This window comes from Engystomops pustulosus, chromosome 3 (assembly GCF_040894005.1).
Source record: "Engystomops pustulosus chromosome 3, aEngPut4.maternal, whole genome shotgun sequence".
Lineage (NCBI taxonomy): Eukaryota > Metazoa > Chordata > Amphibia > Anura > Leptodactylidae > Engystomops > Engystomops pustulosus.
Genome location: NC_092413.1, coordinates 19,632,073 through 19,776,251, shown reverse-complemented (window position 1 = coordinate 19,776,251; position 144,179 = coordinate 19,632,073). Strand labels below are relative to the sequence as shown.

The 144,179-nt window shown below is 40.3% G+C and overlaps 1 protein-coding gene across 1 annotated transcript; it reads right to left on the bottom strand.

Annotated features, from left to right (window-relative positions):
- Window positions 1–82,299: 82,299 nt before the first annotated feature.
- PKDCC (protein kinase domain containing, cytoplasmic) lies at window positions 82,300–128,850 on the bottom strand. Its single transcript, XM_072140251.1, has 7 exons — window positions 127,745–128,850; window positions 102,097–102,219; window positions 101,535–101,806; window positions 97,741–97,820; window positions 96,434–96,541; window positions 84,613–84,786; window positions 82,300–82,519 (listed from the first exon to the last, which is right to left on the bottom strand). Exons 1-7 carry the CDS (start codon window positions 128,531–128,533, stop codon window positions 82,434–82,436), a joined length of 1,632 nt encoding a protein of 543 aa, XP_071996352.1. The 5' UTR covers window positions 128,534–128,850; the 3' UTR covers window positions 82,300–82,433.
- Window positions 128,851–144,179: the final 15,329 nt, after the last annotated feature.

The window sequence follows — 144,179 nt, the reverse complement described above, 5'->3', positions numbered from 1 at the left end:
CTAAATAACTGTCCCAGTGCCGCAAATGCCAGAAATTACAAAAATCCGATGAAAGTGCGATCTGCGGGACCCATAGGTAGTCATTTACTAAGGGCCCGATTCGCGTTTTCCCGACGTGTTACCCGAATATTTCCGATTTGCGCAGATTTCCCCTGAATTGCTCCGGGATTGTGGCACATCGGCGCTGGCATGCGCGTGAAGGAAATCGGGGGGCGTGGCCAAATGAAAAACCGACAAATTTGGAAAAACCGCTGCATTTAAAAAAAAAAAATCTGTCGCGGAGCTTGCACTTACCTACACTCAGCCCGGCTCGGTGAACTCCAGTGCGTTCCGATGCTTTTCAGCGCAGCAGCGCCACCTGGTGGACAGCGGAGGAACTACCTTAATAAATCCCGGCCGGACCCGAATCCAGCACAGAGAACGCGCCGCTGGATCGCGAATGGACCGGGTAAATCTGCCCCAAAGTCTTTAATACCTTTATGATACTTTCATATTTTATATTTTATGTTTTTACCTGATATTTTTGCATTATGTCCCCTATACAATTTACCTTTAGCTTCAACAGGTTAAAAGTTTTTTTTTCCCTAACTTTTCGAGTCCATAAGTCATGTTTGCCTGTGTGGTCTGTTGCTTTGTAAGACTAATTATAATGACTTTAAGTTTAAGTGGGAGTAACATCCCTGCGCCCGGTCTTCGTCATTTAAAAACACATTTAGAAAAGTCTCCATATTTGCAAAGGTTAAACCTGTCTCCCAATGTTTGTATAGAATGTAATTTAAACTCTCGGCTCTGCTTACCCAGCATGACCTTGGTCCAGACAATGATTTCTGAAGGGAATTTTAGCTAATCGGGTATTTCCCATAAAAGGTTGCATTGTTTTAGATATCCAGTAGTCATAAATATCTTATATAATCTCAATAAATTACATGAAAGTGGCTGAATCAATCAGGCATTAATTCTAAATCTCTAGGAAAAGCTCAGGTCCTATCAGTGTAAACAGCCTCGGCCTTTTCTTAAACTGTTTGGTAAGTCAACGGAAGGTCATAAATCTGATGTTTTTTTTTAAATTTTTTTGGTTTTTTTAATTCCAGTTTTTCTCTATCACTATTTTTACAATAAGAAAAGCAGGAAATAGGAATAGGCACCAAAATGGCTCCAAATGGTTGAGAACTCCTGGTAAAATTATGCCCGTACTCATGAGGGACACAAATCCAATCCTCAGTCCAAATTTGAGGACAGGCTGTAAATTGTTCAGACTTTATTGTGTAATACAGGCGGTCCCCTACTTAAGGACACCCGACTTAAATACAATCTATAGTTACAGACAGACCCCTCTGACCTCTGGTGAAGTCTATGGATGCTTTATTACAGTCCCAGACTGCAATAATCAGCTGTAAGGTGTCTGTAATGAAGCTTTATGGATAATCCTTGGTCCCAATACAGCAAAAAATGTTTAAGCTCCAATTGTCGCTGGGGCCAAAATTTTTTCTGTCTGGATCTACAATTATAAAATATACAGTTTTGACTTACATACAAATTCAACTTAAGAACAAACCTCCGGACCCTATCTTGTACGTAACCCGGCGACTGCCTGTATATCACTGATGCAGTAAGAAAAATGAATCCACTCCGGCACTGAGTTTACTGTAAAACCAAAATCTGTACTGTCTTTATTTAATACTTAGATTGTAAATCACAGAATGAGACTGTTCAACCTCTGCACGTACATGCGGTCCCGACTTAAGAACACCCGACAGACAGACAACGCCTAGTTACAAAAGGACCTCTTCTTGATGCTGGTAATTTACTGTACTTTAGCCCTAGGCTACAATGATCTTCTGTAAGATGTCGGCAATTAACCTTTATTGTTAATCCTGGTTCTTATGACAACCCAAAATTTTTAAAATCCAATTGTCACAGAGACCAAAAAATTTAGGCTGGGGTTACAATTATAAAATATACAGTTCCGACTTACATACAAATTCAGCTTAAGAACAAACCTACATAACTTATCTTGTATGTAACCCGGGGACTGCCTCTATTGGAAAGGCCGAGCAGCATATTAGTCAACGCGTTTCGAGCATTACGTTCTTACTCATGATTTAGTGTTGGGTAAGCGCTGATGTCTTTGATGCAGTAGTGTTGCGTGTGTGCCTAGGTTTCCAGTGCTCCTCTACTACTAAGAGAAGGAGGGATCAGAATAAATGAATATGAATAACTGATAAGGTGGGGGGAAGTGTCATACAACCGTGGCACAAGTCTCCCAAAACTGAAATAATTCATTGGGGTGCCAGAGAGGGTGAAATTAAAACCAAGATTTGGCAGGCCAATAAGTGGGCAGATGTGCAAACCAAAACAGGGAGATCGTAGCTCAACGCTCATCATTCCAGGCTGTTTACATAATGTAGAAGTCCCTCGTGTCACAGACCAGGATGTTGGACCAGTGTCTCAACAGAACAGGAAAAACTTTGAAGTATAGTCCAGCACAGATGAGATTTTCACAGAAAAAATATTTATTGAGTCTGGTTAAAGACATTGAAAACAGTAATACTGCTTGTATTAATGGGGTTGTCCAGGACCCTATGAAAAAATAGATATGTGGCTGGAAGGGGGGGGGGGGTGCACACACGTTCTATCAAGTGCTGAGATATGTGGACGGGTGGGCTCAGTTGGCCACCTTGGCCGGCTTGAAGGTCTTCACAGTGCAGCTTCCATGCCCTGTAAACAAACAGGGTCATGTCAGGTATGTACAGGTATCCATTTATATGGATGCACTTAAATAAAATGGGATTGGTTTGGTGATATCAACTTCCTGTTTGTGGCAGAATAGTACAGGGGAGGGGGAAAACTTTTCAAGGTGGGTGTTGACAATTGCGTCCATTTTAAAGTTGGACATTTTAAATCCAACTTTATTTTTCCAATGGAAAGAGGGTCATATAGCACATCAAACTGTCCATTGTGTTTGACTGTCAATACAACCCTCTTCTCCCACTCTTGACTCACTGGTAGCAACACTGTAGAAGAAATGTTAGCACGGGCTTCCAGGCTGACCCCCTTAGACTTTGGGGTCATCTGGAGGCAATTGTCTATGCTGTGAAGATACGAGATGTGCAGCATCTGAAACAACGGATACAGGAAGCCTGAGCTATCATTTCTTCTGTACTAACCTTGCTCCAGTTCCCCGTACCTGTGGCATGCCCCCCCCCCCTCAATTTCCGTCCCACTGTTTGCTTACCGGGGACCAAAAGCCTTTGGTTTTAATATGTCATGTGCCAAATCAGAACTCAGCCGTTGCAGAAATCATGTGCCTTTCGATACTTCTGGCCCGGTTAAGGAGCCGGGACCCAGACAGGTAAGTACTTTTTATATCTTTACATTAATGCTGCCCCGAGACCTCACTGGTTTTTGACTGTAACTAGAAAACCCCTTTTAATATCTTCATATTTTTTACCACCTATCAGTAGGATAATTTTTATTGGGGCAGATTTACTTACCCGGTCCATTCACGATCCAGCGGCGCATTCTCTGCGCTGGATTCGGGTCCGGCTGGGATTCATTAAGGTAGTTCCTCCGCCATCCACCAGGTGGCGCTGCTGCACTGAAAAGCATCGGAACGCACTGGAGTTCACCGAGCCGGGCGTAGTGAAGGTAAGTGCAAGCTCCGCGACAGATTTTTTATTTTAAATGCGGCGGTTTTTCCGAATCCGTCGGGTTTTCGTTCGGCCACGCCCCCCCCCGATTTCCATCGCGTGCCGATGCGCCACAATCGGATCGCGTGCGCCAAAATCCCGGGCCAATTCAGGGAAAATCGGCGCAAATCGGAAATATTCGGGTAACACGTCGGGAAAACGCGAATCGGGCCCTTAGTAAATGACCCCATTGTTGTATTGTGTTTTTGCAAACATTGTAAAATCTCCAATCTACTATGTACTTTATATTGTGTGCTTGTGCGTAATATGTATACACCCATGATACTTACACCAATGCTGATAAATTATGATATTTTTTTTAAATATTTTCATCACTTCCTTGAAATCTTATAGTCTTGTCCATACATGGATATCTTGTAACCTGACATTGAAAAATGAGGACATGTCATGGTTCTTCCAAATTACCTTACTCTGTGCGCCTGTACATTTAAAATCAACACCACCGTGAACTTTAGGGTTGGGCGAGTTAAAGGCATAGAGATGGAGGGAAATTCTGAGGAAGTTCTGGAAAGTGTCACTGAAAGTGCGGTTCCCATTTGTTTGTTGTCTCACAGACTGTAATTAAAGTAGAAACAGAAAAAACAACCCAATAATACAAAAGGCTGTGTGCCAGGATGAAAACCTTTATTCAATGGAAAGTAGATTTGTTTTAAAAGATGGATAAATATATATATTTTTACAGGAATTCTAATTTTCTTCAATTTATACTAAAAAAAACCCTATAAAATCATAATAAAAAAGTAGGGAAGCATTTAACATCTAAGAGTCTAAACGCTTGAATATTTTTTTAAGGAAAAATACCAATTTTTAATTTGTTGAAATTGTAAACAATTAAAACATAAAATAGGAGGATAATCAAACTAAAGCATGGAAAAAGTATAAATAAATAATATATAAAGGTGGGGAGAGGGGGTAGGACCGGATCCAGGTTTCAGTAGGCCCCTGGGTGACAGAGCCTCAGTGGGCCCCTTTGCAGTGAGCTCATGTGGCGGCATTAGAAATTCAGAAACTAAAACAGTCTCTTGTTCCCTAAAATATTCCCTAGTTTATCATCCCAAACAGCCCCTAATGGGTATTTTATGTACAGCCCCTCATGGTTATTTTATTTAAAGTCCCCCTAAACCCCAGGAATTCATTAGATACAGCCCCCCTCAACCACATGGATTCCTTATGTATCCTTATCTGGACACCCCAGCAACTCTGGGCCCCGGCAGCTCTGGACCCCAGCACTTGCCCAAATATGCCCAGTGTTGGTGCCGGCCCTGGGAGGGCGTATCATATTCTGGTCCATAAAGCACTAACATATGATTTGAAGAAAACCTCTGATAGATAGATCTACTTATCTATGGGGTAGATTTACTTACCCGGTCCATTCGCGATCCAGCGGCGCGTTCTCTGCAGAGGATTGGGGTTCTGCCGGGATTCACTAAGGCAGTTCCTCCGACGTCCACCAGGTGGCACTGCTGCGCTGAAGTTCCTCGGAATGCACTGAACTTCACCAAGCTGGGCCGAGTGTAGGTAAGCGCGTGTACAGCGACACTTTTTTTTTTAAATGCGGTGGTTCTTCTGAATTTGTCGGGTTTTCGTACGGCCACGCCCCCCATTTCCGTCGTGTGCATACCGGCGCCGATGCACCACAATCCGATCGCGTGCGCCAAAATCCCGGGGCAATACAGGGAAAATCGGCGCAAAACGGAAACATTTGCGTAACCCGCTGAAAAAACGCGATTCGGGCCCTTAGTAAATGACCCCCTATGTATCCAATTTATAATAAAAACTTTCCCAAGCCTATTTTGGAAGAGCCGAAACGTTGCTGGACATGTGGGAATAAAAGTTGCTTTTTCTTATACTAGATCCTTGGAGTGCTGCCTTTTTCGGATTCTATTCTTTTGAATGGACTTTGTCGAAGTTCTAAGCTTTGCACCTTAGTATTATTTTATTGTTCATGTGTTGCTTGTTTTCTCTTATTGTTTACATTTATAATAAGAATATTTCAAATCTTTACTTATTAGTCTTTAAAAACTAAAATTATTTAAATACATAAACATCTTAAATAGAAAAGGAAAAATTTAGATAGAACAAAAATTTAAAAACGAAGAAATCTAAATTTAAAAAGGAAAAAAATATATATATTATTGTTAAAAATGTTACGTATAGACATTATATTATGGATATTTGAAATTTTGAATAGATTGAAGCTGAAGCAATGGAATAGGTGCACATTGATCTCATTAAGAAGATGATTTATTGCAATTTCCTTTTACTTTGCACCCGGTGCTGCAGTATTTTCAGTCTCAGGTCAGAAGGACCTGGATAGTCTCAGTCCTGACTGCACAGACCATTTAGCACTGTCACCCGCTTGGACCAGTTTAGTCAATGTCTCCTTCTGTTTTTAAAGTAACAGTGCCATATATTTTCTAGATATCAAAGCTCCCACATTAGGGCACCTGGGGGATTCTGGAATGATTATTTTAACTTGCATCAAAGCGAAGACTGTGGTAGACGTGTAAGTGTTAAATGCAAAAGTAAAATAGCAAATTTGAGAGATTGTAATAACTACAGAGAACAGAGGGGCCGGAGACAGAGGGGGTTTATACATGGGTTGATTTATTTAAAAAGCTCTGCTCAGGATTTTCTGAGGGCATTTATTTGGTTAAGATGAGTGTAATATTTTTGTTTTATATTTTTTGTGTGTTTTTCGTCATGTCGGGTGATTTGGGTGTGGTGCCTAAGTGATTTTACTTTAGAGTCCTACAGTTATGTGGATCATGGAGTGGGATTTGGCTTTAACGTCCTTTACTTTATTGGTGTATTTGCCTATAACTTGGACTTAGGTACCTCTAAAAACACTTTGCCCTCTCGTATAAAGAGCAGGGTTATAGCCTTAGCAGCTTCTCTGGGGCCCGCAGTGCCAGGGGGCCCCGGCATCCAATCGGATACACTAAAGAATGGAGGATGTGCCCCATTATATACATGTACATGCACATTGTACAGCATAATATGTGTATAACAGTGCACATCTTCCACAGTGCATAGCATCAATCGGAAGCTAAGATAAGAAATGTTGAGGGAAAGGGAGTGGACAGCAGAATGACAAGACTAGGGCTCTCTCATCTCAAATTCCTGACGTCTACTTTCTCCATTTGGTCAGCAGCTACTGGGACAGATCTGTGTAAGTGCATAAATGTATACAGTATATAAGTGCATACATGTGTGTGCACAAGTGTATAAATGTGTATATGTGCGTAAGAGTTTATAAATGTGGGGGTATACAAATATGTGTATGTAGAGTCTTTAAAATTATGCAAATTAGTCTGAGGGGCTCGGGCTTCCATCACTGAAGCGCCTCCAAGTGCCTCAGCTGAAACCTTAGTCACTCCCCCTCACTCATCCAGTCCCGTCTGGTCCCTGACATCACCAAAGGGTGGGACTAAGAGGGACTGGGCTGGACTCGATGATGTAGATCTAGATGTCCTTTAAGTTTAATATTTTCAAACTTATATTGCAAAATGTCAAAGTATCTATTATTCATCCCCTATCCACAAGGCATAAATGGCTAATTACTGGGGTTCTGGTCTGATTACTGGCTGAATGTGGGACTGAAAGACTCCCTGACCTGCCCCATTCAGAATGGAGATACCCCCTGTTCTTCATTCAATTCTCAGAGACATCAAGATGACCCATCTCAGTAGTCCCAATATGTATGGGGCAGAAAAGGGGCATCTTTCAAATTCCCATTCTACCCATTTCTAAAAGCCCCAATGGTAAGACCCGATATCAAATATTTCCAGCGATTCCTCTGTTTTTTCCATAAAGAGAATAATTGTCATAATGGGGCTCATTTACTAAGGGTACACGGACAGCGATTCCCGAATATTTCCATTTTGCGCCGAATTGCCCCGGGATTTTGGCGGATGCGATCAGATTGTGGCGCATCGGCGCCGGCTTGCATGTGACGCAAATCGGGGGCGTGGACGTCAGACAACCCGACGGATTCGGGCAAACCACGGAATTTAAAGACGGAATTGTGTCGCAAGATCAAGCACTCACATGCACCAGGAAGAAGAAGATGAACTTAGTGAATCGCGGCAGCTCCGAATCCTCGTTGGACAACGCACAGTGGGATCGCGACAGGCCCGGGTAGGTAAATCTGCCCCAATGTCTCTAAATATTTGTGCCAGCAAAGAACTAAGGCCAAAATCTACACATGGAGAAAACTTTTCCCCCATATCTACAGAGGTTAATTTATATTTACTATTAAAAACAACCAATAAACCAAATCAATAAAATCCCCAATAACTAAGTGGCTTTATAATGTCTGCATTTAACAGCGTTCTATTAGACTAATGGCATCCGTCTTGCCCTGGCACGGACAACTGGCACTGGAAATGAAGCGTTAACAACTTTTTCCTTGTGTAGCCAGACACCTCCGTTTCCCCTAAGGCTCAGGCTAAGACATAGCCATATGGTAATTTGTTGCCTTTGGATCCTAGGACTTTATAACCACATTTTTTTCTAATTTCTACCTTAAATGTTTGGAAAATCAGCTCATTGTCTTTGTGTTTCCATTAAGCTCCTATCCAGGACAGGAAGGCATTGTATATTCTGCCCAATACTGGCAGGAGATTGTGTTACGTGGGATCGGCACAAAGTCCGTGCAAATAAATATTATTCTAAATAATAATTTATGAATGAGACGTTCTACAACTTACAGATTTTCTCATTTATTTTACCATTTTCAAGATATTAGATCACTATTAGTGACCAAGAAGAGTATTAGTAACATCCAGAGGCAATAGTCCTGCACATAGCGAGTCCTCAGATATGGAATGGAGACACGTGTATCCAGTCTAGACAATGCTCTGTGAGTGAAACAGCCTGGAGGACCCAGGTCTAATATGGAAGCAATCTAACTTGTGAGACCCCAACTGTACTGCTACTGTATTTTCTGTGCCATGGGCCATAGGTAAATGGAAAGTGTGTGAGGGCCGGCAGGGACCTGGGGACAGTGTGAGGGGTCGCAGCGACCTGGGGACCGTGTGAGGGGCTGCAAGGACCTGGGGACAGTTTGAGGAGATGCAGGCACCAGGGGACAGTGTGAGGGGCCGCAGGGACCTGAGGGACAGTGTGTGAGGAGCTGCAGGGACCTGGGAACAGTGTGAGGGGCTGCAGTGACCTGGGGTCAGTGTGAAGGACTGCAGGGACCTGGGGTCAGTGTGAGGGACTGCAGGGACCTGGGGACAGTGTAAGGAGCTGCAGGGACCTGGGGACAATGTGAGGGGTTGCAGGGACCTGGGGAACAGTGTGTGAGGAGCTGCAGGGACCTGGGGACAGTATGAGGGGCTGCAGGGACCTGGGGACAGTGTGAGGAGCTGCAGGGGTAAATGATCTTAGGTGCTTGGTTCCCCCTTTACTCTTCTTCTCTTCTACTCTTTTGCAAGGGTCAGAGAGTCCCAGATGTGCCAATTAAACTTCTGGCATAGTTTATAAATATTCACCATGGTCTTTCCATAAACTACCTTCTCATACCTTATCTTCTACGACTCATGAGAGGACACCATGGATAGATCTAGATGTATGTTAAGTATATACCGATCTACTAGGATTCCACATATTACATCATCATCTAGTGTGCAGAAGGTCACCACGTGGACTCCCAGCATGTCCATTAGTTGATTCTCTCTACAACTTGCTCATCTTTAGTCTCCAGCCAGCTACCGGTTGCACAGATCTTCTCATTCTAGAACTTTAATCATCTCAGAAGCATCTGGATGTACGGATCAAAGTGACCTTACAAGACAGAAGCCATTTACCATGCATTGGCCGGGCCGTGGTTAATGACTTGTTAGAATTCATTTTTCACTTGGGAGGGAATGTTTGTAAATCCTTTGTCTGCCTTCCCTCTACCCTCAGCCATAACAAACAGCAATGAGAAGAAAGCCAGGCGAGAGGCAAGAGTGACAGCTCCTCCTGGCCCTTCAGAATCATCTGTCTGGACTGTTTGGATTTGCCCGTCTTGGTCTTTTTATGGAAAACATTGAATAACTGAGAACTGTTGCAGAACAGAGGCAATAATGTAACGCTGAATAAACACAGGACAGACATCATTCAGCGAATACATGGAATACAACGGGCTACATCTTCTCTTAAAAAAATATTTACATTGAAAATGGATGAGGGACTTTATTTAGGAACTAACAATGAGGACACAAACACCATATGGTTCTTTTAAAGACAAATGGCCCCATCTGATGGTTTATAGGAGGGGCTGGAGGATCTCTCGTCAACATGTACGGAGATGCATAGATTGGAAATGACCAGTTATGTGGTGCTCTGAGTGTTTGGTTCTCAAAGTTCATGCCTTGTTGATCATTACACATGTTCCTGAAGTGCCACATTGCTATTTTTACTAGTGGGGTGCTAGTCCTAGTATGAAATCTATGTAGGTTGGTTCTCCATAACTAAGAAACTACACATAAAATAGTGACAATACTCAATGCCTAGCAGAAACTGTGATGGTGTAAAGGACCTTCACATGGAACGATGTTCTCTGGATTGATGATTCTTGTTTCTTAACAAAGAATTTTTTTTTACAAGATATATATAAAGCAACTTTAGGTGATCCTATCTTGATTTGCAAAGCAGGAAGCATTAAAAACTGCATTTTAAAGCTTAGTGTTTACCGGTGGGAAAATGTTTCTGGCTTTATACCCAAAAATGCTTACCAAGAATTAAAGCTTAACATTAGATGTTGGGTCTTGCTTATTGCAACCATGGCGGATCATACAGACTTCTTTCATGTCTCCGCTTGTGACTGCTTACATGGGGCTAAGCCACACATGCTACTAAGTTTAAAAGTGTTCCCACCTGACCCTAGACCACCATTTGGAAGAGTGCCTGACTATCGTTAAGCAAGCCTTAAACTGCAAAGATCGGGTCCCCAAGACCCAACCCTAACTTCATTAGAAGTGCAAGGCCGGGTGTCTCCGCCATTTTCAGCTGCAATCAGTGCTTACCCAAAGGACTCCTTTTGGGAAGGCTTGTTGGTCCGCGATGACGTACGTGATAACATTCCGGCGCAGGTGGCCACAGGTGATTTAAATGTCCATACTTGGATCCAGACAGCTTTATAAAATTCACACGACTTGAACTTGAATTTCAATGGCTCTACTCATCACTATGCCTGACCATTAAATGAAAATTTACCACCAGAATCAAGGGGGGGGGGGGGTTCTGTTGTGTTACAGCACTTTTCATGGGAAAACCCAATTTAATACTTGGAAATTCCTGCACCCATGGAGAAAAATGCTTAACAAGCACATGGTGATGTGACGTCCTTTTGGCCATGTCTTGCCTATCCCCCAATATTTTCACTCAGTTCCAAGTTCAACCTAAGCCTCAAATATCATCCAATGCGCTGCACATTCCAATCATCTTAAAAGGAGAACACTAATGCATACTTTATTTATGACAACTGCTGCTACATTTTAGAACCTTTATATGAGTTTCCACATATTTTATCAATCTCTAAGAGCTTTAAGTGATGAAAATTGGAAATAAAGTATGCAGAGAACAGAAAACGAGCCCTGCCAAGAGCAGATTATTACAGTGCACCAGATACCTGCTGTGCACTTGGTGCATCTCCAAGTAAGCGATTGAGCAGAGCAAGCTGTTCCCCAGAACGCAGGGTCCGTAGTGCGGTGTAGCAGACAGACTTTAGCACCGGGATCGCCTGTTGGCATCGTCACTCATCTGTCTTGTTATAAATGGATTTATTGAGGAACTTGGCAGCTTGTGCCATATTGGATAATGGAAATGATTGAAAGCTGTGTCTCGCTTTACTTGTGTGACACATAGGGCAATGCCTACCTAATTTAGTGAAAATAAATTTAAAGGGAGTCTACCAGCTCCCTAATCTCCTCACATATAAAACCTAAATTGTAAAGGGTACTTTATAAGCATTCAAAAAATACATTTCATGTTTTCCAGTAATCTGTCATTTAAGATAAAATTACAATTAAAAGGAAACCTACCAGGAGGAATCTACCATGAGAAATAGATCAGATGAAAAATTCCTCCGGCCTCTGCCCTAATCTGTAATTAAATAATCCTGGAACATAGCATAACTTGTTAAAAACTTTATTTTAGTAATAAGTAAATGAACATCAGAGGTTACTGGGGCGGGGTGTAGTCTTAGCTCCTAGTCCCTGGCCAGCCTAGTACACGCCCCAGTAGCCTCTGCAGTTAATTTACATATTACTAAAATAAAGTTTTTAACAAATTAGGTTATGTTCCAGGATTATTAAATTACAGATTAGGGCAGAGGCAGCAGGAGGAATCTACCATCATATCTACTTCTGATAGTAGATTCTTTATGGTAGGTTTCCTTTAAAATTGTATGTAAATTTGGTTAATTGAGCACCAAAGTCAGGGTCATGCTGCTGATGTTCCTGGTAAACCTCTTACTTTGCTTCCTATCATGACATCATGTTAGTTTTTACCCAATAATTGCCATTTCCAATAGATATAAGTTGAAGAAAAAAGAAAACGGGCACAGGAGCCGCTGTACACAGTGCACCAATAACCTAATATGCATAAATCAAAAAAATTACACTTTCTCTGAAATGATTGATTGCAAGCAAACAGGAAAGGAATGTCCCCTATGATAAATCGAGTTGCACTCACTGTTGAGTTTCATCTTGCTAGCAAGTTGCAAAGGAGGTATCAGATTATATTGAAAATCCAGGCAGTGGAAAGAGGGAGAAGTGTATGGACTTTGTGATGTATGACTCCTCTCATGTTCCCTTTTGTGTTGAGTTTCACTGTGAAATCTCTACTGAATTTTATCTTGCTAGCAACTTGCACAGAAGCTCATTGAGGTGTCAGATTAATATGGGGGGAAAGTTATCAGTGCCTCTACACCAGTTTTTTGGCACTGAAATAAGAAGCACTGAAACATGCGAAAATTCTTTTGCACTACAAGAAATCATGATAATTTTTGCGCCTACATCACCTCCACACCATGTGGGCATAAATAGGGAGTGAATGGACGTGGCTGCGGCACAGTGGGCAGGCATGGGGCTTTCCTGCCCCGTACTTTCTAAAAACCTGTGAATATTTGGACCCGGCACAGATTTGCCTGGCAGCGTGGCCAGATACAGCATGAGGCCTATGATGCAGGGCGTGACAGGGGGTGTGGCCTATATCATGCGCCGAGTTCTGGCATATGATAAATTGTCCCCTTTATGCATAGGGAAATGTTATAGTGTATGTACATGTGTACATGTAAAAGTGCTACTGTTCTCCACTTACTTGGCCCCTCTCATGTTCCCCCATGTCCTATCGAGTTTCGCTCTAAAATCTCTACTGAATTCTATCTTTCTAGCAAGATGGAGAACAGCTCACTGAGATGTCAGATTACATAGAAATTGTACACACAGGGGGAATGTGTAAACTTTGTAATATGTGTTATCAGAGTAAAGCGCCTCTTTCTCCACTTACTTGGCTCCTCTCATATTTCCCCATGTTATATCAAGTTTCACTCTGAAACTTTCGCATCTCTCCTGTTCCCTTCTGTCCTGATAAAATGAATTTTACTATGAAACTTCTACTGAATTCTAACTTGCTAGTAAGACGTGTCAGATAACATGAAAATCCAAACAGATAGAAAGGGGGGAGGAATGTGTCACAGCAGAATATCAAGTCTTTAGCCAAGGACTAAAAGTCCTAAATAGAAAATGCAGAGGGAAAAGCTGTGGAGAGGTGAAGATTACAAGTCACGGAATGACCAGAAACAGTGTAAGGCTACATTTACATGATGAGCCTGTGTTGCCCAGCTATAGCATGGGTGAGCACACGTTGGGGCTCATTTACTCACCTGGTCCTGTCGCGATCCCGCAGCCCGTTGTCTGACGTGGATTCGGGTTCTGCTGGGATTCACTAAGGTCATGCGCCCGATATCCAGTAGGTGTCACTGCTGCGCTGAGGTCCACCGGAGTTCACCTGCTTCTTATCGGTGCATGTAAGTGCTTGATCTTGCGACACATTTCGTTTTTTAAATTCGGCAGTTTTTCCGACTCCGTCGGGTTGTCCAAAGGCCACGCCCCCAATTTTTTGTCGCGTGAAAGCTGGCGCAATTGCGCCAAATTCCCATCGCAATTCGGAGCAAATCTGAAAAATTTGGGAAACCGCGGAGCCGCGGCCGCGGAGCCCTTAGTAAATGAGCCCCAATGGTGTACTGGAAATGAGGAGTGATGAGCGTTGTTAACCCCTCCCCTCTCCATCAGAAACACGGGAAAAAATGTTTGTGCCACTGTATTGCCTCCACATCGCAATAGCTGTCTATGGGGACGCATATCCGGTTGCACTTTTGCGCACATCCCCACAATGGCCGTCTGAATCTGGCCTTACTCTTCATGTACACACACTGGACTGATGATTTTTACAGAGTTTATTTCCAATTTTCTCTATTCCTGTAAAAATGGTTTCTACTACCAGGCACAGTACTCCCCTTAAAAGGTCAACATAGCACACAAAGTACAAGAGCTTACGTAAAGACAAAAACCATCTCCTCCTAAGAGAACAACTTTCCCAGAGAGAAGATAGAAGATAAAATCCATCTTGTAAATGTGCAGAAAAATAACCCAGGCCTACAATAAAACCAGTATACAAGGCAGGGAACGTAAACATTGTAATATTCGGCTTTCAAACCTCTACTGTACCTTCTATAGACACGCATCTGTTTATATTACGGGTCTCTTATAGAGAGGAGCCGCTCTAAACTGCTGTCTGTGAAGATATATCCTGTACATCCCAGACTTATCCTTTTTTAGTATGGAAGAAGCCAAAACGCAATTAAAAGATTACAATTCGCGCACTGTCCGCTTCTCACAGCGGTAATGTCTACTCAAGCAAGATAAATGTCCTTCCATTAACTTGAGGATAAGACCCAGTGTCTCTCTCCACGTAAGCTCAGGGCGCTGGTTATACTGCGGACATATATCTTCATGAATGATCTCAGTAATGGTTCTGAACTTAGAGGAAATACTTTAGCACCTCACATTGAGATGATTGCTTCATGGCCCGCTAACCATTTGTTACAATCAAGGCCACAGTCCCGACCCCTGATGGATTCCAAATACACAAAATTACAACATGCAGCTCGGAAAACCAGGTAATTTTCGGTTAGTGTTTATGTAGGATTGGAATTAGATTAGACGTTTAATTACGTAATTTATGTGACAAGTTTGGTTAAAAAAAAATTACCACTTTGAATTAAATTTTGTTGTTTTTGCATCTGTAACATGAATTCCACTTTGTTTTTATGATATGCTTCCTTAAAGGGGTTGTTTCAGGTCATTTGATGTTATATTGATGTCAAACCTTACCTTCAGAACTAGAAGAGATCATAGTATAATGGCGGCTCCTCTACAGGATGGTAGGAGAAATATCTAGTGAGAACTTTTTTCCACTGGTGGTCATTTACGGTGACTCAGGGACTCAGGGATGACAGATATAACCGTGCACACTAAAACTCCAGCCCCCTTCCCCCCAAAGCCCTGCCTGCTTGCCTCTGTGTATCTTAGATGATACGGGGCAACCATGAAGACGGTCCCTCCCTACCTACCCCAATGTGTAGACACAAAACAAGACAAACAAACCGATAAACACAATAAGAGGGCACAACTGACATAGTGGGGCACATTCACTCACCCGTCCGGAGGAGTTCACAGAAAGTGCATTGTCTGACGATAATGAACTCCGTGGTGATTCACTAAAATCGTGCTCCCGATATCCTGCATGTGTCCCTTCTCTGCTCAGGTCAGACAGAGTTCACGTTCTTCTTCTTGGTGCATGTAAGTGCTTGATCTTGTGAGTCAACTAAGTTAAGTTAAAAGCCCCCCCCCCCCCCCCCCCGATTTCTGTTGCATGAAAGCCCACGCAGCTGCGCCAAAATCCGATCTTGAGCGACACAATCCCCTGCTAAATACATGTCACATCCGCGCAAAACCCGAAAACTTCGGAAAATCCAACGAAAGTGCGTTCCACGGACCCTTACTAAAATTAGCCCCAGTATGTAAGGTACAAAATCGCACATACAAAAGGATAGTAACAAAATAAAAAAATAAATATTAGAAACCAGAGGTACAGATGTATAGCAATGAGTGGAAAATAGAGCTAGCAAGAAAATATAGCCAATATAAAGAATAGCACATACAGGGATTTTTTTGAGTAGGATGGCTGCTCCAGTTGACAGGGGCAGAGCTCTGAGAGACTGAGCATTATAACTCTTGCTGGACCAAGCAAAAAGGTGCAGAGAGCTGGGGCTGGACAGCCACTAGAGCACTGTTCAGACTGCCGAAGAATTCTCAGCACCTTCTCAGCCTGACTGTACAAATAGAGGACTCTAACAAAGGCGATGTCTCAATACAGAGACACAGAAGTCCCAATCCCAGATGGACACCTATAACTGATACCAGGTTCCATGTGTGTAATGTAACATTTTAGATTGGGGCCGATCGAGACACCAAATGAGACATTGCTCCATGAGAACGTCCTCAGCTCTAGTACCACTGCTATTTTTTATTTGTTGACATGTCACCCCATAACGGTCATGGGATTTACTAACCGATGAAAACAGGAGGACATCATTTTGTTGTAGAAGGAGTCACCCAATTTGAGGCATAGTTTGGCTAGGTAAGAGGTCAAAGAAGCAAGTAACAAAATATTTTTTTTCTTTGCAGTCTTTGCCAGGACTTACTGGCTATCATCCCACATCGTGTTACTAGGCATCTTGACAGTCAGACATTGATGTAGAGCAAGTTTAAGATAGTACTAGAGGGATAGTTTTCCTTATCCCACCCTGGAAAACCTATTTGCATATAACTCACCCACAATTCCCAGTGGAGCATGTACGGTGTCCAGCAAAGGCAATCTTCATAAGGAGAATGAATTCCTTCTTGACCTCTAATGAAGCGGAGAAATCCAAAACATTAAATGAGCAGCAAATGTTCCAAAGTAACCATGACTGTCCTGCCAATCCAGAACAGATGCTGTACCAGTCTGCAGCCAGTCACTGGCATCAACAGGCACATGCTTTACTTGCTGGCATCTTGAATTTTGGAATAAAAAATTCATTATTTTTTGTTATTGTTGGTTTAGAAAATGTACTGGTAATTTGTAACCGTTGAATCATTGCTGTGTCCTGGTGAGTTTGTGTTGGGCTTGTGCTTATATACAGACCCCAATCAGAAATGTTAGTGTAAACACTAAGACTAGAAAAAGATGAAGTGTTAGTCTGGAATTCTTGCCGGAGTGGACATAGTATGACTGATCACACTGCTGGGTTCTGTAAATTAGAGATCCAGATTTTAGGGAGCATAACCCAGCTTTTCCAAACAGTCTTCCTAGTAACCTGCATAAGTGTAACAACAGGACCACCTAGTGCTACAAATATGTATATTGTGTGTAATATATTTAAATATGAATATTCATGTATTCTAATTGTGTATTTTTATAATATGACCTGCTGTTAATGCAGGCTGTCGTATTGGCTAGCACCTTGGAACTTTCCAGAATCTATAACTATAGGCTCAGCCCCAGGTTCTGGGTCTTTTTGACTTTCTTAATCAGTTGCGTATGATTGCTTCAGACCTGAAGTACCAGTTCCTAAGCCTGCAAAAATGGAAGTTTATCTGCATTTTATGCCATAAAGTTGCTTGCCATTATAGTAAAACATTGCACAGCCTGTTACTGCTGCTGGCCTATTTGTGAGTTCTCCTAATAAGGGAACTTTAAGTTTTTTGAATCATTTCCATTACCAAGTGTGAATCTCTGTCTAAAGCCACTAACATTATAAGCCTCCCCCTGTAAAATCAGCCGGGACCCATTATCACCTATATCAGTAGGGCCCCTGGGGGAACCGTATTACAACATGGCTCCCCTCTTTTTGCATCACCAAGCTGGACTGTGCTACCATAACATCTGCGGCTAGGCCGTAAACCAAGCCAACCAGTCACCTTTCTCAAGTGTGAGTTCCTGGCTAAAGCTGTTCGCTTTATTAGTTTCCCCCTGTACCATTAGGACTCATATTATCTATGTCGGGAGTGCCCCTGGGAGAACTTATTACTATGTGCCCCCCACCCAGTCTTCTTGCTTCACCTTGCTGGCTCTGATGGGTGTGGAAGAGGTTTACACCAGGACTGTGCTACGCTGACATCCACAGTAGGTCACAACGAAGCCTGACGCTCATCTCCTGGTTCACATTTGCCCCCATACACTGTCAGGTCCTCATGGTGATGTTCATAGTATCATAGTTTATACGGTTGAAAAAAGACACTTGTCCATCAAGTTCAACCAAGGAAGGGAAGGGATTGCATGATGAAGGGATTTATGGGAAACAATTCTATATAACATAACCATCAATGTTATTTAGGTGTAAAAAGGCATCTAGAGCTTCTTGAAGCTCTCTGCTGTCCCTGCTGTGACCAGCACCTGAGGCAGGCTATTCCACAGATTGACAGTTCTCATAGTAAAAAAGTCCTGTCGCCTCTGGTGATTAAACCTTGTTTTCTCCAGACGGAGACAGTGCCCCCTTGTCTTCTGTTGCATTAGAAGGAAGTTTATCTCAGTCTTCTATAAGAACCTACAGTATAGCCTCATCTATAGGGCTATACAGCTCTTCATACCAATGCGAATAGGGACTCTTGTACTGTATACAAATAGTTAACTGCAATAAACCTTACGGCCGAGGTCAGTCTTATACATTTCATACGTTAAGGATGGAATCATAGATATCAGTCTATAAGAAGATAAAAACTCAGCCTACAGAGCACAATATCCATTTACTATCCCTGACATGTGGCTCAGGCGCGCACAATTGATGGTATAGTAATCCATGGAAGAATGATATAACAGCAAATAAATTATACACAAGAAAAGCGGGAGAAGATAAGAGCCGACTGGTGAAAATACAGCGGGAAACAAAGTCTTTTCGACTGCAGTCTCCAAAACAAACATGCACATAGGAGGGGTGTGACGGCTACAGATAACCAGAAGTATGGAAGGATTCATTAGAAATATAAAACATATTTTCGGATATATTACGCCACGCAAACCCTTGCATCCTAAAAGGTTTCTCTTAATGCATAAAGGATCAGCCCACATGGCGAGAGTAGACCGAGCTCAAATAATCATAAATTGCCTGGATACCAAATTGCTGTAAGTTTGGATTTGCTGAATGGGTATTGTGGGAATATGAACGTCTGATACGAAAACCCATGATGCTATAAATAAATGAATATCATAAAACTCAATGTCATTAGTCACAAGATGGAGCTTAACTAATTTGATTTTATGATTCACAAAATTTTATGGCCGCTCTAAAGTAGGTGGAGTTATCACCAAGATGGCCGGCACTTGAAACTACAAGTCCCATGATCTCGCAGTACTCAGTAACTCCTACTCCTTCTTATGCTCTGCTCCCAGTGATAACGTAACAGACTGTCCTGCTCTGTTACCATAGTAATGATGTTTAACTGTCATCACCTCAATGAGATGTCGCCTCACCACAACACTGGCCATACTGGATGTACTGCAACCAACCGACTACAGCCAATCATAGTGGTGATCACATGACCTGCCCAGGCAGGTGCTGGACATGTGATGTAGACATGTGACCAGCGGCATCTTCTGTCCTGTGTCTGCTCCACGCAGAGAAAATTCACGGACTGATTAAAGGGCCAGTAGCATTTTAATTCTTCATTACAGTTCACGCTGTCATCAGCATTTTCTGCTAAGGGGAGCACCATTTTAAAATAGAACAAATTACATATTAACTTATATTTAAGGACACATTTGTATATGAATCATGCTTATTGCTGGAATACCCCTTTAAAGGGAAACAACTGATCAGTTTCTTTAGTGGGGAAAAGCTTAGCTTCTAAAAGTGGGTGGAGCTATGCAAATCTTACCTTCTTCTTCGTCAAGTCGAGTTTCTTCTTCGGCAATTTCTCGAATCCAAGTGAGGATCAGCTCTATGTTTTTACTACTTTCTCTACTTTTTACCCTACTTGTTTTGACAAGGAAAGAGCTAAAGAGCAGTTTACAACTAAATGACCTTGTACGATCACCAAACAATTAATATCACTATACTGATTCTGATCCAGTATGGGATTACAATAAATGAGAGGTATTGGTGACCTTCCGGTGACCAAGGGCGGTGGCACACGTGGCATTTTGAACCCATTTTAGGCTGGTTTTAAGCAGTCCGTTAAAAAACGCATCCGCTTTTGACCATTTTTCCCAACTATCTTAATTAATTTAATTGGAAAATGGACAAAAACCTTCAAAAAATGGATGCCTTTTCAATAAACGCATGCGTTTTTTAATGGACTGCTTAAAAACGGGTTCAAAACGCCATGTGTGCCACCACCCCAAGGCTCCTGAGGGGAACAGTAACCACCCAAGCCAACAATGAGTTTGATTTTGACCAGTCGATAATATTAGGATATGGACCTCTAGTCCCAGACTCCCCATACAACCCTTGCAAAAGGTCCTACAAAGGTCCTCGAACTTTAGCATTAAACCTCTCTGTGTCATAATCTATAATTTAAACTTAGTTTTGGCACAATTTCGAAAATTTTTTTAGAAATACAACCCGTGGCCCATCTTAACCCCCCCCCCCCTTGTGTTTACCCATCAACTTTTCGGACCATTGACGCACTGGTATTGACGAGACGCGATCCATAGACATCTCTTGTTTACATGGACAATTACATTAAAGTTCCATCCTGCAACTTTTATTTAAACTCCGGCAGCCGAAATCTTTTTGTGGTCTGGGACAATACATGTTTACTCTAGTAAGATTAATAGAAGGACCTGCGCTGGCAGCCGCGCCAGGGATTGTTATGACACAAGGACTCGGGGATGACATGTTGAAGAGGAAGACAGAGGTTTCATATTTATACAGAATTCCTAATGGAATGTTTGTTGAGAAATCTTCAAGTGGTGAAATGCATTAGCGCTTGTTGTGCCTTCCCACTTATCAAAACACTGGCGGCCCGAGCTTCTGTGTCCATCTCCGAGCCGCGCTCCATAAACTGAAATATTTACATCCAATGTATCCAAACTCCATGTTGCTCTTTTTGAAACAGCTGTGGAGTGAATATAAATTACTTTTATGGGACCTTCACTTATAAAGGGAGGGAAAAATACACAGGAAAAGTCATGACGCGCCAGCTGGATCACATCCCTGGGTCCTGCTCTTTGCACATCTCCAGTCTCGTTCAGACCAGTCTGATTGTCAAGTGCTTCACGTGGTTAAACGAATTCTTAATAACGGTTCCAGGTGAACAATGAGAGAAATTTCCACCCAAAATGGTCCTTATAACTATGTTTTATGGACTGGTAAGCACAAGGGGGGCAACCTATTTATCCTGCAAGGGAACATCCCAAATGTTTGTATACATTGTCCTAGCTGCCGGCAGCATGTTATAGAGCAGGAGGTACTGAGAAGATTGTACATAGTGTGCTATCTGCAGGCAGCATGTTATAGAGCAGGAGGAGCTGAACAGAATGTACATAGTGTCCTATCTGCAGGCAGCATGTTATAGAGCAGGAGGAGCTGAGCAGATTGTACATAGTGTCCTATCTGCAGGCAGCATGTTATAGAGCAGGAGGAGCTGAACAGAATGTACATAGTGTCCTATCTGCAGGCAGGATGTTATAGAGCAGGTGGTGCTGAGAAGATTGTACATACTGTCCTATCTGCAGGCAGCATGTTATAGAGCAGGAGGAGCTGAGTAGATTGTACATACTGTCCTATCTGCAGGCAGCATGTTATAGAGCAGGAGGAGCTGAATAGACTGTACATAGTGTCCTATCTGCAGGCTGCATGTTATAGAGCAGGAGGTGCTGAGAAGATTAGACATACTGTCCAATCTGCAGGCAGTATATTATAGAGCAGTAGGAGCTAAGCAGATTGTACATAGTGTCCTATCTGCAGGCTGCATGTTATAGAGCTGGAGGAGCTGAGCAGATTAGTGTCCTATCTACAAGGAGCATGTTACAGAGCAGGAGGAGCTGAGAAGATTGTACATACTGTCCTATCTGCAGGCAGCATGTTATAGAGCTGGATGAGCTGAGAAGATTGTACATACTGTCCTATCTGCAGGCAGCATGTTATTGAGCAGGTGGTGCTGAGAAGATTGTATATACTGTCCTATCTGCAGGCAGCATGTTATAGAGCAGGAGGAGCTGAGCAGATTGTACATAATGTCCTATCTGCAGGCTGCATGTTATAGAGCAGGAGGTGCTGAGAAGATTGTACATACTGTCCTATCTGCAGGCAGCATGTTATAGAGCAGGAGGAGCTGAGCAGATTGTACATAGTGTCCTATCTGCAGGCAGTATATTATAGAGCAGGAGTAGCTAAGCGGATTGTACATAGTGTCTTATCTGCAGACAGCATGTTATAGAGCAGGAGGAGCTGAGCAGATTGTACATAGTGTCCTATCTGCAGGCAGCATGTTATTGAACAGAAGAAGCTGAACAGATTGCACATAGCATCCTTTCTGCAGGCAGGATGTTATAGAGCAGGAGGAGCTGAGTAGATTGTGTATAATGTGCTGTATGCAGGCAGCATGTTATAGAGCAGAAGGAGCTGAGTAGAGAATGTTATAGACTACATACAAACCTGAAAGTTGGGTCAAGAAGGCGAGAATACCATTGAATGGGCCACAATCTTTTAAATATTGTAAGGCTTTGACCCTCCTGTTAATTTTAGGTAGGGCGGTATAGCTGTGCTGTTGGGCTTCTTCCACACAATTGTCTGTTTTATAGCCGGTAATGAGTATACACTGTATTTATATACAAAATATCTCTGGGTTTGTTCTTTTGTGAACACATATGTATGACTAGTTTGTATACAAACACATGGGCAGACATTGTATATATGGACAGACCACAACATTTATAGCTGTGACCATGTAGTAGACTGCCTACAACGTCCGGGGTCTACACAACGCAAGGAGCCGCGTCTGGGGTCTACACAACGCAAGGAGCCGCGTCTGGGGTCTACACAACGCAAGGAGCCGTGGTTGTCTGTGAACTTGAGGTACTTGAAAACTAGTTCCAAATCTTACTAATTCATAAATTAGGATTATTCTCATTTTAGTTTTGGTCTGAAAGATGAGATTCTTATCTTTAATTTGAATCCAAAACCACAGCTGTACTGCGCTACAGAACTGAAGAATTGGGCGTCTGAAGGGATACAACCTGCAGAAGGTCCAAATTCATAACATAGATATTGATCCCACATGGTAAAAGCCATAAGAGTACAAAAAAAGTTTTTTAATTTCTCAGTCATTTCAACTGAATTAAAAAAAAACTTCTTAGCCCACAAAAAGGAATCCTCGCATTTCTATGTCAATGGAAAGGTAAAAATGTATCATACTTTTTGGACTTTAAGAAACACCCCAAATTAATCATCCAAAAAAGGGAAAAATATATTGTGCACCAATTCAAAATTTCTGTTTGTCATACACAAGCACAGCACACACAGCTCTGCTACAACCATACACTCACTCAGCTCTGCTATATCCATTCATTCACACATACAGCTTTACTACATCAATTACTCACTCAGGTTTGCAACATTTTCACACTCCACACTGCTAAACATACACATGAACACACTCATCACTGCTATACACACAAACACACGCATCACTACTATACCAACACAGAAACACATTAATCCCTGCTATATCCATTCATTCACACATATGGCCTGCTACATCAATTACTCACTCAGGTTTGCTACATTTACTCACTCAGCACTGCTAAACACACACATGAACACAATCACACTGAAATACACACAGGAACACACTCATCACTGCTATACACACATGAACACACTCACCACTTTTATATACACAGGAACACACTCAACACTACTATACACACACAGGAAGACACTCTTCACTGCTATACACACAGGGACACACTCATCACTAGTATACAATCGCATGAACACACTCTTCACTGCTAAACATACACATAAACACACTTACACTGCTATACACAAAAAACACACTCAGCTCTGCTATATCCATTCATTCACACATACAGCTCTGATACATCAATTTATCAATCAGGTTTGCTACATTTACACACTCTGCAATGCTAAACATACACATGATCACACTCACACTGCTATACACACATAAACACAATCATCACTACTATACCTACACAAGAACACACACTAAGCTCTTCTATATCCATTCATTCTCACATACAGCTCTGCTACAGCAATTACTCACTCAGGTTTGCTACATTTACACAATAAGCACTGCTAAACATACACATGAACACACTCACCAATTTTATATACACACAAACACACTCAGCACTATATACACACACACAGGAAGACACTCTGCACTGCTATACACACAGGAACACATTCACAACTGCTATACACACACAGGAAGACACTCTGCATTGCTATACACACACAGGAACTCACTCATTACTAGTATACAATCACATGAACACACTCTGCACTGCTATACACACATGAACACACTCTGCACTGCTATACACACAGGAACACACTCTTCACTACTAAAACTGGCAGAATTTTTTCCTCCCTTGCTGCGCTTCCTCATTTAGGAAGTGTTGGGCCCCTATTTTGTTTTTCTGACATTTAGTTTTTGGGCGCTATATTGTGTGCCTTCTAGTTTTCTGACTCCTTTTGTGGTGCAGTTTTTGGTGCAAAATTAAAGCAGTTAAAAGCTGATCTAGGGAGTTATATTTCACCTTCATTAATGGGGAGACAATTCTAATCCTTTTTACCCCCCTTTCTGACCCCCATTATTTTCTTAAAAAATAAGAGCAAAAAAACAAAATATACCCTGGTTCTCAAAGTTCTGGTGGTATGGAAAAGTGGCATCTCTGGGCCCACTATGGGGAAATAATTGGTTGCAGTGGGCCTAGTGATGCCAGTGTTAGCAAGCCAACAATTACCACAACACGAGAAACCAGGAGCAGGGTGAGGTTGTATCATTTATTTTTTGTTACCTAAACAATCGTCCTTGCAAGACTAATGGAAAACCCCTTTAAAGGGAACCTGTGACCAGGAGTCCCATTTTTAGAACACCCCCCCCCCCCCGTCCCCATAGAGAATTTTACATGCACTGCTAAACATTTTTAGGTTTTATTTTATAGAACAAAAGATAAGTTATTTATTACCTTCGAATGACATGTGCTCTGTGACTAGTCAAATCGCCCCCTGGGCGGGGCTGAAGAGGAGTAGTTTTCCCCCCACCCTTGGGAAACCGCTCCTCCATCTGTGATTTTTAAAAGACTAATCCCGCCCATCACCCGCCCTTATTCCCTCATTTTAAGGCCCCCTGCCTCGCCCCCCAGTAGATGTCACCTATCCGTGTCCATCCCACTGTCCGGAACTCTCGCTGACCACGTCAGGCATTTCTCAGCATCTCTCGCAATGGACATGCGCAGATGAAGCTGTGTCGGCCACAAAGTAGGTGATGTCTGCTGGGGGGGGGGGGGTGAGCCAGGGGGTGTTAAAATGACGTGTGGGGGGTGGGATTAATCTTTTGAAAATCACACAAGAAGGAGCGGTTCCCGAGGGTTGGGGGAATCTACTCCTTTGCAGCCCCGCCCAGGTGGCGAGTTGACTAGTCACAGAGCACATGTCATTCTAAGGTAATGTGTAACTTATGTTTTGCTCTGTGAAACCGATTTTTCATACAAAAAATGTCTACCAGTGTATGTGCAATGCTCTATGGGGATGGGGGGAGCCAAAAAGGGGTCTCCTGGTAAAAGGCTCCTTTTAAGTGCAAAAAGTTCAGATGAAGCAAATTCCAGATAAGGTCTGTAAACCAGTAACGCACCGAGAACGTCCTCCTCACACTCACCGCCATTGCTCCATCCTGCGGTCATGACATTTCTTGATTGGAGTCCAACTGGATGAAGTCTTCGAGTGCATTCTTCAGTGAGTGGAGTCTCAGTATTAGTTTGTGAAGTGTCCTCTTGTGTAAATACAACCCTCCGAGGCCTTTGAAGTAATTATGAAAAGATAGCGGCAGCGCCCGGGTGCCGCACTCCACTCCTGCCGTATCCTACTCAATAAGGATTCCGCTGTGTGTCTACTTCAGAAACAATTTTTTTTCAAAGGATATTTCTGTAAATAGATCTGGTCTAAAGAGCCGTAAATTATTCAAGTGGAGCACAAGAAGGTTCACAAATGCTCCAAGAACAAAGATCGGCTGTTGTAGTTTTCATTAAGGCACAATACTCCTTTTAAGTGAAGATCTTTTGAAACTGAAAGCTCTGATATAAGAGGTGGAGATGCTGGGACTTATTTCACTTACTTTACTCCATTCCATAAAGTAATGTACAATAATCACAAAGATAAAGACATTTTTGCCAAAATGTCCATTTTTAGCTTCTTTAAAACAAAAATAGAGTGCTAATAATGATGTGTGTCCTCAAGGGTATCCATCTTTAAGATAAACATGTCTTCAGGACCTTTTTTGGCCAAAATGTGCCTATTTTTGGTTTATTATAAATAATTACTACTTACTTCTAGATAAGATAATTAGAATTATTGAGGTGGTTCTCCAGGGCTTCAAAGGAAATCTACCATTTTATTTTATGCATTGTGAACCAAACATACCTTGAGAATGTTGTAGCTACACCGATGCAGAAACATATCTTGTTTAATCCCTGATCCGAGTGGTTTTCCTCAAAAACTAATGGTAAAACTCAGGACCTGGGTGCAGACTTTCTTCCGTACATAAAAAAGCTGCCTGAATTGTCCAGACAGGACTAATCAATTCAAGCTGGATGACTCATGCACAGTAGCTAGGGGATGGTGCAGCGATTGATTACTTCTGCCTGTCGTGGACAACACAGGGAATACAGCGTTCTCTGAAGCAGTGCATAATTAGGGTAAGAGGAGAAGGGCCGGGGCAGCCTCAGGGATTAAACTCCCATATTTCCACAGAACAGGTGCAGCTCCATACTTTGTGTGGAGGTCACAAAGTGTATTGCAGTTCTCTCCCAGTTGAAGTGCCACATACCTCAAGTGTCCCAATAGACATGCCTCATAGTGCCCCATAAACATGTCCTATTCCTTTTCCCTTAGAGACATGCCTTATAAAGATAACTCATAGATATTTCCTATACATATACCTCATAGTATCTAATAGGCATGCCCCATACATATGCCGTGTATTACCCAATATACATGCCCCATACATATTCCTCATAGTATCTAATAGACATGCCCCATACATATGCCTCATAGTACCCAATAGACATGCCCCATACATATGTCTTGTATTACCCAATATACATGCCCCATACATGTGCCTCATAGTACCCAATAGACATGCCCCAAACATGTGCCTCATAGTACCCAATAGACATGCCCCATACATATGCCTCATAGTACCCAATAGACATGCCCCATACATGTGCCTCATAGTACCCAATAGACATGCCCCAAACATGTGCCTCATAGTACCCAATAGACATGCCCCATACATATGCCTCATAGTACCCAATAGACATGCCCCATACATATGCCTTGTAGTACCCAATAGACATGCCCCATATATATGCCTCATAGTACCCAATAGACATGCCCCATACATATGCCTTGTAGTACCCAATAGACATGCCCCATATATATGCCTCATAGTATCCAATAGACATGCCCCATACATATGCCTCATATTAGCCAATAGACAGGCCCCATATATATGCCACATAGTACCCAATAGAGACGCCCCATACATATACCTCATATTAGCCAATAGACAGGCCCCATACATATGCCTCATAAGACCACACAGACATCCCTTATAGGGCCTTGACTATCTGGGGTGATCATTGTGCCTTGACTATGGGACTTGACTGAGCCCTGGAGTGGACATTCCAGCATGATTCTTCTCCATAATAATGGGAAAATATGCAAAGTTTTCCAGGATGGGAAGGAAAACCACGCCTCTTGTAGCTACCTTGTAAGGCAGCACCCTTGACATAAAGTATGATCTACAAGAGGCCTTATGACATGATGCGGGATTAAAACCAAACCAGTATATCTATTCCAGAAGGAACAGATTCCCAACTGTTGTCAGTGCTGTTTCCACCTGATTGGCTCTCCTCAGTACAGTGTAGGGAGCTGGTTTGGCTGAGTAAAAGGCTTGTGACTAGGATCGGGAAGTAAGAGTTCTCCTTACGGAGACTGCCAATGTTACTAAAAGAGGCTTGGTTTTCCTTATCCCATCCTGGAAAACTTTGCATATGTTCCCAGAATCCCCCTAGTGGAGCCTCCATTGCTATAAGACTCCACACGCCTACACGACGCTATAATAATTGAGTTTGTAAAGTAGCTTATGATGCTGCACTTGACTTGTGGGATGTTATAGAAGATGGGAAGTGATCCTAAATAATAAAATCCTCCTGACAGGTTCACTTTAAATTCTTCTGTTGTTGACTTGGAAAGGGTAACATCTATTTTCCAATATTTTTAGTTTCCAAGGAGTAATGGCATGATGCAAAGTCTTTAGATCACACCCTCCAAAATCGTTATATTTTAGACAATGCAAGTATTACCCCCAAAAAACGAGACCTCTTTAAGGCATAATAATAATCTTTATATATATAGCGCTATCAAATTCCATAGCGCCAATTGTGAGGCCATGACTTGTGTCCACACATGACCAGCATACAGTGTGATGACAACCATAGAAAGATGACCGTGCAGTATTTTATTATTGATGATTATGCGAGAATTTTACTTTGTTTTAATTGGAGAGAATGAAGGTAGGGAATGAAAGCCATGAGCGCGCACATCTGTTTCAGTTTTAGACCACTGTAGCATTGCACATTTGTACATCACTTTGGGATTAATTAGTGGGGGTTTTATAACTTCCTTATCTATTAGGAAAACATGATCGGACTTCAATTTTGGATGGAAAGATCATTGAGTTGTGTTATTTCATTTTGCTTTATAAAGTAGTGTAATGTATGTTAGGATTTACAGTACAGGAGGAAATTTAGTCACTAATGTTATCCTATAGGGCAATAAGACCATGAGGGGTTGTCCCCCAACCAGAGACGTAACTAGGGGTTCAGCATGGGTGGGGGGACAAAACCTGCCCAGGTAGATCCCCAACCCAGGTGTATGAGTAATCCCCCGTATAGTGGCAGATACTGGTTATCCTCAGTGCGCCTTAATAATTAAAGGACACCTACCATCTTGGATCTACTTATTAAGGTAGATCCGGTGGCAGGTTCAACTAATGAATGAGCTCTGCTGCTGTACTATACCGGGGATACACTGCTCTGCTGCTGTACTATACAGAGGATACACTGCTCTGCTGCTGTACTATACAGGGGGTACACTGCTCTGCTGCTGTACTATACAGGGGATACACTGCTCTGCTGCTGTACTATAAAGAGGATACACTGCTCTGCTGCTGTACTATACAGGGTATACTCTGCTCTGCTGCTGTACTATACAGGGGATACACTGCTCTGCTGCTGTACTATACAGGGGATACACTGCTCTGCTGCTGTACTATACAGAGGATACACTGCTCTGCTGCTGTACTATACCGGGGATACACTGCTCTGCTGCTGTACTATACAGGGGATACACTGCTCTGCTGCTGTACTACACAGGGGATACACTGCTCTGCTGCTGTACTATACAGGGGATACACTGCTCTGCTGCTGTACTATACAGGGGATACACTGCTCTGCTGCTGTACTATACAGAGGATACACTGCTCTGCTGCTGTACTATACAGGGGGTACACTGCTCTGCTGCTGTACTATACAGGGGATACACTGCTCTGCTGCTGTACTATACAGAGGATACACTGCTCTGCTGCTGTACTATACAGGGTATACTTTGCTCTGCTGCTGTACTATACAGGGGATACACTGCTCTGCTGCTGTACTATACAGGGGATACACTGCTCTGCTGCTGTACTATACAGAGGATACACTGCTCTGCTGCTGTACTATACCGGGGATACACTGCTCTGCTGCTGTACTATACAGGGGATACACTGCTCTGCTGCTGTACTACACAGGGGATACACTGTTCCGCTGCTGTACTATACAGGGGATACACTGCTCTGCTGCTGTACTATACAGGGGATACACTGCTCTGCTGCTGTACTATACAGGGGAAACACTGCTCTGCTGCTGTACTATACAGGGGATACACTGCTCTGCTGCTGTACTATACAGGGGATACACTGCTCTGCTGCTGTACTATACAGGGGATACACTGCTCTGCTGCTGTACTATACAGGGAATACACTGCTCTGCTGCTGTACTATACAGGGGATACACTGCTCTGCTGCTGTACTATACAGGGGATACACTGCTCTGCTGCTGTACTATACAGGGATACACTGCTCTGCTGCTGTACTATACAGGGATACACTGCTCTGCTGATGTACTATACATGGGGTACACTGCTCTGCAAAAGAGCTCAGTGTTGCTTCTTAGTCTATGCCACCTTCGGGCTGGAGTGTTTTTGCACCTACATGAAAAAGTCGCTATTGATGAATGATTTTAAGGCGCAGCAAAGCACCCGGATTGGTAGGATAAATGTGGAAAACATGGTTACTTTTGCTGCGTGGCTAGTTTGGTGTTTAGTCGCAAAAACTGTGCAACAATATAAAAAGGCGCAAAAAGAAAACAGAAAAAACAAGTGATACATCTGCCACGAATGTGTCTCCTGTTAAAAAAAATAGATTGATAGATATGACCTTTATTGATAGAATCTGTATATTGATAGACGATAAATAACTCTACATAGATAGATAACTGTACATGTTATGTATCGTGCGTCTATTTGATACTAGGATCTGGTTTATGTACGGATAGATGTAGACGTTGGTCTGAGGATACTGAGCAGAGAGAGACCTTTTGATAAGTATAAAATGAGAGTATCCAGCTCGCGCTTATAAATAATACATCAGAGCAGTCAACATTATCTTAACCATCAAAAACTCTCTCAAACCACAGTTTTTCACCCGTAGCTGTAATTTTAAATCAAGTGACAAAAAGAAAGATGAAATACACGTTTCAAAGAAGTATGAGCCGCATTACACAAACACTTTGAAGTCTGACAGTCGGGGGGAAAGCAGAAGGCGAGCTGCCTTGTGGCTACGGCTTCTAATTTCCGTAAATGTTAAAATATGCACATATTAAACTGGACTCGGCAGAAGAGGCATCGGGGAAGAGAAAATAGGACACTTACAAAATTCACCATGATGAGAACAAGACCAGACTTTCATGTAGCAGATAAAAGACAATGTACATGGTCTGTTTACGAATGCCATTGCGTGCCCAAGGCTTTTATTGATTTCTATCGGACCCTTGGATAGAAGGCTCCTGATATCAGTAAAACCCGATGGGCACCATGATCATGTAGCCTTAGGGTCCTATAAAGTGTCTCTTTCCCAAGTGAAGAGATCGGTAATTTAGATGATACATGAGGGACCTGCTATAGATGTCATGGTTGGTCTTACCTCATTTAAAATTGGGTGAGAAAAACATATGTAGATGTCCCCTCACCGCGTTTTTCCGACGTCTTTTCCCGAATGTTACCGTTTTCCCTGAATTGCCCCGGGTTTTTGGCGCACGCGTTTGGATTGTGGCACATCGGCACCGGCATGCATAAGACGGAAATCAGGGGGTGTGGCTGTTGGAAAACCCGACGGATTCGGAAATTTTTTTTAAAAAAATGTGTCGCTTGACACGCACTTACCTGTACCCAGCCTAGCTTGGTGAACTCCGGCGGACCTCGGCAGACTTCAGCGCAGCAGCGACACATGGTGGACGTCGGGCGCACTACCTTAGTGAATCGCCGGAAGACACGAATCAGTGTTGGAGAACCCACCACTGGATTGCGAATGAACCCGGTAAGTAAATCTGCCCCATTGTTGGCAAACAAAGGAGTGGTGAATTTTTTTCTTGAGTTGGAGAAAGATTGGGAAGATAATAAATCTCGAGTCCATTTATTTTAAGCAGCAAATCCAGTTGACTTCAAAGTTTGCAAAATCTAAAGGTTCCATGCGAGATTCCATTAATGGAGTCTCACAAGAATAAAATGGAAACAGTTATTTTTGTTTTACTGCAAAGCCCTTGAGCTATATGTCTTACTGGACACAGACTGACAGTGTAGTTGTTGTAATAATTCCCTTTGAAGAGTTAATTTTTAGCTATTTAGTTAGAAAAAGTCAAAATGCCAATGTTTCTGCTCCAACATAAAAAAAAGGTTCAAAAGGAATGTGGGTGCGTATTGAGAGAGCATTGTTAGAAAAATGTGATTACCGTACTTTACTCTCATGTAAACACTCTAAACAGATACTTCTATTCTGAAATTATTTAAAAAATTGTAAATACATACCGTTAAAAATTTGTCTATACTGAAAATGTTTTACATTAATCTTGTGGTGGATGGAGGAGTTATAAGGGAATAAAGAAGCTGCCTGTGAACCCAAATCCTGGTCCTGATGAAGTCCAAAGTCTCTATTCCACACATAATGGGGCACATTTACTTACCCGGTCCTGTTGCGATCCAGGATTCGGGTCTTCCGGCGACTCACTAAGGTAGAGCGCACGATGTCCACCAGGTGTTGCTGCTGCGCCGAAGTCCGCCGGAGTTAACTATCCTATCCTGGGTGCAGGTAAGCGCGTGTCAAGGGACACTTTTTTTTTAGATTCCGCAATTTTTCCAAATCCGTTGGTTTTCCAACGCCCACGATCGCGTGCGCCAAAAACCCGGGGCAATTCAGGGAAAAATGGCGCAAATCGGTAATATTCAGGAAACCTGACGAAAAATAGCGATTCGGGCCCCAATGACTTCAATAGCCTGTTCTACAGGTTAACTCCTCCGCCCAATGGCCTTTTTCATTTTTGTGTTTCCATTTTTTTCCCCCTTTTTCAAAAATCAACAACTTTTTTATTTTTCCATGTATGGAGCTATATAAGGGTTTATTTTCTGTGGAACAAATTGTACTTCTAATCGGTGGTATTTAATTTTCCGTGCTATGTACTGGGAAGTAGGAAAAAAATTCCAACATTCTTTTGCAGCATTTTATTTTGGGTTCTGTTTTTACTGCTTTTTCTGTGCTGACCAAATGACAACTCCCCTTTGTTCTTTGGGTTGGTGCGACTACAGGGATATGCAATTTATATAGGTTTTATTATTATTTAATAGGTTTTTAAAAAATTAAAACCTTTTGTACAAAAACTAATTTCTTCATTTTGCCTTATTCAGACTTATAACTTTTCCATACTTTGGGGTATGACGCTGTGGTGTCATTTTATGCAGGACATAATGATTTTTTACATTGACACCATTTGTGGGACTTTATGAGCTTTTGATCACTTTTGGGTTGCCATGGTTTCCAGCATCGGATGCAGGGATTAACACTGGGTGCTTTATGCAAAATCCCACAAACCAAAACAACTGTTCTGTATGGAGAGGACTTTGCCCATACACCCCTTGCCGCACTTCTACGCAAAGGATTTAAAGGAAATCTGCCAAGGAGTTGTCAGTACCTGTCCAGCAAACTGTGCAACCACAATCAGGCTTGGCGCTGGCTGTCAGACTAGGTAAGTGGTGGTGAACTCACCCTGCGATGTCCCTGCGGGCTAAGGCCCTGCCTAAAACAGATAAACCGCCCTGATAAGGGTGGACCCACTATCAGGAACCTATCGGACGGTCCCTGAGTGACCCTACAAGATGACAGGGAAAACCTACTTTGTCTGGCAGCTGCTGGATGGTGGAGCGGACAGGTAACCGGAATACAGAAATAGACCAGTGTTCACACTGGTGCACAGAAGCTGACACAAGATTGAACAGGTAACCGGAATACAGGAATAGACCAGTGTTCACACTGGTGCGCAGAATACTAACAAAGGTCTGTGACATGGAAAGCGGGATAACACTTGGAGGTAACCGATACTGAGGGACAAACAACAGATACAGCACTTCAGGCGGGTTATACACAGGTCAGGATCAAACGGGTTATATGCAGGTCAGGTTCAGATACAGACAGACAAGTGGAGACAAACAAACCAGGTCAAAACCAAGATGGCTGCCAAGGTACAGAATCGGATACAAAACACATAGGGACTCATTTACTAAGGGTCTGAATCGCACACTTTTGTCGGGTTTCCCAACAATTTCCAATTTGCTCCGAATTGCCCTGGGATTTTGGCGCCCACGATCGGATTTTGGCGCATCGGCGCCTGCTTTCACACAACAGAAACCCGTTGGACAACCCGACGGATTCGGAAAAACTACGGAATTTAAAAAATAATTTGTGTCACAAGATCAGCACTTACATGCACCGGGAAGAAGCAGTTGAACTCCGGCGGACCTTAGCACAGCAGCAACACCTGGTGGATATCGGGCGCGCGGACCTTAGTGAATCCCGGCAGACCTGAATCCTCATTGGAGGACGCACTGCTGGATTGCAACTGGCCTATTCCCATCATACCTGGCTGGTTATTTTTAGTCTTGTCTTATCTGTGTATCTAGTGCTCTTGCTATCTTGTTCGGTATTCTGTTCGGTATTCTGTGCCCCAGATAGCAAGATAGCAAGAGCACTAGATACACAGATAAGACAAGACTAAAAATAACCAGTCAGATATGATGGGAATAGGCCGGTATATAAGGCCATTCCCGGACACGCCTCCAGCAGCACACTGGGGAACTGTCAATCAAGCAAGTAACCCTTGCTGGGCAGGCCTGAAATGCAAGGAGCAGGGTGTGGCTCAGTTTACCCAAACACAAACACTAAGGCACAGTTCACACACAAATAAATGCCATCTGCAGATAGAGCGACGGACGTTACAGGAGTATAACCAAAACTTAAAACCAAACTAAACATACTCACCTAACATCCCAGATATCTTGATCCTGGCACTTGTCTTCTATAATCATGACATCTTGGTATCACCTGCTAATTTTCACACCTCTCACCACCTCCCTCTCCAGCATGGGAGAGGCAGGTGACGTTTAGAATTCAATTTTAGAAGTATAAATGATAACATGGTTTTTTTTTTAGCAGACCTCGTTATATTAAACAGACTGGTTGTTAGGTATGTATCACCTACAACTAAAATCAGACATTTCTTTAGCAACCAGTTGCTACAGTCTTTAACCCAAAACAGTGCAAGGCTATATTCACAGGAAAGCTGAGCATATCCTTAGACATATACTGGCAGGTAGGGGCATCCTTTTTGACACCATCTGCCCAATTATGCATAGGATCCTGAAGGAACCACGAGATGGAAAGATGCAGAAAGCTATGTCTTTTCTTCCTGCTCCTTCCTGCTATGCAAACAGTCACTGGAACAGAATGATGTATCCGGTTGTATGTAGATACAGTGGGAAACGTCCTCGCCCACCATTGTAAAGAAACGTCAGGAGTCCTTCCGATATCTACTCCGATATCTATACCTGGTGTCAATCTAGTCTAAGAATGGCCAACCAGAAAACCAGGCTTTGATATAATAATAGACCCCAAGACCCAGTCAGTGGTCATCCCTATGTGGAAGTGAAGTTAGAGCAAATGCCAATAGTATCTATAGTCTATGGTATACATATAAAACAAAAATGAATATTTTTTGTGCTGCTGAAGGGTGCGACCTTAGAATAATTTTCTCTGTTGGGTCTAAGAAACCCTATTCCAACAATCTCCCAGTGTACCCTAAAAAAATCTATAAACTGGGGGCAGAGAGAGGACCAGGTGGCGTAACTTTCTCCCTTACTGGGCATTAGTCATGGTTTTGTAAATACAGATCTAGGCGGAGGGCCTCTTGAAACATTTTACAGTCAGCCTGGGATATTTTATGATCTTCCAGTGCAATAATATTTGGTAGAAGCAAAATTATTCAAGTAAAACGTTTCTTTTAGAGAATTTTACAGTCATAAGAAAATCTTGCACAATCTTAAGGACATGTGTGCTGCAAAACAGCTGTCTATGTCCTGCAGTGCACGATGAGCAAACGTATTGCTCCTGGCAGCTCACTGCTGTATATTAGTCACTGCTGGATAAATTTTCTGGACACGTCTGGCTAGTGGTGACTGGAAGCCAGCACCAGTGATTTATTGCACAACATTACAAATATTTTCTGAAGTGGCGTCCTGCAGGTAAACCTTCTAGTTCTTGTAATATAAAAATATATATATAATATATGAATATTAAGATCATGTCAGGACTGAAACTGAGAAAACAACCAGACTGGAAATGTATGTGGTTCAGTTTACAATGCCCACAAAATGGCAAAAATTGAATTTATTTAAATTTGAAGTTGAGAGAACAAAAAAATTCAAAAACATTAAAATAAATAAAAATCAAATTCTAAATAATTCAGCTTTGAGCTTAAGAAAATTAGAAAATGTGTATTTATGACAGAATTATACAAAATGTCTGACTCTTGACTTATTATCATCTACTTTGTAATAATTGAAATTTTAAACATATTATTTAATTTGAACCATACTGCAACTATGATTCTTCTGTGCTCAAAAACCAAGAGATGTCACTGATTACATGCACATGTCAACCACGTCAGATATGCATTCTCTAATATAGAGCCTATGGCCTCTGTGTGCTGAAGCATATATGCAGAAAAGCTTGCTGCAGTTTAATATTGGAGGCACATGGAGCTACAGTAAAGGCCCCAAGTAGTTGACCAGAAGTTGCAGAAGATAAATTGTATATGCCAGTAGTGGTCCTTTATGACAATACACAATAGAATAAGTACGGTTATCACACCTCAACAAATCATATATTAATGACCTGGCTAAGTTTTTGCACTCAACATATTGGGGATTATTTACTAAGGGTTGGCGGCCACACTTTCGTTGCATTGTCTGTCGTTTTCGGGTTTTGCACAGTTGTGACAGGTATTTAACAGGTGTCTGCACTGGGATTGTGTCACACGCGATCGGATTTTGGCGCAGCTGCGCTGGATGGGCTGGCCATCGGACGATCTGATTGATTCGGACTGAGCGCGGGATTTAAATTCAAATTGTGTCGCAAGACAATGCACTTACATGCACCAGGAAGAAAAAAGTGAATTCCGGCGGACTTGAGCGGGAAAGCGACACATGCACAATATTGAGATCTTAGTGAATTGCGGCACAGTGCATTATCATTGGATAATGCACTTTCGGTGAACTCCTCCGGACGGGTAAGTATATGTGCCCCATTATGATCAGTATTAGGGGATGCCAGGAGCCACTGAAAATCCTCCTAGGCTTCAAAAATATCTCAGGACACCTAAATGAAGAAAGTTAAGGACGTATAGATCTGTAAGTCCCATGTAGAAAATAACACCTATAAGAGAGTATTGTGCCATTAAATATGTCCTCAATTTATCTGTTTTACTTGATAGAAATGTTTTGCACATAACGACCGGCTGTTTTCGTGAGTCAGGTAATTCTTTAAATTCACTTCAGTAAAACGTGTTGTGTTTTATAAGTCTACCTCATAAATTCCACCGGAGTGTGACATGCCAGATACCTCCTCAGATCAGGAAAATATGTGCACAGTACATCTCCCGTGCTCCCGGAGCTATGAGTTTTATTCTCAAGGCTAATATTCTGAGAATGAGTCAGGGCAATGAGATGTAGAAAGTAAGTTCTTACTAGTTTACATTTTATGTTTTCACTTTGAGTAATAAAGTCTTTATGTTAAAGATATTAATCTTTTTGGCAGATGTTGACAGTTGGCGGTCTACTAATTATCATCGGTACAAAAAGTCTTCCAAATTTTGTTTCCACATGAAACATGTCTGTTGGAACTTCTGACCACCTGAAGCTTGGCGAGTTTCTTGATTCTGACCATTTAGTGTCCACCCCCAACCCTACATTAGCTGAATCATTGAGACAAGTAGGTCCAATACCAAATCAGTACCAGCCCCCCACCTATAAACTATTTCATAATAATTTTCTTTGAATGGGGAAGAGACACCCAACTGGCCTTCTCAGATCCTGGTTTAGGTGCAATTGCACCACCTTAAGTCATGCCCTCGATGTCAGCAATGCAGAAGATCATCTGCAGTTACTGCTAAAAGAAAGATGGGTTTAAACTACAGATGAGCAAATCATCCAAGATGCAATTTTTAGTGGTGTTTTTCAAAAAATTCCAATTGTCCAGGAATAAATAAATAAATATAGGCTCTAGGATGATAAGATTAGCTAGCCATCATTTTGCATTGAAGCAGTAAAGATTCAAATTCAATTTGGTGCCTGAACACAGTCATGACTAAGGGTCGGAGGACCTGAGACATGTAGCCCCAGTTCTGAACCTGAGAAATATATAAAAAAGAAGAATTATTTTATTATACTATAAATAGTGCTTGATTTACTTCATTCTACTAGTATACATAACTTCCCGAAGCCAACTGATAGTCCTGCTGCACCTTCCAGGCGGATGGGGGGTCAGCAGCATTGATGTTTTTTTTACACTGAACTCTTATTCGCCTTGTACTCTGACATCACTTTGTGTATTATCTGTGCACTGTTACATCACTGTGTGTATTATCCTGTACTGTGGCATCACTGTGTGTATTACCCATGTACTGTGACATCACTGTGTGTATTATCCCTGTACTGTGACATCACTGTGTGTATTATCTCTGTACTGTGACATCACTGTGTGTATTATCTCTGTACTGTGACATCACTGTGTGTATTATCTCTGTACTGCGACATCACTAAGTGTATTATCCCTGTACGGTGACATCGCTGTGTGTATTATCCCTGTACTGTGACAACACTATGTGTATTATCCCTGCACTGTTACATCACTGTGTGTATTATTCCTGTACTGTGACATCACTGTGTGTATTATCCCTGTACTGTGACATCACTGTGTGTATTATCCCTGTACTGTGACATCACTGTGTGCATTATACCTGTACTGTGACATCACTGTGTGTATTATCCCTGTACTGTGACATCACTGTGTATTATCCATGTACTGTGACATCACTTTGTGTATTATCTCTGTACTGTGACATCACTGTGTATTATCTCTGTACTGTGACATCACTGCGTGTTTTATCTCTGTTCTGTGACATCACTGTGTGTATTATCCCTGTACTGTGACATCACTGTGTATATTATCCCTGTACTGTGACATCACTGTGTGTATTATCCCTGTACTTTGACATCACTATGTGTATTATCTCTGTACAGTGACATCACTGTGTGCATTATCCCTGTACTGTGACATCACTGTGTGTATTATCCCTGTACTGTGACATCACTGTGTATATTATCCCTGTACTGTGACATCACTGTGTGTGTTATCCCTGTACTGTGACATCACTATGGGGGTCATTTATTAAGGGCCGATTCGCGTTTTCCCGACGTGTTACCCGAATATTTCCGATTTGCGCTGATTTCCCCGGAATTGCCCCGGCATTTTGGCGCACACGATCGGATTGTGGCGCATCGGCGCTGGCATGCACGCGTTGGAAATCGGAGGGCATGGCCGAAAGAAAACCCGACGGATTTGGAAAAATCGCCGCATTTTAAAACAAAAAATTGTCGCGAAAATTGCACTTACCTTCACTAGGGATAGGCCGGTGAACTTGAGTGCATTCCGGGGAACTTCAGCGCAGCAGCGCCACCTGGTGGACGTCGGAGGAACTACCTTAGTGAATCGCCGGAAGACCCGAATCCACCACAGAGAAGGCGCCGCTGGATCGCGAATGGGCTGGGTAAGTAAATCTGCCCCTATGTGTACTAGCTCTGTACTGTGACAACCCTGTCTATCATTATCTTTACCTTTAAAATGTGCTGCTAAAAGTGACATGTTGTAGTGTAGCAGAAGCACCAAGTCTAAGTGTTGCTATGGTTACTAGTTACATCCCTGTCGCCCATGTTAAAAACATTACATGGTCAGCCATTTATTTGAGTGGACACTCTGTAATACTCTTTCTTGCCACTAGTGGTCCCTGCTTCACAGATATGTGACTGATTATTGGAATCCTCCTGATCAGCTGATAAAAAATCAGTGGAAAGTGGAAGATTAATCAAAATTCACCATTTTTCGAAGTAAACTATGAGATTTATATATAAAATTGATATAGGTTCTTTCTAAAGTGATGAGCTCATGGATTTTGGAATTAGTGTGAGGTGACAAGCACAGACATAAGCTGTCAGTGAATTATAGACACGCGTTCAGTCTCTTGCCCCCAGGATATCTATGAAATGAAACATCTCTCTTCCAAACAGACTGACACACACTGAGAGAAGGGAAGGAGATGGGAGAGAAGTTCTCCGGAGTCGTTATGGAATCTGGAAGCAATCACTGCGGTAGCACAACTGACATCATTAGGAGCGGCAAACATTAGATTGTCGCAATTTACTTTAATTCTGTTTACTTTGCTATTTGTGTTACAAGCGATTTGTGAAAAAGTACATGATAGGCCGAGGTCACGTGACACATCAAACCCGGGAACAGATATTTTCTCCAAGATTATGTCAGTAAATGATTCCTCGGCTCTCGCGGATAACAGGCGATTTGTCTGAACTCATAAATAATGCAAATTCCTGCTCACTAATAATGTATGTCCATGATAAAGATCCATCCACCATCACCGGAGGAGGGGGGGGGGGAGTCATAAAACAGAACTAACCTTCAATGGATTTCAGAGAAGACGGAGCGTGGACATAATTACATGTATCCATCAAAGCAATTAGACAAATTAACGTAAACTTGAGCCAGTTTTGTGACGATCAGAATTGCTTGAGGAGGATTGAGGAACGTTGGTAAATACCGTTGCTTAAAGGCAAATGCAGCCTCAAAAGTTTTGTCTTTACTCACAAAATGTTGCTGCAATGAAATCAATGCGTTCTGTCAGCAGGTTTGACTATGAAATACTGGCAATAGAGATCTGTGTAGGATAATTTGTGAAATCTGTGAAAATGTTACCTTTAATATGCTGCTCCCATGAGGGCTCTGGACGGGTCTTTCAGCCTGAAGAACTTTCTGATTTATTCACTAAAAGGATTGTACCAAGGAAAGGGGATATCTGATCACCAAGGGTCTAACCAATCGGACCCCGACCAATCTCAAGATAGGTGGTCGCATTCTCACTTATCAAAGGGGATTACAATCTGATTAAAGGGGATACAATCTGATCAACAAGGGTCTTACCAATGGGACCCCCACCAATCACAAGAACGGTGGTCCCGTTCTCACTAATTGATGGAGCAGCAGGTCGAGCAGGCATCCTGATGCTCCATTCACTACTAAGGAAGTGTCAGAAATTGGCACGCACAGCACTCTTGCCAGCAACTTCCAATACTCCAATAGTTAATTAAGGGAACATCGGATGTGTGCTTGACCTGCTTCTCCATTCATCAGAAGATCAAACCACAAGGTGATAACATAAGACCATTAGAGAATCATCAAGACACTAGGGGACAACATCAGACCACTAGAGGATCATCAAGCCATTAGGGGACAACACCAGACGACTATGGGACAACATCAGACCACCAGTGGATCATCAAACCATTAGAAGATTATCATGCCACTAGGGGACAATATCAGACCACTATGGGACAACATGAGACCACTAGAGGATCATCAGGCCACTAGCAGATCATCAGGCCACTAGGAGATCATTAGGCCACTTGAGCACAGAAGACCACTAGGGGACAACATCTGACCACTAGGGAACATCAGTGGATAATCAAGCTAATAGGGTATCATCAGAACACTAGGGGAGAACATTAGACCACTTGGGATAACAATATAATTTGTAAAAAGTAAATGCCGCTCCACAGAACCTCCCCTCTGCTACGTGTAAGAGCAAGTTTCTTTTTGAATACAACAGCAGTTATTCAGAGCATAGGGGAGAAGCTGTGGAACAACTCAGAGCAAAGAGCAAAAAGCCATTGAGTTTGAAATTGGAAAGAGCTGGAAATAGCAACTGTTTGTGACATATGGAAGGAGGACTCCCTATTTTCTTCTTTGAGTGGGTCCCAGGGTCAACATCTGCTAAGAGTTTGTATTTTCTCTCCGTGTTCGCATGGGTTTCCTCCAGTTTCCTCCCACACTCCAAAACATACTGGTAGATTGATTAGATTGTGAGCCCCATTGGGGACAGGGACTGATTTGTCAAGTTCTGTGCAGCGCTGCGTAATCTGTGTGTGCTATATAAATAAAGAATTATTATTATAAGTAGGACTCACAGGCTTTATCTATGAGTGGGTGGAGGAAGCAGGACTCACAGGCTTTATCTATGAGGGGGTGGAGGGAGCAGGACTCACAGGCTTTATCTATGAGGGGGTGGAGGGAGCAGGACCCAAATGTGTGAATGAGAAACAGGACTAACAGGCGTTTCTCTATGAGTGATTACAGGAAGCAGGACTCACAATGTTTCTATGAGTGGGTGGGAGATTTTTTCATATATCCACATTTGAATTTTAAAGATATATTAGTTGCAACACTGAAAAAAGGTTGCGGTGAGCTTAGCTGGCCAGGTGACAAAGTTGCAAATTTTTACTAAAATTAATTGAAATGCACCAAAAGTAAGAGAAAAAAAAAAACTAAGATAAATAACAGACCTTTTCTAGTTCTTACCATAAATCCAATCATCTTTTACACTGGAAAGCTTGCAGTGAACATTCAGTTTCCCCAGATCTAATGACTACACTAATGACTACAAAAAGGGTTTATTTGTAGTCTGTAACCATAGCAACACTAATGTCTGCATAGACACATAACTGTAGAAAAGTTTTAATCAATGATATTTAGCTTTAATCTATTTTCAATGCATTAGAGAAATATTAGAATTGATAGGAAACATTATCATACCCTATTAAACTTTTCAGATTTTTTCACATTTGATTCCTGTTTGAGGAATGTTTCTAGTTGCGGGTCTATATGTGTTGTATTTGTAGCAACTAATGAAGTAATATGGAGCTTCATGTGTTATTTCTGTGATCAAAATGAAGGCTGAATTGGTCGTAGCATGGCCGCAGATCTGCCCCAGGCATGGACTCCGTCATCTGATGAACCTGTCAACACCCCCTTGGACCTTGCCCATTGACCTCATCCCCCTGATGAATTGTTTAGCTCCTATCGGGAATGGACTCATCGGATTGATGCATCTGTTCAGCCTTTTCTTGACCTGTTCATTGACTTCTGTGATCCCTGTTTATTTGATATCTGGAAAAGTAATCTACTGGAAACCTGAACTTCCTTCTCCAGATTTTACCTGTATACAGCTACTAATTATACATTATACGTCTTATATGGCTTGTATTTTACAACTTCCAGGTCTGGATTTACTGCCTGTATCCATTATAATCTATGGTAATGTCACTATCCTCCTATTCCAAGACACTCAATGGGGCAGATTTACTTACCCGGTCCATTCGCGATCCAGCGGCGCGTTCTCTGCGGTGGATTCGGGTCCGGACGGGATTTATTAAGGTAGTTCCTCCGGCGTCCTTCAGGTGGCGCTGCTGCGCTGAAGAGCATCGGAACGCACTGGAATACACCGAGCCGGGCTGAGTGAAGGTAAGTGCAATTTTCGCGACAAATTTTTTTAAAAAATGTGGCAGTTTTTTTCCGAATCCGTCAGGTTTTCGTTCGGCCACGCCCCCCCCATCCGATCGCGTGCGCCAAAATCCCGGGGCAATTCAGGGAAAATCGGCGCAATTCGGAAATATTCGGGTAACATGTCGGGAAAACGCAAATCGGGCCCTTAGTAAATTACCCCCAATGACTTTTAGGCTGTGGGCTATATTGTACATACGAGCCTAAAGTATTTTTTCGATCTTAGACATTTATTACATATTCACAAATGAGAAACACACCAACCATGCCCTCAACTGGAGAACATTCTACTCAGCGCAGAGAAGTCCTTATGGCATCAAGGTTATAAGAAAAGTGAATGACCATTGGATCAGTGTCAGCATCCAGAATCAGGAAACACAATAAGAGGCAACTCAACCCAATGGGAACACCCAAAAAACTTTTTTTATTCAACTTGTTGTGAAACAGGAGACCCCTGTTATCAAGATAAGTTTGAGTCCCAGTTGTGCGATCTGCATTTGTCAGATATTTATCGTCGAGTTTCCCGAAAATTACCGGTTTGTGCCGAATTGCCCCAGGTTTTTTGGCGCACATGATCGGATTGTGGCGCATCGGCGCATGCAACAAAAATCGGGGGTGTGGCTGTCGGAAAACCCGACGGATTCATAAAAACCACGGTATTTTAAAAAAAAAACGCTGGACACGCGCTTACCTGCACCCAGGATAGGATGGTGAACTTCAGCGAACTCCGGCGGACTTCAGCACAGCAGCGACACCTGCAGGACATTGGGCACACTACCTTAGTGAATCGCCCGAAGACCCGAATCCTCGACGGAGAACGCGCCGCTGGATCGCGACAGGACCGGGTAAGTAAATGTGCCCCATTATGTGGCTTTTATTCCATTTCGGAGAAGTATTAGGTTGTATCATTCCAGCAATCCTGGAAAACCCCCTGGGGTAACAAAAACAAATTGTGTGATTATGGGTTGCAGTATCATGGCAGCCTGACAGTCTTTGGACGACCAGAATTTCTCAATGGAAAGGTTCACTGGTTCAGCTTTTGTCAATCAGTGGCCTCATACATGTCCTCGTACCCAAAGATGTCACATCAAGGAAGTAACATCCTATACCACTGAGGCTACTGATTGGCCGGATCAGGTGTTGTTACCTCCAGCTCTTCTCTCTAGGCCCTTGGTACCAAAATCTGTGAGACTACAGTGTCGCCAGAACTGTGAGCCCAGTATTACTAGAAAACCGCTCTAACTCTACGACTATGTGAAGGAAATTATAGGATCTGGTTCCTTGCCTCCGACAAACATTACCCCCTTCATCAGGACTGAATTATGAAATCATTTTCTATTTTAGACCTAGGTGTGGACACAGCTGGATGACCATTAGAGCTACGGATCCAGGCACTCTGTCGCTTATTGTTCAGGGGACCCTGGAGGAAAGCTACAATGATACACCGAATTCTTTCTACTGTATCGGTGTCATCGGGACACTGATATGATTGAAAGCTCTGACAGAGCAGGAAGCTGTAAGTTACTGCTTAAATTGCCATGTTGGCACTTTGCAACAAATAAGTGGGTTCTCGTTGTTGTTTGGGCACTCGGTCTCTAAAAAGTTCGCCATGACTGATTTAGATGATGTAAATTGTATTGCACAGGTGCAGTTTCAAAGTTGAACTTAGAAATCTGTGGGATTTCTACTCCGTCATTCCGTTCCGCTACATATTTGTTTTTTGCATTATTACTCCTGCAATCTCATCCTGACATGTGGACTTTACACTTGTCATCTCCCCATTAAATTCCCTTCCTCTGTGCTCAGCGTGTAACTCCTGAACCTATCCTCCGCATGTGGATCCTGATATCATTCCCGGATCACGGGAGCGCAAACCCATTTCTCTGCTGGAACGCTAGGGAAGAGCTACACGAGATTTCACAGCACCTGTGAGCAGAACATGTGTGCCGGTAATTGACACTGAGAGCGATGTGCTTTTATTATCCAGATCCACCTGCTGTGTCTGGTGGGGTCAGATCATGCGCTCAGATTCTATATATACAGGCCCGGCTTTATGCTGGATTATATCCTGTACAGGCGATATGGCGTATGGATATACAGTGCACGCAGAGGTGAAGCTGAGGCGAGGTATAGCATGACACTCTTCCACCCCATCCAGTAATATTTCATGATATTTTTTTCCCAAGTGGGTTCTCCATGAAGTCACTCCCTCCCATGCTGACCTCAGGTGTGAGGAGACACTGGGGCACATTTACTTACCCGGTCCAGTCGCGATCCCACGGAGCGTTGTTCGATGCTGATTCGGGTCTGCCGGGATTCACTAAGGTCCGTGCACCCGATATCCACCGGATATCCACCCGAGGTCCTACGGAGTTCACCTTCTTCTTCCTGGTGCATGTAAGTGCTGATCTTGTGACACAAATTCTTTTTTAAATTCTGCGTTTTTTCCGAATACGTCAGGTTGTCCAACGGCCACGCCCCCAGTTTTCTGTCGCGTGAAAGCTGGTGCCAATGCACCAAAATCCGCTCACGTGCACCAAAATCCTGGCGCAAAACGGAAATCGCCGGGAAACCCGACGAAAGTGCGCGATCCTGACCCTCAGTAAATGAGCCCCACTAGTTTTTTACAGTCAGGTCCTACTTTGTTGTAGATGACTGGGCCCCTGATCCTGAGCCCATTTTGCTGCAGGTGGTGCTGTCAGAGGCAAGAGCCACAATTCACCTTGAGACTGGTGCACCTGAGTGCACAAATTGCCTAAAGTGAGTAGAATTATATTGGGTGCACTCTCCACACTCTGAAACTTCAGCCAAAAATTCTGGTCACGTTTGATTGTTATCCCCTATTTACAGGATCGGGGATAACAATCTGATCGTTGGTGGCTGACTGCTGGGACTCAAACCGATCAAAAGAACATTTGCACTAATGTTATGTCGCCAGATTTAATAGTATGGATGTGTCGGAAATTGATAAATTCATCACCCCGGAACTCAAAATGCCCGAGACTCCCGTAGTGTGGAACAGAGCTATACCTGCCCCTCCGTCACCCTCCTTCACCCCTCCAGTGATAACTAGACCCTGTTCTTATATTCAGCATTGGACTCCCACCAATTAGCTTGTTATCCCCCATCCTCTTCATAGGGGATAACTATGTAACTTTGTAGACCCTTCTTTAAAACCTTGAGATGTCAATGTCTCTCCACGCAAAACAAAATCATGGAAAACCAGGAGCCGGGGTAAATAATTTTCTACTATGACTAATGGTAATATCAATATAGACAAGAGAACCATAGGTCATTTAGGAATGATTAGAAACTAATATTAGGCAAACAGTTCATTAGGTTGATCATTGTACCCGTTGATAACACAGTTCATCCAGCCGGAGGAGCCGGTATCTCTCCATTTGTGATGTATGAGTAAACACAATGATAGAGGCTCCTGAGCAGCTTCATGGCAGATACAGTATCTGAACAATTGTGTCACCAAAGGCTTTGGAGGGGTTATCCACTGGCTAATGGTTCTTCAAACCTCTGCTTCTCATAACACAATGATGAAAGACCTGTCCCGTAGATAAAGCTGATGATCTGAGACACATACATGCAAGGTCCACTGATAATAGAGGGAAGGATTATTTGTTAATGATAGCGAAAGGAATGACGGACGCCTAGACTTGATTAAAAAGATACACAATGACCTAGCGGAGGAAACAAGGTACATTGGGATCTGGGCGCAAAAGCAATACTTGCACCCCTTTAGGAATACACCCTCATTTGTTGCCAGTCAGTGCCATTTCTACCATCCCATTACTTGTAAAACTTAACGGGAGCCTGTCATCAGATTTTTCCCCACTAAACTACTACCCCCCCCCCCCAGGTAGGGAATGAAATTCCATTTCTAGACTTCCCTCCTTTATGTAAAATCTCACCTGTTTATCTATTAAAAATCTCCACCAAAGTCACATATACAAATATGACTCTTCTCTTCTTTCTTTTTTTCGTTCTCTCATTTTTACTTTCGATGAGTCAAGTTTAGTGTTGCAAATGGAGTATCTCTACAGAAGCCCCTGTATTCTGTTCTATAGCACCTAGAAACATACTTATTGGGGCTCATTTACCGGTCCGCGGAGTTCATATCAGAATGCATATCTGCTGCGATTCACTAAGATCATGCGCCGATATCCTGCATGTGTCACTTCCCCGCTCAGGTCCCTGGAGTTCACCTTCTTCCTCCAGGTGCATGTAAGTGCATTATCTTGCGACACAATTTTAAAGTTAAATCCCGCGCTCAGTCCCAATCAGTCGGAACGTCCGACGGCACCGCCCCCTGATTTTTGTCGCATGAAAGCCAGCGGAACGCCGGCGGGCGCCACAATCAGATCGCATGCGACACAATCCCCAGTTAAATACCTGTCCTAGTGGCGGAAATCCCGAAAAAGTTGAAAAAACCGATGAAAGTGGGTTCCGCGGACCCCATTGTGTCTTATCAAAGAAAAGGATCTCATCTTTGAGATGACATCAGGTTTATGGCTTTGTGAACCAAAGAAACTGGCAGCTAAAGACATAGTTGGGAATGCAATCTGCGGATAAAGATTTAGTTTCCGCCTATTTTTAGTTGCCTGTATTTCTGTAGTTTACAAAACCACAAGCCTGGTGTGAAAAAGAGGAGATTTTTGTTTTTAAAATAACAAAAAAAAAAAACATGTTTCTAGGTGCTGTAGAACAGAAGATAACTGCCTGTATGTCCAGATCTCTGTAGCCTACAGAACCACAAGCCTGATGTGATCTAAAAGATGAGATTATTGTCTTTACTATGACACAAAAAGCATGTTTCTAGGTGCTATGGAACAGAATATAGCTTTTTAAGTGAGACTAACCCTGCAACCACCAAACTTGACTGGTCTCAAGTGAAAATGGGATGAGAAGAGTCATATTTGCCTGACTTTGGGGGGAATTTTTTTAAGTAAACAGTTGAGATTTTACACAAAAGAGGGAATTCTAGAAATTATATTTCATACCCTACCTGAGGGTATGTAGGTAACTATAGTAGTTTAGAGTGGTAAAAACTGTTGACCTTTAGATTAAAAAAAAAATGTATGGTATTTTAAAAGACAAAACAAAAAATGATATAAAATAAAGGAGGCAGTTCTTAGGTGATACCAATCAGGGGGGCTGTTCTTAGGTGATACCAATCAGGGGGTCTGTTCTTAGGTGATACCAATCAGGGGGGGCTGTTCTTAGGTGATACCAATCAGGGGGGGGCGGTTCTTAGGTGATACCATGACACATAGACTGCCCTGGTGCTGGCTTCGAATGATCGATCAAGCAATGACTTTTTAGAGGAGCAGCACCACCCACATGACTCTTTACAATATGCATATAGTACACACGCTGTTTAAAGTTCTTTTATTAGTTAATGCAGCTGAAAAGGAGACATATCAGGATATTTTTAGAAACCTGTTTCCCTACAGTATAACTAAGGGGTGGCGGTATAGGAGGCACAATGTGTAGTGTCAAGTTCCCTATAGTCATAATGATTTTATTAGTACTAATATTAGTATAGCAGCAAAGTCAGGAAAGCTTTATTTATTGTTCCTGCCATCATTATTACGACAACCATCCCATGCCTTGCCTAGATTTATTTTGGGACAGGCCGGGGAGCATGGATTTGCATAGTAAATGGGAGAAAAGAGCATTTAGCCGGGTAGTAAGATGAAACTATTGACAGAACTAGGACATCTGGTAACCCTTTGGACGTATAAATGCTTCCTCCCTCGGAGAGTATCACATTGTCTTGTACTGTACAGATGAATAACAATAAGTGAAGAGAGAGTGTTCGGAGCTTTCTAAGACGGAGGCCGCTTCCCACAAAGTGAAATGATCCAAAATTGAACCAGCTCCGAGCTTATACAAGATACATCCAAAGCAATTAGAAATACAGATGATAGCCAACAAAGCCCTCGGAGAGGCGGAATGTGAAGAAATGATCAGAAGGCTGATTACATAACTCTGATTGTCTCCTGAGTATTGTTTACAAGAGACTTGACCAGCAGTAATGGCACCAGACAGGAGAACTTATCAGAAACAGACTGCTCCCAAGACGTGAGATTGATAAAGTGTACACAACCGTAAGCAATTTCAATCAGGGGAGGCAGCGTGGAGGTATGTTCCTTATCTCCTTTGACATTTGCCATTAGCTCTTTTTGCAAACCTGTCACTGAGAAATGATGTAACTCTATGTAACACTTGATAATGCACTGTATCTGTAGACCCTCAATGTGTCCAATGAACTTTCCTCGACTAGAGAAAGTGACCACATGGACATTCTTTACTTTTTGGAAGGACTCGACGACTATGAACAATTCAAAAAGTAGCCTTCTTCTAGGATCCCTACTGATCAGTATTCTATTTTCTTGCAGCACCACCCATGGTGAAATAAAGTATCACCACCAATGGTGAGATAAAGTATCATGTCATGTTCTTTCACCTTCAGTGAGTTCAGTCTAGTTGAGATAGCACAGGTTCTTCAAGACCAGAAATGCTCTTTGTAATCCTTCTGAACCTTAGACAAGATCCTGGACAGAGGACACCAATTGAGATTTTCAAACTGGTAGACCCCTTTTTCCAAAAATGATGGAAAACTGTTTTGGGTTCGGGTAGCAAAAAAATGAGAACGCCTACGTAACCTGTTCTTTGTTTCCTAGTAAGGGCATCAATGTGGTACTCTTTGTCTTTGGCTATGTGACTGACAAATTCCAAGGAGTCACAGTCTGAGACCATGAGATGGTTAAGAAAGTGGTTTCCAATGGTTCGAGGAGGTCACTTATTAGCCAAAGAGGGTCCTTGACCCCCTTAAATGTCTAACTAGGAGATGGTGTTGTGGACCATTAGAAATGAAGCAACTTGGGGACTAGGAGCCAAAGAAAGGTAAGTACAATTTGATTGTTTTTTTACCACCCCTGTTTTAGTCCCCACAAGGGGAAACCTCGATTCCAAAACCTTCAGAGCCAGAAGACTACAGGAGGGATCAACTACAAGCTACCGAACGTTAAATTTTTGGTCAACTTGATCCTAGTGTCCACCAAGTTTCCACATACCCCTCATGGAAATCCACACCCTACAGTTCCCCTCCATAGGCCCTTCTCAGAGGAGTACTGCATTCAGAACAAATGGTGAAAACCAAAAGTAAATCAAACCAATAAAATTGTGTGTGCATCTTGAGAACAAACCCTTCCATCCAACCAAATCTATAAAAATTGCTCTCAATTGGGCACATTTACTTACCCGGTCCATTCGCGATCCAGCGGCGCTTTCTCCAACGAGGATTCGGGTCTTCCGGCGATTCACTAAGGTCGTGCACCCGATATCCACTAGGTGTCGCTGCTGCGCAGAGGTCCGCCAAGGTCCGCCGGAGTTCGCCATCCTCTTCCTGGTGTATGTAAGTGTGGGTCAAGCGACACTTTTTTTTTTTAAATAGCGCAATTTTTCTGAATCCGTCGGATTTTCCGATGGCCACGCCCGCCGATTTCTGACGCATGAAACCCGGCGCTGTGCGACTCAATCCAATCGTGTGAGCCAAAATCCCGGGCAATTCGGTGCAAAGCAGAAAAATTCAGAAGACCCAACGGAAAAACATGATTCGGACCTTTAGTAAATGTGCCCCAATGTATTCAGCTGTTGCTGGGTTGTTGTCCCTAAAAAGTACAGAGCAGGGCAGAACATTGATGATGGAAGATCAATGTTAATAATTAATAATTTATCTAATTTTGATGGAAATGCATCTCATTAGTTGAACACAACATGAGGATTTCTATTAAAATTGAAAAAAAATAAATTACAACATGTCACATAGCCAATCCAGATAACACGTAGCCAACAATTTGAAGTGTGCATCAAAACTTGTTTATAGAAAGCTGAGCGTTCTCCATGTGAATAAGAAACAAAACCTATGAAAAGGAAGCTATACATCTCAGGGCAAATATAAACAGCAGCCCTCGAACAGAGAGGTACTTGGCAGCCATGTTAAATAAATATTATGAGCCATGTGATTAGGCAGCGCTGACCGGCTCGCCTGCTTTTAATTAAGCTTCCCTTAGTCTGGAAAAAACGGGCTAGTGAAACATCGAAATACATATGTGGTGCTAAAAGTCTGGTGAAGCTCAAGATGTTATTCAGACTCTGCGTACTAAACCAAGTCAGACTTGTCATGGGGGAAGCATTTTAAGTATTTTTGAATTTTTTAAAAATTGAGAATATTCAAGGTGGTATTTCAGAAACCTGGAAACCTTCTAGAGGGCTGGAGTGGGAAGATTACAAGAACAGATACCCCACTCAAGCTCCCGATTCCTGCGTTGCTCTGGTTCTTTTGGATTTTGGTCCTGTTCCCCAGAACTAGAAGTTCTGGGGAGGATCACAAGATTTGATTCAGCCAACAAATGGCCACCACGGGCCACAGGGCGTCATTTCTGTTTTCACTTAGTTTGTTGTCCCCTGGTCTGAGGAGGCCACTCATTGGCTGAAGCAGGACACATAACCCATCAGAACTTCCTTGAATGTTGAGATCTAAGGATTGGGCATAACTGTCATCTGTTGGAGGAGAGCTAGCATACCTCCACTCATATAAGACAATAAGGTGGGCCCACAAAACCAAAACTCATATGAACATACAATATATACATATGGGCAGCACGGTCAGTCAGTGGTTAGCATTACAGACTTGCATCGCTGGGGTCCTGGGTTCAAGTCCCACCCAGGTCAACATCTGTAAAGAGTTTGTATGTTCTCTCTGTGCTAGTGTGCGTGGGTTTCCTCCGGGTGCTCCAGTTTCCTCCCACACTCCAAAAAACATACTGGCAGGTTGATTAGATTGGAAGCTCCATGGGGACAGGGACCGATTTTGCAAGTTCTATGTAATTTGTAGGCGCTATATAAATAAAGAATTATATATATATATATGTTTGTCATCTACTAGGGCTTTACTATGGATCCTAATGTGTCCATGTCTTTTTTTAATCCTGAAAGCTGTTTTTCCTCTCTTTTTTATCTATTTGAACCTTCTAACCCTGTCAAATACACAAGAGAAAACATCAGCAGATTGCACTTTTCACCTAAAAGATTTTTTTTTCTTAGACATCTCACATGGCCACCAGTACCCCACCTTCTCCTGGATATAGGAATGAGGCTTATTTTTGCATTTTCAATGGGAACTAAATTCAACCTCAGCAATATACGATACTTGTGGTGTGTAATGTAGAATAAACGCCTCGGTACCAGCACTGTACATGCACATACATGGTCATAGTATTGGTCATAAACATTGGGGTTTAGCTATGAACATTTTTGGTTCTCCCGTTAACATGAATGGAGAGCATGCAGTCAGTTCTGCTCACCAAGCAGTTGATAACATGGAGGAGAATAGTTAGCTGTAGGTCAAAGTTATTGGACTTGCACCTATTCGCTATAGATGACATATCCCTTGAATAACCCCTTTAATGTTCTTCCACATTTAATTTACAATTAAGTTACATTTTTTAAATCAAAGAAATAAATTTAAAATTTTACTTAAATAAAACATTTTTTTTCACCAAATTATACCCAAAATAGTTCAACTCATCTCATAAAAAACAAGACTTTTAAAACGTAGAGGGGGCATTTATTATCGACTTTTTCCCTTGCTGTGCCCCTTGATCCTTGCCCCTTGATCCAACACGTTGGTGCCACAATGTTGGTGGGTTTTCAGACACTCATTACTTGTGAGCGCAATATTGTGGCGCCGCTTGTATATCCGATACTTTTCCGTTGCTTCTATTTTTCCTACTCGTTTTGTGGCGCAATTTTTGACGCATTGTTAGAGCAGCTAAAAGCGGGTGTAGGGAGTTCTATTTCACCTTCATGAATGTGGAGACAATTCTAAATCTTGTTGTTTGTGCGTCAAATCATTAATCCCTTGTACCACAAACTTAGATCCCACTGAAAATAATCCTGCGCCCAAATTAATAAATGCCTACCTATGTATCATTAAAAATTGAAAATGGTTAAATAAAGGACAAAATCTATGAAAGGGCTTGTCTAGTTATTTATATTATGTCCAGGATAATCCATCCAACATCTTACGGCTCGGCTCCCATTGAGATGTATTGGTTGAGCTGAGCCTTAAAGGGAACCTATCAGGAAGTTCATGATGTCCCAGTTCAAATGAGAATTGCTTGCCATGGTGAGACTATGTAACCACGGAAAGGTAGCAGGGAAGAGGTTGAGGGAGGGACATGGCGATGGAGGAGGGAGGAGGCATTGCCGAAAAGATGACTTGTGTCATTTTAACTGCCCCATCCTCCACAGGACTCACTACACACTGCTGGAAAGGAGCAGGTAATGTTAAGAAACTATTATAAAGCATTGGATTTGTTTCAGATGCAAGAAAAAGGCATTTTTTAAATCAGGGAATTAGAACCTGTCATCATATAACAATGACCTTCCTGATGACAGGTTCACTTTGAATAACTACACAGTACACAGAACCATTTGCGTCTGCCTTGTGCTCTGTGCTATCCTGGGCCAACCAGCCGAGTGGTGTGGGGGCCGAGTGTCAGCTCCTTATTGATAAGATAATGGTGGCCAAGCTTTAATGATGCCAACTTTAAGGCCAAAACATGACAGGGTCCTTGTGGTCTGAAAAGGTAAATCACATAGTTAAAATGTTGCTACTGGTGGAGGTTTATCAAAACTGTTACAAGCTAAACGTGTTACAATATCCCATATTACCCACTTTTTGTATGCACAATTTTTTGTAAAAACTTTGCCTTTTGTGTCCTCTTATGGTCTTCAAATAACGTAAACATATGACACATACCTATAGCCGAGCACACAAAATATTTAGCACGGAGCCCTCTAGTATTTCTCAATAAAATCTAAAGCCCCTACATAAATACAAGCACAAGTTTCAATCATACAAGTTTCATATTTTCATCCACGCCTCATCATCATAAAACTATAACTAGACCCCTGAGATATCTCAGCCAATGGTTGCCATTCGCCCCAAAAGAATGAACAGAGAAACAAGTTTAGCCGAAACAGTTGAGTCGTTTTTTTTTTTTTTCTATATTGACATGAATTTTATAAAACGACTTATTTAATAAGACCTTTATACATTAGCCCTTGTCTGGCTATCAATGAAAGATGCATTCTAGTACGAGCATGTGTTTTGGCTGCACACCCTTCCTCGTGGGAACAGAGGAGAACATTTTCATAACAAAATTCTCAAAAATGAGCAACTTAAAAATAAATCAATGGTAAAACCCCTGGATCTATGCAGTGGCTGATGGAAAAATACTATTTAAGTACTCCGGAGGAATCTGGTTGCATTCATCGCCTTGCGTTGGGTAGTAAAAGGAGGACTGTCTATTTTTTTGACTCACGGCTTTATTGTTTCTGCTGACTCGGAAAGACTAGTATTTGCTTGGTCTATCTGAAAAACACATCCACTACTGTGAGAACTCAGAGACTCACAATGGACACTGCAAAGCTACGAAATGAAGTCTATGAGAGGCCATTTTGTGCTATAAATTTTTAAAACTAATATTTTTAAACTTTAATAATATCTCAATGTGGATTTTTGACTTTTTTGAGTTATGATAAAAAAATTTTTACCTGTTTGCCTTGTGCATTTGACATGAATTCTCATACATTGCTGGCTGCTCTGTTGCATTCAGTTGGAAATCTATTGGATCGGCCTCTCTCTTGATCATAATGCAGACATCCCAAGTGTTTGAATTTGATTTGGTTGAAAAGATGTTTTATTGCTGTTTAGCTCCTATCACTCAGCGATGGTCATTCTAAGATTCCAGAGTGTGGGCAGTGACTCTCTAAGCAGACACTTCATAATTCCTCTGTGCTATGAGATGCTTTGTGCTGACAATGTGCTTAGATTATCAGGGTACAGGGCTTATCTACACTTTTATTTACTAGTATCTGACACATAGGAAAAGAGAAATCAGTGAGATCAGAGATGAGAGATGATGAGATCCATGAGATGGATATAACACACAATGACTCTCTCAGCTCTGCTAACTCACTATATCAAGCAGCGGGTTGTGAACCCACTGTGCTATCCAACTGGTTTGGCTTTGGGCCACACTAAGGGCTTTATCCCTGGACATTTCTGGTAATCACCCTTTTACACCTAAACAGGGATCTGAACTTCACTGCGGAGAGATTGCAAGGCTGCTATATCTTGTGGTGGTACCAGTATAGATAGCAGCTGGCCAAGCGGGCACAGAGATACCGTTACATGGTACCAAGGGATCAGGCAGAGTGGATGGTCAGAGTCAGTCTGGAGTTGAGGCAAGCAGTGTACAAGCAGAAACACAGACAAGCAGAGGGTCATGGCAGGCAGCACAGGTTCAGAATATAAGCCAGGGTTAGATACCAGGGAACACAGAGCAGAAACAGAGTCAAAGAATGAGCCGGGGTCAAACAAAGGAAGAGAAGCAGATACAAACACCATACACCAAGTTAGACCTAACTAACAACCTCGGTCAGGGGCGGAGCATAGGGCATATGCCGAAGGGTGCATGCTGATAGGCTGGGAAACGCCCTGTCCTTTAGGAAGGAGAGAGAGGTGCCACACGTCCTAAGGGAGCTGAAGCATGGCCGGACACAGTAGCTGAAGGTAAACTTGCAATGGGGACCATGACAAGGAGTGGGATGCGTCGCCAGTTATACACCAACCTATAACACACTCTGTCAGCTCTGCTATATGTCTCAGGTTACATACAAGACGGATTCTGTAGGTATGTTCATAAGTTGAGTTTGTATGTTAGTCCAACTGCTATATTCTGTGTAACAATTGAATTTTCAAAATTTTAGGTTGTTATGGGAACAAGGATTAACAATACATCTTCACTTCAGACATGCTTGATAACTACAGCTTATTATTTCATCTAGAGACTAAAGTTCAGGATACTACCAGCATCCAGAGAGCTTCCCCAGCTGTCACAGGGGGCAGAGAGGTCCGGTTGTAACTAGGGGTCGACTATAAGTTGGATGTCCTTAAGTTGGGGATCACCTGTATTATATCAGCAATCTTGGAGCTCCAATGTTCAAATTCACTGTCTGCTGAATGTTTTTTACTACGTGAATATTTGTAAAACATAAAAGACTATATATATATCACTGATCTATAGATGCCTGGATGCCTTTATGAACTTGATGGACCTTATATAGTATGATGAAAAGAAATCGACCCATGAAAGAGGCCATCAAATTTAGTCAGTGAGCCATGTCTTTTGACTAATACAATCCAACCCACAAAAGTGAAGCCATCGTAGTCCAACAACAATGGAAACAATGCTTTACAATACATGACCAGGAAAATAAAACAAAGGGGGGTTTGAGTCTTCAATGATGAGAACATTTTATGACAGTTTAAAGATTTTTCGGCCTAAAGGAATAGTTGTGAATCTTACAACAGATGTTACATCACAAGGATCAGTGTCAGCTTCTAGAATATTCTTCTAGCATCTGTGGGGGTATCTGAATACCTACATTAAAAGAAAATCTCTTCTTTTACTACTGCTTTAAATATTTTGGTGAGTGAAAATTAACCCATTGCAGTTGCATCTGTGTGTACCAGATGAGGGCAACGTAGATATTGCCAAGTTTTAAACAGAGCTGTCCCGAGGGTCGGCTCAGGAGGCATCTATCTGAACCAGAGCACTGAAACTTTCCTGTTGCGGAAGGATGTAGACTGAGAAATGATTCCAGCTCAGGACTAGAGTTACATTTTTATGAATAAATTACACATTCATGGGTGAAGGAATATCCTTGTGGTTTTAGCCCTGGTCTGCACAGTGGGAGACCCAGGCTACTCGCCAGATCTATCTTTATATAAATGAGCTCTGCTTAGGTTCAATTCCACAAACTGTTGTGCAACCGCTTTGTTTTTAACAAGAAAATGGCCTTGTGGCATCATATGTTGTGTTATAGTCTATTACCACCAGTATGACACGGGGGGGGGGGGGGAGATTTTTCAGAAGTGTTTGCTTATGCCCAGGGCCGCCATCAGGGAGGTTTAGTGTGACTGTGTTCAGGGGGTCCCAAATAGAAAAAGGGGCCCCAAGTGACAAAAAAAAACATCCCTCCTTCCCAGGTGCAGGAAACTCAAAGCCAGATGATCATTCTGTGGGGGGTTGGGGGCCCACAAAATTCACCAGTCAGGGGCCCCAAGTTTCCGAGTGGAGGGACTGCTTATGGCAACCAATCAATGTTCAGTTTTTATTTTCCCAAAGTAATTTTAAAATGAAAGCTGAGCACTGATTGCCATGAACAACTAGTACAGTTTTTTTGCTCTCAGAAATCTCTGATAAATCTTCCCCATAATACCTATTTCTTACCGACAAAACAGAATTTTTTCTAAAATAAGGACTGCACCGTTTTTTTAGGATTTGAAAAGTGTTGTAAGTGCATGAACACATTTATAAGGCGTGTAGAGGCATTGTTGCGCCCGCCACCTAGGTTCAACCCAAGTCATCATAGGAAAATCTATTTTGTGTCCCCAAATTATTTACGGCATTTGGTTTCTAAACTATTGACCAATATGTCAAACAATCACAGCTCAGCTATCATTTTCCCATAGTAGATTGAAAAAATGAAAGGTGAGTACTGATTGGTTGCTTATAACAATTAGAACAGTTTTGCTCTCAGACATTCCTGATAAATCTCCACCATGATACCTATTTCTTACCAGCAAAACAGAAGTTTTTTCTAAAATAAGGACTGCACCCTTTATATAGGATTTGACACATTTATAATGGGTGTAGAGCAATTGTTGCACCCACCACCTAGGTGCAACCCAAAGTCATCATAAGAAAATCTATTTTGTGTTACGCATTGTTCACATTTGGTGTATGATCTATTGACCAATATCTCAGTGATGGTCGGACTGATCATGTACTTTCCATTCAAGTCAATGGGAAGAATAAAAATAGCCAAGTAATTTGTCTTGTCCTTGTCTGATTGGTTGGAGGGGAACTTGGAACCAGCGCCAGACTCCCTCATGAATGGGTTGTCTGAAGAGACTGTAGTCTTCAGATAGGTGATGCCGACTCTTCACATATTACCAAATACTGCATTATTGGTTGTATAGTTGCAGTACATGGTATTGCAACTCAAAAAGACAGAAGACACGGCGGCACGGTGGCTTCTGCCATTCAACGCTGGGGTCCTTGGTTCGAATCCCACCCAGGTCAACATCTGCAAAGAGTTTGTATATTCTCTCCTTGTTTGCATGGGTTTCCTCCCACACTGTAAAACATACTGTTAGATTGTGAGCCCCATGGGGACAGGGATCAATTTGACATGCTTTGTGCAGGGCTGTGTAATCTGTGTGCACTATATAAATAAAGAATTATTATTATAAGACAGATCACGTGATGAATGCATGTGACATCATTGTCCTATAAAGTGGAAGTAGTGCTGAGAGTGGCAATACAACTGACGCCTGGTGTCGCTATGAAGCAGCTATGATCAAAAAAAAAATATGGCAACAGAAGTCAAAAGATCCATCTTACAACAGATTATTTATTCATCTCATACATAAAATTAGAGAGGATGTTGACATCACAGTCATAAAATGGAATTTCACTACTTCATAGCCAATGCTCTTCCAGTGCTCCTTATGTTACTCTACTCCATGACATAAGTGTGACACCCAAGGTAAACGGCAAATATTATATGATGCACAGGAAGTGACACTATATGACACTCGAGGGACATAATTACTGTAAATGTCCACCTCTTCAGAGAAACTAGAGCAATGCATGAATGAACCCATTTGGCACAGTTCATCCATAAGATTCCAAAAGCAGTAAATTCCGAACTTTTTGAATAATTTTAAAGGAATCTCGGAGGATACGACAAAATGATGAAAGTGAAAAAAACCTAAGCTACATCACCACCCGATTTGGCCCACTCCGGCATATGTGTAAATGTATTTTCAGCGTGATTTTATATGATGGTTTTAATGGTCTAGCAGTGGCGAGGAACCGGTGTGAGGTTTTTGAGTGCACTCCTGAGAATTCCAGGCTAATAAAGACCACAGAATACATAATCAGGTTACACTGAAGCGAGATGCCCTCTGGATTTCTATTACAAGGCGATAGCCCTGTAGCACAATGTCACTCGCTGTGAGAACGCCATTGTTATAGAGCCACGAACTCGATACGGACTGATTATGTTGGTGTGCTCAGTCAGGCATGGAGATAGGGCAAGTGGGTCACTAGTTTCATTTTAATCCCCCAATTGCAGGTTCTTGTACTGTAGTGTTTGATTCATAAAAAAAATCTACATAAAACAGGAGGACAGAGTTCGGAAAACTTACGGGGACTTGAACTGAGCAGCAATAAGATTATAGTAACCAACTTTAGGGTATGTTCTCATCAAAATCCTGGTCTGGTTTTCCATTGTGGATTTTGAGTGGTTTGTCCTACATTTTTAGCAGATCCTATTTGGATTCCCTTTAAATTGCAGGGAAAAGATCTGATGGCCTATCCTTGAGTTCAACAGGAGGAGAACTTTAACACTGATTTCCCTGGTGAAAATCTGTGCCAAAATCCTGTTTTTGAACATCTAACAGTTTGAGGGTGAACTGAATTTTATCTAAATATTATTATATTGTTAACCAATCATTGAGTTGTTGCCCAATACCCGATCGGTGATCATTTAGTCGCGTGACTGAAATGTGGCAGGAGCAGTTGATAATGGAAGATGTTATAGAGGTGCTTGGCCATGGAGCATCATCTCCTCGGATGTTCTACTGTGGAAGACCGCAGATGCCTCCACCATGCTCTTCATTAGGAAGATTAACATGTACTCTACTGGTCCCTGGGGACTACTGGTATACTAGATTCAAGTCTGGCCGCTATGAAGGGCTTTCACACTTAAGGATATACATAGTATGGATTAGGCTATGCTGCTTCGATGTGGTCCTTGGAGAGCATGGAACAGTATGAAGTTCCCTTTAAAGTTTTATGTGCGTGAATCAGTAAAAACGGGGAATCGCGAAGCCACCAAAGTAAATGTAGCATTGATCGAGCATTCACAGAGGGACTTTTGGCTCCTTTTTCTCTTGATTCTTGGGGCTTAGCAGTTGGAACACCTCGATTCCTAGGAAAGTTGGGAAAATCCATATTTGTTCCTAATGAGAAAAGGAAAAATAAAACAAAATATTCATCATGTTGATGTTTTTTCTGCATATCTACCACCCTCTTTTGTAATTATGAAATATATTCCATTCACAGAGACTGGGACACATTTACTAAAGACTTTTTCTGCACTTTATTTGCACTTTTCATGTTCTTTTGATGGAAATTGGCTTTCAGAGGTATTTAAGAAGTGTCTGAGCCGTTATTGTGTCGCACACGACTCTTTTGTGGCACAGCTGCGCTGGCTTCCATGCTACACAAATAAGGGGGCGTGCCCTTGGTCGGTCCGACTGATTTGGACCGAGCTCCGTATTTAACTTTCAAATTGTGTTGCACGCCCTATGTTAAAGGTGCACTACAAAAAAGATGGTGAACTCTGTCGGTTCTTAGTGAATCGCCGCACACAGCATTACACACGGAAATAGCACTTTCAGTGCATTTTGTGAATTTCTAGGTAAGTGTGCCCCATTATGTACCAAAGAGAGTGTGAAGAGCTCCTCTACATTTGGAGGACTGAACATTTCAAGGCTTTATTCCTACTATGGTGCTTTAAATTCAGAACTTTCCAAAGATTGGATTTCCAAAAATTGTCCAAAGCAGTCATCCATTAAAATCATGAGAATGAATCAGGATTTTTTAAATAAATATTAAATTAAAAAATATTGTGGGTACTCTGTACCTATACCCATAGAGTCAACATTTTAGGGATATTAAAACTTCTTTCTGTACCCATACAACTGCAGTAGCGGCACATAAACTTGACATTAAAATATTCAGCAAAATCCAAAAAATTGTATATTCTGTGGTGTCACAGATGGAAAAACAATGGAGATATTCACATAATTACTCATTTACAAGTGCAACTGTGTTATAAACAGACGTAAAGACCCCAATTCTCAGAAGACTCACAAACAGAATCGAGCACATGCCAAAAAGATTTTCTGTATTTCAGCTGAACATCTGAATAAAGTTGATGTGTTGGGTGGGTGGCCCGTACTACTCAAGAGATGGACTGCACATGGAGCTGGACCCAAATATAGTCTTCATGTGCAGGTCAACTAAAGTGATATCTTCAGGGAAGATTTATTCATGATTTATATGACAATATATACATATATTACACACATATAATACATATTTTATAATATTTCAAAAATATCTATTTACAAAAATCTTATTTAAAGGGAACCTGTTACCAAATTTGGCCCACTGAAAAATACAAGTATGTGCCTATTCACCTGGAATTTAGGGTTCCAAATATGGCAAAATCTTTCCTGTTTACCCTCTCAAGTTTTGTAATATTTGAGTATGGGATTACTGTGGCACTTTTATTGGTGGGTTTCCTAAACTGAGAAAATATACAGGACTGGAGGTTATGCTTTGATTGGAATCTGGTGGCTGATTCCTCCTTGTATTAAAATTTTTGACCATTTGCTTTTCTTATACAGAGGCATGAGCAGATTTTCCCATGATACAACTCAGTCAATACCGAAGGCCCTGAAGATCAGGAGGAACCTACATTGATGTCATCATTAAACAGGGTTTAAAGCAATGGCGGAGCAGGGAGCAATATACTCCTTTCTTTACCATTAAACGTGTTTTCCCACGAAACATGGTTGGGGTCTTGGTGATGAGGCCCCACTGGTCATGAGAACAGGGAGTATAATGGGGTCTGAGGTACCTCTGACGGACCCCTCTTTGCTCCCCTGGATGAGTGGAACAGCCCATTGGACTCCACTGAGACCCCCACCAATCAGTAAGTTAGAGATAGGGCCAACTTGTTTCCTAGGAAAACCCCTTCAAGAGCGGATCATGAATTAGGTGGGCCCAAACATGACTTTTCTTGGTGCCTGAGAAATACCATATAGATCCTCATACAGATGGATGGTGACACATATTTAAGGATTACCCTTTCTAAAGCAATAGCATTCTTAGCAAAAGAGTGGGGATCTGATTCAAGAGTCTCGGAGGGTTCTTCGGTCATGAAGGCAAAATCAGACACCATGATATAGAACCTAATCTGATTTGCCCTATTAGCTCCATTAGGTCATTTTTAGGTCCACAATTATGGATTATTTTGCGTTTTTTTCTTACTTTTGTATATTTGGTATAAATCGAGCCTACATTTAAGGCCACATCTACATGAGCATGTGCACTTTGTGGGCAGCAAACTGCAGGACACGTGTCCTTGACACATCTGAAATTGGCATGTGAGCCAATTGGTACATGAGCTCACATGTCTCTGGGCCACACAGAAGGGACGGATTAGAACCGGCTCCATAATTTGTGGAGCCGGTATTCGGCTCGCTCACACACAATAGTGTTTGGACCGACAAAGATTGTCCAGACAAGATTACGTTTATCAGAGATCCAACCAAGATTTCCTTGGACTATTGGTGCACTGGTTGAATCATTGCAGATTATATACAAGGACAAATATTATTTTCCCTTTGGTTATCGGCATATTTTAGCAAAATATCCCCAGAATATTGGTAAATCAGATATTGCATGTTTCTCCACATGATTGTGTATGAAACCTTTCATCTTGTTTCCAGAGCTGAAAAATATGCTCACATTTTTTTAGTTTATTGTTGTTTCTATAAATGAACGTGTTGCTGGTTTGTGTCAGGAAATTCTGGATCTGCAGTTATATTTTTATTTTATGAACTCACGTCTGTTACAAGGGTTGCCATATATGAGGTCACACATACGCTATGTCCGAGTTATGTCAGGTAACCATCTGGCAAACTAAAATTTAAGCCAGTGATATGGATTTGGATGGAGGGTCAACTTCTAGCACTCCCCAATGGCAATGCATTGGTACCATTAAGGATATTGGCACCAAATGATTCCATTGTTGGTTCAGATTCTTGTATGTTCCTGGTGCTGGGGGACACAGGACCTTATGTGGCCCACCATGGAGTAACTCTTAGTGCTCAACCTCCATTAACACCTAGATAATAGACCCATAGTAACCTCCAAATTGGATTGTCTTTAAATGGACCTCTGGCCTAGCTGTAACATCTGTGCCTCCGCCATGTAAAGTCTGTAAAGTACGGCTGAGGATAAATAATAATAATTATTTTATTTATATATCGCACACAGACTCCGCAATGCTGCACAGAGCTTCCCAAATCAGTCCCTGTCCCCAATTGGAGTGTGGGAGGAAACCTGGGGACCCGAAGGAAACCCACGCAAACACAGAGAGAACATACAAACTCTTTGCAGATGTTGACCTAAATGGGACTTTAACCCAGATACCCAGCGCTGCAAGGCTGTAGTGATAACCACTGAGCCACTGTGCTGCCCTGTGCAAATAAAAGTCATTTTTTTCCTTTTTTCTTGTTAATCTGAAAACTGGTGTTGTCTTTCCTAGCAGCCTTGCTTGATTTCCACCACACCCATCTGTCGCCTGTGAACTCTGTTCTGGTTAACAGTTAATCCATTGTGATGGACAGAATCGCTCCCGAATCTCATTGTTGCCCTCTCCCATGTCGGAGAACTGATCCAATCACCTTTTGGACTGGAGTTCTGACATTTCATAAAAGGTTTTGTGGACTTGCTCTTTGCTTACTATAGTCTTTTACTTAACTGTCTGATGTTTATTCTGTATTCTGGTATTTTCGACCCTTTTCCTGATTCTCTGACCACTCATTTGCCTAGTGATTTTGTGCTGCATTATTCTCTTCATATTTGGTGACTATCCTTTTCTATTTGCATCTTTTTCTTGTCTCTTTGTTTGCACTTCAACCACTTATCTCCTACTGCTAAGGCTAGGTAGGGCAATTAGGTAGGGATAGCTTGTATAAGGGTAAAGTCCCAAGGCCCACTATCTTAGTCTGTTTTACTAGTTCATTCCCTAAGCTTGCATAACACTACCCTACCAAAAGATATTCTGGTGTTTCAATGGACCAAGAATCCACCAAACTGAGATTTAAAGTGTTTACCGTGTAATCAATCTGAGCCAAAAGGAAGCATTTAGTAAGCTATCCACAAACTCAAGTGTTTTAAAGCGCTTGTCCAATCCCCAACAAGTGCAGCTGTTCTTCTATGTGCACTTGAGTAAAGCTGGAATGATTAGTGATGGAAGTGGCCATGTTTGTGGGAGTATAGTATAAGTCAGTAGTATGACAAGTATTGTCCTTTCACCTGTTTGTCGGTAAATCCGGACCAATAATGGCCTGTCTTTATCTTGGGATCAGGTGACAGACAAATGCCGAGTTGTTGTTTCTGGCCAGGAGGAAACAGCCATTTTGAAGAGGGTTGGATGAAGTCAAAAGAAGTCTTTCAGCCGTACAATCCCCGGCTTTCAGCTCAGCTCCTGGGATTTGTTTGGTCTGACTCACTTTGCTTTACTCTCCCTTTTTCATTGTTTTGAACACAAAGATGGCTGAAACCTTTCTCTGTCTTTTTAACCGGTTACAAGTAAGGGAATATGAGGAATGTAAAGATCAAGAGCCCACGCTGTCAACAAAGAACATTGCTCAGACCTCATTATCCTGCCCAGACTCTTTATGAAATGTTTGTAAGCTAAAAGGGCATCACCTGGCCTCCTCCTGAAGACCACCTCTGAGAAGAGTCAAGGCATAGATGATATAAAAGCAAACATATTCGTTCTTATACAGTCAATAGCCCAAATTTTCTAAGATTTGAGTTTTTTACATCCGTCTTTGTCTCGTTGGTCGAGAACTTGGTCTCCTCTAAATAATGACCCTACAAATAGCTGTTCTTAACTTGGAAAGTAGGGTAAACCACTGCCAAACTTCTCTGGTTGCATCTTACCTCTACTGAAAACAAATGAATTGGTCATTTATAAATGATGATTCGCCAGACACCTCAATACTTTCCAAAAATTGGTGATTCAGTCAAGTTTAATATTGTGTATTTATTCAGAGGTCCAAGGATCTTATTACATTTGGCTCATTTTCATCTCATATATGGAGGCTCAGCTCAATTGGGCCATTTAGTATTCCATTTGCGTAAATTAGATTTTTCTGTTGTCCGCGCCACTTTAGGAAACAGAGGTGTCGCAATGGAATAAAATAGGCATTTTTATACCATTTTCTTGGCGTAAATGTTGATTGAAATCCATGTCCCCCTGAATCCGGCATAAATAGGCAAGTGTCCTCCGGGAGCTGTGTGTATAATTTAGGATGAGGCATATGTGAAAAATTAATGTGATGTCACTAAGAATAATAAAATTGGAAAGAATAGTCTTAGAAGAGGGAAGAATAGTCTTAACAGAATAATTTGGCCCAGAATTTGGGCCACAAGAATAATCCTAAAATTCTTGAATTGCCATTACACTGAATGGATGTTTAATGCATACCAACCTCTAATCCGAGGTGCAGATCCAGAGGAAACTCAAAAACACCCAACTGATGCCAATTAGTCCATAATGGGAAAAAATCCTTCAAATATGGGGGGCAAACTCACTCATAATTCAGTCCCTTTCCCAAACATCTCCAAAACTCTTTTCCAGTCCTTTTATTTTTCCTAATAACATTTTTTTAGGGCCTTTCTTCTATGACTACTGTCCTATTCCTCAGATATGGACCCCTCAACAGCACTTCTTATCTGTGCCTGTACATGGTATAAAGTGAAATGCAATAATTATATTTTAGAACAATATGTACCTATCATGTTTTAAGAATTTTTCTGCTTGGACAAACTCTCCCTTTGGATTCTCAGACACTGATCCTCCGTACTCTCCATACACGATGTGGGGGTTTTCCTCTAGTTGGGAACTACTTCCATCAATCACCACCAGTGACAGTCAGAGAACAGAGGTCAGGCCTAGGTATCACACTGTCCAGTGGAGCAGGAAACAGCCCCAGGTTTATTCAGCTCCAAAATAGTTTAAACTTCCTTTGCGCTTTAGTTCCTGGCTTCATAGAGGACAAAAAAAATTAACTCATTCATAGCCAGTTGACTATAGGAACTTGTCATGTTTCCCTAGAAGACCCTAAATCTATAGATAGATAGATAGATATTAAAAGATAGATAGATATTAAAATATAGATAGATATGAGATAGATAGATATGAGATAGATAGAGTCAAAATAATAGGAAAGTCCAGAGCACCAGAGCCCTCATTGAGCGCAGAGCCATAGATCCCTTGGCAAAGGTCACGTATCTAGATCCAAGAGGCAGCACTCCAATGTGAGCGGATGGGTGAATCTTTTATTCCATAGCGGCATTTCGGTGTTAATAAATGCTTGAAAAAGGTGTACCACAACACCGAAACGTGGCTATGGAATAAAAGATTCACCCATCTGCTCACATACATCGGAGTGCTGCCTCTTCATTGGATCTAGATAGATAGCTAGAAGATAGATCGGTAGATATGAGATAAATAGGTTGATAGATATTACCTGGTGCTGATTTCCCATCAATCACATGACCAGGCGATGTCTTCTGGGGACAGGGTGTTTATGTGTCAGGGGTCATGTAGGGTAAATTGTTTACGTTTGGTCTAAATGAACTGATAATTATTTTGCATTGATGGATGTCGTCTATTAATAGGATCTCTGACGCTCCCCACACCCGGCCATGAAATCCTATTTACAGCTCTGCTTTCCTATAACTGTCAATTGAGCCCCTAGGCAACAGGACCTGAGAGTGACTGCACCTTATAGTAACATCCTAAAATAGACGCATATTATGGTGTCAAAGAATGTGGACATAGATATTTAGTAGTGGATCTGGAACTTTGGGAGCCCCTTGTAGACATCTAAATCGCATCAATAGCTGAGGGGATACATGGCTCAGAGGGCACAATACATGGCTGATCAGAGGGTTGATGCCCCACAAATTCCCCTAAATTTCCCTTGAATGTTTGGGACATCCGAGATTGTCTTTAAGCCATCATAGAATTCCCAAACAATCCAATAGAGCACAAGATTTGTGGGAATGTGAATTAGCACCCTCCATCTCCCCAGTTCCCCTGGTGGTAGCTTGATTGATATGAAAATAAAAGGATCCTGTGTTTTGAAACAGGTTGATTCTGATTCCAAGATTTCAATTATTAGAGGATTAACCGGTTCCACCACAACAAGGTCTAGTCAATCTGAATCTGATGTGTATAGAGACCTTGAAGGGGCCTTTCCACCACTGCCTGTTATCTAGTATCCACAGAATAGAGAAATCAATGTCTTATTAGTGGCAGTCTAACCACCCGGACCCCCAGAATTTGGTAGCGTTTGTGAGGGCCTCCTGTGAATGCAAACATGGTGTGCATGCTCTGCCAGTAGAGATGAGCAGATTCGGGTCCAGGGTTAAGGTAAATCCCGCATGACCCAGGCATATTGCCGGATTGGCTGCCATGTAGCCAATCTGGCAAATTGTAACTCCTAGCCAATCACAGCCATGGCTAGTAGCTAGGGGCATCAATTTTCCCGATTGGCTGCATAGCCGCCAATCCAGCGACATGTCCAGGTTGCTCATCTCTATCTTCCAGTGTTCTCTTCACTTCTAAGAGAGAAATATCTTTAGAAATCTCATGGAAGGGTATTAAGCAGTAGGTGATCACTTTATCATAAGTAGTACTTTCTATGGCCCACAAGGGTCACTTGTTGTTGACCACTGTATTCATGAACACTGATCAGTGGGTAGACACCCAGAAATTTGAAATGGGTTACTAGTGAAATAATATGGACTGGCTATGGACACAAGGCCACAAAGTCCCAAGACACACCCTCTATATCATCTATATTCCCCAAAGGAGTTCCCATAACCTGGCATAGGATGCAAACGTCTATTGAGTATATATTTTTGCTAACAAGCAGCCAAAAACAGCATTTACAAAAAAAGAATTCATGTATTTTGTAGAATTCAATGATGCAGGAGGTGGAAGGTCTACTCCACAGGTGATATCTTAGTAGCAGGATGTATTTCAATTATACTTCTTAGCTACCGGTTAAGTAATTTTATCGTCGTCAGAAAGAAGGCTTCACATTGTATGCGGCAGATACAAAGAAGACGAGCTGCCAAAGCGGTCCGGGCGTCCAGTGCTCCTATGAAAGCCCCCAGTGTCTGCTGAAGCCATCAGCCCTTATTGACAGGTCTGGTTAAATTATCAAGTTGTATTTAATTCTGTACAAGCTTAGGAAAATGAATGTAACAGCCAAGACCTTGGTGTTTTCTTTTCCTGAAATGATGATTTATACGTCTTGGCTTGGAATGATAGGGTGTCAGGGAGACTTTATACCTCTCCGCCTCTGACATATGAAGCACTTGGTTTCCAGTTGTAACTTTCAACCTCAAGCATGTTTCCCATTATACACATCCAAGGGACTCCGATGCACACAGACTCACATAGCTGTTTTACATTTTCACTAAATATATATCCCAATCAAAATAAAGTACAGATGGTGACACATCCATCAAGCCCAGCTCAGGATGTTCATGGTTTCCCTTATTCCCCATTCTACACATTGATTTGACATCTTGTCGGCACAAAACCTCATTTGAAAGTGGACACAATGGACCAAAAGCTTTATATGTAATTATATTTAATTCATTTAATGGGTTCTCCATGGTCAGAACTTTATACTCAATTGGAAAAGCTGTTCAGTTGCTTAGGTCAAGGAGATAGCTATAGGAGGGTGAACATTAGTGGGGAATCTATGATTCTTGGTCGTCAACATACATCCTGTGAATACAACTGGTCAGTGAGACATAAGATTTAAAGAGGACTTTCCACCAAGTATACTCTCTCCACCACCTCCAAAGTGTTGGTCTTCCCCTTGTCTATGGTTTCTGGTAGAGTATGAATTCTTTCTATGCCACCCTCCCATTCCCGAGCAATCAGTTCTTTAAGTTTTGGCACCCAAGGTTCTCATAAGGCTCTTTTCCATCCAGAATCAGAATAGGCAGAGTCGAACCACCTGACAGTAGAGAACCAAATTACATATTGGGTGCCGAAGCTAAAGTTGGATTGATAGGGCTAGAGACAAAATTCTAACTGTGCAGAGAATCAATAGATTGATGTTTAATAAAGTATACAAAGAGTTGGAGAATGTGGAGGTTAACTATGTTCTATAAATCCTACTGATTCTATCCCTCTTCTACTAGGACCCTGGGACAAAATTGTGTAGGGATAAAAAGGGGTTTAGTTCATTGAGTACATGGATGGTTTAAAATAACAAAGAAGCCATACTCTACACGTGACCCCTGTCCTAGTGCCCCCTTGCCCTTCAAATGGATTGAACTCCATTATCTGTTTTTAGTAATCAATTTTAGTATCAAGACGGATTGATGGATAATGGGGGAAGGCAGGGCTTATACATCAAAAGTAAATTGAGAAACATGTGTACATCTGAAACTAGATGTCATCTTCCTTTTCTATAGAAAAGATAGAATGGAAAAGGGAGGATTTCAAAAAGGAATCCACAAATCCCAAAATAGATTTGTAATTTGTATTTGTACTGACTCTTTATTTAAGGTTTGTGCAGCTCAATGGCCCATTGGGACATCTCAGAGGGCCAGTGCCTCCCTATAAAATTGGCAGGTGCCAGGGGGTGGCACACTAAGGTATGATAAATGTGCCCAGTCATTACCCTATTATCTCTTGGTAGTTGTATAGGTTTTAAGGATAGGTCATTGTTATAGACATTTTGTAAAACCCTTTAAAGGATAAAATTCTTAGTGACCCCTTCCACTAGATGGAGCTTGGGAGCTAATTGCCTACTATCTCTCCATTGAACTCCTAATCGGTGAGTGGTAAGCTCCTCCTAGTGATGACGAAAGATACCAAGGGCATATACCGGACATTTGAAACTCTATATTAGAAATATGGCGGCCTACCCAGTATAATGATCCATTAGGCTTTGAATCAGAATACAAATATTACAAAAATATGAACATTCCCTTTAATTTTTAACTATATATTGATTTTACCACTAATCTTTCCATAGCCGTAGTTCTGAGGATACACGCAGATCACAATACTTCACATGTTATTATTTTACTGTCATTGTTAGACTGAAGCAATTACCCGTCTCCTGGCCAAACCACAGTGTTTAGAAAGCCGTGCACATCTTACCATCGGAGATAAAAGGGGGAAGTAATGGGCTGATTGTGGTTTACAAAGCAACACGTCTTCATTGTAGGATAATACTTTCTATTTTACTTTCAGATTAGGTTCTCTGTTGGTTTTGGATGGGGCGTTCCACGAGACAGGGCAATAATGACAATTTTATTACACGAAATTGAGTTTTTATTTCGCTGCAGTCGTTTTCTGCGGAGTTGTAATAGATTCATGTTTATTCAGCTTCTTCTGAGGATTAGTACTTGAGCGATGGTGACATCACTCATGGTGCCCACATCTGGTTGCCTCATATTCTCTTGTTGTACACTTTAATACCTTGTGCACACAACCAAGTGCTCACCCGTGCCGTAACCCAGGTGAGCACCTGAGCAGGTGGAGAATGTAGGAGCTGTGAGTACTACTTACCCCTCTCCTCTAAATAGGAAGCCATGACAGTTGCGTTCTCACTGCATCATGACCGGATGCCATAGACCTCCACGGATGCTGTGATTCAGCAGCAAATTGTACAGCCATATTATGGCACCCAATGGGGCACATTTACTTACCCATTCCTTGTAGTTCACAGAAAGTGCATTGTCCGACGCTAATGCACTGTGCTACGATTCACTAAGACCGTCTGCCCGATATCCTGCATGTGTTGCTTCCCCACTCAGGTCCGAAAGAGTTCACTTCTGGTCTCACCTCCTGGTGCCTCCAATCGTGTGCAACATAATCCCAGCGCAACCCCCTGTTGAATACCTGTCACAGCAGTCCAAAACTCGAAAAAGTCGGAAAGTCCAACGAAAGTGCGATCCCAGACCCTTAGTAAACAAGCCCCAATATGTTTGTGAGCATGAGGCCTAAGGTTTTTTTTCCAAGAAATTTGTTGGCAACCACGTATCTGCTTCAATCAGTGAATCTGATGTCATGTCATGTCATCATGACCACTATACAGCGTATGAGGCTGTTTGCTTCTGACTCTATACATGTGTAGATCCTGAGTAAGCCATAGCCACTTATCAATGGGGATATCACAAAACCTCCCACCAGCTAAAATTGCAAAAATGAGAAAAGTGTAATAAGAGGACACTTTCCCTTTAAGGAATAGCTTGGGATACAATATACACATGTAGATTAACACAGAACAACCTATACACAGATTTAAGCCCCATATGTTAGAACACAGACATCATATACAATGCTGCCATATGGCTCTAATGATTTCAAGTACGAGAAAAGTGAAGGTCTCCTGACAAAATAAACACATGTAATGCGTAGTGATGGCACAAGTTACTATTCCTAGACGTCTTATGTCACTTCGTAAAATGTAATGCAGACACAAGGCAGAAGAAAGACGTTATAATCATTGTAAAATACATCTCTCCATATACAATGTGTACAGGGGAGGATTTACCCATAATGCAACCCTTGCAATTTCTTGAGTCCTGGAGATCACTCATGGCCGCCACCCAATATACAGAGCAGGGACCTTGGAATTTCCAACTCGTTTTCCTACTTTGAGATTTGGACTGGTTTACTCCTAAAATTACAAGGCATTGACTTTCTTGCTTGTGTGACCAATAAAAACAAGGAAGCAAGTCTCCACCCTGTAACGCCCAATAGCGTCTATGCGAAGGTCCCTTCACCATAACCTTGGCAAAATGGTGAGGCAATACCATTCTTCGGACCCTTGGAAAAGATCTTAAAGTTTCAAAACTACATGGGCCTAAAAAAAGCTTCCATTATTTTTATACAAACTAAACCCTCCCTCATCTCTTCTTTTGTTTTGGTTCCACCCCTTATACGGTGTCCTAAATCTTAAGTGAATTTTACTGCTCATACATTTTGTGGTCCTGCACCAATATGTATGGCCTTTAATCCCTACCCACATGGGATTGTTCTGCATTTTCGGCAACAATTCCTTAAAATTTTTGTATGTAATGCCCCAAGGGGCAAGTGGGGTGGTCTTGGAAGCGGTATATAAATGTACCTCTTACCAATTAAACTGTAAGTAACTATGCCTGAGAACATCTACAAAAAGTTGACAAAGAATAGAAGATTCCTAAAAGCAAAGTCATAATTCGTACTACAATTTCTTTTTTCTTCAAGAATTTTTATAGAATTCAGAAAAAAAATAAGGTCTCAGCTTTTTTGGTCTAAAATGTGAAATCTGTACCAGAAGTGACCATTGAATACCATAATTTGGACTACTGTAGACCTGACAGTCAATAACATAGGACATTCTGGGGACTCTCCTGAAGTAGGTTGTAAGTGTGACCTTATAAAGTTATACCCCTAGAGTAGACGTAGATCTCAACATGTGTGCAACATCCCCCCAACGAGGCATAGCCTTTTTTGTGGCTTGGGGAGGCTGGAGCCCTTGGTACCTGAGTTTCTGGCTGAGCACAGCCTAGTTCTCGCCAGTGGTCATAATGCTTGGTTCAAGGAACGGAGGCCTCATCACAGCTTGGCAGGTCTCCAGCAGGTGGAATGTACAAGAAAATGGAGGGAGAGGCTGATGGTGTAGTTTTCTGTAGATAGTGATCCCTGATGATGGAGGATGGGGCACCCTTGATAGTAAACAGCCTGCACAGGGATCACTCAGAGGAAACGTTGGTAAAACATTCAACTTACAGTCTTTTATTGGAACTTGGCAATGGCCACTACAGCAGCAACTTTAGCTGAATAGAGATACGGCTTCCACAGGGGTGCCCTCAGCCTGGTATGGTAAGGAATCTCCAAGCTGGAGTGAATAGTTGGCTGCTTCAGCAGCAAGGTAGGGCAGACTACTAAGGGTGGAGGTCTGGTTGGGCCTGGTGTTCTCTCACCGGCCAAATGTGTCAGGGCAGCATGCCACAGACACCTCTGCTTTCTGGAACTCCAAGTTCTGGAACTTTCCCCTTGGCCCCTTGTGCGGTGGCAAGCTCATTATCCAACCAGCTTTCTCCTGGCATTACAAATGTTACAACACATCCTATTGGTCAACATTATTAACATTGCTCCTCAGGCAAGGAATTATCAGCTGCATTACCATTATCCAGCACTTGAGACCCCTAGTGAGTTAATGAGTCTCCTTAGAAGCTCTATTGCATAGAGAGGGAATTCGTTTCGCGACACCAGGTTTAACCCTTGCATTGGCAGAGGTGTTGCATGTGGTCTACAAGAACAGGAATTTTCATGAAATTTTTGTCTTGGCTGATGATGATCAGAAGAATGTACCAATCATATTTGGTAACGAGCAGCCATAATATTTCCCTAAGGTCTCCTCTTCAAAATCTAGATTATTCAAAATAAGTAATATTAAGTTTCATATTTTGGACGCTCTCAAAGAATTTCATACTTGAACTCTGGACATAGCTGAGCTGGTTTAATTAATAGTCTTCAGAAAATCAACGTATTCCCATTAGTGTAGAACTTTCCGTGTGTTCTTCGTGGTAATTTCTTTTTTACTTGCTTTATGAATAATATGATAATTGGAGTTAATTCCACTGGATATTTTTTTGGTGCTTTGAGGTCACCTACTGAGATGTGGAGCTGGATCTTCTTTCACTTTTGTTGGCCTTGGTTGGATCCATGGGACGTTTCAGTAAGATTGACCCCTAAAAATGTAGGAAAAAAAGAAACATGTAATTTATCACCCTGAAGTTCTTGAACAATCTTTCTGCAGTCGCTTTTCAACTAGCTGCCAAGATCACGTTTTCTCAACAAACGTTCAAACCCTCCAGAAGTTGCTTTCATTCCCAACATCCTTCAAGAAAGGAGTTTATTTGGAAAGCCCTAAAAATAAAGAACAGATGGAGAGGGAACTGAGGCCTGGACTAAATTTTTCATCAGAACTTTGTTTCAGTATTTACTAGGACGGCAGAAAATGCTGAATGTGAGAAAGATTCTGAGATTCTATTCCACTTACTGAAATTTTTTTGAATCTCTTACTTTTTTACCCATTTTGTACGGATTTTGAATAAAATGTTTATCTTATATCTAAAGGGGTTCATAGATATAAGAACAACTCGGCCAAACCTGCTGATTATATATCATGCTGTAGGGGTGTACCAATATCTTCCGGCAATATCTTGGGCAAAAAAGTAGGAGGGAACATTTTGCATTTTAACATGCATGGAATTTTGATAAATATGCATTAATATATTTCCCGGGATGGGAAAGAACCATAGGCCGGGCATGTACATATATAGGGAAGAGGTATGAGAAATAGTTCTGTCTTAACGGTAATGAACTTTCCGAGAAAAATTTCTGAAGAATTTACATCAATTCTTTATGGGCAACAATAACCTGTTCCAAAATACTGGTAATGATGATTTTGGTGGAAAAATATATGTAAAAATGTGATTAGCTCACCAGCAAAATTTTGTTTTGTGTTTTTGACTGATCGATGGAAATTATACACAGACTAGTTATTGGGAATGACCTGGAAAGATTGTTCCCAATAACAGGTCTATCATTTTCCAAGGGACATGGATATTTGGGTTTAGTTTTAGTTTTTTTATGGGATAGTTCTAGAAATTTTGTGACCATCCAACAAAGGGGGGAGAATTTACTTACTATGTAACCCCATCAATGACGTGGGAAACCAGAGATTAGGGAGAGACCACATTTTCATTATCTGGATGCCAATAAAATTTGAAGCCGTGGAGTGATAGACATGCTGGCCTATCCTGGAGCTATGGATAAGTGGGGGTGCCAAAGTATCCTTATATATAGCCCCCTAATAGTTATTTTATATACCCCCCCACACACACACCATATGGATTCATTAGATACAGCCCCCCTCACCCCCATTGTTCATCATTATGTGGGTCCCCCTAGCAGCTCTGGGCCCCAGCACTTGCCCAGGTATGCCCAATGCTAGTGCCGGCCCTGAGTCCTACCACAGTGAACACCAGGGTCCAAGTCAGAAGGAAATTTTTTTTCCAGTGACAAAAATACATGCAGAAATTGCTAATTCATGGCTGCATAACACTAGTAATAGATGCATGTGATTGGGTATCACTATAAAAAAATTTCCTGAGGGCCCTTACCAGTAATGGATTATAATATAGGTGCCTGTGCATTCTAGGGGGCCTATGGCCACCCAAACCACCCACCAATTTTTATACTAAGAAGTGCCTTCACACACATCTGTTCCTGCTTTCAATATACATTTACACAAGAGCCATTTCAGGACCTTTGAAGGCTCTCCACCTTAACCACAGATTAAAATTTGCCTTCATTCCACAAGAAGCTGATTCTAGGACCATATGTAGGAAATGAATCTCAAACTTGTAGGGTCTATGGCATTCATATAGCCCAAGGCCCATGGTGCCATGGTGGTCTTTATCCACCCCTGGTCCTTACATGGTTCACCCCTTTCACTACTGTCTCTTTAAGTGCTACATAGGTGGTTGCTATAAAATTTTATTTCTAGAGAAGAATTCCTGGCATCATAACCATGAGGGATTAAAGGTGAATATAAACACACTTACTTCTTGGTTTTGTCTTCAGCTAAGCGAGGATCCATGGAATTCCCCCCTTCACAGGCCTGTAAGATAAACCTGGTGATACATGTGTAATACACTAAAGTTCATTGCATGAATGAAATTTATTATGTCTCTGACACCTCACTAATCAAAACACGTTCCCCCCTCGGAGCGTCCTGCCAAATCATATGGCTTTGTTTGCTCATGTAACATACGAAATAGAGATTACGGAGCCAAAATCCATCTGCTGTAAGGTGGGAGTGTGGGGGGAGGGGTGGGGGTGTGGGAGTCACTCAAAAATGTTCAATAGCAAATGGTTTCCTGCGTTTAGGTAACTGCATTTCCCTTAGGAAGTCATTAATAATTGGCTATAGGAATATATGATTTATAGATATATAATATTTCATTATTTCAAGGCCATGGATGTAGCGCTAGATGGTGTAGGGGTAACAATCCCACCTGTCCTGGTGCTCAAGAGGCCCTAAGTGAACCTAAACTCCCTAAATTCTCTGCTGCCTGAGGCGAACTATAGAACGGCGCCGCCTCTGCACCATCCAGCGGTAATATATCAGGTTATATTTTAGTAAGAGAAACTATTTTAACCCCTTAACGATCTGGCCCTTTTTTGTTTTTTCATTTCCATTTTTCACTCCCCACCCTCAAAAATCTATAACATTTTTATTTTTACCTTTTACGAGCTGTGTGATGGGTTGTTTTCTGCGTAACAAATTGCACTTCATAGTGATGTTATTTAATATTCAATGCCTGTACTGGAAAGCAGGAAAATTCCAAATGCAGTCAAAATGGTGAAAACACGCATTTGCACAGTTACTATTTTTCAGACTTTAACCCTAGGTTGTCTGATTGATCCTACCATATACTGCCATACTACAGTGTAAATTGCACATTGTAATGAATGGGGCCATGGAAACCGATCACCGCCCTCCGATGACATCACGGGGAGTGACGATCTTCACCAAGAGGCTAGCACCGATCGTGGGTGTTACCGGTAAGTCTTTGCTGCAATATGCGTGGGGTTAAAGAAGACCTGTCAGATAGAGTTGGGACCCTAAACCAACTACAGGTCCTTTTGGACCTGTGGTTTAGGGTCTCAAATCCACCTTATCAATGTAATTAAATAAACTTAAATACTTACCAAGATGCGAGTCCAATAACACACATCAGACTTACATTAGGTGATCCCGTGGTGGCTTCTCATCAATGAGGGAGGTAAAGCCGGGACAAGCCAGGGAGGTAAAGCCAGGGTGTGAGGTTCCAGATTCACTTTCCGGAACATGCAGGTGACGAGGGATCGAGGGATCCAAGCGAGTATTACGTTTATTTTTTTTAATCCAAATACTTAAAAATGATACAGGATGATTTGGGACACTAAACCACCGTCCATAGGGACCTGTGGGTGGTTTAGTGTCCCAAATCGCTGTGACAGGTTCTGTTTACGTTTCAGCAGATAACTATGCCCCTGATTCTGACTCCTCCATCTTACTGCAAGTGATGCTGCCTGAGGCAAGAGGCTCAACTCGCTTCATAGCGGGTGTATTCCTGGCCCTGGGTGTCACTCTGTATCCATCGGTGACTCAATATATGCAGTGAGTGATGGAATTTACAGAATATTATAATCTTATGGATTATCATAATATGGGATACTATGGGACAACATCAATATTACTTTTCTAAAATTCCTTTCATTTTGCATCCAATAAGTTTAAAAAAAATTACCACAGAAGTGGTCCATTATGTAGGGCACTTTATATGTTTTCCAGAAAATATTTAATTGTTTCTAAATCATCTATCATTATAGAGAAAATTCTGGTTTCATGTGTATGCAAATGAGCTTATTAGTGCACAAGGGCCCGGACCATATGGACCACCATATGCGAAAGTTATGTGTAAATGTGCAATTTTTGACACGTAGGAATAAAACTGGTGCAGCAGTAATTATGGACTACTCCTAGTGCACTATTATTTCCATAAGGTAAGGTTATTTGTTTAAATCAAAAAATATAATTATCTAAAAATATCTAAAAATGTTCTAAAAATATCTAAAAATTGATAACTGAGAAAAAAAGTCTGAAAAGCTCAAAAATAGCCCTACTCGATTCTAGGTTATATACTTACAGCGTAATGGGGGGAGGGGTTAGCTACTCTGTGGCAGTCGGGTATAGGGTGGTGCAGGAGGTAGATTCAGGGAACTAATTCTTTTTCCTTCCTTTTCTTCCAGCCCTGTGTAATGTAGCAATAGACAAACCTTTACATGTATATGAATATTGCGTATATGTAAATGTATGAACTTTAAGTTAATTTTCATGGAGGGGGAAAGGAGGGTGCAACACGTAAAATTGCCCTAAAATTGGCTGATAAAATGTATAATTGAAACTTTACTTTCTATTCTGATATCCATTTGCTGTCAAAACCTAAACTTGAAGTAAAACATACCAAAATACTGTAACCTTCCCCTCTGAATATATCACAATAAACTCTTTACATGGGAAAGGAGAGCTTGTGGTGACACTTTAAGGGTAAAAGGGGAGGATGAGCATTATTTGGCCATAAAGGCCTTATAATTAGGGTTGAGTAGATGAACATTATGGGTTAAGATCCCTGAACCTAGACTTCAGGCAGGAGTTCGGGTTAAGGCTCACTCCCATAATACACCCACCCACAGTGGGTGCTGGCACCATGGTTCACTGAACTCGGCAAACCCCAACCTGGACAGGTCCGCTCATCACCACCTGTAAAACCTTTTGATCAGTATAGTTCCTCCCATCTGTGCTGGAGTTTTTTGGTATACAGAGTTTCAGTGGTGACGTCATATCCACACAACACTACCACCACAGCCTAAGGCCTCATTCAAACGGCCGTTGGGGCAATGGGCGCACAGCGCCGTACGGAGTGTTACGGTGCAGCACACTGCATCACCATACTGCTCCATACCCGGGGAAAAGATAGGACGCGTCTGGTGATGATGTGTAAAAATGTATAAAACTGGTTATCCCCTTTAAGGACCTGGGTGCAAATTCTTTTTATAATCATATCATCTATACCTTGCCTGTAGGCCTTGTGTACATTCAATTAAGTGCAGCACTTTAATTTAATAAAACAACATTTCCAACTGAATCCCTACATTTTAGCCACAGGTATTGCCCCTTTTTATCTGGGGTTTCCATAACCAATTGTCCTTTTGAGGGTCAATTAGGACACTAAATCTAAGGCTGTTGTCATCAAAAAGAAAAAATATTAACACAATACAATACAAAATATTTAGCAAAAATAAAACAAAGACAGCAAAGCAGTGAACAATTTTTGAAAAAACTTTATTTTTTTTTAGAAAAATAAAAATTTCTAAAACAGAAGTACAAAAACAATCTGTCTGTACAAAGTATAAAACAGTTTAATACACGTCAGTGGCAGCTTTCATTGAAAGCAAATACATTAGATACCAGTTGTACCTATTAAATATAACAGACTTCAGCACCAATGAGGATACACTGGGTCAAAAACAAATTTAAATTTTCTTAACTGTTATGAAACATGAAACATTTTGTTCTTTGTAGTGTACTTCACCAAACACTAGGGTGAGATGTTAACATGTTAACAAAAAAATATAACAGTGGTCCTGCCCAAATCAATCAGGTTACAACTTCGAAATAAATTGTGAGAATTAGAAAACATTCTTAGGCAATTTGACCACGTTGCATTCATACAAATTTTTATAAATCTTTACAATTGTCTATTTCGGGGAGAGCACTTAGCCACGGACTAAATCCATCTCTAGGACACAGTAGTCACAATGACGCTTACAGAATTATTAAAAATTTTGAATGATCAAAGTTCCTTCAGGTTACCGATTATTATAAAATACTATCACTCAACAAAGTCATTTCTTGATCATTTTCAAAATTTAGAATTTTAATGATGTTGATTGTAGACAAGACCACGTATAATTTAGGTAGCAATTAAATATATCGATTTGGTTTTAAAATGTGTATTTGGCCTTCAGCTGCCCATGTTCTTCCAAATGGAACTCCTTTATGGCAACATTTTACCAAAATATCCTTCAAAGATTTTGTAAAATTTTGGTAAATCCCAGTTGTGATGTAAGCGACTCTTTTCTCTTACAGTCTATGTCCGATCCATCAAAGAGTCTCTGGACTTTGACAGATCAATCATGAAGATTCTCCCCACCATACTTGGTGGTCTTAGAAGCAGACATTGCTCTAGACTTTTTGAAGTTACATCAAACTACAAAAATATTAGCTAACTTTTTACTAAAAATTTTTGGTTGCTGCATATTGTACAAGGTAATTTGAGTACATGAGAAATACGTGTCTAGCCACTGTTACTTTACTACTTCTGCCAAAATTCCTTATCAAAGCCAATCAATGGCCAGTCTTTGTATGTTTTGTGATGTAAGTGTTATATATTTGGTCATACTAATTCCATGTTAGTTTTGGCTTAGGGATTGATCTGCATACTTCCATTCCACTTATATAAGAGTACTTTGAGTATATAAGTCCTTTAAGAGTACATTGAGTCATACTTTCTGCTTCAGTTACCATCAATGTTATGATCACCCACTGATTTTAACAGGTGCCATGGAATACCACATATTTCCTGCAGTGGTCTACAACCAAACTTCCTCTGGATATATCTGACCATTGATCGCCGGAGAAGTTTCATTCTTTGAAGAATCTAGACGACACATCTTTAAAACTTACACAGAAAGTCGTATCATATTTGGTTCAATAATGTTAGAGAATCTATTTTTTGGTACACACTTTGGTAATAATAATACGGCCTTGGCTTGAATTTTTTGGCTTACGTTTTTTGGCTTACAGAAATAGAAATGGTATCGAGAAATGCACAATTTATGACATTCTTTACGAAAGTTCTATGAAGTTCTATAAATTTTTTGTAGTTTTGACCATTTTGTGACAAGATAGTTCACATGTATGGTGGTATAGGTGGTCAGCAGACTGGACAGTCTTAGAACTGAATGACGTAAAACAAGATTTTATGCCTCTCTGTTGAAACACACTGACATATGCACTCAAACAGTATTTATGACATATCCACAAGGTTGTGGCTAAAGATGTGGCTGCTATCTCTGAGACCGCCACTTATCTCAAGAACAGTGGTCCACTCAACCGCTTTCCGATTGGAGTGGTGGTCATACATTTAAAGGAAATCTACCACCAGGTCAAGGATTGTAAACAAAGCACACGTACATGCTGGTGTGTGCCCCCTCTTGTAGGATCTGGTTTTTCTTTTAGGTTCTTATGCCCTTGTTTTTACAGTAAAGGGCTTTTAAAATTATGCAAATGTGCTTCAGGCATAATTTTAAAGCCTCTTTTTGTAAAAACAAGAACAAAAGTTAGAAGAAGAGTGGATCCTGGCAGAAGGGGCACACACCAGCATGTAAGTGTGCTTGGTTTACAATTCTTTATTCTGGTGGTAGATTTGTATGAGAGCACCCCAAAAATAGCAAACGTTTGGTGGCCAAGTATTTAGCCTGTGGATCCCTGTTCTCAAGATTCTGGCAGGTCCCCAAAGTTAGAAGGAATAAAATATGGAAGTCACAACATTGTATAATTGCTTGTTAACAAGTCTGAACCTGAAACACCACCCACTAAAGATTTCATTGTACAAAAAGTTCTGTAAGCAGACAAAAATTCCGAAGCAAAAAGATGACCAACACAGCGAAAGTCATTCCTAATATTCACAAATTCTTGGGGGTTTTTTGATCATTTTTTTTTCTCTCTAAACCCTTTGAAGCACACAATAGTTTTTTTTAACTCTTTGGAAGTCTTGCACCATGTGAGATATGGCTTTGTTTTGCTGGAATCCTCATGGACCTACATCTTAAATAAAGACGTTTTTTAAAATTAAAAGCTCATAATTTACAGTTAAAAGTAACACACATTTATAACAAAACAAATAATTACTCATCCCTGTAGAAAACAAAAATGTGAACCAAAACACACCGGACACCGATCGCCAGTGTACCATTGGAAAGACACACAGAATGTAAAGCCAGCAGCTTACTGACATTGATGTGCTTAACCCAATTCCAAATGTCATTCTTCTCCACCGCACAAATAGCACTATCTACAATTTAAAGATAATCACCATATTCATTATCTTCATTTCTAACAGTGTATCGCATTTTTTTTGTCTTTTTAAATCACATTTTTTTAAAAAAAAAATTGCTGAATTATTGCACTTCCATCCTGGTAAATTCAGGTAAATTTGAGTAGCACTCTAGAAATTAGAATGAATATTAGTGCACTTTCTCCGATCCAATCCACGTCAAACGACTTTGATGGAGTCTTTGGTCAAACTGTCTCTTTCAGGTAGGTTATTTTGTTTCGATCCGCCACGAGTTTGCTTGAGCCTGTTTTGAAGAAGACGAGTTGTCGTCCTAAAGAAATATGAAAAAACTAATTAAGTCAACATTTTAGAATCTTGCTCCCCCCCCCCCCTTGAGTGAATAGCAGGATCCTTTCTCTAGCTCATTTCCTTACCAATCTATCTTTAATGGTGTATAAAATGGAGAGCCCATCAATTTTTAAAGTGGTTGTGCCACGTAACACATTGCCATGGGATAGGTCTGCTAGTTAGCTTTTTTATTGGTGGAATCTCCAGTGATTATAAAACCCTATGTCCTTTGGGGCACTTGAAAGGACCTCTAGATTCTTGTAACCGCTATGGCTCCCAGTGGCTGGACCCTAGCAATCCGACCCTAATCTCTAATCCTGAATAAAAGAAATATGTGTCTAGTTTTAAAACCAATTTAAAGTTGGAAAGTTCTCCATGACCAAAGATATTTGTGTTTTGTTGACCATTCATTCAACTTGACAACTTTTAATGAACTATATATGGACTAGGATAAGTTGTCTCAATAATTTGGTTGTCCTATCAGAGCAAAAGTAGGACTCCTGCTATAGGCATAATATATTCTTGCCTAGAGGGCACCAAGTACAGTTTACAGAGCTGAGTGTTGCATTTTTTTTTAAAACAACATTTTTTTCTGATCTCTGCTAACCCCTTTAATAATCCTCTTGGCTCTAGAGGCACTAGAAACCACTTTAGTAATCCAGAGAATTCAAGGCTCAATGAAAGCTTAATCCCTTTCAGAAGAAACAAAGCATACAATACAAAACAAAGTCTTGGCCCTTGTAGCCTTTTTCAATCTGCATCAATGATTTTTTAATGTTTTGTGCCTTCTAAAAATGAAACAGTAAATTTTTGAGCAAAACATATGTTTGGGCACTTTGCTATTGGTTTTTCTCTCTATGCACATGAGAGAAAAATCAGAATCCTCCCTTTTCCCTTAAAAATTTTGAGTTGATGGTTGGACAAACCAAACATGCAACTTCATTGGGAGGAAATAGAAGTTGCCTGAATATGTATTGAGTAAACAGTGGATAAAGGTGTCAAGGCCGTCCAACCCTCTTCTCCTACTCTTGACCTGAGAAGAAATGTTAGCTACCAGTATCCATTGTTTTAGATGCAGCACATCTCGGATGTTCACAACACAGACAACTGCCTTCAGATGACCCCAAAGGTCCAAGCATTCCTACATGAACGGTTCCCTCTAAAGTTGATTGGGCCACCAAGGATTCCTGTTCTGACCCCCTTAGACTTTTATCTTTGGGGTCATCTGAAGACAATTCTCTATTTTGTACAGATACGAGATGTGAAGCATCTGAAACAACGGATACTGGAAGCCTGTGCTAGCATTTCTTCTGCGGTGTTCCTAGCAGTGTGTCAAGAGTGGGAGAAGAGGGTTACATGGACAATCCAACACAATGGGCAGCATTTTGAACACATTTAAAGTGGTCATAACCGTGTAAATAACTCATGAAAGAATAAAGTTATGTTAAAACCAACCAAACCATTATTTTTTTTGTGAAAGTCAAAGTTTAAAAAGTTATATGACCGTCAATCCGTTGGAAAAAAAAAGTTGGATCCAAAATGTCTTACTTCAAAATGGCCACCCATTTTATTTAGGTGCTTCCATATAAATGGCCCACCCTGTGTATATAAATTACATTTGAGATCACTGTAGGATCAATTTAGTAATATTAGAATTCATAAAACCGGCCCCTATTCTGTAATGTGAAAGCCCCAATAATGACTTTCCTGTACACAGGTGGTGAGGACGGTTGGCTTTCTGCTTAACTTCAATTACACAATCAATCCTTCTTCACACTCACATTCATTTCAACCTATCTGTCAGTAAAGTGTTGTATGTTTTTCTTCCCAAGATACTTCTGTCTGATCTAATGACTGTTGAACTGGGCACCAACTACACAGTCTGTGTCCAAGTCAACGACTGCTGTAGCGACACCGTGGAATTCACACCTTTTTTTTTTGGGCAGCTGTTTCATTTTTTTAAGAGAAATGTTTTTGGAAGCTCTAAGCAAATCCCTATTGAAGGATCCAAACAAAATCAACCCAACAAAATCAGCAAAGTCCATCACATTGACAGAAGAACACATGTATATTTACCGGTCCAAGTTGTCTGATTTGTCCAGATAAAAGCTTTACACTGAGAATGGCTTTCACAAACATCTATGGCTTCATTGATATCGAAGACTGAAAGTAGACATCCATTGTGGTGGTAAGATGGCCAACATCTGTAGTCTTCGTCGACGATTGAAACATCTTTCAGTTGCCTATATTCTAATTCAGAAAAAGTAAAAAAAAATTAAAACAAATACTTAGTTTTGTGAAAAATTCGGACACACAGAAAAAGAACTTTGCCAATATGAAGAACTCTACCAAACCCAGCAACATGTAGAAGTACAGAATTCATGAATTCATAGAAGTCTATAGGATGTGAAATGCACTGGTAGTAGGGGAAAATACTCTTGTAATATGATGATCTATAAAAATGCCACACAAAGTATGTGTACATGTACAATCTTACACTGATCTATAAGATTTTTGTCAAGTGGAATGGTAACGCCCACTTGTCAATTTATTCATAAATATCTGTAAGCAATAACAAAGCAAAAGCACAACGTAAAGATGCTCCAGACTTCTTATTTGAAGGGAGTCTTCCAGAAGTCTGACCTTACAAAATTTAAGATAGTAGCAGCAGGGCTGTGAAAAATGAATGTTTATTTCACGATTGTAGAGGGACTTGAAGTGCTGGGTGGAGTCCCCCACAGACTACTCAAACTACTCCACAGACCCTCCACTCTTCTTTAATATCTAACCATAAGCCTGCTAGAGGGGAGAGGCTGTGCAACAGATCAGGGAAGATATCTCATACTTCTCACAGTACATCAGGTCCAGCAACTATACTGGAATATAACTGCATTTTTTACAGCCCTGCTGCTACTAACTACACAAACACAATAGTTACACACCAGTCTAATACCTAATGCTATCTGCAGCTTTGTATAACAAAGACTGCTCCTCTGCTGTCAGGTGAAGAATCCTTTAAAGGGAACCTGTCATCGGCAATTATCCTAATAAACCACTACCAGTATATTGTCAAACAACGTAACACCTTCTAGTTTTTGTTTCTATCATGTCCCCGTGTGGTGGCATTATCCATAAAATCAACTTTAAAGTAAGAGGTAAATTGGTTGTATAAAGTCAAGGAGGGGCAGAGTTTAACGTTGAAGTCAAGGTGGGGAGCTCTGAATGTCTCCTCCTCTGTGATTTACATCATGCATCAGACTTCAGAAGATCTAGTTAGTGATGTTTGGATGCAGGACCATCTATTACAGGGCAGGGGGCCTTCTGAGGAAGATAGAGCTTGACTTCAGTGTTAAAATCCCCGCCTACTTGACTTTAAACAACCAATTTACATCTTACTTTATAGTTGATTTTCTGGATGATGCCACCACACTGGGTCATGAAAGAAGCACAATCTGGAAGGTGTTCAGCTGCTTAGAAGCATATTGGTAATGGCTTATTAGGTCACTTTCTGCTGACAGGTTCCCTTTGAACAATAGGTCAATTTACACAATATATTTTCTTTACAAACACCAAATTACATAATCATGGTTTTTGTTTTAAGAATCATCCTTATACTTTAGCTGTTATAGTATATGCTGGCTGCCGACCAGTAGTGCCCAAAGCAACCAAGGCCAAATTTTCCTTACCCTGACCTAATAAACAAACACAAACTACAAATTAGTCAGAGCGGCGACATTAGCTGGAGATATCCTAATTCCTGATACACACCCCATGGGCAAATAAAGACGCAATTTGTTTTCACGTCTCAAAAACCGTGTCCCCCCTCCCTCCCACTTTGAATGCCTCATGTTCGGCTTACTTCTCGAGATCTCCTCTCACTTCCGAGCAGCACGGGGCTTCATTCATGTGAAGTTCAATAGACTTCTCTTAATTAACTGGAATCTCCTAAGACTCTCATTAATAGATGAGGAGGAGGACTACACGGAGAATGTCACTTCGTTTCCTCACCCTCCTGTTCTGACTAATATATTAGCAGCCGCTCTTGGCTGCCGTTCAGTCTCCGATGGATTTAAAAGCCACCCTCTTGTTCCCTGTTCGTAGCTCCTTCACATTCTCTGGCCATCACTGAGCTTCCTTTCTTTTCCGAATTCATCGGTGAATTAATCACTTTTAAATATAACAACTTTGCTCATTTATAAACACGCAATTTCGATGTAATAACTCAGTCGGAGGATTCATATTTTTCTATGGCGTGTAACCTGCGCCATGTAAACCACACAGCAAGGGGCTCTGCAAAGCCTAAGTAAATAGAGGGCTCTGCTAGGCCTATGTTTATGAAGGTCGAAATGTAAACCCTCCACCCTGGATGACTCCCCCGCCTGCAGGGTTTTAATGAGGACATATTTATGACTCCGGTGTGAGACCTCCTTACGTGTAGTGTTGGATGCTTATCTCCACCATGTTTACATGAATTTCAAGGTAAATGCAGATAACGTGAAAGATTACGTAATTTACAAGCCTCATGATGAATAGGCCTTTCAGAGGAAATGAGGATGCGGAGATGCCATTGAATATTTACATATAGAAGTTACACTTTAAAGGAAATTTACCATCAAAATCCATCCTGATAAACCAGGGACATTACTCATAGATCCAGGAACCGTGACTGTGGGAATCTTCTTATATTTGTTATCCATGGCCTTCTTCCTTCTAAAATCAACTTTTAAAATGATGCTAATGAGCCTCATGGGCTACCCTAGCCCCTCAACGTTGTAGCTCTACCACCTGTTACATTGTCTCCCCCTCCCCCTGCTGCCTCAGCATTTCCCCCTCCCTCTACCTCCAATATTCTCAGAGAACCAGCACACTGTAGGAGAGGGAGGTGCAGAGCGGGTAGACGGCGAGGGTAACATAGTATAATGGGCTGTGAAGCTACAACACTGAAAAACTCCAGTATTTTTTATTTTATTTTTAAATTATGGGGCATGTTTACTAAAGGTCCGCAGACACACTTTCGTCAAATTTTTTGGGATTTGCGCCGCTGTGACAGGCTTTTAACTAGGGATTGTGTCGCACGCGATCAGATTGTGGCGCGGTTGCGCTGGCTTTCATGCGACAGAAATTGGGGCCGTCGGGCAATCCGGCTGATTCGGACTGAGTGCGGGATTTAACTATCAAATTGTGTCGCAAGACAATGCACTCACATGCACCAGGAAGAAGAAGGTGAACTCCGGCGGACCTGAGCGGGGAAGCGACACATGCAGGATATCGGGCGCACAGTCTTAGTGAATCGCAGGGCATTACGATCGGACAATGTACTTTCGGGGAACGTGTCAGGACTGGTAAGTAAATGTGCCCCTATGTTTTTTTATTTATCAGGGTTTCTTCTCCAGAAGACCTGAAATAATTGCAAATGCTTGGAGATCTGCTAGCACTTGTGATTATTTACCCCTTTTATGCCAGATCCCCTCCGAGGGGGCATGGAGGGGAGTGAAGGTGGGGTGCAGAATATTGCTACTCCAGGTAGGCCCATCGGATACCAGGCAGCCACAGGATAAATCAAAAGGCCGGAGCCTCTTGATGCATCAGGCGATAAAATTATCATACACACACCGGCGCATGAGTGAGTGATAAATTACCCCCTATTTCTCTATTATATGGATAATCTCAGCCAGTATTTCCTTAATCAGCTGTTTCTATGTTTATGTCTGAGAATTCATTGAATCCTTCTCTCTTCAGTTGGATTATGTCATTGGACTAAACCACGTAGACTCTCTGCCCAATCTCGACCACTTCTCCTACCTCCCGCCACGCAGTTACAGTAAAGAAGATGACAGTACAGACTCCCTGACTGTATACTTATGGTCTTTTCAATTTTATACGAGGATATAAAGAGAATAATAATCACACTGTCCTCCTAGGAGACAGAGTTTGTATAATTTCTAGCTGCCTATGTGATGCTGTCCTGAGGTATCATAATAATAGAAGAAGACAGGGCAGAGATAGAGTGGAGAAATCTAAAAACCACAGAGCCGAAGGAAAGAAATAATCTTCTCTCAACTTATACTTTTATTATTACTTCTCTATGGTTTTAGAGCGTTAGTGTTTATTGTATGGCTCAGGACATAACAATTAAAATAGTAAAATAATAATATCTAAAATAAACATCTTTAATCTTTCTTATTTACTTGGAGTAATAGAACCCCCGGAGGTTGCAATTTTTTGGCACGTAGCGCAAAGCAATAGCTCCGGATCAGGGACTATTCTTCCCCTTCTCTCTCTCCCTGACAGAGTGAATGTTGGAGACGTCTGTTTCTGCTTCTTTCTCATTCTGGAAGTGGAGCTGCCGCTAGGAAATGGTTGTAGATTAGATCAATATTTACCTTTTAATTTTGCCCTAAAGGCTCTCAAATACCGTATAATTGTTTGATGCCAATTGAAAACTAATTGGAAACAAAAGTCTTGTATATTTAGACCTAGGAGCGCATGCTTCTTCTCCAGCCGCTGTGACTTGTGCTGTTGTCTGCTGTCTATATAAATATCAGCTCTCTTCACATTTTTAGAATCGCACAAGTCAGGAAATGGGTAAAGAATTTTTTTCATGTTCTGATTTCTGATTTTTCAGAACTTAAAGGGGTTTTACAGAAGAAGAAAAATGGAGGCTGTGTCTGCAATAGCAGCATAATCTCACTTACTTAATGGGAACTTGTCATCAGGAACAGTCACAATAAACCTTACTCACCCCCTACTCTTTGCCTTCATTGAAAAGTGCAGTACAGATGTCCCAGCTTAAATCTGCCTCCCCCACCAGTAAGATCATTCCCTAAAAATGTTCCGCCTTTGTCTATGTTGGCTCCGCCCACTTATGTGTGGCTCAGTCAAAAACGGGAGCAATAGGTTTTTCCATAGCTCTAAACTGTATTGGTATCCCAAGGACTTTCATTTGGGCTTCTTCACCGGCTTGGGTTGCTCTATGTGTAAATCCATTTTTGATCACCATCACCAAGTTCTCCATTTTTCTGTGCTTCTGAGATCCTCCTTTGATTATTATTCTTTGATAAACATACTCTATAATTGTCTATGGTTAATGATGAGTGGACCTGTGAAAATTTGGGTTTGGTCGAACTTGAATTTGAAAAATGGGTTAAGGTACCCAAACCCAAACCTAATCCCCCACTAGCAATACCCACTTTTGTTGCTAGCACCAATCGTGGGTGTCAAAGGATATCTACCACCAGGATTGTAAACCAAACACACTTACATGCGGTGTGTGCCCCCTCTGGCAGGATCTGCTCTTCCTTTAGCTTCTTATGCCCCTGTTTGTGCAAAAACCGGGGCATAAGATGCTAAAAGAAGAGCAGATTCTACCAGAGGGGGTGCACACTAGTATGTCAGTGTACTTGATTTACAATCCTTCATCCTGGTGGTAGATGTCCTTTAACTGTTAAAATGTGGCTGGCAAAGTCGCTGGTGTCATTCAAGCCACTGTGACTGCTCACACATTGACACCGCATCGATGCCCTCAAGTCAATGACATCATTGGGGAGGGACAAACCTCCCCAAAATGGCAGTGCCCTACCTCTGTCTTCATGTGAGTGCCGGAACACACGCACTTCATTGATTTAACTACCATCGGCGTCTTTGCCAAACACTTTCAAAGAGTTATCACCGGCGATCAGTGCTCGAGTTACCGTCGGGGAGCAGGGACTTGAGCCGGACCTGGACCTGAACTTCTTTGGAGTTCATGTCCGCTCAACACTATCACAATAGCACTTTATCATATCATACATTTTTTATGAAGTCCTATCATCAAAAATCCATAACTGTTGGCACCACTTATCTTCTAGGATAAAGTGTCCAACAATATAATTCTCGATTATCTACCCTTTTTTCCCCCCATATCTTCAAATATGAATATTTTCTCAGTAAATTCTTTCAGTCTTCTTAATACATTGCAGCTCTGCATGTATGACTTGACATCTGGCTCGCCTGACATCTTGCCTTGTTAAAACATTCCTAATGTGAGCTGGAAAAAATTCTAACGGTTAAAAGAAACACATTCTATGTGGAGGGTGAGTGTTTTGACAATTTACATTCTTTTCCAGAAACTAATATTAAAATATCAAAAATGAAAAAAAATATATATATTTCATTTCAAAAATTTGGACAAAAATATTTTTTTCCTCCGAGGCTCAAAAATTTCTGCCTGAAAGAAAATACCTCCAGTGTTTTTGTAAACTTAGCCCCGCACTGTCTCAGCGCTAATGATCAAGGCTTTGTCTCCGCAGAGAGGAAGCTTATTTAAATGAAGTCAATGGAATTTGAAGTCTCTCGGCAGTAAATCACATCATCAAAAGGTCAAAGTTCTGGTCAATTTCCAGACTAATGATGTTTAAAACAAATAAATACTTGCCTAATACAAGAAACGTAGTCATAAATTTTAGGGTGGCATACGTCAAATTGTGAATAGTCAACTAGTAAAGAAAAACAAAACGGAGACAATCCAAAATGTGGCCAATGAGAGGAATTCAAACTTAAAGGAGATGAACACTTTGGGGGATATTTATCATACGCTGGCGCTCGTGCGCCAGCGTATGATAGCTCCGTCGCTGCAAATTCGCAGCCCGATACATCAAGAGGCTTCTGCCTCTTGATGTTTCGGGCTGCCAGCAGCGCAGCGTTTAACGTATGCCAGGCAGGGCCTAGCGTAGAAAAAAGCGCAGCCGGCGACTTTTCAAGTATGAAAAGTCGCCGGCAGCAGCGAGTGCGCAGGTGCGGGGACAGTATCGCCCCTGCCGGCCCACTCCCGTCCGGCCGTGCCCCCCGCTCGGCTGGCGGCACCCCCCCTTCACGCCCCTTCACGCCCCACTGGCGTGAAGGTGGCGGATTGGAGAAAATAATCGCAAAAGCTAGCAATAAGCTAGCATTTGCGATTATTTCAGGGCCTCTGCGCCACTGGCGGTGCGCAGAGGTCCTGATAAAAATCCCCCTTTATCTACCATATGATTTTGAGATAAATGGAGAAGCTTTGAATATGGTGTAATAACACACTGGGGTTCATTTACTAAGGGTCCAAATGCAGCACTTTTGTCGGGTTTACCGAATATTTCCGTTTTGCGCCGAATTGCGCCGGGATTTTGGCGCATGGGATCGGATTTTGTTGCATCAGCGCTGGCTTGCACGTGACAGAAATCGGGGGACGTGGCCGTCGGACGAACCGATGTCTTGTGTCGCAAGATTGAGCACTTGCATGCACCATGAAGAAGCAGGTGAACTCCAGCGGACCTCGGCGCAGCAGCGACACCTGCAGGAACTCGGACGCACAATCTTAGTGAATCGCGTTGGACCCAAATCCACGTCGGACAACGCACCACGGGATCGCGACGTGGCCAGGTAAGTAAATCTGCCACATTCTCTTTAAAGGAAATCTACCCTTGAGTATCTACTTTTTGAACTAGTTCCCGGGGTAGATTCCCCGTTCCTGCACCATCCTCAATCCATCTTTTTTTTGCCTTTATGAGCTAATTCTTTGTGTTACCATTATGAAAATTAATTGCAGGGGGTTACTGGGGGTGTGGAGTAGCCTCAGTGGGTTCTGGAGGTGAAGTCTACTCCATGGCCCATGAAACCTTTGGAGATCCACCTACCCACTCTGTGTTTTGTCTGCATGCACATCTCTGGCAGCAGGGGAGGAATAAGTGGTACGAGCTACTGAGCATGTGCCGAGGTCCACAGCTGCAGGTGCATCGTCAGCAGTGGAACAAGAGCTATTGCGCTTGTGCAGAGCTCCCCTAATGCTGCAGATGAAACACAAAGGGGGTAGGTGGATCTTCAGGGGTTTCAGGGGCCTTGGGGTAGCCTCCACCTTCCGAGCTCACAGAGTCTACTCAACCTGTGCTGAAACATCCTCTGCTACTGTGAGATTACATTAGGCAGAGGTAAGGGGGGAGTGCTGAGGGAGAAGAGGGGGAAGGTGGGACAGTGTAACAGCCTGTGAAGCTGATGTACTGAAGGGCTCTAGGGGGTGTTACTGGCTTTTCAGCATAATTTTAAAAGTTGATTTTAGAAGGAAAGAGGCCATAGACAAGAAATTTAAGAAAATTATCACATCCATGGTGCCTTGTTCTATGATTTTTTATGATGCTCACACACCTATCATCCCCATTAATGTTGTGCCCAATGCCCAGTACATGTCAGTATTTTTAGATTTTCCAGCATACATTCCACTGATATGTGTTATCACAGGGAAAGCACTCATCATTCCATTAATTATGCCTAGATTGGTTACTGGGTCTACACATGGGCGACCACCTGGAACAGTGGTCAGGTCTATAATATAAGTGAGATGCAAATTTTTTTTTTAGGAAAGTAAAAGTGTGATGATGTCATTGCAAATACTCCAAGAAAATATCTTGTAGTCACTTTTCTTGCTCTGTTGTAAGTACAGGGCCTAGTAACGAGTGTGTTAACCCTTTAAATCCCCTTTTATGTGCCTCTTGTAACTTCCACACAGACCCGGACTTTACTCAACCTTTTGTTTTCTTTGGTTTAAATATAGAATTTTCTCTAATAAGGATTTGTCTAGCGACCAAAAATGTCTTGTGACCAGATTTTCATTGTTGTGCATAGCTGGGATTAGCTTCAATCTGATTTTAATCACTCTTAATGACCAGTTATTTCAGCCTGACTGGATTTTACTACCGACTTTAGCTACCAACTGGAAGGACGTCCAACGTTCCCTGCTATTACCCCCCCCCCCTAAGGTCAGTGACCCCCAAAGCCTTATTGCATGGTATTTGGTGAAAGTTCACACTGTACTTGTCTCTGTGTGAATCAACGTTGAGTCCATGAACCTTTCTTGTCATAATATGCATTTATCTCCTATCTTATGTTGTAAAATGATATGAGCATGTTAATATTTATCTCCTCGGCAGATTCTTACTTTCTCCCAAGAATAAGCTCCAGATTTATTCACGGTTATCCTAAACTTACATCCAGAAACAGCGCCACTGCTGTCCAGAGGCTGTTTCTGGTATTGCAGTTTAGCCCTATTTACTTAAATGGAGCCTAATTATCAGTTAGATAAGGTGGAGGACACTGTTCCTGAAAATATTAGTAATCAGGTTTCTATGACTAGCTTAGGTATTAAATTCAAACTTAAGAGCTGCTATTAAAATAGTATAATATCCAAAAAAAAATCTGGACACGGATATGGTTGTAAAAAACAGAATAAAATATATATTGATATATTTTCCATATACATGAATTCTTCAGATCAGCAGCAAACCTTCCAAGTGCTAATATACAAAATACCTTCATTAATTGATCATCATCAAGTGTGACCACACACTTTCATTACAGTTTTATGTATTCGGATATAAACTAAATAAATCTGTCCCTAGAAGTTAACTAACATACATCTAAATGCTCTGGACAAGTAAACTGTCCAAACTTCTACTTATATAGAGGTGGTCACACTTGCTGATAATCAGTTGATTCAGGAAATTGATTACTAGCACTTGGCTTTTTTAAGGCCTTCTAAGGACAAACATATTCTTTATTATGGCATGATGTATCACCATATAACTCAAAGATGGGAGATTATCTATCTATCAATACTGATATTTCACATAAAAAGTAAAAACTGTTAAGAAAGTGAAATAAAAATTGAAAAAATATTCTGAATCTCAGCTATAAAACTTCTTCATTTGTGCTTGGCATGTCAATATCCAAATTACAAAAGAAAAACGAACAATGGGTTTCCAAATCTCACCCCACTGGACCAGTAAACTATCCAAACTTCTACTTTTATAGAGGTGGTCACACTTGCTGATAATCAGTTGATCCAGGTAATTGAGTACTAGCACTTGGCTTTTTTGAAGCCTTCTAAGGACAAAAATATTTTTATTATGGTCTAATGTATAACCATATAACTCAAAGATGGGAGATTTTCTATCTATCAATACTGATATTTCACATAAAAAGTAAAAACTGTTAAGAAAGTGAAAAAAAAATTGAAAAAATATTCTGAATCTCCGCTATAAAACTTCTTCATTTGTGCTTGGCATGTCAATATCCAAATTACAAAAGAAAAACGAACAATGGGTTTCCAAATCTCCCCCCACTGGACCAGTAAACTGTCCAACCTTTTACTTTTATAGAGGTGGTCACACTTGCTGATAATCAGTTGATCCAAGTAATTGTTTAGTAGCACTTGGCTTTTTTTTAAGACCTTCTAAGGACAAATATATTTTTATTATGGCCTAATGTATAACCATTTAACTCAAAGTTGGGAGATTTTGTATCTATCTATACTGATATTTCACATAAAAAGTAAAAACTGTTAGGAAAGTGAAATAAAAATTGCAGAAATATTCTGGATCTCAGCTATAAAACTTCTTCTATTGTGCTTGGCATGTCAATGTCCAAATTACAAAAGTAAAACGAACAATAGGTTTCCAAATCTCCCCCCACTGGTTACGTCGGCGGTTACTCGGAGGAGCCTGTGAATACAGTGCGCCAGATCTGCTGCTGTTACAACGTTCGGAGTACATTAGAATTTAAAGCGCTATAAATGTTTTACAACTCAAACATTTTTAAAGCTTAAGACCTACATTTTTTTGTAACCTGATCAGGGTTCACCTTGTTAAACCTTGTTTTATGTGAACGCTGGGCTTCACATGCTGTTTCACTGGATTTTCAGAGTAATTGTTAATATCACTTTTCACACTTGGTGTTGTTCAAAGAAATCGCTTTTTTCCTATCGAAAACAGTGGGGTGACACGTGAAGGGCAACTGCTCCATATGTTATACGGCTTACTGTTTTTTTCCCCTGAGTTTGGTATAGAAAGTATTTTTATAAAGGATTTGAGACCCAAGCAGAAGGATAAATCCGCCATTAAAGACATTTGTTCTCTACTACAAACTGGGTCATTTTTTACTCAGTTTACAATTATTACCTAATATTGATACAAGGAGGTGTAACTGAGTCCCGATGCAGCATCTACAACAGCTCCCGTCCCCTTTTCCCAATTCTAATGTATCATTCATTACATTACTTGAGCATAGCGCCCCCTTAGGTTCTGCAGCCTACTTGGGACTGTATTGAATAACCTTTTACTGATTCCTCCTTATCCCTCTTCAATCTGATGTGTCCTGGCCCCCCTCTAGTTCTTACATCCTGGGCCCTCCTGACAGACAGGAAGTGACCTCTCCAATCATAGCCAAGAAAAATTTACTTCCCTTAAGCTCATTTTGGATAAGCAGAATAAAGAGGGACAAGAAATCGTCAGGAGATCAAAATGGAAGCAGTGAGGGATCGGTGACCACCATCTTCAGCCCCTGTTTATCAGCTAGACAACCCCTTTAAGAAGTGACTTATGTGATACATTATTTATAGGCTCTTAGAGAATCCATAACAAATGGTATAAGATACAGTACATATATCAGAAATATCTTGTTTCCTTTTCAAATGATTTTGGGGCCGTTTTTTTGGAATCAGGCTTACCTTTGCTTACATACATGTATGTTATAATATATATACAATTCATAGTCAGTGTAAAGATTTCACATTTATAGACGTATCCTCTTAATATTCATCATATTATAATTATATTGTTATTAGGTTTATTTTAAAATATTATATTTAATTATTAATTTTTTTAGTGTTTTTTGGAATCTTTATTTTTGGCACCTTTATTTTTTATCTTTATGTAACATTATTCCCCCCATCGTTCTCCTTATAGACTGTACGCATGCAGAGCCCCGTCCCGCGCTATGTAAACGCTGTACAATGGAATGCTTGTATTATTTTAGCTATGGCGAACATAATTACACGGTGATGACAGCCATCACTCCACAGACAATGAAATGAGGATCAGTTAGAGTAGATACTTACCAGCTTTAGGTACATGTGTAACATTTGACAGGTATAAGCCGCTCTTGTATAAGTAGAGGACCTTTTCGAATTGTGCAGCGGTCTCATCGATGCCCCAGCGAAGTTCACCTGAAAAAAAATTCCAAAAAAAATGTAAAAATTCATTACTTAAAACTTCTTTTTCTGGAATACTCTAAGCAGTCAACCTTTGTAGGGGGAATTTTTAGATATTTTGGGGCAGATTTGTCAAGCTGTCTGAAAGTCAGAATATTTCTAGTTGCCCATGGCAACCAATCACAGCTCAGCTTTCATTTTACCAGTGCTCATGAATATTTTAAAGGGGAGCTGTGATTGGTTGCCATGGGCAACTAGAAATATTCTGACTTTCAGACAGCTTGATAAATCTGCCCCTTTGTGTCTAGATTCTATGTATAACTAGAATTTAGGGGTAAACTTATCAACGTTGAGTTTGGCCAAAAATGGTGCAGGTTTGACCGAGGGTGCTTTCAACCTATGGCATGTTTATGAAGACAGGGAACAAAATTATCCCTGCACTTTCATTTTAGGAGGGTGTGAGGGTACACAAGCAATGCAGAGATGAGCGAATCATCTAAGATTCAATTAGCAGAAGCTTTGCAAAATTTTTGGGATCCAAATCAAATGATTCCACACCGATGTTGCTACAACTGTCTAGAAATTTGGTGTACAGTCACTTCTAGTCCTCTAAAATGAGTGGGAGGTCTATCACCACATTGCCAGGTTTTTTGTTCCGCTGTTTGAGACTTTTTGGTCTCAGTTGGAACTTTTTTGTTTCAACTGTGACCAAAAAGTCTCAACTGTGACCAAAATGTCCCAACTGAGACCAAAAGGTCTCATAAAGCAATACAAGAAACCAGATAAGGGAGTGATAGATCTCCCAAAAAGATGTTTTAATAAAAGCTTCTATCGCATTTCCTATCCCTGCCCCAGTCTGCAAGGATTTTTTGGTGAGCCAGACCTACAATTTGTTCTGGGACAAAGATTATTGCAGTAAACGGCACAATGGCGACCATCACACCCAACCCAGTGGTCCTCTAGGGGGCTCTATGGTTCCTCTACCACATAAGATAAAAAGATGAAAAGGCTGACATCACAAACAAGCCAATGGTCCTCTAGGAGGCTCCAAGGTCCCTCTTCCACATAAGATAAAAAGGTGCAATGGCTGCCATCACACCCGAGTCAATGGTCCTCTAAGGAGGCTCCAAGGTTCCTCTTCCACATAAGCACATTAGTCTTGTGAAAGGCACGTGGTAGGCGATAGGCCCTGATTTTGCAAAGCTGACACCTACCTGTTGCATTCACTATAACATCCAGCAATGGTCTGAGCGACGATGGTGCACTGTGAGGAAGGAGGTAAGTAAAGAAAAACCTAAAAAAAAAAAATACATATTTATTGGTTAAAAAGTAAAAACATATTTGATAAAGGTTTAAAATGTACAACTAAAACTTTCACAATAATAATCCAACAAGCAATAAATGGCTTCAACTCTTCACGAAACATAACCATATATCATGACGAGAAAAAAACCTCTGCAAATGACCATAACCCAGAAGTCTACCATAGAGAAACCAAGGCGGCCCAGACACAAAGCTGCCTTGTAATCACCTGTGAAGGCCCCATTAACACAGCCGCTCGCTCTGGAGCTTAGAGGATTGGGGCTGTTTGGAAGGATGTCTGGTAACTGGAGAAAATTTATGGCACTTTTATCACCAATAGAGGACGTGTACTTAATTTTTGGGGTGTATTCCATGACTATTTAAAGTGCTAAATATTGGAAAAAGATTTGGAAATTGTAAAAAAGATATAAGTAAAAGATATATAAACATATAAATGAGAAAACAAGAAAGCTAAACCCATGAAATTAAAAGAAAAGAAAAGATTTTATATGAGTTTAATGGGTTTTTATGTATTAATTGGAAACAAATGGTAAAAGTAATTTTCAAAAATATAATTTTAATATATCTTTTATACTATTCCTAAAATAGATTTTTCACCCTATTTTCTACTACAACTAAGTGGACTAGAACTGCAGACCTGCCTCTGGCATAGGCCATCACTAGAAGAACACGAGAACACTTACCAATTTCAACAGAACTAGTCACCTTCCTAATATATTGGGGCAGATTCACTTACCCGGTCCATTCGCGATCCAGCGGCGCTTTCTCTGCGCTGGATTCGGGTCCGGCCGGGATTTATTAAGGTAGTTCCTTCGCCGTCCACCAGATGTCGCTGCTGCGCTGAAGAGCATCGGAACACACTGGAATACACCGAGCCGGGCCAAGGGAAGGTAAGTGCAATTTTCGTGACACTTTTTTTTTTTAAATGCGGCGGTTTTTCCGAACCCGTCGGGTTTTCGTTCGGCCACGCCCCCTGATTTCCATCGCGTGTATGCCAGCGCCGATGCGCCACAATCCGATCGCGTGAGCCAAAATCCCGGGGCAATACAGGGGAAATCGGAAATATTCGGGTAACACGTCGGGAAAACGCAAATCGGGCCCTTAGTAAATGACCCCCATTGGCTCACCGATTATCACCCAATATTTTGTTGTCGGGGTAAATAAGTAACTGGAAGACATGTACTCCCTTCTTTCTAATGAGAACACATGCATGATCTGCTGAACTGAGTGTACAAGTGTCGGGGGAATTCTTTAAGAATATAATTGGGCTGGCATCTATTGAATGTATATAGAACATAAGTTGTCATATTATGGCAGTGTCATCTTTTTTGTAAACAAAATCAACTTTTAATAGCCATGTCAGCCTATCTACACGTCTATATCATATATGACAGTGTGTCATAGTATAAAGAGTAAGGAAAAAATAAGAGTGGGGATTCCTAAAGATCATAAGCAATCTCTGTGAAGAAATATCAGTGCCCCACAGTGCCCCCGCAGGAGACAACTAGTATTGCACAGATTCGCAATTAAAATCAGTGAGTCCTCCAGAGGGAGAGGGACACTATTTTTGTATACACTAAAATTAAAGGGGTTGGCCAGAAATACCTATTGATTCCCAGGATAGGCCCACTGTCCCTGCATTGTTGAACCAGGAGCCATCACTGTATCGGCAGCTCCCATTGAAAGTGAATGGGAGCTGTGGTCATAGATACAGCGGATCACTACAGAGACATGAAGGCAACTGATTCCAACTCTGATCCAGTATTTACAAGGGGAAAAATGTGGGGGGCCTGGTGCCAATAACTCAGCAATAGTCACCTGTTTTTGTAGAGGTCTTGAATAACATTTGTTTCTACGTTTTACAAAAACTTTTTGTATAACTTTTATAAAGTGTTTCCCATTGCTTTAACAGAAAAAAACCTGCGTCTAACGTCGCCTCCAGTTCTGTTTCCCATTGAAGGAAGTTTACGAGTCGGGCCAGAGTTTTGATATGCCATGACTTGCCAAGTACCCCTATAATCTATTTACTAGCGCTTGGGTTGCGATGAATAAAGAGTTTCCACAAGAAGTCCATTTACTGCAGTTCATTTTCATCATGGCCTTTTAGTTTGTTGAAATCATCAGCCTTGTCCTAATGTAAAGTGTCATAAATCAGCGCACGCTCCCCGTCCCCGCTGAAAGGAGCTGAGGATTCCTGCACAGCCCTAGGTCCCAGGAACACTCATCCCGCCACAACAAGGACGGCTGCTGTCACTTCAAAGGGGATTGGGAAAAACACAGCAGATTAAAAAGACAAGTAAAGGAGAGTTCACCGGGTCGTGTGTTAATCATGAGATGAAATATGCAAGGTCAACACCGGATTGTGAAGGCCCTCTAAATCCACAATACAAGAGAGGAACAAAGTAATATCTGCACTGTATGGAAAAGGTATAGAACCATAGATAAAGTCAAAAAATAGCATCTATCTAATGTCTATCGACAATCTATGCAACTCGTATGTAACTTAGGTCTATCTGATATCTATCTATCATCTACCGTATCTATCTGATATATATCTATCTATCATCTATGGTAAGTATCTTTTATCTATGTTAAATATCTATGTATCTATCTAATGTTTATATCTAACTGTCTGTCTAATATCTATCTATCCATGAGTGGTGGGTTATGCTCGTGAGCCTCCTCCATAAGCCATAATATTAAAAAACTAGAAAAACACTAGGTTGAGTCCATCCATTGTTATTTTTGGTATTCTTTTCCACCATGTTAACAAAAAATTAAACATGGAAGATTGGTACATCTTTCCATGTGTTCCATCATAGTGTTTGTCACCTTATTGGTAGACCTGTCCCATGGGATCTGTCGTGGTGTTTGTCACTATATTTGTAGACCTGTCCTGTGGGATCTGTCATGGTGTTTGTCACGATAGTGGTAGACCTGTTCCATTAGATCTGTCATGGTACTTGTCACTATATTGGCAGACCTGTCGCATGGAATCCTTCATAGTGTTTGTCACCATATTGGTAGACTTTTCCCATGGAATCCATCATGATTTTTGTCACAATAGTGATAGACCTGTCCCATGAGATCTGTCATGGTGGTTTTCATAATAGTGGTAGACCTATCTCATGAGATCTGTCATGGTGGTTGTCACTATATTGGCAGACCTGTCTTGTGGAATCCATCATAGTGTTTGTCACCATATTGATATACTTTTACCATGGAATCCATCATGGTCTTTGTCACCATATTGGTAGACCTGCCCCATGATATCTGTCATGGTGTTTGTCACTATATTGACAGACATGTCCCATGAAATCTGTCATGGTGGTTGTCAATATATTGGTAGACCTGTCCCATGGGATCTGTCATTGTTTTTTTCACAATGCAATCTGTACTGTTCTTATTTTGTCGGAAATATGTATATAATATTGTAAGTATAAGGTGCAGAACTGGGCTCAGCCTGACTTTGAGTGCCAGTCATCTGGTTGGCCACCATATAACACTACAAGGTTCCTGCAGTGGACACTAGAGAAGAAATGCTTTGGCCTCCCTGTTTCTGGAGTGCCAAGAATGTCACCTGGACAATCGATTGATCTCCAGCATGGACTTATTTTAAAAGACGTTGAATCTGATAAAACAATCCCTTAGAGTGAAGTCAGCTTATTGTAGACATGTGTTGTACCTGTAGGCATTGTAGAGGTTCCTCTTCTCATTCATGTTTTGACATTTGCCTTCAACAGAACATTGAAGTGTGAAGTTCCTTGCAGGGAATTCCATAAAGCAGTCTTCACTGCAGGTACAAGGTGTCTCCTCCATGCTTGCATCATCCAGGTCTGTCACTTTCAGTTCTCCATCAACAATCACAAACTGACGAGGGCGGAAATCCAGTAGAGTTATGGAGCCAAGAGGGGAATGGGCCAGGTAATGCAGAAGACGTACTAAGCTCAGGCAAATCTGGAATGTAACATAATGAGGAAAAACATAATTAATTCCTACTTTTTTGTTATATTAGTTTTGCCTTACATTCTACTTTATATGTAAAAACAATAGAAACAGCAGTGCATTGTGGGCGGTCTGATAACAACAAGCATATGACATGATACGGCAATGGTGTAGAGAGCAATCAAAATGTTTAATACATCAATGGATAACTCACAGGATTACAAAGACTGGAAGAGGGTTCCACAAGATATATTCCACAATAAAATCAAGGAGGAGTGATTAACAATAAACTGGTTACTTACTCGAAATCTGTCCTCCCACGAAGATTGTAAAAGCTGAATCATCTCCAGAGGTGAACCCAGTTCGATGATAGTTGTCAGGGTGTCAGATATGTCATTGCTGTCTTGATAACAGTATCCATAAAGCTGGAAGGCAGAATATTTAAGCAGGTTAGGTCGATCTAACAATGCTACAACATCAAGGTGCACCAACAGTGACAAATATATTTCCATCTCAGGTATTTATGATATATCCACAGTATTTGTTATGGTCTGGGCCAACACCTTTCTAAAGAATTGAGGTCTTCCTCAATTTGGCAGAATGGAGATCGGTTCTCTAATATTGGCCTCTCGTTGTTAGATTTTTGGGAGCACCACAACTGCCAAGGATAAAACAAGCAACATGTATTTCCTATCCAGAATATAGGAGATCTCCCTTGGGGCCCCACCATTTGGTTCCCACTAGAAGATTGTTATGTAGCATGTGAATGGGATTTGAATCTGATCCACTTTGTTGTGTTGGAGGATATACAGTGGCCAACCCATGCCCATTACCCAAAGCATAACATAAAGCCCCGATGGAATATCTGTATGAGGTCCGTCCTCCTTATAATGTATAGTATATCGTACTGTCCATTTTGAATAGGGCAGAAAAAAACCTATGTGGTCCCTAAGCCTCCTTGACCTATGTTCTACAGCATCTGAACCTCAAGTAATGCCGTTGGCTTTTACGCCCTGTATGACCTTAGCCTGAGATTGGGGGACTCATCCAAAACCAAAAACAATGGGGGATATTTATCATTAGGCAGGCTCTATGCAGTAGTTCTATTACTGCCTTTGGAGCTCTGCTACTTTTCAGATTTATTAAAGTGTTGGCCCTTTAATAAACCTCTCCGGGATTTTTTAAAAAATAATTGCAAAATAATCAAAAGTAGAGTTAAATAATCGCAACAGCACATACCCCATGAGGGTAGTGGAGTGCCCTGGCCAATTTTTTGTAAATAATAAATCTGGCTTTGCCCGGCGTTGCGCTAGAAGTGGTTCTATATTTAAGCCACTATTTCTGAGAGGTGGGAAAAAGCCCTTGCAATTTATTGATTCCTAAAAATCACAAAAATTCCCTTTGCGATTTTTTTCTCGCCACTAATTTAGAGTCAGTGAAATCTCCCCCAATGTGTACGAACACATTCCATTAAGAACAAAAAGGAAATATATCACATGAAATCTCCTCACAAACAAAATATTTAGTAAAAAGAATGTAGCCAAAATGTTTAGCAACCAAACCCAAAAATTGAACCGACAAAATTAGATCACCCTGTTAGACTTTGACTATTGCGGAATACATATAAATGAAAAATAAATGGATAATTAAACACATAAAAACTCGACTTTTGGCCAACCCCTGATTCCATATTTTGTATATTATAGTGACAGTCCTGAATGATTCCATTTAGTTCATATAATAGGAAATTAATTGCACCAGTGATCGTCTGCCGGGGATTTCTAGTAACTATTTTTGTTTCTTTTCTACATCTGTTTTGAGTCTTGGGAAGTGTTCGTGGAGCAGATGAACAGCGGGCGCACACTCTTTTCTTTGGCTGATACAAGCAGAGTAATTGTTTTAGATGTATTCTGAGATGGAACAGTAATCACTGTGTAGCGGTTAAACAGAACAAGACAGAACCTGGAGCGGATATTTCCATCATGGTCATTTCTCATTGGCAAATTTTAATACACTCATAGTCAGTCTCCATAGTCGTCACTGATGCATGGCCAGAAATGGCATCTGCTGCTCTGTCAACTGGCACAAAAATGCCCAAAAAGTCATTTAATGTCAGCTTTAATTATTATATTTTATATATTATAGGAATCTTTATCCAGTATAAAGATCTTGGATAAATATTTTCCAAATTCAATACAGATTCCAAAAGTTATGCTTAGTAGACCTGAAATGTAATATATCAGATCCACAGTGTTACTTTGATGTTGGTTTGGAAACTGGTTAGAGTTCCAAGTCAGGGGGCAGCAGTAATACTTTGGAAGGTTGGAGGGATACTATGTTAATACTTTGGGATTAGTAAAGATGGTAAGAATCTGGCCAAAAGTTTATAGGTGCAAAGAGGAAACTAGACATCAGACAACTGTCCAGTGTGGCATCACCCAACTTCATAAAATGTGAAGAAGTACAACAAAAATCTGGCTTCTTCATCCAATGGGACATGATAGGGGACCTATTTCGATCTGATTCTCCACAGTGTGATTCCTTGAAACAATTCTTTGATTAGCAGATTTATTGTGGTCTCAAACTAGTTATGTCTACTTTAGATAATTGAAAAAGGTCTGTAACTGGACAACTCTACTCTACCTGATTGAGAGAGGTCCCAAAGTAGTCAACTATACTATAGCAGATTCATGAAGACCCCAAAATAGTCAGCTCTACTCAAGATTAATAAGAAAAGACTCAAACTAGTCAACTCTACTCTAGCTGATTGACTGTGGTCCCAAACTAGTCTTTATAGTGGTCCCAAACTTCTCAACCCCACTCTTCTTGATTCACGAAAACCCCCAAATAGTCCAGATCAAAGAGAAACATCTCAAACTACTCTAGCTGACTGATGGTGTCCCCAAACTAGTCAACTTTACTCTAGCTGATTGATGTTGGTCCCAAACTAGTCAACTCTACTCTTGATGATTCATGAAGACCCCAAAATAGTCAGATCTACTCAAGATGATGAAGAAGGGTCTTAAACTAGTGAGGTCTATTTTAGCTGATTGATGTAGACCCCAAATGAGACCGCTCTACTCAAGACGATTGAAAGAGGCACTAAAAACAATAAAAATATAAATTACATATCTACAGAATTGATAGTAAAAGTATGAGTTTTGGGTGTCCTACCAAAATCATCCTCACTGTTTTGATGGACTCATGACCATCAATGGAGTGGTGGTGATTACAACCCAAATGGTTGTGATTACTGGATCTTCTGGATAGGTAACAGGTGACTTTAACTCAAAATATCACATTAGAGTCACAAAAATTTGGTTATTGAACAAAAACTTTCATCTCAATTCATACAAATATCAATTGTTAGAATTCATGGTGAAAATTAAAGGGAAAATCATAAATTTTGCAAGTTTTACACCGTTGGGTCATGTGTACAGCTCTGTACATTAAAGATTTCACTGAACCTTATTTGTCTTCCACGGTTTTCCACAAGTAAATAAAAAGCACTTAGTGGCTAGTAAACTACTCCATTAAGCACTGTTTTATTAGGCAAATAACTAGCCATCTGGGACAAAGGTGTTTTACTACTTATTCACATTGTGAGACATTTTCCTATTATACCTCTATAATTACAGCACCTGCCGCTGTCTGAATGTACCTTTAAGGGTTATGGTGACATAATGGTCCATTAAATTCATATTTACTCATCCCACAAGATGACTTACAAGATGACTTACTTAGGTGCTAGGTGCACTTTAAGATGCTATCTATATAGCAGGCAATGAATCTAATGGGAGTGTGAAAAAAACAAAGGAGAAAGATATGAAAGTTCAACGCACTTTCAGATATTCCCAAAACAGGAAATCTATTGTGTAAGAACATATATCAGCTCCACTTATCATGGCAGCACCTGTCTATAAAACACTAACCAGGAACATAAAAATACTGAGTGTAAATACAGAAGATAGAAAAATGACCAACAACGTGATATACGTGATATAGAGACAGATCACTCGAAGATCACGAAAAGGAAGCTACAAGAAGGGTTTGCCTCTTCCCTTATATTCCTGTGATTCACTAGTAAATGTTAGGCTCACGTTCAGACTCCCATCAGAGATTCCATAACTTTGATTGGAGAAACAGTAATCCCCATCATAGGACATATCAGTCATCAACAGTTACCGAATAACCATTGTGCTTCCATTAAGGTGACGGAATTTAATGTTGAAAGTCAAAAAAAACCAGAATTTTTTTGTCTGCGATTGTTTGTGGAATTAGTTATGGAAGCAACTAATAGTACCCTTGACTGGCAATGGAGGCCATGACATGGGAGCATGATTTGTTACCAGATTACCGCCCCTATAGATTTCAATGGCTCCAGGTCGCGGGGCGGTGACCACACGGTGCATCACCACACTGTGACCAAGTCAGGCGGGCTGCTCTTCTGCCCTTGGACGTAGGAGGGGTGACGAATGCTCACCACTCCTCCTCCAGTCCTGTCTTTGTGCAATGGTCCAGCCTTTTTTTTATGAGCAAAATTATTTATTAAATAAAAAATGCTTGAACCAGTCATCAGCCGCTTATCTTATACAGAGTCCAAGGTCAATGAGACTACAGAGAAACCTGGAACTTGGTATTTGGAATCTACTGTATAACAGATGGGTGGAGGACACCATGGTAGGTAAAGAGAGTTTCATGCAGTTAGGGAGTGTGATAGGCTTGCATAAAGAGTTGGGTTTTAAGAGCTCACCTTGGAGGTTGAGTATTAGCCTGCTAGTCTGGGGTAGGGCATGCGAGAGAATTGGTGCAGTTCGGGAGAAGTCCTGGAGATGGAAGTGGTAGTTGAGGGACTGGCTGGGTGACATATAATTATGCTAACTCTGTTCTGTAGCTTCAGGCTGTCTCACATTCTCACAATCCCCCTTATTTGCTCACTTCGCTCTCCTTCTGCCTGATGTAATCTCGCACAGTGGGAAGGGGAAGTGCTCCTAAACAGTGTAACAGCCTGTTAAGCTGCAGCACGAACTGGCTCTGGTACCACCCCCAGTCCTCTTCTGGCTTATTAGCATAATTTTTAAACGATCTTAAAAGGAAGGAGGCCATGGATAACCAATGTAAGAACATTACCACAGTCATGGTGCCTGGATCAATGAGTAATGTCCCTGGTTTATCAGGATGAATTTTGATGGTAGATTGCTTTAAGCTTCTGTTAGTAGCGGTATTAATGGTAGTAGTGTGTATCCCAAGAAAATAAACAATAGTAACATTTGCCATTTGGATACCAGACAGAGTTGGTTCACACATATTATAATCTTGGCCTTCTCCATCCACCAAAAACATTGGGCTTGAGCTTTATTTTAGTCCTCAAGTCATATGATGCAAAGATTTTGACAGCCTAGGTGACAATTTCGTTTTCCCTAACCCTAAGCTGTGAAAGTAGAGTTCACAAAACCTGCAGCAACTTCGGGTCTTAAGTCTTAAATACATAAACCTAGTTCGGTTTGGTATGTAAAAAAAAAAATTCTGTGCAATTTCACACAAAGCTCCATCACATTAAACCCTAATAATCTGATCACGCAGAATGAAAACAGCCCTTTAACGATTATCTTTCCACCAACTAAAGGGCCTCTCAGAGGGGTCGCTAAATTTAATCCAGGAAGAATCGAGTATTTATACAGCCGTGAGTTATTATGGGAAGGTGAAGGTCTGTGTGCTGCATACTGTCCCATGTTAAACTTAATCTAGCCCTGACACAAGCACAAATTATTAATAAAACTTCAGTTCTGATTTAGTATCTATTACCTGGTCAGGGCTACCTAATTCTCTACTGTTTGCATCTGTTTTTACTTATCTGGTAATATGAACATTATATTATCCTAGGAATCATACTTTGATCTCTGAAATCCATTGCTGCTGTATGACTTAAGTGTTATAAAACCTATAATAACCCAAAAGCCACTAATAAGACACTAACATAGTAAAGGAACAGGAGGTTGTCTGCACAGTGTCAATCTGCAGCCCAAAGTCTGGTACGTTATAGTACATTTGTTAATTTTTTATTCCGTGGGTGTTTAGGACTGAATAGTGTACATCAAGGCTTCTTTCAAATGAAGAATGGTGACAATATTTATGACTAAACTTTGTTAAAGCAAACCTTATGGGTTCCAATAGACTATGCTATGTTCATTTTAAAAAATTCAGAATGATTTCAGTAGTTCATAATAGTTTGATGTATATTACCGGGCTCCCTGCCAGTAGCTTGTGGTGAGTCCCAGGGGGGAACAGCTGCAGCTTGTGTATCAGTCTCCTCATGCATTCTTCCTCTTCTCCACACCGCTCCCCTCCTCTGTCTGCTCAATGCACATGACAGGAAGTGGGGAGGGGGGAGGGAGCTGCATGAGTTTGGAGGAGAGAAGATTGACACAAGCATAAACAGTCTGCAGCCTTCCCGATGGGACTCACCACATGCTGCTGGCAGGGAACAAGGTAATGTGAATTAAACTATTATAAACTACTGAAATGATTCAGAATGCTTACAAAGGCATTTTTTAAAATCAGCATAACGCAGGCTATTGGAACCTGTCACCAGCTAAAAATCACATTCCTGGTGAAAGGTACGCTTTAAGTTTTAATATTTTTTATTTACTTTTTTACATTTTTTTCCAAAATTATGATGTCACAGATTTTCTCCTCTCCCACCCTGAATACTGACTGTTATAAACATTCATTACATAAATACTGACAATAGATGATGGCACAGCTTATCTCCTCCATCTCTATGTGCAGTGACCTCTATATAGATAACAGTGAGCATTCATTACATCACTACTGACAATAGATGATGTCACAGCTTATCTCCTCCCCCTCCCTGTACAATGACCTCTATATAGATAACACTGACCCATCATTACATCACTACTGACAATAGATGATGTCACAGCTTATCTCCTCCCCCTCCCTGTACAATGACCTCTATATAGATAACACTGACCCATCATTACATCACTACTGACAATAGATGATGTCACAGCTTATCTCCTCCTCCTCCCTGTACAATGACCTCTATATAGATAACAGTGACCCATCATTACATCACTACTGACAATAGATGATGTCACAGCTTATCTCCTCCTCCCTGTACAATGACCTCTATATAGATAACACTGACCCATCATTACATCACTACTGACAATAGATGATGTCACAGCTTATCTCCTCCTCCTCCCTGTACAATGACCTCTATATAGATAAAACTGACCCATCATTAATCACTACTGACAATAGATGATGTCACAGCTTATCTCCTCCCTGTACAATGACATCTATATAGATAACACTGACCCATCATTACATCACTACTGACAATAGATGATGTCACAGCTTATCTCCTCCCCCTCCCTGTACAATGACCTCTATATAGATAACACTGACCCATCATTACATCACTACTGACAATATATGATGTCACAGCTTATCTCCTCCCTGTACAAGGACATCTATATAGATAACACTGACCCATCATTACATCACTACTGACAATAGATGATGTCACAGCTTATCTCCTCCCTGTACAATGACATCTATATAGATAACACTGACCCATCATTACATCATCGACAATTAAAAATAAAATTTCTGATTGTGAAATAAAAGCAGATTTTAAAATTTTTTTATATTTTGTTGCTTTTCAAGGAATCAAATGAAATTGGCAACACATTCCCTTTATTTCCAGATAATATACGGATTCTCTGAATTATGTTGTATGAAGTTATCTGAATTAGGAAAGTGATTGTGTCATAAATTTTTTCCAGCAGACATAGCCGCCCATTTATGTCAGTCCAGCATTCCACATTACCACAAATTAAAATGACACAGCTGCCCTTACATGACAAAGAATTCAAAGGTCAGACTCCACACAAAGGGCCAACAAGTCTTTAGAACAAAACCCAAAATAGACTCCATTATTCAGCTGTCATCGGTGCGTAAGTATATGCAAACTCCCAAATCCCTTATTCCACCAAGGCTGCATTACATAGGGATTTGTTATTTCATTGTGTCTCACTCACTTAGCACCAACCACTGAAATGCACAAAGTAGCAGCCACAGTAAAAGGTTTACATTTGTTCCTGGGTAAAAATCCAAGAGCAAACCTTATTTAGTCAGAATATCTTCTCTATGTGCACACAGCACTATGTGTCCAATGACTATGGACATAGAGAAAAAAATATATATTTGTTTAGTGTTTATATACTAAAATACATAGAAATAATCATAACTAATAATAATAATAATAATAATAATAAAAAAAATAATAATAGAAAAAGGGTTTACAAATTATAAAATGATACAAAATGTATTTACAGATACAATACAGTGGTAACTATATGCAAAAAATATACAGACAGTCCCCTACTTAAGTTATCCCGACTTACAGACGACCCCTAGTTACAAACGAACCTCCAATGTTGGTAATTTACTGTACTTTAGCCCCAGGCTACAATAAGCAGCTGTAACAGTTATCACAGGTGTCTGCAATTAAGATTTATTATTAATCCTGGTTCTTACGACAACCCAACAGTTTTAAAATCCAATTGTCACAAAGACCAAAAAAATTCTGGCTGGGTTTATAATTATAATATATACAGTTCTGACTTACATACAAACTCAACTTAAGTATAAGACCTACAGAACCTATCCTGTATGTAACCCGCTGACCGCCTGTAATAACATCTATTATTACAATAGTCAACAATAATCATTGACCAAACACAACAACAATCTAAATGAAAAGATAACAAATACTCCTTAACATTGCATAAGATTAAAAATAATTGTGGACGATGTATCATGCTATGTGTGACAGTTTTTGGTGTACAAGGCATGAGGAAGCTGCAATTCCTGGAACATTCCATGGAATTTGAAACTTTTTGGCCCTATTTAGGCAACATTCATTTTTTTTTAAGTGGGCGTGGCATAGTGGAGAACAAGGCGGGCCAGGGTAGGGATGCACTGGAAAACCAAGTTTGCTACATCCTGCGCCAAAAACTGCTACAGGCTATAGGTGGTATAGATTTAAATTTTGGGTACACGAGTTCTGCAACGAAATTACCGAAAAGTTGTAATCTTTTTGCATGCTAGTTGAGACAATGATCAAGAATGATGTACAACATCTTAATATATCTGCCCCAGTATACATCAAAGTTGCTTTATGAGTAAAGCTGAGAGGACCCGAACTTTCTGTTCAAGTTAAGGGCTCGGGTGCCATGGACATATTGCCAAATTGGCTGCCGATCAGGCATATTAACTCCCCTCGCAACTTACCATGGCTATTATTGACCAGGGGTGTCCCCTTGGCCAATCACAGCCATAGCTAGTGGCTATTCATGTGGGGTGCACCCAAACCAGAATGAAATGTTGGATTCTGCTCATCTCTATGCATGAGGACTTGTTTTTTTTGTGGTGTAACTTTAACAAATTTTAAAGTAAAACAAATATTTTCAGAATTTTGTTCAGAATTTATTGTGTTCTTTGGATCGGGGAGGACTTGGTAAGCAGAAAACTGCAGTTCCCCCAATTGTTTTCTATTTTTTAATGTCTATTTTGTAAAATATCTTGGTAACTTTCGGTAGGATGTTGGCATAAATATGGTGGTTGTTAAAAATCAATTCAAATCAATAAAAATATGATGGAGAACAGTCATTCTTGTGGGGCCCGATTCTGTGTTCTACAGTTGTTTAAGGTTCTTTTTTGTCAACATAACCTTATTTTAGGGTACACATAATTCACTGGTTAATCTTTAATACTTTGGGGAATGCAAAAAAAAAAGAAACTGAATTTTGTTTACTGTTTGGTAAAACTAATCATTTTACTGTATTCTACAGTTTATGATTGCAGTGGTTCCAAATATGTAATTTTTTAAACTGATCTATTTTTAAAAAATAATACAATAACTGTATTCATCTACAGGCAGTCCCCTACTTAAGAACACCCGACTTACAGACGACCCCTAGTTCCTCTGGATTTTGGTAACTTACTGTACTTTATCCTTAGGCTACAATAAAGACTTATAACAGTTATCACAGGTGTCTGTAATTAAGATTTATTGTCCATCCTGGTTCTTACGACAACCCAACATTTTTAAAATCCAATAGTCATAGAGACACAAAAAATTTTGGCTGGAGCTCCAATTATAAAGTATACAGTTCCAACTTACATACAAATTCAATTTAAGAACAAAACTACAGAACCGATCTTGTATGTAACCAGGGGACTGCCTGTATTTATAAATTAATTTATGGTGATAGGGCAGCACTGCATGAGCGGATGGGCTAAGAGATGGACTCTTTTATTGTTCACCACCTCGGTCCTAATTAAATATGGTATTTAAGGGCATTTAAAAAGCAACTATTTGGGGGTCTTTGATCACTGCCCCTAACATTGTGAGACGTTGGACAGTCTTTCATATGCTGCTGTATCCTGAAAATCATAAAAACCATAAAAAATAAGGGATTAAATTGCTTACTGTAAATTTTAAATAATTCTGCAAGTAAGTTAAAAAGAGCTACTTTCACTCATAATTTCAAGTGAGCACAGAGACGTTAACAGACATTTGCTGTATCGGTATGGAATCATATCTACAGCCAAGCGCCCAACATATGTTCAAGTGCTCCGAGCATTACAGCTAATTTAAGAAAGCACAAGGACACAGACCACTACATGCTGATTTCATTACAGGATTTATCAGAAGCTAATTGCCCACTGAAGTGGAAAGACATGGGGAATAAATAGGAACAATGAGGTATTAAAATAGCTAAAAAAACTATAAAAAGAAATTGTAAAATTTGTCAAAAAAATATATAAACAAGCAAACATAATTGTGTATAGGCAGATAGATAGATAGATAGATAGATAGATAGATAGATAGACAGATACATAGATAGCTAGATAGATAGATAGATAGATAGATATGAGATAGATAGATAGATAGATAGATAGATAGATAGATAGATAGCTAGATAGATAGATAGAAAATGCAAAGTCCAAAGCAGCACAAGCCAGTAATTAGTAGTTGGTGCAACAGCCGATGATCCCTTGGCGTGGGTCCTTGATATACGTAGTGAAGAGGCAGCACTCAATGAATTGTAGAAAAGTGGTGAACTTTTATTCCATCACACAGCGACGTTTCGGTGCTAAAACCGCACCTTTCTCAAGCATGATAGATAGATAGATAGATATGAGATAGATAGATAGATAGATAGATAGATAGATAGATATGAGATAAATAGATAGATAGATAGATAGATAGATAGATAGATAGATATGAGATAGATAGATAGATATGAGATAGATAGATAGATAGATAGATATGAGATAGATAGATACATAGATATGAGATAGATAGATAGATAGATAGATAGATAGATAGATAGATAGATAGGAGATAGATAGATAGATAGATATGAGATAGATAGATAGATAGATAGATAGATATGAGATAGATAGATAGATAGATAGATAGATAGATAGATAGATATGAGATAGATAGATAGATAGACAGATAGATACATAGATATGAGATAAATAGATAGATATGAGATAGGTAGATATGAGATAGATAGATAGATAGATAGATAGATAGATAGATAGATAGATAGATAGATATGAGATAGATAGATATGAGATAGATAGATATGAGATAGATAGATAGTTTCACAAAATGTATACATTTACCGTATATATAATAAATAGCAAAAAAAAATATTTCATGTTTTTAATGTTAAACGGAATAAAAAATGTAGACTGCAAGCTACGTACTTAGGTTGGCCAATCAGCAATTAGCTTTAGTCATTAAGTGGCCGCCTGAAATTTGTGACCACTGTTCAAAAGCCCCCATATGCTTTAGATGACTATTGGTAATTTAACACATATGGAGAGCCGTCAAGCAATACTTGGTTCTCTACAGGTTAAAAAAATGAATTGGGTCTGATATTATGTTTCCCGTCTGTCCATCGCTCAGCCAATATTCTTGCTGAGGACTTGAACACAAGACCAAAAATACTGCTGCTCCCCATTTAGACCATATGCACTTGACCAAATTTCTGGTGAATTATTTTTTTTTGTTGGACTGCCCTTGGTTGTATTTTACAGGTTGCAATTAGCATAAAATAAAGCGTTCTATAAAATTCTATAAATTCTATAAAATATATTGGTTAAATAATTTTATGGCAATAATAGACTTTTTTTAAATTTTACGTTGATTGAAAAAAAATTATACAAATTGGAAAAACTGTTGTAACAAGTAAAATGCTCTACAGATTGAATACTTGTTGACACACAGAACACTTTTATACAGTATTACGTAGGATTAATGATTGATATGTGAAAACGTTTTCCTCTGAATCTGAATTGTTGACACACAGGGTCATCCCAAAAAGTTTCCCTTTTTTATCACTGTGTCCGTATTTTTGTTGGAGAGACAACATTAACCATTGATATCAGCTTATCTCACAGTCCATTCTCTCTTATCTCTAAAATTGTTCTTCTCTGCTTCCAGCTGGTTCCGTCCTTGTGTACAAACCCTTCGTATCCCTGTCCTCTTACATCCTCGTTCTGGGCTCTTAACTCAATAGCCTGGACTTTTCCTTCCTTGACGTGTGTATTATCTGTAATCACAGACTCCACTCTCTCACACCACACAGGCTTTGACATCTAATGCCTCCCTCCTGGGTCCAAGTATTTCCTTGAGCTGCCAATTGCCAGAGACACCATCACTGCCAGCTCCTTGTAAATGCCACGAGAAGCAGCCCATGTTTTTGTCTTATTTTTAGATACCCTTCACTTGACAAGGTGTCTTCTTGACTCCTAATATATGAGAACTTTCTTCACTGCAACCTTATACAAAATCTCCTTATTTACTTCTGCTTTGGCCTGAATCTTCGACTAAACAGAAGAACGTAACAGGCAGATCTATGGATACATCGGGGCACAGGGGAATGGGCTATCCAGATCATTAGTTTGAAGTCTACTCTTCTGGTGTTTTTGGTAAAATGGTCCAAAAAGTTCCTACAAATTGCAATAACATTTCCAAACCTTTCATGAAAGTCCATTGTAGAACAAATTTGTAGCATTAAACTAATTAAGATAGAAAAAAATCCCATCTAAACATGACTCCCATTCATGAAATTAAGACCCTCCCATATCACCAAGACCGGTTGGTCGCCTATTTTATGTCAAAAGGGAGGTTTCGTCTTTCCTAAAGCTAAAACAAAGCAAATGATTTTTAGTAATATCACCCACACAAGTCTGTGAATGTTTTTGTAGGTTTTAAGAACTGGAGAAAAGGTAGAAAAAGTTTATGATGGAGGGGGCAGGGATTTGCCAGGACTTCCTGTCAGTAATCCTACTAAAGAGCCCTACAGGAAATGGCCGAGGGATTTATAAAATAGATTGTAGTAACTTAAATGATTCATGAAGATAAGATAGACTTTTATACGACCAGTCAATTCTGCTGATATTTTTTTTCATCAGCCGTGTAGGTTTATTCCTTCCTCTGGATGAACACGGTAGAACCATAGGTTGGATTTGATGGACTCGCCTCTGTTTTCAACCTTCTCTACTATGATATTATAAAAATCCTCATCCCTCTGAAATCAATGGGAACTGCTGAGTCTCTCTAGTTGCTCATGGAAAAAAAGAAATTAGATTCCCGTTTCTTGAGTTGAATCTGAACTGAGGCCACTCGAAATATAGTGCATGTCATTCAAAATCGAAATCGGAAAGCGCAACACAAGATTTTGATCTGGTATTTTCCACTTAAAAATCTGTGCCAAATTATTGCCACGTGAACAACCCCTCAAGGATCCAAATCCACTCCAGCTTAGATAAAAACATTGCGGCAAAAAACTTAAAAGGGTAAACACACCTTATTGTGTCCTCAGCCATTTGTAGTGATGGAAATGTTGACCATCTTGGTGCTTACCCAGAATCGTATATAGCTACAAGAAAGCTGAATAGCAGCGATACCTTATGTCATAGTATCTGTTTACTATATTTAGACTCTCTGGCACCTCTACTGTCTGAGCAAAACGATGAGTGGAACTCATCACTATACGATCTATACCAAGGATAAAACGATATGTTTTTAAGGGGCTGAAATTATGGAATTAGTAGTCCTCAGAAGAAGCAAATGCCAAATATGATTACAGTAAATAAGTACCTAATCATATTAGACGCGCTCGGGCTATAGTATTACTTCATCCTTTAACTCTCTTGTAGCAAAGGAAAGTATATTCCGGAAAACCCAGCGTACAGCTGAAGCCGGCAGACATAGGGCTAATATGTAACGGATGAAGGATTGTTTCCCTAACAAAATCATTGCAGATCTGGATGTGGGAACGTTCACTTTTACGAGCATGTCATAACATTTGATGGACAATTACTGCAAAACACAAACATGCACTTTACAAGCAGCTCCTAATGCTTTATACATGTATGCAGGTCAAAGACAAGGTATGGGAAACGCTGCACGCTAACTGGGGGGGGGGGCTTCACCTGCGCACACAGGATTTCTAATAATATGTATATAATGAGCCATACAGGCAAAAACATAAAGGCAAATATAAATCAATGGAGTGTTTTTTTATTATTAAGGCCAAAAAACATATATTGTTTCGATATACATGCACCCATTGATAAGTCAAACATGGATGTCTATAGTGATGGAGAAGCCATGGTTGGCCACCTCTTGGCTTTCTGGGCTGACCATACATTATTGCTTCCTCTTATCTCTGGATAAGAGAGGGATAGGTCAAGCAATAAAAACACTATGAGAATAGAAACATTACATATCTTTTCAAAAAACATACAAAAATGAAGGGCTCCTGCATTCAAAAGATAAAACTGTTAAAACATATGCAAAAATGTATTAAATCTTCATTAAAAACATATCTAAAACATGGACATGAGGATATGACATGATGCAAAAATAAAAATGCTGCGGTAACGCGTTTCGGGCTATAACATGTTAGTCCTTACTCATACCAGAGTCATATCTTTTGTTGGAAGAGGATACATATCCTTCATATACATTTAAGTCAAGTATACAAGCGATAGCGAAGAAAATGGTTGGCCACTTTTTGGAATTCTGAGCTGATCCTGTGTCACTAGTATATCCAGCTTGGGATTGTAGTATCAGTCAAAAACATTACATATCTATACATTTTACAAATATCTATAAATGTTACTTTAAAAGTTTTTGCAAGGCCTAATTCTTGGTATTGCTGCAACCTTACTACGCTTCATAGGAAAAAATGAGCAATTTATTTTAGAAGTATTTAGGGAGAAAAGGGGCACCAGACATATTTGTAAATACCATATTTTGTATAATTTTGGCACAACTAGACTTCTAAATCTGTCGTGAACTTTTTTATTACGAATTTCAGTTTTTGAGTGAAATATTAATTATCAATAATATTATTATTTATTATTAGCTGTTATCTCTCCCCCGAAATGACATACAAATTGCAGCCATACAAATACAGCAATGTTAGACATGGGAGAAGCAGGAGGTATATTAAAAGGTGATGAAAACTCCAGCAATGGAAGTATCGACCTTCCCGGTAAAGCAGTAGCATCCAAATGAAAGATGTCAATTACATTACAAAGCCGGCACTTGTATTCAGTAACGGGGGAGCGCTGTATTTATAAAGTGACGAGACAGATGTCTGTTTCATCAAGGACACCTATAGAACATGGACACTGGTAGAAGTCCACTTATAAAATGGTCAGTTTGGCCTCTCTGTATTTCATATTTCATCAATGTCCTAGTCAATGACCTACTGGAGATTTCTTTAATAAAACGAATAGAGGGGTTTTAGTTTAACTAAAAAAAAAGGGTGGAATATTTTGTCTATTTTTTTCTTTATGAAAAAAAATTAGAAATTCAGGTTCAGTCTATTGAGATTCATTTGAAAATGTTTTTAAAAGTTTTAAAAATCGACGACTGGGATAACAGTTTATACTATGATACTCGTTTTTTTCAACTTTATTCACCCTAGTAGACAATCAAAAACAAAGATTTCAGAAGTCTCCAACACACACTTATGTATACAGATTCTGTCCCGGTGGCTTTGTAGCTTGGTATAACGTGTTCTATTGTAGGTGCCATATTTTAGCACAACCTTGAGTTTCGACACAATCCTAAAACAGTTATGTGCCCTTATAATATAATTTTAAAATTTAAAGCCAACCTTCTACCCCTGCAAACCTCACCAACACCCCACCAAAAGGACACCTACTCAACCATCTCCTGACTAAGATTCTATGGCTGTGGCTTTGTAGCTTGGTATGATATTATATACTGGCAAACCTGAGTTTAGACACAATCAAAAAATGGTTATGTGCCTTTATAGTTTGATGTTAACATTTTCCACCAATCTTCCACCCCTACAAACCCCACCACCACCATAGCAAAAGGCCACCTACTCAACCATCTCCTAGGTAAGATTTTATGGCCGTGGCTTTTGTAGCTTGGTACGACATGTTCTATGTGCCATATTATATTTGACACAATCATAAAACAGTTGTATGCTCTTATAGTTTGGTGTTAGAATTTTTGCCACTACCCTTCAACCCCTAACAACCCCACCGTTACTACACCTCCACACCACCACCAAATGAGCACCTACTCAACCATCTCCTCAGTATGATTCTACAGCCATGGCTTTTGGACACAATCATAAAACAGTTGTGTGCTCTTATAGTTTGATGTTACAATTTTTGCCACTACCCTTCCACCCCTAACAACTCCACCGTTACTACACCTCCACACCACCACCAAAGGACCACCTACTTAACCTTCTCCTGAGTTAATAATTGTATGACATTAATTCTGGTGCAGGTCATCCTACCCTCCAATGTCTGTCTACTCAACCCTGATGCCCTGGGTGACATTGAATAGACTGATTGCACAACATTAACTTCTGACCATCATCAACAACAAAAAGTAGCATATTGATGGATCCATAGAGCAATCACGAAAGCTACTATTTACCCCTTGCCCTAATGTGTATTATATAATATTCATATTTTATCTCTCATGTTGTAATTTAGATTACCCCTCTAAGATACATCTCAAATATTTGGAATCATATAATTTCCTAATTGAAACCACATTCACCCATTGAAGGCCATGATGTTGCTAAACACATATAAGACAAATATTATCATGTTGCTATGTAATATGGTAGATGATCTCGTCTTATGTATTATGTCACGTTCTAAACTGCCCCATTTATTTTTAGAGTGAACTCTGCCATGTCTATACATGAGTATTAGGTCTGCTTCACATTTTCCTTGCTACTGTTTAAATGAGCTAATAGCGTGACTTTAGCAGAGGCTTAAATACTCTACTAAGGTTATTTTTTTCCATCGGTTGTACAGTTATTTATTGCAAGTCCATGGAAGTGTTTAAGAGGATTCTCTCACAGACGCATGAATGGAGAGCAGATTTACAATGCAAAGTACTTTAACTAATACAAACAGTACAATTACCCTTATAAATTAGAGATATGTGTCATGTGTGAGTCAGGAGGCAATAAAGTTGCCCTGTCACGTGACTGCTTCATAGAAACAAAACAAAAAAAAAAATAGATAAATATCCAAAAACAGGGAAAAAAATTGTTAAAGAATGTTAACATTCATGTAGTTTTTAGTTTTAGACATTTTTACTTATTTTGTTTTTTTCATTTTAATTTTTTACATTTTTTTGTTACATATATCAATAAATGTTGGTTTATTTGAATTTTATCAAAAAAGCTCCTTCGACCTGCAGTTCAAAATGTATTATACAGTGAAACCTCTTTGAGCGCAGTGCCCAATCTGCTCATAGGGGGGCAGTTTCCGTAGAATAAAATGGGGGAAAAAAACGAAAACTGGAAAAAAATTGGTCATTTCAGGAGGGGTTCTTCTGGAGAGGTTTCAATGTATATGTGTACTAACTATAGTTAATTTATTGACTAGTAGAATTTATATTTTAAGTTTAGTTAAGTTCTTGTTGAAAACTATTTGTAAGTTTTTTCTTTAGCATAAAAGAAAATAAAAAATAATACTGAAATAAAAGAAAAGAAAGAAAATCAGGCCGGTAGTTACATGTGGCCTAATTCATAATATTGAGTTTGGATTTGATTTATTAATGTTGAATTCAAGATTTGTAATTTTTTTTAAAAAATGTATTTTCTCGTAGTTCAAAAAAATTAATTTACCAGAAAGAACTAGTTATTAAGAATCTGAGTGCTTGACCGAATAATAAAAAAATGTGATCTCCACTATTAGTTTTTTTTTTTAAATAAATATTTATGATTATTTCTCAGAAAATAATATTTTTAGACTTTAAAACAAAAAGTGGTGACCTAATTTATGCTCTTTAATACAAATAATAAAGTGGCATTTAGGGCTTGTCTTTGGAAATTGAATGAGACAACTGGATGTTGTAGGTCATCAATGATGGCGAAGGACAAAGGTTTTTTTTCTTTTTTCTTCTTCTTCATTTTTCATCCGAAACATGAGAATGAAAATGACCGTTTAACTTTCAAGTTGGGAAACAAAAGTTCTTCCTGACAGAGGCAACCATCAAGAGTATTTGATACATAGCAACTGGGAGGCAATTAGTGGGCAGCTAAGTCTTGTGTTAAAATGAATCAGTGACCCAAATCCCCCTTTTTCCCAAATGCCCCCTCATTATTAAATCTACTTTAATGAACAAGCCTCTTGACCAAATACATTTCCATCTTAATGGACGCGCACCTGCCCATCACAATTGCTTCTCTCCTAAGAATTTAAGTAATGCCTAGAAGATGTGTCTAAGAAGGTTGAAGAACCTCCTAAAAAGGGTTTGAATTTATTTCAATTTCATCCGATCGGTCTACAGTTCAACTTTTTGTTGTTTTTTTCTTCAAAAACTTCCACTTTACTTTCCAGGATCTTAAGGTCACAGAGATGCCTCATCACCTCGGTGATATCTATTGTTTCTTTTCCTCATTTTACAGTGTAGAATGGTGCAGATTACATGATAATACCTTCAAATCCATCTTATTTTGACAGAAGGAGGTACCGTACATGCTGGGTGAGCAAAAATACACTTTAGAAAGTGCCTTATCACAAGAGGCTTTCACAATTTACAGTTAATGTATTTTTTCATGAATATTTTCCCACGATTACGGCGAATTTGACCTTTTGGGCTTCAGGCTGTAGACATTTTGGCCCATTGAAATAGAAAATATGTAGGGTCAAAAAAAAAGTACTCGGGAGTAATAGAAAGGTAAAGAGTAATATTTTAATCAACATTATTTTTAGCACTTACAAAAAAATATATAAATGGCCTTAAATAAATTCCGCTTACAGAAAATTTGATGTACCTATTTAATATTTTAGTACTAAACATAGAATACTATAGATATTGATCCTATAATGCCCTTTTGGGTAACTGCTTTATTATTAATATTATATATAACAGAATATTGGGCCTTCGACTTTTGTCCAATTTTTTAGAATATCGTTTTATACGACTTGTATACAGCTTTCTTTTCTAAAACTTTATACAACTTTTTTAGATAACTTTATGCAACTTTTTTAGTTAACTTTATGCAACTTTTTGCCACTTTATACAACTTTTATATTAGTTTGAACAACTTTTATGTCACTTTACACAACTTTCAATACTATATGGAGTGAAATAAAGTTTCAGAATGTAATACTGGGCAATGTTAAGATTTTTTTGCTTAGCGTTTTATGTGAAAGAAAAATACTTACTGGTCTTTTTTTTTTTTTTTTTTACAATAAATGTGACTATTGAACATGGCAAAATGGCTTTGGAAACACAACCTGTGTACATACCTGTAGAGCATTAGAAAGATAAAGTATAAGAAGGTGGAGGAATTTAGGACACATGTACCTGGGGGCGATATTATAAATTTGGCTTCAGCTTTTTACATACCCAACACTACAACATAAATGGTAGTAGTTAAAAAATAATTTTTTTTAAATACTCAAAGCAAAAGCGTCTCTTCTAAAAGCCATAAGGTTAATAAAAAATAAATGAAAAAAATACAAAAATAATAATTTAAAAAAATGATAAAAAAATGTAATGTAAAATTGTATCATCTGAGTTTTCCTATGTTTGGTGGAATGAGAACATCGTGAAAAATGCAATAAAAAGAAAACCCCAACCATAGTTCGAGTTCTATCGAGGAATGTTTTTCAGTCTAATTTGCATGCTTTTTGGAAAAGTAAAAGTGTTGAAATGTCAAAGTTTCAAGATTATACTTGAGATTTTTGTGTTCTCAAACTTTGGTTTGTCTCTTGAAGCCACAGCTAGCATCACCTACACATGGAGACAAGCGGTGATTTGTGACTGCTAATTTATGACATAATTGCTGTGTACTGAGTCCCGTGAACCATAATCTGTTTCTAATGAACCTCTCCTTCATCCATTGGCTGCTGCTCTGGAGGAGATGAAATGCATTGCTTCTGCTAAGTCATGGTTTTCGGTGCAGGCTTGGAGATGGCTATCATAAAAGCCTGTGTGTATCTGTCTGTTTTGTGTTAGCGTGTTGGTGCCTCTCAACAATGACATATTAACAAGCCAGCTTGACGATCCTAGATGGTAGTAATAAGCTCTGTTATAATGTTATTCTTTGCCTGGACGGATGGAAACCGTCAACATTTCTAAATCGTTGCAATCTGTGGAGATCAGATCACCTTAACACAATCAAATCACTTGTAACCCAAATATCAGATACAACAGACACAATATCTGATAGATGTACTACTGCAACTGTGAACTTTGCAAGCGGGTGGGGTTGTAAAAGAACAGGGCAATGGTATCAAAACTTGTCTCCCTGCTAGTAGAGGTCTGACTCACAGGGACTCAAATATTCAGTTTACTGCTCTAGTTTAATAGCTAAATACCCCAGGAGAGGCAGTGTGACTTGCTGGTGCCCCCCCCCCCCCCGGCACGTAAAGGTCCTTGTATATGCCCGGACGACCTCTACCCTAGCTCTAAGGGGTTTATCCACAGAATACAGACAAGTTTATCACTGTCTGTATTCTGTCATTGGGTCAGAGGATCCATCATTGAAGGGATTTTCTTGCTTTTAGATATCGATGACCAATCCATAAGAATATTCTATGCATGTGAATCGGAGCTGTAATGCGTCGATAATGTGATAACGATGGTTTACGGAGAGGTTATTTACAGGGGTGTAACTTGAAGAGGTTGCCCAAGATGGAAAAATTCTTTTGGGCCCCAGATATAAAAATATAAAATTAGCAACCTATACTTACCTTTAACCGGCACTAAGCTAAGCTCACATCAACAGCACTGTCCCTCTGTGGCCTCTGTCTGGGCCCTACACCTGTAGCAGATGTATCAACCTTTCCGCCTTTGTATACCAACAAGACCGGCACCATGGGGAACCTGAACTCCAGACATCCGAGGGTAATAAATGTTTTATTCCTCATCCTGGACAACTCTAGTGTAGAACCTACAGTCACAAATGGACCCAGGAGCAATGAAACGGTCCATGAGGTGTCTCTTCCCCACACAAACTGACCAATATTATTTATGATACATTATAGTCAAGGGCCTGGGATAGAGTCTACATCAGAACTCAGAAGCATGGTCATATTTAGAGATGAGCAATTCATACAGGATTCCCTTTGCTGAAGCTTTGCTAAATTTTTCAAACAATTCGATTTGGGTCCAAATCTATTCATTCTGAACCAATGTGATTTAATTTCCTGGAAATTGTTGTGTAACCCTTTTCTAGTCCTCTATAGCACAGAATTATGTTAAAAAGCTTCCATGTCATATCATTCATTCGAACTCTAGGATTGGGGGAGGGGGTCAGTAGCAATTGCCGCCATTTTGAAAGAATCCGAAAATGATTCGGATCGATTCTGTGCTTGACAAATGGCTGATTCCTACCTAATCTATGAGACAAAAAATAGATCCGCTCATGTCTAGTCATGAATATTTAAAAAGGTCGAAACCCCCTTAAATTTCTATGCTATTAGCTTACTCCGTCTTATTTTGGTAAGAAGTGTAGTAAATTTTTAGTAATTGCTGTTTTTTATCTACAAACCCTAGTTTCAGGTTAACAAAGATACTTACTGCCCTATGTAAGACTACGTGAAAGAACAAGAGACAAAAAATTACGACAATTTTGGCCAAACAACTCAGTTTTCCGATATTTGACGCAATCAGTTTGGCCATTGGGGAGGTTTGTTCTGCATAGGTACCACAATATATCTCATATGAGCCCCTGCCAGTCACTGATGTGCAGGCTACATGTATTTATTTGTGGTTGACACTTACATGTTACCTTGTAAATGTCATTTATGGTCAGTAAACCCATCATTGCCCCGTCGGAGTCTGTAAAGTCAGGATCTGTACTCCACGTCTCCGGCCTGTAGTAGGTCAAACAGTGCTAACGTTGTAATGAATGGATATTAAAATCATATAAAGGATCACATGTCGGGCTTTGATCTCCAGAAGGTCAGCAATGCGTCTGATCTCCTCTGTGACAACTGAATTACGTTTGTTGTGGTTAATGCTAAATTAAGAAAAGCGTGCTATGTATAGATAATCCCAAGTACACAATGAAACCATGGAGATTATCTAGACAACAGTATCATCGTGATACAAGAAGAGGGCTCACAGATAATCTGGGCAACGTCATACAAACATCAGATCATGTGCAACCACTATACAGAAAAGCCACATCAGATTTTCACTCTATTGTGTTATATCGGAATATTATCCCATGATTTTGCTGAAGTCACTGAGGACAGAGATATAATACATCCATCACATGTAGCCAGATTATGTCTGTATAGTTTGTCTACCACTACTATAGTATCAGCACAATGCAAACATATTATACATACTTTATGTATTCCTAGTACAGTATATCACAATACAAGCACATTATACATAGTGTATACATTCATAATACAGTATATCACAATACAACCATATCATCTATAGATTAAATACTCATATTGGAGTATATCAATACTACAGAATTTATCTACTGTAATAAATTACAATATACCCAGATTATGCACAGTTTTCCTACCCCTACTATAAGGACATGACAGTACAAGCATATTTTCTACTGCCACTTTAGGAGCTGCATAAATCAACCAGATTATGCAGAGTTTATCCATCACTACTATAGTAACAGCTCAATACAACTAGAGTATACATAATTTACATTTTGTAAATGTAGGACCATTGCAATACAACCAGATTGCAGATTATATGATGCTACTACAGTATGATCACGATACAACCAGATTATTATCTAGAATATAAGGTGCTACAATGATATTGTCAAAGATTATATGACGCTACTATAGTATGATCATGATACAACCAGATTATGCCAAGAATATGAGGTTCAACAATGATATTATCTAAGATTATATGACACTACTATAGTATGATCATGATACAACCAGATTATGCTAAGAATATAAGGTGCTACAATGATATCATCTCAATATCACCAGATTATACTAAGATTATATGACACTACAATAGTATGATCATGACACAACCAGATTATGTCAAGAATATGAGGTTCTACAATGATATTATCTAAGATTATATAACACTACTATAGTATAATCATGATACAACCAGATTATGCTAAGACTATTAGCACAATACAATCAGAATGTACTAAGACTATTCACTGCTACTATAATATAATATCATTACAACGCAACCAGTTTCTGCATAATTCATATATAATTACAATAGTATCATCATAATACAAGAAGATTATCCATTCTATTGTTTAATTCAAAACAATATACAACCATAATATTTTATCTAAACTACACAATTACTGTATGACATTTAGATTATTGATAAATTCACAATACATCCACAATTCAATCCATGTGGTAAAGAAAAAGCCAATGAGATTGAGCTGACGTTATGTAAATGATGGTCTGTCCCATTTTGGTCACACTGTACAACCATCACATTGTCTATGGCTCGATTGTCCTCCCACTATCAAACTAGTTTATCTTCAGGACCATTGTTTATCCTGATCTGATCCACACATTTCTATTTTGCTAGAATCGGACCAATTTTTGGAGGAAATAATTTAAAAATATATCCCCAGTTAGACATTAGACTAATGGACTGTAATGTAGTTTAATAATTGTCGATTGGGGTGTAGTTTGAGTATAGATGGGCTCTATTAACGCATTATATATTAATACCCAGACTACATCATAAAGTAGGACAATAAGGCAATTTGTGTAGCGTTTGAAAGCTTAATGAAATGTTTTTAGGTCACATAAGGGTAGAGTAGAATTATGTACAATTTAAGGCCAAGGTTGGTCATATGTCATGTCTTGTAATCCTACAAAGTTGCCCCAAATGTGTCAGGTCTGGAGCTTGGGGGACAAATTTTCCAAGAAGACCTGCACCGAAAACGTTGACATCTTAGTCAACATCTACAAAATGTTTTACGAAGACATTTTGAAGACATCCAAATTTCAGAATATGAACTTATAAGTATGTCAGTTGTGGGGCAGATAACCTACATCTGCCCTGACTATATCAATAACATGGGAATCTAAGGAAAAATAAGTGTGGGTAAGGTGTCCACAGAGAAGAATCTGATCTGATTAGAACATTGTCGGAGTCTTTTCTCCAAGACTGAATCAACAATGCGGCACTTGTTCCTCACCGGGGGGAAACTGTTCCGCACAATATTTTTATAATTATCAATAGTGCTAAAGATTCTACGCTCCGGATCCGTGTTGTTCAGGCACACAGATAGCCTTGTTTTCTCTCTTGAAAGACTGGGCTTGATTTACACTTTTCCTGTTCTTAGTAAATGAGCTGAGGCTCAAACTTTTTCACTGCATATAATAAACCTCCAGGATTGAGTTCCTGGGGGGCTGTAGAGGAAGGGGGGGTGTAGTCCTTAAAACACTTGGATTGTCCTTTTAGTGCAAATTTGCAAACATGGAAAACTTAGGCCATGTGCTACTACACAATATTATTTATGTATATATGTAGAAGGGCGGAGGTTGTCAGATGCACCAATTTGGAACAATGACCATGTATGGGACTGATAATACTACTAATAATCTACTTAAAGATGGACATATTATACGATGCATCATTGCCATACCAATGTTATTTTCTAAGTTTTTTATAAAATTTTCATGGCATAACAGTTATCGAAATCACTGCAAACTCAAAGGAAGTTTCCGTGTAATCGGTAAACTCAGAAGGTGACATTTGTCTGGGTCATCGGGACTGTAATGCCTGATATATGCATCAGTTTCCATTTCTTGTCTCTAGTAAACATAAGTCAATAGAGAGAATGTGTTTCATATCCAAGGAAAGAGAGTGAGAAAAAAGCATCTGGAAAGTACAATTCAGATACATAACTAAAAACGTAAAATGATTTGTATCATAATAAAAAAAAAAAAAAATTTTTGGAGTCTCGTCAATGATTCAGGAAGAAAAATTAAGTGTGCCTGCAAACAAGACTGTCTGGGATTGCAAGGAGGACCTAGCAGAAGGTAGAGCATCTCAATGTGTATACAAACTGCTGAGGACCACTGGCAAATCTCCATGGGAAATTTCTTTCACTTTTTTTCGTTATTTTTTTTTTTTAGTGGGGGGCATTCTTAATTTACTTTACCCAATTTTTGAATTGTAAAATTTGGAATTCTAAGAAATGTACAGATTTTTTTTTACAATAAATGTTCTAGCTTTGATCAATTTCTTAGAAGATATTGAATAGTTATTACAACGTAAAAATTAAGTAACAAAAAAGGGTTAAAACACAAAAAGATCACAAATTAAATTGTAGTATGATGACCACATTGAAGAAGGTGGATGCTCACTCTTACCTGTAGGATGTTTGGGTGCTGTAGCCTTTGCAGTAAGATCATTTCTTTGACAATTTTGAAGGACGCCAACCTATAGCAGTCTTCCAAAGTCTTATACCTTTTAAGGCAATTTTGTATGTCATGACCCCCGAAATCGACAGATTTCAGTGCCACCGACACCGTGTCATTCAACATCAATTTATAAACAGCTTTGGTGTAGCCCGAGCCTAAATATCGTAGGTCGGTTCCTTTACTAATGTCCTGACAACCCAGCAAAGGTGGCTGTAGGGACAGATCTATTTTTGAACTGGGATGTGACTGAAATAATATGTCCTGATCAGAACTGGATCTCTTAGGGTTTTCCCATTTCAGGTTGTGTTCAGATGAAGATTGCTGGGCCAGGTCCATAAGTCTCCTCTCTAAGGGTCTCAGAAGTCTTTCCGTAGCCGATACCGGTACCTGGTGTTCTCTATAGCGGATCACCTCCTGATACCTGTCTTGGAGTTGTTTCAGTAGGTCCATAGATATCTCATTATCTTGCCATGATTGTCCAAGGGGTACAGGAGTCCCCCTATCCTGTAATTGATGATTATGATCGAAGCCTGGTACACAAAGCAAATTCAACAAAGTAGCAAGGAAGAAAGAGAGAAAAAATCCGCCTGCAATGACAATCTTCCTTCGTCTCATTCTCAGGTTGTGTCCAGGTCCCCAGCCTTCAGCACTTCTGCTAAGGTTGAATGATGGAAGCTGAAGAAGTCTTTCTTCACATTGTATTCCTAAATCCTTGCACGGCTGGACATCTTGACTCATAGAAGGAGGCCACTTAAAGGATCCTTATGACCAAACTTAATGTTCTTCCACTCCAACCTCTGCTGTCCTTGGTCTTAGAAGTTGTTGCCCAGACTTCTGTGTGCAGTTCCCCGATCCTACACAGAATGGATGTTCACTGCAGGACTGTCAGAGAAGGAATGAGAGGGAAGGCGTGTTTTCAGACGGATCTCTTAAGGCCAGCCTCTTACTGAGTGACAGCATCAGTCATTCATAGAGGGATATAACACTTCCCCTTCTCCTGGATTGTACAAGGATCCTACATTTGCATTAGGACATGTGGCTCATTGCATTTCCCTTGTCTTCAAACTTGAGGATGAGCTGAGATTAGGCTACTGCTTCATATTTTTTTTTTTTTTTTGGGAGGCTGAGAGGCCACAGCCTGGAAAACACTGGGAGATGTGAATTGTAGATCATCGGGTGCCCCCAGCAGTTTAACTCCTAGTAAAGCAGGCAGGACCTTACACAGGCAATGTCTATAGTGCACACACATGCAAAAAAACAAGGTGTCCCAGCGTCTTGATTACTCCGCACCTCCCTGCAGACTGATTCCATTGCCATATTACCCTGCAAAGTATCATATTTCTGGCTCTATCCCTCACCTCCCTCTCCAGTGCACAGCAGTTGTATGTTATTTTACGCACCACAGGGAAACATAGTCAATGCGAAACAAGGGAAGAATTAACCCCTTAACTCCTGGCCTCATCTATGCACGCCAACCTCCATAAAAGAATTTTTTTTTTTGCATTAAATAAACTATATTTGAAAAAAAAAAAGTTGGAAACGAAAATTTTCCAAAACTCCAAATTGTGTTTTTTTCTATAAAAAAATGTTGCCAAAAATTTCTCAACTGTGATATATTCCAGCTTTCCCTGATCCCTGAAAGGCAAATTGTTTAGTTCTATGGTAATTTATGTCTTCTGCCCAATATGATGCAGAACTAACCGGATTTGTCAAAGGAAGCGGGACGACAAGTTTTTGGAAGATGTGAGTTAATATTAACAGATATTAACAGTCAATATATAAGAGTCCTATTAAGAGTATACTGACAGAGAGGCCAACAATACAGAGCATTGCAGCAGATGTATTTTTGCTTTGATCCTTATTTTTTTGCAGATATTTTTAGATTTGCACATTTTTTGTAACTTTTTCTTGCATTCATGTTGGTGCATAATGTATAATTAATTTGCGCAAAAAAAGGGCAAATACTCAAATACTTTCCAGTCCCCACCAACGATAAGCAACAGTCTGGTATAGATTGTGCCAAAAAGAAATTAGAGAAATTCTGCCCAAAATAGGAGCACGGTTTATCTTAAGACAATCAGCCCAAAGATAAATCAAAGAGCAGAAGTGTTAAAAGAAATAAGCATAAATTTCAAGACTAAAGAAACATATGTCCCATTCTAGACTATGGTCTAAGCAGTAGAATATGAAATGACCTCTGACGGTGGAAGCAATGACGCCTTTGTCAGACTGGATAAAATACTTGCAATGTATAGTAATAATAAAGGTGTATTGTCTGGATCTAGAACTGGACGAGCAGCATTTAGTCTTAAGGGTGTAGAGTGCAACTGTTTAATGTAGAAAATTAGATGATTGGATATGAGATATAGAGACAGATAAATAAATAGGTTAATCGATAATTGAAAGATAGATATGGTAAGAGATAGATAGAAAGAAAGAAAGAAAGAAAGAAAGATAGATAGATAGATAGATATGAGATAGATAGATAGATAGATAGATAGATATAAGATAGATAGATAGATAGATAGATAGATATGAGATAAATAGAGATAATTAATACAATAGATAGGTATATAAATACATAGAAGGTAGTAAATGGATAGTAGATTGATAATTAAGAGATAAAGAGATAGATAGATAATAGATACTGTAGATGGATGCATAATTAGATTCAATATATGAAGATGATAGATAATGGATAGATAGATTAAATCGATTATGATAGATAGATGGATAGATAGATAGATAGATAGATAGATAGATAAACAGATAGATAGATGGATAGATGTATGGATAGATAGAATAAGATGATAGATAGATAGATAGATAGATAGATAGATAGATAGATAGATAGATAGATAGATAGATAATAGATAGATAGATAGATAGATAGAAAGATAGATAATAAATAGACACATACACATCTATCTACACAGATAGTAGATAGATAGATACATAGATAATAGATAGATAGATAGATATGTTATAGATAGATATGAGATAGATAGATATATATGAGATAGATAGATAGATAGTTATTAGATAGATAGATAATAGATAGAAAGATATGTTATAGATAGATATGAGATAGATAGATAGATATGAGATAGATAGGAGATGATAGATAGATAGATAGATAGATAGATAGATATGAGATAGATAGATAGATAGATAGATAGATATGAGATAGATAGATAGATAGATAGATAGATAGATATGAAATAGATAGATAGATAGATAGATAGATAGATAGATAGATAGATAGATATGAGATAGATAGATAGATAGATAGATAGATAGATAGATATGAGATAGATAGATAGATAGATAGATAGATAGATAGATAGATAGATATGAGATAGATAGATAGATATTAGATAGATAGATAGATAGATAGATAGATAGATAGATAGATAGATAGATAGATAGATAGATAGATAGATAGATGTTATAGATCAAGGATAGATAGATAATAGATTTGATTACATTCTCTTCATTGGATAGAACTGAAAAATATGTTAGTAAGTGATTGGAGTCCTGGTAGATCCAGATTGTTATAATAAAATACAGGAGCAGATCAGATGACATAACATACAGAATATACAATGATGTCTTCTCCTCTATAGAATGCCCATTGTATACAGACTGTACATAACACATAAACAACAGAGAATGTATGTAATAGGCACAATATGCATTCTATGACTCTTGGCCACAATCCTTTTATGGACTCTATAAATACGTAGAGAAATGTCTAAACCGTATCATAAATTTGATGCACGTCCATAAAGTTTTTGAACACTTTTTGACAGAATTTTGGTAAAATTTCAATAATAATAACTTCCTGTGCGGCAGTTTTGAGTATTTGCAGCCTTTTCCTTCCGTAGCCTTTAAATAGAAAAAAGTATTTAGAACGTTTTTGGGATCACAAAGCCATATTTGAGTGGAATAGTCAGAGCTAATTCTTATTCCATATAATCTAAGCTACTTGAGAAAATCTAATATGATTGTCCATGAAATGAATAGGAGATTTATTGAATCTTGAATTTCGGGCAGAATAAAAACCATTATTGTAAAGTGTACAATAACACATTAAAGCTCTGCTGCGCTTTGTTGCTATGGGCAACAAAGTCAGTCAAAATAATGCTATTTTAGGGTATATTTAAAGAAAAGAAAACTTAGAACATATATTTTATTCGTTTTTTTTTGTTTTTAAGTCATACTAAAGATTTCAGCAAGGTTGAAGTGAAGGAGTGAGCTTATCATGGTGACCAGTCAGAGTTCATGTTCCATTTATCCCTGGTGGTGCAGAAAATGAGAGCTGAGCTCTCACTGGTTGTATAAGCTTCAATCAACTTTATTTACAACGTAACAGAGAACAACAGTTTAAAAGTACTATGAAAGGGGAGATTTATCAGAAGTGTCTGAGAGCAGAACTGTTCTAGTTGCCCGTCGCAACCAATCAGAGCTCAGCTTTAATCTTCGCACAGGAGTTTATGAAATTAAAGCTGAGCTCTGATTGGTTTAAATGGACAACTAGACCAGTTTTACCTCAGAAGCTTCTGATAAATCTCCATTATATAATATATATATATATATATATATATATATATATATATATATATATATATATATATATATTTGGAAGGATAGATAGACAGATCTGATAGATCTAGAAGTATCTGAAAGCAGACCAGTTCTAGTTGCCTTTGACAACCAATCAGTGCTCAGCTATCATTTTCTCACAGATGTTTATAAAAGCAAAGCTGAGCTCTGATTGGTTTCCATGGGCAACTAGACCAGTTTTACCTCAAACTCTTCTGATAAATCTCCCCCATGTACACTAAATATATAGAAATACTCTGCGACAGCTTTTCATAAATAAACAATGGCGATCATGTGCACAGGCCTCATGGAGGAAAATAAATTCAGTTGATGTATATAATGAAGCATGGAGCTCTGTATTTGTCCAGCTCTTGTCTAAACACCTCCGGCAGTGATGTGTGTTTGGACAGGATTATCTGACCTCCAGGAGGTGATGATTATCTGATGGCATTAAATGGACAATTCATTAAAATGCATACATCTCCTTAACTAAAGGCAACCAACAAAATGATGAAACTGTAGGGATTGTACAATCTGTAGGGATTGTTACAATGAAGTCTCCTGAGCTGGACAAGACATAAGTCACCTAGGAGTTAGTTGATTGTCATGGTAGTAATATACCATCATTATTACCATGGACATATATATATATATTGAATTTCTGCCAAGAATCTTAGTTGTATCTGCTTTTTGGAAAGCTGGGTTATGTTCAAAATGGCTGCCTTTACAGCTTCTATGGAGACTGTTATTAAGACAAGTGGACAGTAAACCCTAAAGGTTATATACAAAAACTTTGATGATGTATCACTACATAATGAAGCAGATTGGCCCTTCAGGAGTCTGTGAAAGCTGGATGATAACTCTAATTATCACCCAACTTTTCGGATTTTTTAAGGACATTACTGAACACCAATGTGATAAGAGGAGGCTGTTCAAGGATTTTGTATTTAGACAACATAATACATGAGATTTCGGCAAATTTTGGAAATATGGCAAAAAGTTTTGTGACCCTCTTTTTCTCAGTCACGTGGGGTGACGTGCACTGTAAATGCCTCTTTTCTCCCAGTTCACAAATAATAAGTATATGAGTACCCAGCTGAAGCAGGACCATCAGATTAAGGGAGCTTCAGAGGTTTGTGCTGTCCTCTAGGGCTATGGTAGGTATCCGCATTATTTCAAAATCTTGTGAAAGTTTGTGGAGGGTTGACAGGTTTGAGTTGTAGAGACAATGGAAAGTCAATCATTCCTATGGGTCCCTTATAAAATCGGACACTGTTTGGTTCCGTGAAATTTTTAGTATTACAACTCCATACAATGTAAGGACATAATTTAGTTTCCCATATGCTGGACGATTTTAGGTCCCTCCCCCTGACTACAAATGAGCAAATCTATCTTATGGTTCCTAGATTGGGTACAAACCTGAAATTTTTAAGACACCATTCCAAATTGGAGTTTTACCTTTTTTGTTCTGTACAAATTTTTTAAAATGGCATCTGGCTACTGCTGCCAATCATCCCAGAGTTTACCGATGGGTGAGGAAAAAAATGAAAAAAAATTGTTAAAATATTTATGAAATTAGACAGGACCTTTGAAAAATCATGAAAAATCTTTGTTTCGGAGTGGATCTTTGCTACGACAATTGGATGATTTGAACTCGAACTGAAGCTTGTAAGAAATTCTGTGAACCCCATTGCAAATTAAATCTTCGATGATTCGCTCATCTCTGCCCTTGACCCCTCAAAAATGCCCACCAAATGTAGCGAATGCCCACTTTTTGAAAAATTAAAAAAATCCCTGGCCACATTGTGGGCTTTGTCCCATGACTGGGAGGCACGGGTAGGGTGTAGGCATTGGACAAGATGTCGTGAAAATATATAATATGGTGTCATTGATCAGCCCTAGCCGGGTGGCACAGTCGCTGGCGGGCGGCACGATGGCTGAGTGAGTAGCACTTCTGCCTTGCAGCGCTGGAGTCCTGGGTTCAAATCCCACCCAGGTCAACATCTACAAAGAGTTTGCATGTTCTCTCCGTGTTTGCGTGGGGCTCCTCCGGTTTCCTCTCACACTCCAAAACATACTAGTAGGTTGTTTAGATTGTGAGCCCCATGGGGACAGGGACCAATTTGACATGCTTTGTGCAGCGCTGCGTAATCTGTATGAATAATAATAATTTACCAAGGTACAGTGGGATAAAATGATATGTGTGTTGGATCTTGCTATTTTTAACAACATTTTTATCCTTTTAAAATTATTTAACAAAAACATGAGGTTCCCTGGCCTCAGAAGGGTTAATGAAGTCCCGCTGATACATTGTTGTAGGTCCATTTCTGCGGCAGAAAGAAAAGTTTCGGGGGCATTTAGCGTGGATAATGGAGGCGGAAGGATAAAGCTGTCCTCTTTAGACTAAATCTACAAATCATGGACTCTACATGGGGTAACCCTTGCCCTGCTGGAGAGAGCGAATGGCAGGGGTGAGTGCTAATGACATAGTTATCCATCAAGGCCCCATTATACTGCTGTTAGCAACTAATTAAGAAATACAATGGCCGTTGAAGAGTTCACAAAGAAAAGAGCATCAACACCAGAGAGTCATAAAAAGTTAGAAGGGAATTCCGAGCTGAAAGTTCACTCCGCTGAAAAGGAGGTGGCAGAGTCCACTGCTGTGCCCGACATGCCCCTCGTGCTAATACACATGGCTGCCCAGACAATGCTCGCACCGGGCCCCCCTCACCCCATACACTCAGATTATTCATTAGTTAATGCCTTCCTGGTGCTAGTTTAGGCAAATGAGGACTAAGAAAAGCCTGAAAGCAGATGAAATCGCGGAGGTCAGGATACATTACACAATTACTGAAAGTACATAGAGAGCCAGTGATGAGGCTTGTGCAATACACATAACATGGTCATTCCACGTTATCACCCCCTAAACACTATTACTGCAACTACAGAAAGTGAAGCAAGATCACATCTCTACCACTTGTCTCTTAGACATCTTATACACAAGGCCCACGTATGGGGAGGTCATGGGTCACCCTTTGTGGGACACAGATCCTATGGTACATGTATAGCAATATGCAGAGACAGAATGACTGCGATACCGGGATCCATATCATCTTTGTACAATGCCATGTGGGCTCCGTACAGTGTTTTTCATGCCAAATATAAGTTTTATATACTTTCCCCTTAAGGCACATGAGACACATGGTCAGAATATTATGAAATTATGGGAAATGAGGCGGAAAATAAGGAAATATTGGGCTCACATAAGACCATAAATGATGTAATGAATATATATTAGTTGCTCTTTTTCCAAAAAATATATTTTTAGGCTGGCCAGGGAAATGCCGAAACTCACTTCTTCCCATCTCAGTTGATGACGTGTGGGTCGGACCCCATCCTGTAATATCATATTCACTCACCGTGTTTTCATACTAACTGCTGTCTCTTGGAACTGGACCCCAACTAGTCTCATATTGATGAGGATAGGTCACTGCTAAAATTTTTCTGTAAGGAAAAAAAACCCACCATTAAAATCCACCATACAAGGACCGATAAGTCCTCTAACTCTACAGAGCTCACTGGAACAGCAATTGTCATTTTTTCTAACTTTTTGTACAAAACTTAATAGAAAAAACCTCCAGAGATATCCAAGGGGATATTAATGACCTCATGTAGCTCTATGATGGCCGTATTGCAGCCTACAGTCTTAATACTACAACCCAAAAGTGAAAATTTCAGAGCGTTGTGTTGCTTTTATGTAGTTTATTACTATTATTGTAGCATCAATGCCCATATAGTGATCATGGTTGTTTTTGCAGTGCTGAGATACACAAATACCTGTTTGGTTTAGGGCTCTAAATGAATATTACTTTATGACTGGGCCGGCTTAATGAATAGCTATTATTTACTCTCCAGCTGTAAAATGTGGAGTAAAACAAATGAGGGGATTGGTAACTAGGTGTAAAAGTCAGCAAGATTCCACAAAGGAGGGTGAATACAGCGCACTGTTCTAAGCCGAAAACTATTCCGTGTATTCAGTAGTGTTTCGTGCCCCAGGCTGCAGGTTGTGGGGACATGCTGGGTGTCATCGTTTGAGCTGCTGGAGAGCCATGAGCCATGATGGGAGTTGTAGTTCACAACAGCCAGTGTGTTATATATTCGTAACCACTGATATGGAAGGTTTCCTAATCATTATTAAGAATATTTTCTTTGAAAACTATTGAATTTAATTATTTTAATACCAAATTACTGAATCGGATTTCACCATCAAGTGCTACATCCCATTTAGTTCTAAGTTTTGGGAGTGAACTGGAGTGAGACTAGTAAAAGGTGAAGAATATATCTTTGGAGTGGTACAATATGAGATATAAGGAGGTGATCTAACTTTTTCAGCAATCTACATGTCTGTCAGGAGTATAACTTGAGGTTAGGAAGAAGGTGCATGTTACATCCAGAATCAGGAGCCATAGGTGGTCCATATGGCGGCTCTCCCCGGTTTGAGAAGACTAGTACTATAAACAATCCATTATAGTTGGGGGGCCTTGTACACATTTTGCATTTGTGGATCATCAACTCAGGTTTGTTATTCTCACAAATGGTGATGTCTCCTTAGGAATGTCCATTCCCCTAATATTACTGTAGACCAAGCGCCATCGCAGGCAGCAGTCTTTCCTCTCAAATTAACCATAGACATGCAATAAAGCCTTTAAGATGCATCTGTTTTCAATGAGTAGAGTAGAATAAGCCACCTTTATTGTCTTCAGGTGGTGGCTTAGCTCTGTGGGAACAAAAGATCTGTTATGAGGAAGTCCAACAGGTCCAAACCCTTGGTTAAGAGTTCTTAAGCGTATCCTGTCATCATAAAGGGCATTTTTTACCGATGACAGGGTCCAAAAAGGCATGTAATGCTCAATATAAATCATGATTTGGTTAGTCCTTAAATTATTTTCATTCTTTACAATCCTTTAGTTTATCCTACCTGGCTCCCTGCCAGAATCCTGTGCTGAGTCCCAGGGGTGGGGCATTTCAAATTTAAACGGTTGTCTGCAGGGGGTGGAGGAGGAGAGAGGATGTGGGAGGGGCTGGTTTGAAGTGGAGTGAGGAGCAATGCTGAAGGAAGGAGGGAATGTGAATAAGCAGACGACTATTTAGAAGTATTCCATCTCCCCAGCACTCAGCACGGGATTCTGGCTAGGAGCCAGGACCGATACACTAAAGGATTGTAAAGAATTAAAATGATCTAAGGTCCAGTCAAAACATGATTCGTATTGGGGCACATTTACATACCCGGTCACTGGAGTTCACAGACTATAATTCACCATGCGGCGATTCACTAAAATCGTGCTCCCAAAATCATGAATATGTTGCTTCCCTGCTCAGGTACGGCCATCTTTTTTGTGGTGCATCTTAGGGCTTGGGACCCAATTTTAAGTAACATATGGCACTCAGTCCGAATCAGTCCGACCGTCCAGTGGCATGCCCCCTAAGGGTTGCATGCGCCACAATCCCAGCTCACACACTTATTAAATACTTGTGCCAGCAGTTTTAGACCCCGAAAGAGATTAACAGTCCGACAAAAGTGCGTGTGCGACCATTAGCAAATGTGCCCCAAGGATTTCAAATAAATGGACTGATATTTCCCACATTGGGGCTTATTTACTAAGGTTCCCGTGGCCGCATTTCCGTCGGGTTTTCCGGCGTTTTCGAGGATCACGGCGACAGGGATTTAGAAGGGGATTGTGTCAGACACGATCGGATTTTGGCGTATCGGCACCTGCTTTCATGCGACAATAATCGGGGGGCAGGCTGTCAGACAATCCGACTGATTTGAACAGAGCGAGGGAATTAACTTTAAAATTGTGTCGTAAGCCATGCACTTACATGCACTGGGAAGAAGATGCAGAATATCGCGTGCACAATCGCAGTGAATCACGGCACAGTTCATTCTCGTCCGACATTCCGGATGGGGGAACGTGCAGGACCGGCTAAGTAAATGTGCCCCATTGTCTTCTCCATTGTTTTAGGCCCGTTTTATATAGAGCTGCAATTGGCCAAATTGGTCTTTTAACTAATCGTATGTTTTGGTAGAGTCTGGAGAACCTCATCTCCGTTAGATGGTCAGCCAGGCCCACCAGCTCTTTTACATCAGCGGGTCGTTTACACTGGTGGTCCTCACATAGGTCTTCATGAAGAGCTTAAAGTCTCAACAACAAAAACAACCAAAATAAGGACATGAAAAAGTAGAACCATTACACAAACTCTTTAAGATAAGACCATTCATATAATGGGGGTGTAAGTATGTGTATGTGCTTTGAGAGTCAAGATCGTTGACGGCACCAATACACATAAATTAAGGATGGCCACCACTTGGCAACACTTAAAATTAGTATTTTGTGATATTTACAGTATTAACCAAGTCTCTGCCCGTTTCCCAAAAACAAGCTGCTTCAATTTTTTTTAGCCTAAGAAAATTTTCTTGTTATTTTATGGAAACAAGGACAAAGACAAATCATTTTTGAATGCAAAGGAAAGTTTTCACTCTGCAATACATGGATCTAAACACTCTCCTCATGGCACCTCCAACATAATTCCAAACCCCTCTATTTACCATATCCATGGGTTATAATTTAGGGATTTGCATAGTGTAATATTACCCCATGTTTATAACCATCCAAATGCTATTTACATTCTCCCAAATTCATTTCAGAAATCATTAGTAGGAGATTATTAACCTCAACACAAAGCAAACACAGCTTAAGCCTCTCAATTCAGGTTTCCCCTCTGGAAGATCTTATCAGATAATAGCTCAAGGACACTGTATTTAAAGAATGGAAGGGAAAGGAACACTTGAATTGACACAGGTACTTTACATTACAATCTTACCTGTGGGTGGTTTGGGATTAGGCTTTGTGGAATGTAAAGCTGGTGGTTTCTTAGGAAAGTTTTGTGTGTGTCTCCCTGTCCTCTCATGCTGGGAGAAGAGATGAGATGCCTCTTTTCATTATAAATGCTAATGAGACAGACTTCACACTGAGACATCCCGCAAAAGAAAGACTGTTTCTCTATTTATCTGTTTCTTGTTTCATTTCACCCCTTGGAGTTGACCCCCCTGGGATACCAAAATAGGGCGAGCTCTAGGCTACAGCTCCTAAAATATTTACACCTCCTGTCCACACAACAGCGTATACTGTTCTACTACTTATATGGTTTAAGAAGGACTATTAAAAAATTTGGAAACCATAAGATCCATCTAGGAGATGCCTTCACCAAATACAGCACTGTGCAAAAGTTTTAGGCAGGTGTGGAAATAATGCTGCAAATTTAACAAAACTTTAAAATAGAAGCGCTACAAATTTACTCTGCTGCAAAAAGATGATCCCAAACATTTAGCCAATGTCATATGGAACTAGGACCACCACTAGAAAGTTTGAGGGCCCCCTGACTGGCAAATTTTGTAGGCCACTCCACAGAATGCTCATCTACCCCTGTGTACACAGTGGAAAGAGAAGAGGGCTTTCTGTGACTTAGGGCCCCTTCTCCTACTTGGGGCTCCCTGAACACAGTCACACTAAACCCTGCCCTTTACGGAACTTCAGTGTACAGATCTTCAGTGTAAAGTAGAACAAGGATTCCTGGAAGAGATGATAAAGAGCCCTGATCCCAACATCATTCGGTCTATCTGAGATTACATGAAGAGACTGAAGATCTGAGCAAGCTTACATCCATAGAAGATATGTCCTTAGATCTCCAAGATGTTTGGTACAACCTCCAGGATGAGTTGCATCAAAAACTGAGTGCATATAGAAGAACTGATGAAGTCAAAGAGAGGTCACACCAAATATCGATGTGATTTAGAGTTCACTATTGTTTATTGGTTTATTTTGTTATTTTATCAAAACAAACTATTTACATTTCAATGTTTTTAAGCCTTTCTCCAGGAGCTTGTCCACACCTGCCTAAAACTTTTGCACAGTACTGTACATCATGAAATGACCAAGCATGTAGCCTGATCACCTGTCTGTGGATTGAAAGGCTTTCCTCTTTGTATTTTTCAAGATCTTGAGGTTTATGGTAAACTTTTTTGCTAGTAATGACTCATTATCCAGACATGAGGTCCTAAATCACAACAGTGAGGTGTCTTTTATATGCAGATCCCAATAAACAATCAGCTCTCCCTAAATAACGTCTTCACTGTGAACATAGTTTCATAAATTTGCATAACAACTTGCAGAAAAGGAAAAGCTTTAGGTGCATAGTGAGCAAAGTTGGATTTTTTTAAGACCCCATCTTAAAGGGACTTCTGAATCTCATATATATATTAAACAAATGGCCCTGTAGGTCAAGTGTCTTGCATTATCAGTGAAAATTTGTGGGCAGAATGCAAAGAAATCTTCATTTTTATTAATATGCAAATTAGAATTTAATTGTGCACCATAGATGTGACGTCCATGTGGTCCATTGTCCATTTCCATTTTCACCCTTACTCAGCCTTCATTGACAATGTCTTGCTCCTCCTATGTAACTAGGAGATGGTGCATCAGATCTCAGGACCATCGGACCTCAGGACTATATTCTTTGCTAGAACACAAGGATCAGACAGTTGATCCTTATCTTCCCAACATTGGGAAGCCCCAGTAGACATTAGATAGTCAATATAATGGCTACGAATTCATGGAGTAGGAACCTAATCACCTCCTGAGGAACCATTGTGTGAAACATGTGTATAGGGGTGATAGGTTATGGTCGGGTTTATATAATTGTGACTGGTGGAGGCCAAAACCTTTGAATAGCATTGCCATGTTGTTTCAGATAGGGATATCTTGTAGGATCTCAACATTTGATGGCCCCACTGTTTTGGCAAATACACATCTTTTGAGTATGACTAGCTTTGGTGATGTTTCTCACCATAGGGGGCTAGCTATATACAGTCATATATAGACAATACAAAAACGGGTTCAGGTTTCAGTTATATGTAACACGACCCATAAAAATCTGATCCTACAGGATCCATAACATATTTTACAAATATATACATCATAGAGTAATGTGTCTGTTTTCTGTGTCCTCAAATCACATCCATTGTTCAGAGCCGACCCATTTTCTTACATTCTCTTTTCTGGGAAAGCCATTTTCTGGACAGTCTGTATCCACACACTTTGATCTTAAAGCACCTTGATCCCCAGGATCTGATGACTGTTTTTGTCGGTCTGGTCTTGATTATCATCCAATCTGCAGGAGGTCTCCCAGTTTTTCCAGAAAATGACCCAGTGTGTGAAGATTATTTGCTGTTCCAGATGTCGGAATAGTAAATCTTCTATTAATATCCCTTTTGCTTTTATTTGGGTTCCATCCGTTTTTCGGATACAAGTTAATGCTCATTATAATGGAAGCATTATGACATTTTTTGTTTCATTTTTTAAATTAAAATTCAAAATTAAAATTTCGAAAAGATCCCCAGTAGACAAAATGGGGGTCATTTACTAAGGGCCCGATTCGCGTTTTCCCGACGTGTTACCCGAATATTTCCGATTTGCGCCGATTGTACCTGAATTGCCCCGGGATTGTGGCGCACGTGATCGGATTGTGGCGCATCGGCGCCGGCATGCGCGCGACGTAAATCGGGGGCGTGGCCGAACGAAAACCCGACGTATTCGGAAAAACCGCCGCATTTAAAAACCGAAAAAGTGTCGCTTGGGGAGCGCATTCCGGTGCGATGAGATTACTTTCAGCGCAGCAGCGCCACCTGGTGGACGGCGGAAGAACTACATTCATAAATCCCGGCCGGACCCGAATCCAGAGCAGAGAACGCGCCGCTGGATCGCGACTGGACCGGGTAAGTAAATGTGCCCCAATGAGTATTGTAGTCGCAAAAAAAGGAATTATCTTAGTAAAATATGGAAAGAAATTAACAATGCAGTTTTACTAGTTGGGGACCGTTGAATATGTCCTATAGTTGAAGTTGAAGTTCAACTTACCGATCCTTATCTCCCCCACCAGTGGTGGTATGGAATGGAATTTCTGGGACCCTAAGCAAGGTTTAGTCTGGGGACTCCCTGATACATAGGTCCTGATACTCTAAATAGAAGAGGTCCCCGCTCTTTCATTGTTTTAAATAGTATTTTGGGCTTGTTTTGGAAAAAAAAAATCAGCCATGTTTTTTTTCATACCAGCCAACCCCTTTAATTCCAAACCTAGTGGCCAGAACTACTAATGATCAAACAATATAATGGGCCAAAATTATCCATTGTGAATAGCTACCATAAGTCATCTAAGATGACTGCATTATCTGCGTGTCTATAATTATCTTCATTGGCATGTAAATGGACCACACACCTCTCCCCATTAATGAGCAAACCCATTGTATTGACACAACATCATTAAGGAAACTCGAATTAACATCCTTCATCTCATACAATGGGACTGGCTTATCTCCCAGATGACAGAAGGAAATTTCCATTAAATGGTAGAACAAGGTTATGTTGACCAGGTGAATGTATCAGGATATGAGACCCATCATGACTGTTGAGGTCATCTTTGACCGACAAAGGACAGATGGTTAGGAGTACACATGTCTCCTATCACAAGATCAAATTTTTAATGATTGCCCCTAGAGGAGATACTGTAGACTTCATGGTCCCAATGCCAAATTAGTGAAGGACCCAAAACTTACTAGGGCAGAAGGATCTTTTGACAAAATGATACTTGCCCCCATCTAAATTTATGGAACTATTTCCCTACATAAACAAAATCTACTTAAATCTAATCTTATGTAAGTTTTTTTGTTTCTCAGAGATGCATCATTGTTGATAAAGTTCTGTTTTTATCTTCATCTAAATGAGCTACTCTGTGCACTAGGGGGTGGCTGACCAGGGGCTTATTCAGTCTGCCAGAACTACTGACTTCTGCAAAGTTTGTTGAAAGCAGGGGAGTAGCTACAATGGTAACAGCCACGGCAGCCTCTATGGGGCCTGCAGTGCCAGGAGGCCCCATCATTCGAAATGACACTAAAGAATGGCCATTATATATATACACACACACATACATATATATAGTATATATAAAATGTTGCACATTGTACAGTATAATATGTATATAACATATATATATATATATATATATATATATATATATATATATATATGTATATATATATTCTGCATATGTGTATTTATCTGTGGTGTGTATATACTGTAAGTGTGTGTGTGTATACACACTGGGGCACATTTACTTAACCGGTCCATTCGCATTCCAGCGGCGGCTTCTCCGATGAGCGTTCGGGTCTTCCGGCGATTCATGAAGGTCCTGCGCCTGATGTCCACCAGGTGTCGCTGCTGCGCCAAGGTCCGCAGAGGTGCGTCGGAGTTCACTGATCTCTTCCTGGTGCATGTAAGTATGGCGCGTGCGATCAATTTTTTAAAAAAAATACGGCAGATTTTACGAATCCGTCGGGTTTTCTGACGGCCACGCCCCCCGATTTCCGTCGCGTGCGCCAAAATCCCGGTGGAATTCGGCGCAAAACGGAAAAAAAAAACCAAACCCGAAGGAAAAACGCTAATCGGGACGTTAATAAATGTGCCCCACTGTGTGTGTATATGTGATTAATGTGTAAGAGCGTATAAAAGTGTGTGTATGAGTGAAGAACTTTATATTTATGTAAATGTGTGTGTATATAAGAGTGTATATTTGCTTGTATATTTTTAAACTGAAGGGGGCCCCGTTCTGCTATACCTGCCTCCCATAGTTACACCCCTGGTTGAAAGGTTAGTTTTTCTATTTTTTG

Bases quoted from the DNA above. Each gene is read 5' to 3' on its own strand.
- PKDCC (XM_072140251.1), bottom strand. From the start codon at position 128,533: ATGAGTCAAGATGTCCAGCCGTGCAAGGATTTAGGAATACAATGTGAA. The intron at 102,220-127,744 runs GTAAGAGTGAGC...TCTGCCTTCCAG, and splicing joins AGCACCCAAACATCCTACAG to CTTTATGGATACTGTTATCA. The intron at 101,807-102,096 runs GTAAGTAACCAG...GTTACATTCCAG, and splicing joins CGTGGGAGGACAGATTTCGA to ATTTGCCTGAGCTTAGTACG.